General features: G+C 43.5%; 3 protein-coding genes across 17 annotated transcripts; all 3 read right to left on the reverse strand.

Annotated features, from left to right (window-relative positions):
• Window positions 1-1,499: 1,499 nt before the first annotated feature.
• On the reverse strand, window positions 1,500-78,792 carry PRRC2C (proline rich coiled-coil 2C). Of its 15 annotated transcripts, none has more exons than XM_034064164.1 (35): window positions 78,658-78,792; window positions 60,627-60,794; window positions 59,252-59,429; window positions 56,141-56,247; window positions 50,192-50,329; window positions 48,113-48,291; window positions 47,647-47,726; window positions 46,634-46,767; window positions 46,463-46,550; window positions 46,045-46,186; window positions 44,901-44,975; window positions 43,551-44,166; window positions 42,553-42,722; window positions 41,683-41,929; window positions 39,451-39,664; window positions 36,466-38,829; window positions 34,997-35,205; window positions 34,237-34,391; window positions 33,433-33,772; window positions 32,882-32,967; window positions 31,741-31,929; window positions 28,731-28,982; window positions 23,965-24,054; window positions 22,157-22,258; window positions 17,820-18,036; window positions 16,696-16,899; window positions 15,895-16,016; window positions 15,177-15,313; window positions 12,989-13,223; window positions 12,418-12,540; window positions 10,781-10,999; window positions 8,729-8,832; window positions 6,874-7,000; window positions 5,634-5,870; window positions 1,500-3,391 (listed from the first exon to the last, which is right to left on the reverse strand). In XM_034064164.1, exons 2-35 carry the CDS (start codon window positions 60,739-60,741, stop codon window positions 3,125-3,127), a joined length of 8,262 nt encoding a protein of 2,753 aa, XP_033920055.1. In that variant the 5' UTR covers window positions 60,742-60,794; window positions 78,658-78,792; the 3' UTR covers window positions 1,500-3,124. The 15 variants fall into 15 exon arrangements, with proteins under 15 accessions (XP_033920055.1, XP_033920064.1, XP_033920053.1 ...); XM_034064173.1 differs by having other exon boundaries at window positions 12,433-12,540; window positions 15,895-16,007; window positions 48,113-48,348; XM_034064162.1 differs by having other exon boundaries at window positions 48,113-48,348.
• A 989-nt stretch (window positions 78,793-79,781) lies between these two features.
• On the reverse strand, window positions 79,782-84,660 carry LOC101871231 (dimethylaniline monooxygenase [N-oxide-forming] 4). Its single transcript, XM_034063950.1, has 8 exons — window positions 84,523-84,660; window positions 84,035-84,223; window positions 83,504-83,666; window positions 82,956-83,101; window positions 82,424-82,623; window positions 81,890-82,242; window positions 81,501-81,570; window positions 79,782-80,169 (listed from the first exon to the last, which is right to left on the reverse strand). Exons 1-8 carry the CDS (start codon window positions 84,652-84,654, stop codon window positions 79,782-79,784), a joined length of 1,641 nt encoding a protein of 546 aa, XP_033919841.1. The 5' UTR covers window positions 84,655-84,660.
• Window positions 84,661-86,934: 2,274 nt separating this feature from the next.
• Window positions 86,935-94,216, reverse strand: LOC101871064 (dimethylaniline monooxygenase [N-oxide-forming] 1). The gene is given in 9 exon segments (XM_031047256.2): window positions 86,935-87,364; window positions 88,646-88,720; window positions 89,642-89,995; window positions 90,554-90,752; window positions 91,053-91,220; window positions 91,940-92,007; window positions 92,009-92,097; window positions 92,182-92,370; window positions 92,525-94,216. Coding segments are annotated over 9 exon segments (1,608 nt in total). The 5' UTR covers window positions 92,648-94,216; the 3' UTR covers window positions 86,935-87,021.
• Between the last annotated feature and the right edge of the window lie 34,962 nt (window positions 94,217-129,178).

Genomic DNA, 129,178 nt, shown 5'->3' on the forward strand with positions numbered 1-129,178 from the left:
TGGCATAAAAATATTCAATGAACCAGGATCAGTGACTAAAAGCTCAACCTGGCCTTACAGGCAGCTAGAGCTTGCGGCTGTTTGAGAGGCCCACATCAAAACCGCGTTATTCAGATGCAGAATATGCCCAATCATTTGCCTTTCATGGTGTTCCTGCAAAAATATTATCCTTGTTCTGCTCAGCACAAGAAACCGGTGAAAGCTTGGTATGTTCCCACAGCCGGCTGGAGAATTTATGATTAATCCTTTCAGTGGCGTTTCCTTAAATGTAGAATAGTCTGGGCGAGGATATCCCATTTTTAGGATGTCCTTCCAAGATGAACCAGGCAAACATCTCAGTTACTCTTCTACAGCACATTTGTAGACCAAACCATCTACGACTGCTCAGCTCTCTTCATCCTCCTCTCCCTGAGCACTTACTTTAGCTGTGCTTGTGCAGTTCCTGTAAAAACAAAATAGGTGCTTTACCTGTGGTGTCACCTACTCAGAGGCTGCATCTGCCCATCACTCCGTTTGTGGATTATGGCACCTTTATTTACTCCATAGTGCTGCAGTTCTACCCCTTGACAGAACCAGCCTCAGCAGGACACTTGCTCCTTTGGAGCCCCTGAACTTGGGTTCCCACCCAGCCAAGCACATGCAGCTCTGTCTGCTCATACCTGCTGCAAGGATGGCAGCAACACCCCTGAGGAAAGGTGACCTGCACCACGACCAGCAGTGCTTGCACAGCCACCCCTGGCTGCCTTCTTCCTTTGCCGACATGCAGCACCAGCTAGTACCTTCTCCCAAGGCAGGAATTGCTTCCCAGAGACCACAGTGTTTCTAGTGTTTGGTACCAGGTTCCCTCTGTGGTCCAGCTGACAGCATCCTACTGCTCCTAACCCCACAAACCCAGGGCAGAAACCTGGGATGCTTTCCCCCCTGCAACTGGAAGACTGAAGGATGGTCAGCCCTCATCCTGCCCCACACTTAAGGGCTTGAGTCTGTATGCTCTGGACATGTGGTAGTGAGTGTACATTGCTTGCGAGCTGGGAAGGGAGCAGTTTAGGAACAGCAGCAGAAGGAAGCTTCCTGCACCCATGTGAAGGATCTGATCAAGGCTCCCTCCTGCAGGAAATTTCTTGCCCCTTACTGTGAGGCTTCAGCTGATGCCTGTTGTCAGCCACCAGCTAAAATGAGTAACCAGCTGTGCTCATCCTCATCTCCTCTGACAAGCGGCTCTTCTCTAGGAAGCCAGCAGCTCACCAACACACTGCAGAGGTAACATCTTGCAAACACAAGCTGCAGGTCCCATCCAGAGCTAGATGGAAGCCACATCCCTTTGCTGCAGAATGAGATCAAAAGCACCAGGGGAAACAGAAATAAGCCGTTTCAAACTGGTTTTCCTCAGAAGTCTGCTCTCCCAAGCTGTCAACGCACACTCTTCGCTCGGCACACGGTGTTCAGGCGCTCTCCGTGCATCCTGCAGCACTGTGCTAATCACGAGATTACCCGGGTGCTTTATTTAGAGAATACTTTATTAGTTTCTGTAATCAAACCCATGTAAATAAGACCGTACATATTTCATACAGTGCGTTACCCCTGTACAAATGGAAAAAAAAAATTAAGTTTAACATTTCTAGACCAATATGGCTGTTAATTTCTGTACAATGCCAACTCACACTACAAGTGGGATACTTTTTTCCAAAGTTGACATCACAGCTAAAGTTTCCAAAAATTCAAATTATATATATATTTATATAAAAAGATAACCAATAGCGATTCACTAGGCATCGATAGCAGCAACAGCCTTTCCAGCTTCTGCAGTCATTTGAACAAAATTATACACATTAGACTCTCACCTCTTCCTTCCAAAACATGTAAAAAAAAAAAAACCAAACCAAAAAAACAAGGAAAACAAAAAATCCCAGAAAAAACAGCAAATTCTGCTACTGATGTGGTACCTGGTGCTTTTTATTAGCTTTTTCAATCATTGTCTGGAAAAAAACCTCTAGAATAACATTATTAAAAACAGCTCCAGTATAGCACAGTCACTACTACATATCATAAGCAGGTACAGGGTATCTTACATTCACAGAAGTATCATACAGTACTGTCCTACAGCTATAATACTAGAGGATACAATTAAAAAGGCATTTATTTGACTTGATTCTACTTTCCTGCACACTATGGGCAAGGAGGTGGTGCGACGTAGCTCTGATATAAAGAATGCACCTTGTAGATTAAACTCTCTTTAAGCCAGTAAGGTTTCTTTTATTCTCGTGGCACAGTTCGAAGTGCTCGCTGCTGTATACAGACATAAACTGGAAACCGTTTAGAAATCACTCGCATCATATAAAGATAGCTGGACAGAGGTGAACAGAACAAATCTGACTATTGATGCAATGAACCTTTTAATTCCAGAGGTGAACAACTGAGGGGGCAGTGGGTGTAGAGAAAAGGTGGCCAAGTAGCATTTTCATACGGTGATCTAAATGCAATATATTTTCATCCAAGAAGCAGCAGCCAGCAAAGCACTGCTTTCAGAGGGAAATTCATCATCAGCATTACTCTGTGTTATGTTAGGTCACACAACAAGGGCAATTTTGCCAGCTGTATGAATCCCTCTCTTTATTACAAGATAGAAGCTTCTTAAGTCACTAAAAACTTAACACATATTACTTGGCCCAGCACCATCTTCAAATCTGCATGTTCTCATATTCATGGGTTTATAAAAAGATAAATAGCAGCTGAAGATCAGAGCCTGAAGAAAATATGAGTATTCATCTTGTCAGCTCAGAACAAGCCTCCCTGACCACCTCCCCGCCATTACTACTGCTCAATTTTTTTCACTTTGAGAAACATACAGGTGTGTAAGCCAGTACATGCGCACACGTGTAGAACGTGCACACACCAAAAGCAGCCTCCATGCTGTTAGAGCAGACACAAGCCCAAGGAGCTTAGAAGCTCAGCTGGATATGCAGCAGTTCGCACCCGTAACTGCTGAAGGCTTCTATGTCACTTTACATTGTTCAGAGCCCTGCAGGGACAGAACATTATTGTCTCTTCCTTTGGGCTAGAAATTCATGCTGCTGTCATCTCACCCACCCTCCCCTCTCCCCCCACCTCCACGGAAACACAGCCTCTAAGATTTTGTTTCTTCAGTTTTGATTGCCTGAGGTTTGATTGGTCCAGTTCTAACAGGTTTTGTTGCTGTAGCAGGCGCAGGGGTGGGCTTTTCCTCGGTTTTGTCCTGGCAGACTCCTGAAGAGTCAGGAATTGCCTCGGTCGGTTTGCTCCCATTCTCATCCACTTTCTGCGCTTTGCCTCCTATGGGTTTGCTCTGTTGCTGCTGCTGCTGCTCAGAAAAGAATCTCTGGGTGGACTGAAGTACCTCTGCTCTCTGCTTTGCCTTAAGAAAGGGAGAAAATGTGTTTACTGAAGAGAGGGCATTGGAATAAGAGTGACTTCACAAAAGTATCTCCTAAATGAAAGAGGAAGGACTGACTGCAGTGGCAAGACTTTTCTAGAAAGGCAGCATCCATCCAGCTGCTTCCTAGATGTCACTACATCTGTGCTCTTGGCTCCTCAGTAGTAGCTTAACATCATGCTGAGGCTTCCCTTGCTCTTCCTAATCATCAACCCAGAAAAGAGGATCAAGGACAATAGTTTGAAGCATTACCTAACATCTTTTTATGACACTATTATTGCACAGTTCAAGAAGTGTAAGCACTACCTACAGCAGGCCCAAAACAAAGCTTCACTCCTCAGTGGAAGTCAGACATGACCAGAAGGCACACTGCTCGTGCCCCAACACTACCCTCAGTACTGAGGGCCATGACAGCTGTCATTTCTGCTGCTGTGTGGTCTGGACTTCTTGAGTGCAGGAGCTGTGTATCACATCAGCAACATCTACTCTCAGCACCCAAATTCCTCCCCCAACACACGTCTCTGGACACAGGACTTCAGAGTCTACAACAAAGGTTGTGTTCTGTGTAAACTGAGGCCTTATCTGCTTCCCACTCAAAGTGGGCATTCATCCCAGGCAGCACAAACTACTGCCTGGCTTATTTCAAATTCCTCCTCTGAATCCTACCATTAACCTTGACTTACATCTGTGAAATTCAGCCTTTGTGACTATGTGTTTTATTTGTAGGTTTTACACTGTGCTGACCAGAGGCTTCAGAGATCAAGCACTTTGCTTTTCTGTCCATGCTTAAGCAAAAGCAGGAGTTGCAGTAAGAGGTTAATCTTGTGGAAGCTGCACAATTAAGTCCAATGCAGTCAAATGCCTTTTTAAAATGAAAAAGGTGTATTTTAATACCAGGAGCCTCCACTACAATACAGTCACTAAGCTTCCACATACGTCTCTAAGTATTTTATGCCGTTTTACAGAAAAACAGGGCAGGGGGGATGACACGCAATAGGGGGACAAAAAAGCAAAAGCCTTGAACAAGAGGTCTTGGCTTTCATGCTGTGTAGTTGCTCCAAGTAACTCAACCAACAACAGAATAGAAAAACTGTGAACTCCGGTGTGCAGGACTGCAGCAACAGTCTGCTTTTACTGGAGCCAGACTCACACCTGCAATCTGCACACATTTCAGCCATGCCCTGAAGGCTACAAGTCTGGAGGAACTGATCACAAGTAACCAAGTGTGACAAAATAACTCAGATTCTTCTGAGCGGTGTCTTCAGGGAGATTTGGAAAACAGGACTGTATAGTCGTATTTGCTATGACTGTCTAAATTAAATTTGTAATATACTCATCAATATACTGAGCATCACCTGGTGAGTGTACAGCTAATAAACTGGTGGTAGAAAACTAAACGGACCAAGTATCTACAATTTAAGGAGTAATCAACTACCGGGGGTAACTGATTCTCCTACAAGCAGACATAACCAGGAAAAAAACCACATTCCTTTGCTTTTACACCTGAATGCATGGGTTGTGGCAAATGACAGTAGATGAAGGAGCTCCTTAGCACCATCTATCTGTACAAGCAACTTATTCTGCAGCAAACATGTGAAGTGTACAATGGTGTCCTTGCACAGACAACCCATATGGCAGTACCGCCTTGGTAAGAAGAGCTTGCCTCAACCTGAAGGGTCCCAAAGTGCTTTAACTCATCACCTGCTAGTGAAATGCAGCCACCTCTTCTGTGGAGCATGCCACATTTCTACATTCTACCACAGACAACTAATCACAGGCATTTCAAATCACTGAGAGTTGAATCCCCAGAATCACCAAGTAATGAGGCTGGCTGGAACAGGAGGTTCAATACTGGTGTTCAGAGCTGGGGAGGCAGATGTGAAAAGATAGCTGGCAGCAAGGTTTGCAGGCTTCATCACTTACTCAGAAAATCCAGGCTCCTGAAATCTAATTGTCAGATTGCCTTTGACAGCAGTGGCAGCTTCACAACTGCTGACCACAAGACCACTGGAGAGAGGAAGTTCCCTACACTATTTTTAGTCTAAAGTTCTTATTAAAAAAACCCCAGGGCTTAGAGGAGGTCTGTGTTCAGCTATTAGAGGCCCAGCTATACCGGCTTTGGGTCCAGAGGCATTTAATTATGACATGATTTGCAGACACATTCCTGCCCTACAAGCTGTCAAGACTGAACTGGTGTTAACAGCACCGCTGTCCAAATACTAACCTTCATGTCTCGTTCAGCCTTCATCGCAGCCTGGGCCTGATTGCCTCTGGCTCCAGATACTGATCCACAAAGACCTCTGGCCACACGCGGTAAACGAGGGTGGCTCATAAGGCCTGTGGTCATCTGAGACGGCATCTGACTATGCAGTACTACTGGCAGCCTCTGAACAGGCGCTGGGAAGGTGTTAGTATATGGGGCTCTTACCAATGGAGGGAGCAGGTTAGGCTGAGAGAGAATCTAAGTGGGGGAAAAAAAACAACAAAAAGAGACATTTCGCAATTAGAAAACTGCCAACTAGATTGCGCGTTGGCATTATTTTAAATGGGGAAAAAGGTGCTGCTCTCCTGTCACATTCATGTAAAGAAAATAGGCTTTTATGTTAAGAGAGGCCATGTTTGAACTCCAGAAAAAAACAGCCCTGTAGTGCCGCTGTACCTGAAAGTAGGACCAACTTCCACCCAGTGTGTAATAAGGGAGAAGACCCATGCCAGGCAGTGGAGGACTCACTGGTGAAAGGCAGCCCTGGAAAGGCGAGGTAGCTCCTGCTAGTGGCAATCCAAAAATCAAATCTCAAATCCTACAATCAAACACTCCAAATGCTGAAGACAGACAGAAATATCCTACAGTTTTAGAGAGGCTGGATTTCCCTAGCAGCCTGGCTACAGTCACTTGTAACAGGGATGCACCTTGTAAGCTGTGCTCCCTGGAAAGCCAGAAGCAAATTAAATCCTTTGTAATCAGCCCTGCTTTGTTTGGACTCCAGAGATCCTTTCCAACCTCAACTGCTCCACCAATACTTTAGAAATGCATCTCAAACAAACAACTACAAATCGGCTTTGTCTTCAAGCATTTAAAATATGCACTGGGACCCTTCTGAGACACAAAGTTGCTCCCCTTCCCCAGCCAGATGATCTGGTTTTGCAGGATGAGGAGCATTACAGCTGCATGGGGAAGCCAGCGGAACAACAGTCTGTTCTACATGATTCACAAATTGTATTAAATTCCTCAGTGTGCAAGAACTCTCAAAATTAAACACACAACAAAGCCTGCACTACTAGTTAGCAAGATCAGAGAGGGTTGTTTGCCATTTCTTTTTCTTTCATCTTGAAATCATGCCATTTCATTTTAAGGATTTAATTTTGTATTTCCCTATGATAAAACCGGAGAGAATACAGCCAAGTTAAGTCACCAGGTCATACAAAGAAATGGATTTGTTTGTAAGAAGCCAGCAGTCACCTACCTGTGGTGCAAACTGTGCAGGAAATGGCTGTGTCATTCTCACAGCAGCAGCTGCTGACTGAAACTGCTTCTGGTAGACAATGCTGTTCATTTTATTGGACTGATTGTTAGGACTAGTAGAACTGGCCCTGAAGAAAAAACACACCAGTTAGAATCACACTGCTCTCATTCAGATGTTTTTGCTTTTAGTTACACCTTAACTAGAAATTTAGTATTGGACAGAGAAAAATAATAGTCTCTTGGAGAAGCTGCTATTAGATATCCTTCTGTATCTAACCATTAACTTAAAATGCAAGCAAGATCAGAATTTAAGAATGCAAAGAGAAAAACCAGACATAGTAGGATATGGAAAGATCCCAGGGTACAAAAGAGACCTTTCCCAAAAGCATTCGAAACATACAGTAATGTCAAAAGTGTTGCCCTTCCTATCCTTGCTACCTTATGTTTAGTCCTACCCCTCTACAATGTTTGCTCTATTGTCAGGTTCAGAGCTTGTCACAACAGGCATTAAGCATGTGCAGCAGAAGTTGCCACGTACAGCTTTGACCTGCTGTCTAACACTTCAAAATGCACTTTAAACATTTCAAGAATTCACGGAAAACACCCTCCCCTTTTCATCTGGCTAAGAACATGGCCCTCCATTAAAACTTAAGAGGTGCTGAATCACTGTGAATTAAATGAAACCTGAAAGGTTATCTGAGGGAAAGGCACTGAACAGCCCTCAGAAAGAGAAGAGCAAGCCCCCTGCTTTAGGAAACGGAGCTTTTATTTGCAGAGTGTATGGGTGATACTTGCAATGTAAAATGAACAGCGGGGCTCCAGTGGCGAGGAAGCCAGCCATACTCAATACAAGCCAACATTTCATAAGCTTAAAGAAGTCTTCGTTTAGTTTTCACTTCGAACTCTTGAGATCTACAATGCTTTTGTAGATCTTCTCAGTAGTCTACACTTCAGAGCAATAGCTTATGATAAGCCTTGCTTTGACTGCTAGAAGAGACATCTCATGTAGAATCCCTAAGATATATACACTATCAAGACAATTGTCTTAAATGCTGACTAAACTTGTAAATCCAAGTTTCTTCTTCTCATCCCTTCACTTTTTACTCGGGTAAAGTATTGGAAGCATAACTTCAGCACTGAGTTCAAAAATCTCATTTGCACCTCACTAGAAAAGCATGAACACCATCAGTCTGCTACAGTGAAACCCACCAAATATGATTGCTATGCACATGAGCACAGTTTTCAAGAACAAAGCTATCTTGGAGAGAAGTTTTGTTTTCAAGTTCTTTCAGCCCACTAATTTCATCCATAAGCAGCCCAATAGGTCTACCATGAAGTGCCTCTATCTGTGTATGAGCAAGATTCTACCAATTCTGTCAATTAACCAAGCGAACCTGCAAACAGCTTACTAATTTCACTTGTGAGAGGCCTACAGATCTTGCAGTGATTCTCAGCTCTCTAACAGAAATGTTGCCACAACTGCAGTGTATGCCTTTAAGTGTTTTTACCTTGAGCAGCGCAATTAAGATAAACTGTCTTAGTTTTATACCAAACTACATCTTCCCTACCATGCCTATACTTTTCTGGTACAACCCCAGGTAACTTTACATGCCTTGTTTAGTGTCACTTAATGAAAAAAAAATATTTTAAGTGTTTTGTTTCAGAGCATTGTGTACTTTTGGCCAACTACAGCATATCTGATAACCTACTGGAATGCTGCTTTTAAGCTAAGATTAAGCACTGCATTTTTATATTAGCAGCCCCATACCTCATAACTTTCAGAACTGTCTGCTCATGTATGACTAGGTACATTTTTTAGCTCCAATTTCAAGGAATTTTGAGCTTAAGAGATTTACCGGAAGGGACTGGAAGTTGGAGTAGTACTTCTACCAGTAACTGGTGGTGTTCCAGGTTTAACATCGATGCCACCTCCAAAGGCCTTCAGGTCCATTTCTGATATCTGAAAAACAAAATAACCAACATGTTAATTCTAATTCAAAGAAATACTATGTTTCCTAAGAAACTGTTAGCGTACCTCACATTTTTCTCAGTGAAAATAGGTCATTTAAGTGGAGCTGAAAGCCAGATTACAAAATGGCTTATTATTACTAAGACAGCTCCAGCACCACAAGCACCTCTGTGTACAATTTTTCTGCACTATTTGGCAATTTGAGCAATGGCAATGACTTCCTAACTTGATCTTCCTGCATAATGAAAAGGAATTTGTGACTTATCTGGCCCTAAAAACATGCTTCAGGGTTGACATTTCCTTCCCTATCTCAGGTATCACATGAAAATTTTCAGATATAATCCTGAAAAATGCTGAAGACTGACATAAAATAATCCAGTTTCATAAAAAAAAGCACAGCAAAAATGGAGCTATCATTTATGTGAAAAAATCTCTAGACTAATTGGAGCAATAAATCTTGTATGTTATTTTTGCAGGTAGACTCAACAGAGTAAGTCTCTGGGACCCTTCCACATGCGGCCATGAAGCATAACAGCAACAGTAAATCAGTTAAATACAAGCGGCTGGTTTAAGCTGACTTTAACAGCAACATGATGGAACCCTTAACAGGCAGGGAAGTCACTTAAGGCCACCATACTGCAATTCTTTCTTATTTCTTGTTGAAGTGTTAGTTTTCCAACATCAAATTACTGTCTTCCAGCCCTAGCAAGAAACACTCTGCTGCTTAGATAGGCTCATAAAAATTATAGAGGTGAAAATATTTGGCCAGATCCTATGAAGCTAGAAAACTGCATGGTGCAAAAATCTCCATATACTCTGGTGGGCGACAGGATGAAAACTTCATTTAGGTGATGTGGAATGCTGAAGACATGGAATTAACAACTGAGAGAAATTTTTCTGATCACAGCTGTAAACCACTGGGACAACAGGGTCATTTTATACTAAAAAACATCCTAAAACATAGGCCATGAGATATGAGGATTTCAGGTGCAATTCCAGAGTTTATTCCCTGCACTGGTGAAAGACTTTGCTGTAGCTGACAAAAAACTTAGCTATGCTCATGTCCACTGTTGCCACCCACTGCTCACCTGAAAGTATGCTGCAACTGCGTTGCACTATCCAAAAATCCCAGGTGCCTGTAAATCTGTGATTCCATCTAAGACAAGAGACCCTGACTGGAAGCCAGCTCCATACATCCCCTCATTAACAATTACCACAGCAGCTCCAGATAAAGGCTAGGACAGGATTCCCTCCTAGATATTCAAGTTTCTTGCACTATTTCAGTGTTATCTCCTTACTGGAGCTGTCACTCAAACAGAGTTTTCTTCAGCTGCAAAACCATCCTTTTACATATCAAAGGTCCTGCCTTTCATACAGTGCTGTGTTCTCAATATACATCTTGCTGTGCTATTCGGAAAAGGAGGCCTCCAGCAACATTAGAGTTTAATTCTGGTTTAAGGTCACAGCTGATACAGAGTCCATTGAAGCCCCTAAAACTCCAATTCATTGCACTGGAAAGACAACTCACTCCTTTGTGAGACCAAACAATGCAATAAATACATGCACGACCAGAATCATAAACCAGCCCTAACAGTGTGATGTTGTTTGCCTGCTGCTCTAATAATGGCTCTGTACTATCTTCTACATGGTTTCTACATGAAATATCCTATACAGTCATTATCAAACTAGATAATCCTGCAATTCAAATGGACTAGTATCAGCTTAGCTACAAAAACTCACCTAAACCTTTACAAAATGCGCAGACCCAGTCACTACGGACCTAACCTTGACTGGCTTTTTTATCTTCCCCTCCCTACCTTTTAAAGTGAAAGCAGATTTTTAGATGCAAGGTCAACATGGGTTGCCACACCAGTTCTATAAAACAGGATACAGCTGTGATTTGTACTAATTTTTGTACTGTAGATACCAATATTGTTACCTTTCCAGTTGCAGCAATCATGCTGTGCTGAGTTCCTGCTGGGATCAACCCCCTGAAAGGCTGGGTTACTTGTGCAGGTCTGCTTAGATTCTGAGCCTGCGCTTGCGGTGGTGTGTGCTGTAGTGGTGGTTGTAGAGATTGGGGTAGGGCAATAAGTGGCTGTGCTGTGGATCCAAAGTTGGGCAAAGAAATCTGTGATCCTGGCAAAGGTACTGTCACCTGGAAGAAAGTACAAAACCAACAGTAACGCATACACAGGGGCCATTACTTAACTTTACTAGCTTTATAATTTCTTAATGAGTTTGTACATTTATCCAGAGAGCTGTGAAATGTTTAGCCTGTCTTTATAATCAGTTTTAATGGCATTAGTGTCTTTGCTTTTCAGAAACAAAGTTGCATGTTAGTTCCTAACTCATCATTCAACATGATTTCATTGTATCAAGCAGTAAATTTGTTTCAACTCAAAATTTATTTCAAATACTTTTAGTCATCGTAAGAACACTGTTTGAGATGAAAATTAGATTTTACTTTCCCAGACTCCAAACAACCAGCAGTCCCTGCTTAAAAAAAGCCACCACCAAACACCATACTGTCCCTTGCTTGCATTAACAGGGAGTGCTGTGGGCTGAAAACACCACAGAATGGTAGTGATTAATGTGAAAATACCACAGCAGTGACCTGACTGACAGGAGTTACTGCATTTCCTAGTTTGACCATCAATCCACAGCCTGCAAAATTATATTGCAAGTGCAACCAGAAGAATGATATTGTCCAGATGTGAAAGACTTCCTACGGTTCTGAAGGGTAACACATTAGAAGTATAGAGACACACAAGCTTGAACACGCTAGCAAGGCACTAACCCTTCTAAAATATCTTTAAAATATGCTAGATTTCCAACAGAAATTTGACCCTTCTAGATTTGTCTTGGCAACTTTTCATGTATATATATTATAATAAACCAGTTCATGACAGAGCTTTTTTGTTTAAGGCCACTTATATAAAAATTGCACCAGAAGAGGGAAACCACTCGACAGCATCCTGCGAATACAACAGACTCCTTGCACACATCAACTTAGCAGTTCTTTCACAAAAGAATGAAAAAAAAATTAAAATTCACTAGAGTTTATTTTACAAACCTCCTGATGTAGGTTACTGGTTACTGACTTGGCTCTCTTGTTTGCATATATGATCATCTGTCCGCTTTTTGTTTTTCTGCATATTTGGTATCACTGCCATATGCAGCAGCTCTAAAGTTTCATCTCAATCAGATCTTATGTTAACAATTAGGCTGCACTAAGCATATAGAGTTTGTCTCTCTCTCTCTAGATGCCATCACTGATACCTGTCCTCATAAAGGCAGTATATGCCTTAATCAATTAACAACATCACTATACCAACTAAATTTTTCCTGTCACTGGAAAATGAACTATTTAAAAGAAGGATGCCAGAGACAAATGATCAACGTGAACCTGTAGGCCATCCAACTTCTCAGCAATTCAGTTTTTTAGTGCTGCTGTAGTAGCTCTCCTTAGCTATCAATTTTGGAAGAATTAAAGATTGTCTCAGCCCCACATCCACCCCCATCCCACAAAAACCCACCATAAACAACAGGCTTTAAAAAATTTAGGAAATTTACCATGCCACAGTTTACCTGCTGGAGAGCACTGGGAGATTGTGCAGTGTTGTAAAAATTGCTCTGGCCAGGCTGTTGAACTTGCCCAGAGTACAGATTTGAAGCTTGAGTGAGTGTAGCTCTGGCCTAGGAAGAGTGAGACACCATGGATTAAGAACACTCAAGAGAGCAGTTCTGAGACAACATGGCACATCATTCTGTATTTCAGCCAGTACAGCAGAAACCACAGCATAGGAAGCTGACAACCTGAAGGTTTCAGCATGTGATAAAGCTCTCATTTGCAAATTTGCCTTTTAATCAGCTGCTATAACAGAAATTAAACCCAAATCTCCTGTTAGTAACTGAAATGAAAGGAGGCCAGTAGCTTGCAGAATAATCCTCCATTCAGAGATTATGCTAATATACGATTGTGAAATTAAATGAACATTCTCTTCCAACCATCTTAAGTTTCCTGTCACCTTGACTATCACGTAATTACCAGAGTTGCGCTTATCCCAAGCTGAGCAATAACTGATTTATTATTGCAGTATCTGTATAGAACTACTACAGGTTTTCATTTTGGAACATTTCCTACCTGGAGAATATGTGTATCAATCAGCTGAGAGCCTCCCAGTCCTGAAGCTTGACTAAGTTGATGTTCATATAAGATAGGAATAGGTTGTGTATTAGAAGTCTGTTGAAATGCCAGGCTTGACTGTGCCTTAGCAAGCTCCTGGTGTTGTACTGCTGGGAAGTTGTGTAAGGCTGTACCAGACAGAACTACTGGTGATGGCTGAGACAAACCACTTTGCATAAAAGCTTGCTGGGATCTGTAGGGAATTGAAGTATTACACATAAAAACACAGACAGAGCTCAACAATGAGCTACTAAAAATTAAAAGCATAGGTTTTATTCTTTAAATGGAATTAAACCACTTAGCTCTATTGAACTGATTTTCACCTGAGAAAAGTTTTTTTTTCTATTTACTTTGCACACAACAGAATAATGGATGCTACTAAAGCTGCAGGAAACAATGGCTAGGCTTTTATTTAAATCTTAAAGTACACTTGGCTACTTAGATGTGCATACTAAAATAATTTTTGCATAATTTAACGGTAACATACAGAAACTACCAGTTCTTAGTTCCTCTGCTGTAAAGTAGGACTGCAGGGAAGTACCACATACGAGTAGCTCCACTTACTCATAAACTACTTTGTTCACTTCACATATCTTGGTAGACCAGCTTTTAATATTTACAGATTAAATCACTGAATTATGACAATTGTAGCTTCCAAATGAAAAACTTAAAAAATAATAGCACAGAAAACACAGCCTTTAATTTTGACCAGATATTTGATTCCCTTATCACCACCATGGGGAAACTGCAGTTTGTTTAACCCCCCCCCCTCCACCCCCATACACAGTACAGCAAAGCACCATAAACAGGTTTGGTTTAGTCCACCAGAAGATCTATCCAAACATTTCTTTTAAGAGCCTATTGAGCAGCCACCTTCAGACTGAAGAATTAAGTTTTTTAATAAGTGATCCTTTCAAAACTCTTCAGCTCAGAGTGTTTTTGATGGAAAAAACACTTTTCACTTTATCAGTTACTCAATATGCACCAGCGTAACACTGGTCCTGTTAATCTGCTAGCATAGTGGCTATGTATTTGCTCAACAGAACACTCAGGTTAGCTTTGTTCCGTACCTTTCCTTAACTGCAGGATAGTTGTACTCTGAGCACTGGAGAAACCTTCCCAGAAGGTATACAAGGGCCTCTTGTCAATGTAGCCAAAGAGATTCTCAGAAGCCTGTTTTGCTGTTTTGTTTTTTTTTTTTTTTTAAATCCAGTAACCTATGTATCTCAAAACTTATTCTCCTCTGCACCTTTTATGATGGAGAGAAGTATTCATACTCATAAATAGCACCACCCAAAACTCCATTAAATACTGGGTTTGTGTGTGACCAGATCAGCCAGCAGCATTTATATAATCTGGACCACATGCCAGACTGATTGTATTTCTGTAACTAGTCAACTGTTTGCTTGAACAACTACTGTCAGCTGTGGCAGAACAAGCAATATTTGGTTCAAAGTCAGCCAAGCTCAAAGTCAGGATACATATGTAGTCAATTAAAACTTCTGTGGCTTCAGCCTTCTGCACTGCAACAATCAGGTTTTTCTACAGCACATGCAAAACCCTGTAATTACATTTTCAAAGAAATTTTCTCAAAGTAAAGCTAACAACATTTGTCAGAATTACACAACTGTGATTCAGAACTGACAGGAACTGCAAGGAAGCTTTTGGAAAGGCTGTTTCAGATACTCGTCTTCCTATTATCTTCTGTGGTAAACTGAAAACATTTATTCTAAAACATACCCTACACATCTGAAATTAAGTTTCTACCACCTATGGGGTTCAAACTAGGATTTCAAAGTGTTTCAAGGCTACAACGTGTTTGATTAGAAAATAACAGATTTTTTAATTAAAGAGACAGATCCCCCCTTTTTTTTATTCTCTTCATATGACTGATGCTTTCAACTTTTTAGCTTGGTTTCCTATAGATACAAAATATCACGAGTAATTCTTAAACCAATGATTTCGTAACTACACTTGCACATGCAAATTAGCCAGACAATCCACATACAGGGTTCTCAGCCAAACAGACAAAAGGTATTTTGGGGAAAGTGAGAAGGTGAGGCAGCTACTGAACACAGGTCTGCAGAGAAGCGAGTTCTATAAATTCTGCCACTGAAAATCCAAATAAATTCATATTGCTACCTACCTGTAAGGTTGTAAGGATGAGTTGAACAACTCTTGAGCTTGTGACACAGCTGGTGCTGCTCCCAAACTCAGCTGAGCTTGATGCTGTCCTTGTAGGGGTGCATAGATGGGGATGGGGATCTGCTGAACTGAAGCAGGCTGTGTAAAAAAGAAACCATTAAATATCCCCAGGACAAAAGTAATGCAGAAAAGCTACAGTTAAATGTGTGCTAGGATTTGTGTAACATTATACAAAATAAACAGAAAACTTCAAATCCCAAAGCTGCAAGTGGAGCTGGTGTTGCTCCCATTCAGAAAATTACGTTCTAGTTAGATTTTACACTTTTCCTTGCAAATAATCAGCAGAAACTGAATCAATCATTTAGATTTGTGCACAAAACAACTGCACAAGATTGCATGCAATTTTGTACTACACAAGTTGAATAAGCCTGCACTAACATGGCCAGATAAACACCTTCTTTGAATATGTACTTTTACATAAATGTATTTGTGAGTGAAAGCTTGTTCTCTCAACTTTCATGACAAATGCTTTCATTCTCAGGAACAGAAGAGATCAAACACTGTCTACATGCATCAAAATGAAAAGCAAAGGTAAGCATGACCTAATTTTTGAAGCCTTTTGTCCCAACTCTCCCCTGCCCCATTAGCTCATTAGTAGAGCTTTAAATGCAGTAGGGACAAGGAGGGGCGAAAAAAAGAAATACGAGATCTCCAAATACCTGAGAAAGGCCTGGTTGAAAGCCTTGCTGTTGAGCTAGAGAAGGTGGTGCCAAACGTGCATGTTGAGTATTGAACAGATGACTTGTATCCATATAAAAAGCTGGGATTTGAGCTGCAGCACCTCAGAAAAAGCAATAGAGTTAGTACCTGATTCCAAACATCTCCCTGCTACAAAGGTTTTCATCAAGAATTAGTGATGCTACTGTTGGTACTTCCCAGTGTGACGGGTATCAGACTTGGAAGAAACACAACTGAAGAGCTAGGCACCTAACCAGCTTTGGTATCTTTTCAGATTCACCCCCAGGATCTATTGGTCTTGCATATGGATCTCCAGCCCCATTCAGTTCTTGGTGGATGAGCACTAGCTCCTGGCCAAAATTGGCATTTGGGTGAAGGAATGGGAAGAACACGCTATACTGTCATGTAATTTAGATTAACTATATATAAGATTTTCTTTAAAGAGAAAAGCCATGATTCTAAATTATTGTAGCACTTTAAGAAGACAAGACTAAATCATTCTTGGTCTTTAATACAGTGATTTACAATTCTGGGATAGAAAAATGATACATTAAAAGATTCAAACTTACTTTCTGCAACAAACTATCAACACAGTATTATCTTTATATTTACCAACAGAACTTGCACACTTAGCATAAGACACAATTAGTGAGTATTTGCTTACAGAATGTTCTCTGTTATTTTGTTTTTACTGCAGATGAAACCAGAACTGAAGTCAACTTTCAAACTTCAAAACTCAAAAAAACCCAGTTTTGTGGCTTCTTAGACACAAACACTATTACCTGCTGCAGACTGAGACACATAGACCTGGGAACTTTGCTGTTGCTGCGCAATGAGGGATGGCATGCAGCTCAGCTGGGAAAAGTGACTGGCAGAAGCTAGGCTGCTTGTCTGCAACTGCTGTGGTTTCACTTTACATATATTAGGAGGGTCTGAGGTGCTTGCAGTCTTTGTACTCAGTGAAGAGGTTGTATATGTTCCAGCTCCTAGGAGAAGAGAAACGATAAATCAACAATCATAGAATCATAGAACAGTTAGGGTTGGAAAGGACCTTAAGATCATCTAGTTCCAACCCCCCCTGCCATGGGCAGGGACACCTCACACTAGAACCATGCCACCCAAGGCTTCGTCCAACCTGGCCTTGAACATTGCCAGGGATGGAGCATTCACAACCTCCCTGGGCAACCCATCCCAGTGCCTCATCACCCTAAGAGGAAAGAATTTCTTCCTTATATCCAATCTAGACTTCCCCTGTTTAAGTCTGAACCTGTTACCCCTTGTCCTGTCACAACAGTCCCTAATGAAGAGTCCCTCCCCTGCACCCCTATAGGGATAATTGTGTATAAAAATCACAAACTGGCTAAAAATATGTCAAAGCCTCATCTTTCAGCAGTCATCATCTTTTGTCTGCTGTGAAGAACCCAGGTGGAAACCAGAGCTGCTTGTGAACAGCAGCTGGACATTTGCTCTGCCTATTGCATAGGGGGTTTGATATGAGCTGTCAAAGCTTTGACTCCAAAGCAAAAGCACAAATGAAAGTAAGACTGCTATTAGCTAGATGCCAGAACTACCATCTGCTTGAAAAATCAACTTGCTTCCCTTCATTCAGCTGAACAAAATGAAACAAATAAGACAGCCAATAGCTTAAGTTTACCTCCTGTTTCAAGTGCAGGTAAGTAGCATGGGTGGAGAGATATCTTAATATTCTATACAGCTGACTGAAACATTTCAATTATTATCTTATTCAAAAGGTATCTGGGAAGATGCTGTTCAGATCCAACAATTCATACTAGCATAAAATTTCTGTTAGCTTTGCATAGAACATAATTCCAAAGGGAATCTAATCTCTTGAAAAACGTAACCAAGAAACAGTACAACAGGATAGTATAATCTTGACTTCTGGTACCTGAAAGCGAAGTTGTTGGTGTGACTGACGCCACAGGAATAGGAGGCATTGATGCACTAGAGAAAGAGCTGTAAGTACCACTGCTTGGCCCAGTGTTGCTGCTGCTGTTGCTGCTACTGCCGCTGCCACCAGCAATGGGAGATGCTGATGAGGTCACTGGTGAACTCTTATCCCCCATGTTTGGGGAATTCTCCCATGCTTTGCGAGCAGACTCCATCTGTTTAAAAGAAAATAAATTTCCTAATTTATTAGGAAGTTTCAACTAGTCAAACAGTTGCCATCTTTTTAACAGTCCTTCTTAGTTTAAAAGGCAATTCAGCCTTCATGCGAGCCTCTTTTTAAAAAATCATCACCATGATCGTGCAACTCTGTTCATGCAAAAAGCATACAGCCTTAAGCTGGAGCTTCTTATCTGCCCCAACTGCACACGTGCACAGTTCATCATCTTAACATTCAACGCTCAAAAGATAATTCACTCACACTATTTGGCTTGGTTTTGTTTGACATGAAGAGCAAAAGACACAGTCAGCAAAAGAAAGGTAAGAAACCTCTAAATATTTCCATTAAGTCCTTACTTACAAGTTATTTGGGCCATTTAAATGACACAGCCCCTTGCTTTCTTGGTAAATCATCCACTTTGAGTCACCACCAAAAATATCTAACACTTATGTCAGTAAACATGAGTAGTCAAGTTTAGATTTCCGAAGCATCTGCTTGTTCGAGAAGCAGTCACAAGCTGACACAACTTGTGCACAGTGCTTTACATGAATGCCAAGAATGCTTCCTGCTCCTTATTTCTGCAATAATTCTGAGTTTAAGTCTTCTGCGACAAGGAAAATGTAACTTCAATTTAAGTATTTTATACACAATTATCTTCCACCAAAAGTGGAATGAACTACTGGTTTACTGCAGTCAATAACCTAATTATTGCTACATTAGACAAGCAATGCCAAATCTTAACTGAGACAATGTTGAATGACTACTGAAAAGGAAATATTAATGTTCAGACTACACTCACTAATTTAAAGGCTCAAACACAGTCCACAGACTTCTCTACAACCTTCAGCTTCCCCCAGTTGAAGAAAAGGTTTTGCTAGCAGAGATGGATGCCATAAGCTAGAATTGCTCATCTGGTGACTATAAGCTTCTCAAGGCCAGGTTCTGTCTTTAACGGTATATGTAAAGGGACAAATACATACTCACCAACAAGTCTGACCTTGGATCAACAGAGCCCCATAACTGGGATTTTCAGTCTCTGAAAGTCATAGTTTTAACCGACCCTGTTTTACATGAGTTAGGCACACAGACAGACCAAACATGACTTAGGATATTTGTGCAGATGCTTCAGAAGTGAGGAAAAAAAGTAAAGCTATCTCAAAAGAAGTGGGTAACAGGTGATCAATACTTTTCCATGCAGAAAGTGGAGTTCTGTATTCCTCAAGAGAATAAAGAGTAAGGAGAAAGACTTTTTTACACATCAAAGTAATTCTCAGTTTCCCCTCCACAATATTTTCCTCCAAACTGGTTCAAATTCTTGCAGACAGGGCAAACTGCAGAACCAATTATTAATCTGCTGAATTTTGCTGAAGGTGGAGTACAGGCAACGCTAGCTCCCTTCTGAACATCACAGGCTCTGGCAAGACAAGGTGAAGTGTACTGCACTAGTATTAAGAGTAAGTGAAGAAACAGCTGTGAATGCACAGAGAAAAAGTGTAGAAACTTCTATTATGGTCAATGAGTTTTATGATGTTCTGGAGAAATTATTCATAGTAAAAGTTAACCTACGCATTGCTTTTTCCCTTCCATTTTCAAATTTTTATTAAAGAGCATATAAGATGGTCCTGAGTTTTCTAGCAGCTTTGCTTTCAGAGAACTCCTTAACAATCTCTAACTTCTTATGCCAGAAAAAAAGATGTAAAAGAGACTGATACTCTTAGAGTGCCTATGCAGCACCATCTACAGACCAGATACAGAGTAAGAGGCTTTAAATTAAGTGAGGCGTAAGAGGCTAAGACAGTGGTGTAGTTTCACTGTTTGCTTAGTTATGGGAAAATAAGAGCACTAGTTGGAGATCACAGTTGCTTGAGGCTTCTCTTCACCATTGACCCAATGGGGCCTTCATATTGCAATGATAGTCCAGTATGTATTACCCCAAAACTTAGCTGGAGACAAACACCAATGTGCACATCCTTAAGTATGACAAAGTTTAAGTGATCAGAAAAAGAAAGTCAAAACATGTCAGATTCTGGACCAGATTTGTATAAAGGAATTTAAATGGAACCTCAGAATGCCAAAGAGAGCCAAGCTGCTCAGTTTAAGATTACTTTGAATTTAATTTCGCTCAGTTCCTTACCTACCAATAGCCCCATCAGCTAAGTCCTTAAGAGTATGTCTGACTTGGTAAACGTGTGTTTGGTAAAGCTACTCCAAGGAAGCAAGAGATCTCAACAAGCCTTCCCATGAGACTGCCTCTTTCCTACATACTGTCAGAATGATGACAAGCAGTGGGAGCAACTGTGGCTCAGTTCCCCTGCTGAGTCTCCTTACAAAGAGCTTTCCATGATAGGGGACTGAGAAAAAAGGAGGGGCAAGAATTACTCCTTTATGAAGGCAGAGTCTGGAGATTTTGTTCTTTTAAAAGAATGACAGAAAACCTTTCCTCTCTGCTGCATCAGAAGTATTTTTTTAAAGAAGAAATAATTATGTTGAAGAGGAAAACACAAAGAGCAGCTCTCATCTGTGTGGACCAGAAGACAGTCTTGGTGCGTGCCTCAAAACAAGCTTTTTGCCTTCAGTGTCTGCAAAAAGGAGGTAGAGTTCCAATGGCTGGAATAGAGAAATCAGAGACAAAGCTGCTTCCAAATGCCTTTCCATTCACATTCTGGTCAGTGTTCTTCAAGGCAGCCTCGAAACATGGATTTTTTACATACTTTGTTAGCACACATCCAGGACCTGTCATTGACTGAGAGGGTGATCAAATCACTGACACCAGAACGGCAGAAAAAGAAACTGTAGGATGAATGACAGAAACACCACAGTTTGCTTTCTAACTGTGCAGTGTCACATTCTTTGCAGGATCATGCTATAGTAACATTCCTAGCTGTATTACTTGTGAACCAGATATCCAGCATCTAGTTAGAAAGCGCTATATTAAAAAAATGCTTTCAGGCGCCAGAAAGTCAGATTACGGTAATTTCTTTAAAAAGAATGCAACAGAAAACCAGATTTTTGTTAAATTACCTGTCCTTCTCCAGCCCTCTCCCATTTTTGCTGGTCTACTCTTTTAAAGTAACTTCTATTTTTTTTCAGTAAATAGTGTTAAAAAAAGAAAAGCAAAGATTCAACAAGAGATCATGAATAACTATCATCTGTAGAAAACACTAGCAAGCAGCTGCTAAATCACATCAATGAGACACAAGCCTCACTGGGACTGACAATCAAGTTTCTCCAAAGTGTTAGATCTGTATCCAAACTCTAGATTCATTTCCTCTTTTCAAAAATTAGAGAAACTAAGTTCAGACATCACTCTTCCTTAATACTAGAAGCAGCAACAGTATTTCTACCGGTTCAGTCACCTGCGGTCAATCACAAACAGATCTAGGACACCAAAACAAAAAAAAAAAAAACCAAAAGGGCCAAAACCTAGAGATACAGTAGCAAAGCTAGAGTCCAACTCTATGTTAGTGAGTTATATAATGCACACAGTCCAAAATCCAACAAAATAGGAAAATCATTAAAAATATTCTACATACCTGCTCTATGCTGGAGAGCAAAAAACAAAATACAGCACAACAAAACACATTCTGACTAGCTGATCAAACTGCCCTTCACAGACACCAACATACCACCTACATCTCATTGTTCAGAACTCTGGCCATTCAACTCAATACCACATTAACCCTGTACCAAAATCTTACAGCTAACAGAAATCAAGTTCAGCTTACCAAGCAACTCCTTACAGCCTTCAATACTAAACCAGGCAACTTACTTTCAGCTAAACTCTCAGAAACCCTCAGTCAGATTGTAATGGTTTGTCATGAACACTATGGTACAATGCTAAAATACTAGGATTTTTTTTTTCCAGGGCATTTGGAGCCAAGATTGGTTGAGATGCCAAGTGTTAATGCAAAACGGGGTTAGAGATTTATAATTTAAATGCATCCTTTGATAGTCTTGTGTTCCAGCCATCCATTTATATGCAAAAGCAGTTCAGCAGAGGAAATAAAAGGAAGGCTCTCGAGGAAAAAAAAAAAAAAAAAAAGGTTCACCAGCAAGTTCTCCATTAACTTTTTCCCCTGCATGCAAGAAAACGACCCTTAGAGGGATGTGGTACATACCTTGAGGGTGAGGTCGACGGTAGCGGGAGAAACTGGAGTTAGGCTGGAGCTCTGTTGTAGAGTCTCCCTCCTAGGGAGGGGAAGGGTGTGGGGCAGGGGCACCTGAAAGGCAGGCAACACATATCACATTCTAACTATGTCTACTACAAAAGCCCCAGAAAAGCAAAGCTCAAGCTTTATTAAGTGAGCTACAATTTCTTCAAGGCTTGAGCATTTTGCAGGGAGATTTTTATAAAATAAGGTAAAAATTTGGTAGGTGGGGAAAGGCCATTCAGCAGGTTCTGAGATGCTTGTCATCTCTCTTTAAAAGGCTGAATGAAGACTAAGGTTCTAAAATGCCCATGTCTTCTGCATAAACAAATACCAATTTTTTGCTTTGGGATTTAAGGTATAATTTCAGTTTACTGATATGAAAAATTCTTTAAGCCAGGTTTGTCCCCTTTGTACAGATGTAGTACATGGGGCACCATGACCTTGAGTTTCGAGATTCAGTTTCTGAAAAGAGGAAGCTATAAACCTCCAAAGTCACAGGACCATGAAACAAACCAAAATGGATTTGCCATCCAATAACTGAATTCAGTTATCTTCTCGTTTGAAAGATGAGAGATGTGAAACTTAAAGAAATAAACCTGACTTAATGCTATTGCTCTCTTCGCCTAAGAAAACACTTACTGATTTCCTAGAAGTTTTAAATGAAGTGGATATAAAATACTCCAGTGGCCAGTCTGGTACTTCTAACCATTTCATTCTCCATTCAGAGCACACCTAATGGACTTCCACTGGATGAGTTAAGGCTGATCCAAAAGACACAGAAATTGAAGCTTTGAAGCAGATAATAGCACAGATCCTACATGGCCAGAAGCCCTATATTCTGTGCTGGAAATCCAACTCCAACACCCCACAGGGGAGCACACACTAACATCATTAACACAAAAGAATTCAGTCTTCCACACTAACCACCAAAGGCACAAACCACAACACCACCAGAAAACCCAGCAGAAAAGTTCAACCAGTATTGCTTCCCAAATGGCTTTAAAGGATGCTGCAGTTAAGTTGAAAAGCATCTTCATAAAAACCTGAGATCCTACTGTATGATTCTTTCTTTCCTCAATCAACAAGTGAGTCACCTCTGAGCTGTAATTCTATTTCTGCTACACAAAACAACAAAAATCACAAGATCCAAGATCCCTGACATCCCAGCACACTCAAGACAAACTTGATTTCACTGCAAGTCACAACCCAGCTGGTCCTCACAATCCTTACCCTATGCTCACAGCCAGGATCATTGGTTTTATGAGGACTGTGAACATCTCATCTCCATAGCAACAGAACTGAAAGCCTACTGTCTGCTTTCAGAAATCATGAAGCTGCTCCCTTTACATGCAGCTGCTGTTGATTTCAGGCTACAGCTGAGAACTGCCCTGTTTGTAAAAGCCTTTCTTCAAACTCACCCATAGGTCTTTGCTACTGGTACTAGATTCAAGTCCAAAGTGCTGCTGAGAGCACACTTCTTCATTTAGGCCTACCTTTTAGCTTTTTTTTTTTCTGAATTGCCCCTACCATCTCCATTTTCTGTGCTCTTTAGCCCATTTTGGCTGATCAGAAGGCAAGAAAATACCTGAAGAATTCCAGAACAGATACTAATCAAAACCAAATCCACTCCACAGTAAAGATTACTGAGCAATGCAAATCTAGTTAACATGAAAGAAACCCTAGTGACTTGTTTACTGAAGGCACTATTTTGTGCTTTAAAGTGTGAAAATATTTTCTTGTCTTCAAAGTCAAGATGATCACTGCAATAGACTTACGTTCGTCACCAAAGTCTCCTCCATTTTTGTACTGCTAGTAGCCACTGTGTTAGGATGAGAAGAAGGTGTAGTGTAGTCTGTTACAGACTCCTGTGAAGAAAAATAATTCCATTAAAATATCTCCCTTACCTAAATTAGAGTTCAATTTCTTGGACAGATGTCAGCCTTTCTACAGGAGGAGTTCACCAGGCAACAGAAGATAAGAATTTCATACCATTTCTTTTTTCTTAGAAGGCATGTCCAGCAAATTTTATTGCTGAATTGCTACTGAGGTCAGAAGAATTCTTGGGATATACAGTTTGCCTCATGACCTCATAAATGTATGTCTGCAGACAAGCAAAAATACAATCTGTAAAGCAAGAATATACAGAGTGAAGTACTGCCTGGACACTATGCACTGAACTGCTGTAGTGTAACCAATTAGCCACCTGTAGGCACTCCTAGCCTATTCAAAAAGTAAAATGTATTAGCTGAAAGCTTTCTGCAACTTAAAATAGAGAAATTTCTTGGGTAAACCAATGACAAGTAAGGCCTTCCAGATTAAAAAGAACACATCGGAATGGCCGCAATTTGCAAAACAATTTTTCTTCCTTTAAGTCTTCTCTCTGAAAGTGACAAGTCACAGTTTCTCTGGATGGTCAAGTCTATCTTCTGATTTCTGCACTGGGCAGTGATTTCAAGAAGAAAAGGACTGAAGTTTACATTCTACCCAGAGTCTTTCCTTGAAGTTTATTTGTCACTGTTTAAGTAGACCTTGATGTGCTCAATGAACAAGCTACAGTTTCATGGACCTAACTGTAGCCAGTGGCTATTTCAGTTGCAAGTATAAACTGTCTGATCAAAGTGTCTCATTGATAACACTGCCAGCTATCTAAAGAATGACCTACAATGAACAAAAAGGCACTGGTACTTTTGCAAAGTCATCTCAAACACTGGTTTTTATTTCTTATCACTGGATATCTACTGAGCATATTCTGGACAGGCAAACAGGTGTTACCAGAACCTGACCCAGAAACTTTGTTAGACTAAAAGTGTGACCCTGAACTAGCCAAGATCCACTCTCTAGAAGCACTGCAAACTCCAAAGTTTTCCATGTCTGAAGTCCAGAAAAGGCTCCATCATTTTTACAGAATCAAACACCAAGAAGTAGCTGAAGAACAAATTAGCAGCAGAACTGTTGATGAGTGCCTGGACTTCCCAACACATGATTCTGAAGGCACAAACCACAAAATGCTTGTTTAATGCATCCAAGCAGTATGATGGAAAACCACTAAGAAAGAACACACTCAATGTATTGCTCAAGTCTAAGCTAATGCCTCCTAAAAGAGCAATTAAAGCACTAAGATTCTAACAAAGAATCTTCCTTTAAAGGAAGAGCTCACTTTGGTAAAGAAATAGGACAAGATAAACCATTATTAAAATTCCTTCAAGGTCTGGATGCAATTTTTACAGGGTCTCAGCACCAAGATTTCTTACAAAAGAAATCAGATCGAAGTACTGCTAACTTTCTCAATTTGGAAGTGTATAGCACAAAACTGCCTTTTCAGTAGAATTAAAATCTAACCACCATATCAACTCTGACACCTTTAGAAGTATATGTACAACACTGAACCGTCCTGTAAGGATTGCTCACGTGCTGAACATGCAGGTAAGACAGTGGTTTAGCCACCAGAACTGTAGTTTAACCACAATCTTTCATTTACTAGTACATTATGTCTAGGAATCTCTGTTTTATCACCATAAGCTTCTATAATTCAATTAAAATGATTCTCCTCTACAACTGTTTTACTGAAGAAACCCCCTTATTATTATAAACCAGTAACAGTAATAATAACTAGGAGAAAAAAAAAGCTGTACACAGTTTTTTTGGAGTTATCTGCAAGTTATTTATACCTGATGAAAAAGAACAAGCAAGCTTTTAGTAACTACCTACTCTGCCCCAGAAAGAGATCACAAAACCTGAAGTGACTTTATGAACAAAAGGACAAGGCAGACCTCAGAGCTGACCTTGCTATAAAGGATCAGTGTTTTATATGAGATTAATTAGGTATTGACTTGTTCCCAATTTACATAAATCACCCAAGACACTCAAAATTTATTCTCAAGTACAGCCTTTGTGCTTTTAAAAGCATCTCTGTAAGACTGTTACAAACTCCCTGTGAAACATTTCACTGCCATGTCTGTAACCAGGTATTCACTGTTCCTGTGATTTGAAGGATTCAGAACCTTAGGCATGGGGTAAGGTGTTTTACCCAATTCAAAGACTTGACACATCACATTGCCGTTACTGCAAAACATATTGCAAAACCCAAGAGCCAGCTGCAATTGCTTTGGAGCATCATGCTTATGTTCCAAACTTAAATATCTCCCGACTATGAGCTGATTTCTATTTATACAATTGCTAAGATAAAGCAGTTTTGTATGATTAATTGCACATGATTTTAAGATGCTTGTTCTGGAATGGATACAGTTCTGTTACAAAACTTCTGCTTCTGAAGGAGGACAGCTGGCTTGACTTCTATAGACATTTAAATCACCAAATACACTAAAGAAAGTGTGCCTTCCTGAAAGCTGAGCAGCGGTCTCCGAAAAGAGCATTGAAGAGTGTCAAAAGAGAAATCATTTAGGTTTGCTAAAACTTCAACACTTGACATTGGAACATCAGGTTAAAGATGTCATCGCTTCTTCTCTGATTAATGAATGCAACAGAGTACAAAGACAATAGAAAGCAGTTGTAATACAAATAATTATGGGAACACCAAGGCCAGGACAGTATCTGCACCCATTTTAGAAGTCACTTTAAAAAGTAGCGAGGCTGGTTTATTCCTCCAGTACGTAGATGAAGCTCATCTTATCCAATAAATCTGCAGGTTGTTGGTTCAACTTCCATAGAATATAAAATATGACTGACCACCCAACTCTTTTGTAGAAAAAAACTTGCTGATGCCCCAGGAACTACTCATGACAGACGAATTCAAAAGTAAATCTGAAATGAGGCAGAAATACGCCTATTATTAAGTGATTCTATTAGCAACCACTTAATAAAGAAATTACTGGGAATGTTCATGCCCAGCACAAACTGGAAGATTTCCTTTCATTCTGGTCTTCCCTCCCGAAGACAGGAGCTTGGCACTTTGAGCCTGTGGTAGTTCTAAGGCCAGAAAGGCACAAAATCCAGACTTCCCTTTTGAAGATCTTGTACTTCAAAAACACAGCTGCAGTGCGAAAATTATACTGATTTTAGCAGAGCTACTGTATATCAAGTTAGCCTGGAGTAATCAACAAAGATATGTTTCCTATTCTGTATGTGACTTAGAAGAAGCATCTCCTCTGATCTTGAGCTCTGGTAACAGGAGCTTGAAAGACAGTGAGAAAGAACATGACATCTACAAAGAGCCCTGTTACCAAATACTTGAGCAAGCTGGTGTTGACAGCTCTACATTTCTGATTCTGCATCTAAGAGGGGCACGTTATCTGCTTCCGGTACCCTTCACATTTACTTACAAGATGGAGACTACTATGAAAGATGGGAAATCCCAGCACTTATTTTTTTTACATATTTGCCATTCAACTGAAAAACCAAGTTTGCTTCTACCACGCTGGACACAAGTATCTGCCTTAACACCTGCTCTGTAAAACTTCACTGAGATAGCATCTTCTGCTTGCATGACACCTTAGCAAAAGAAAATCCAAAACTGTCTTTCCTCCCCCGACAATGACAAAGATAAATTGTAAGTGATCTACATTTCAGACTCCTTTAACAATAAATATAACTTCTGCAGATGATCAGTTCTCCTAAATGGCATCAGGAAATTTCTGCTTAAGACTAGGAAAAGGAAGATTGAGACAGCATGCAGCAAACTCAAGCCTAAACTCACAAAACTGCTTTAAAAGCACAAAAGTATTTTTCTTTTGCCAAAGCAGATGTAACTATTAACTAGTAGCTAGTCAAACTGCAGTTTCTTTACATTTGAGAGATGACAGCCATAGTTCTTCTCAACACAATGGTGCTGCAGTGAAGGCAGTCCCTGCACAGATCCTTAGGCAAAAAGGAGAGCACCCTCTGTGGATGTTTTTCAGGCAGTGCTATCACAGCTAAAAACTGAGCTGTAGAACAATGAATCCTGGCAGCAAGTCACCATCTCACTGTTAACCAGTTAGAGAAGGCAAGATAGTTCCATGCAGACAACTATGATGAGTCCTCAAATCCTGAAAGAGTTCTGCAAGTGGTATCTTAGCAATATCCAAGACACCAGGAGCTGACATACAGACCTTTTAGGTAACCAAGAAAGCCTTATCCAAGCCTTTAGCTTTAGAGATTTCTTTTTTTCACAGAACAGCACTTAATTCACAGCTTCAATTCATCCATGCACTCAGCCAATGACTGCACACACTATCCCAGTTCTGTACTAAAAATCAAGCACTCATTTTGCATATATCACACACGTGAGTTTACAGAATCTGCCTATACCAGGCTCCAGCAGTACTCTGCAGCATGGCTCAGGACAGAGTTTTCACATTCATAAGGCAGCAAAAAAAAAGTTTTAAAACCTTCCAAGCTGATCTTTATACAGGGGCATGAAAACAGCATGTCTCTGTACCACTTCTGGCAAACTGTTCAATTCAAGCAGTACCACTATGTTTCACATCTGCTATTCAGTGGGCTCTGCTGTCCAGGTACCATCAGGAGGCAACCACATGTAAATTACATCACTGCAGTAACACTTAATATATAGTGCTCAGTAGTTTGTCTGTATTTTTCTTACCTTTGTGTTTGTTCCAAACTCTGGAGCAGACACAGATATCATTGTTCCTATTTCCGTGCTTAGTTCACTTGCTGCTTTGGTTTCCTTTGTAGTGACAGGTTCTGGACTTCTGACAGAGGTGGGAGATGGCTTCTCCTGTCCCTCAGGCTCTCCCTGTTGGGCATCCTTCACCTTCCTGTTCTTTAAAGAACGCTCTTTCCCAATAGGACCAGGTTTATATTCTTTGTTTTCTACTGGACTCAAGTCTGGAAGCTAAGTTAGTGTTAACTTGTCAGTTATTTCTCCCCTTCTGTGTCCTATTCCACAAGAATATTTTAACATGCTTAAAATAATTCTGTTCAACAAAACTTTTCTGAAGAATAAGCATTTTCTAACAGATAAATAATTTAAGGCTAAGTTAGCAATATGCACATGAAATGCATTCATTTTGGACATTAAGAATCTAAACTCTCATTTACAAACAACACGTTTCATGTGAAGCGACAGTCTTCGCCTAAAGATCTAGTTAAAACCTATAGCAGAAAGCCAGCTTGACTCTCCTTAAAAGAGAAGCACAACAAAGTATAAAAGCCACAAGACTTCATATACATACAGGTTATTTAAATTTTATGGGAATCATGATTTTGCAGGGCCCCAGGAAACTAGAACAGAAGACTCTAACTTCATTTAAAGATATCTTGATGTATGGATGTTGGCAGCATTTTTTCGTAGGAACTGAGCTCTAAGAGGATAGCCAGGAAAAATAAAACACCTACACACAAGTGCTGCCTGATATTGCAGAGACACCATGGCTGGAATAACTGCTGCAATTCAGGAACTCCTTTTTGTGCAGCTGAATTAAAGCAGAATGAAGGGCCTCAGGAAACCTGAATGCTCTGCCACATCCTTCCTGGCTGAGATTAGTCAGTCCTATTCACTACAGAGCAGCTCAAAAATTCCTTAAAGACAGTCCTTAAAATCTTATTCCTTTGACAGTGGAAAGAGCGAAGCTACTGGTATTATATATTATACTGGTCTCTAGAAATATAACGAGCTGCTTCAGGAGTTAGATGAAGACCCTTTACAATACAGTTGTCTTTGGGGAGGTTGGAGTTTCCCTGGAGGTATTTGGTACCCTCAGGAGGTCAGCAGAGACTAGCTTTCTGAGGGAAAGAAACCAACAATAAAAACAGATGCCTGAGCTCTGCAGTGCAGCCATCAGGAACATTAGACCCCCCTCAACCCAAGTAGTTTTTGCTCTAACAGTTTACAGAGGCAGAAATCTCTCCAGACACTTTAAGATCATATTTGGAAAGGTAAATAGTTTTGTTTCATGTATGGTCCTCTTACATAGCCTGTATTAGTTCAACAGTAGTCCAGTCTCAAACATAAATTTGTATTTAGGCTTCATGGTGAACAATATCACAATGAGGGTAGTGGGTGTGTAGGAACTGTTTGTTTGTTGGGCTTTTTTTTCTCGTCAGCAAGACAGTTGAAGGATTACAGCCCTCTCGTTCAGAAGAGTGCACAGAAATGTTAAATCCCAATGAATTTACCATTTAGTCACACATTTGTCTTTCAACAAAATCTACATGATTCTTAATAGCTATAATAAAGGAGAAAGAGGAACTTAGTGTAAACTCTCTACATATTTAACTTCAGGGCTCAGCATCTTTAAGTGATTTCATAGGGGCAGTTTTAAGCATGCTGCTAGTATATCTGAGGTATGGAGTTTTAATGTGCTGGGTTACTACAATTCACCAGCAGTATTAACTACTGCCTATTTCCCTGCAGTATCAGTTTTATATTTTGCAATAAAAAACATGAACTGCAACATACCCACTGAATGCCTTATGCAGTAGAAGTCAAATTCATTCTGTGTGTGACTGCACTTTCAGATTACAGCATTTTTGGGGGGGAAAAAAACCCCAAACCAATCCAAACACAACCAACAAAAGAAACATCCGATCTTCTAGAAAAACTAAATAAAGGACTTTAATTATATCAGGACTGCTGCCAAATCTCAGACATCGACAAGGATTGAAATAGCTAGTTTTGTAAGTCACCAGCCAAGTTCATCTGCTATAACCATCTCTTTCTGGGAGTAAGAAGCTGGTGCTGTGTACTAGAAATGCATAGGTAAATATGCACTGGAGGTGGAAATAACAGGAAAATACATTTCATTAACCTGAAAGATCACCAAGTGTAATCTAAATGATAGGAGGAGAAAGTATTACTCCTTATGAGTGTAACGGAAACACAAGATGACGATAATGACCAAATGGAGTGCCTAAATCTCTGAAGGGCAAGTGACTTTTTTTTTTAGGTTGAGATAAATTTGATTAACTATTTAGTCTTCCTAGATTAGCTGCAAAAAAATAAATTAATTATCCAGACATCGGCATTAGAATTTGAGACTTCAAATTAGCGGCCCCCACATTCTTCCCTTTCCTCAAAACACTACTTTTCCTAAAACTTGATGTATTACTCCATCTTGGTAACCTGGCTACAAAACTAAGCAGGGCCCCATGCATCATTTGGAGGAGGATGAGGCAGGCATGGTGGCAGGAAGAAATAGAGAAAACTGTGTAGATGTAGCCAGGGCAGAAACAGGATACTTGCTTCAAAACTGCTTTCAAAACCTGAGTGTAGTAAACTCAAGAAAACACCAAAAATCCCAAACTACAAAACAAAACTGTAACACTCCACCACATCCACAGTCTCCCAACAAAGCTATGGCAAATCCGTACTTCCATCCCTGCTCTAGCCACATACTTTTCTCCAAACACAGAATCAACGGACAAACTCTGCTAGGCGAGGATATTGTTTACTTACACCTGCTTCTTGAACTGAATTCCCTGTCTTCTTTGCAAGGACCAACTTGTTGATTGTTTTAGGAAATATAAAAGGGAAATGTAATTTTTATCAGTTTAGTCCTAAGTGAAGGAGTACTCTATTCCATTATTTGCAACCTCTTTTCCCTTGAACTTCTTGAAGTTTAAAGGTCTGTACCAAAGATAGGACCTTTTACCTTTTGTGCTTTGATGGGTCCAGCCCGAGGCTGTTTCTGTCTTTGCTCTTTTGGCTCTGGTAGCTTATCAGTGGACTTCTCAGAAAGTACAGGGACAACTTCATTGTCACTGCCACTGGAAGCTGGGGCTCCAAACTGAATAGTTTCTATACCAAGATCAACTCCACCTTCTTGCCCAGGCTTTGTTCCCTAGTTAAAAAGTAAACATTAAACACATTTTAAAAGTTTTCTAGATCAGTACAATGCCAGTGACTCAGAAAAGAGCACAAAATATGCCCAGTCAAAAACCACTAAAAGGGTACTTTTATCTGCTGCCAGCAAAAGTATTATTTGTAACTGCAATACATTTGTATGAATAAACTATCTATGAATGTGTAATTCCTCCTCCTCAAGTTCCAACTGTTCATACAAGCTCAAAAGTAAGAAAAAAAAGCAGTGAAGAAATACGTAAAAAAGATCAAGCTAATGAATTGATAGAGAAGGGGGAGAGGGACAAACGCCATATTAAAATGTCCAGATTCAGGTTCACAACATTCTCCTGAAAATTCAAGAATTAATGTTCAAGAGGAACAATAAGAAATTAAAGGTTTCCAGATCTCCTTATGCAGTTAAAATGGTCTCCCCTAAGAGTTATGTCACATTCTTACTGTCTGAAATAAATTCATGACCTAAAAAGCCCAACAAAACCACAGGACTTCTAATGTAAATTTAGGGCTATGCAAATTCCATGGGATAAGTAGGGCTAACATAGAAGGCAAGCATCTACTGCTTTCTGTACCACTGACTTAAGAAGGGACACAAAATATTTAGTTCCTTGGAGACATCCTGTTTCCATCTACATTACTGAACTACACAAGTGTTCACATGCAAACTAAGCAATATTTTTACTTTAAAAATGCACTGAATAACAGTTATCATCAGAATATGTGAATGGCTAGGTTTTCATTACAGAGAAATGTTTTCCTATGTTGCAGTCATAAAAGCAACAACCTGTGTATCCTGTGTTTCTGTACTATCTTCCAACTTCACGGAATTCTACATGTATTAGTTTAATTAAGTGCACGTCTGAATAAAGGGCCAATCCTAATGAGATATAACTGGGGTAAACTTCATATACAGCTACTCTTCCCTTCATTCTTACCTCTGGAGATGTAGCTGAACCAAAAGATGTCAAAGGCTTGTTCCAAGCACTGACGGAAGGTGGCTGAGGTGGGCTAATGGGTCCCACTGACAATTAAGAAGAGAGAGGATTAACCCTGCCCTCAATGTTGCTAAATACTTTTGACTAAAGTTATCAATTGACTGAGAATTAAACTATAGATGTTTATTAATAAGCTTTGGTGAAGAAACTGTTAACCTATTTAGCAGTTAACAATATGCTACCTATGTAGCTGTTTCCAAGTGGCGCAATCGTCGTGTTTAGAAATATGATCAAGCCCAACAAAATTTCTGAAAGGAGTGACAGCTGCTCATTCATAGTGAACAAAGAAAATATGTAAACCACTGAGTAATATTGTACTGCAAAAATCTCTTTGCAGAGGTATTCATAGGTTACAACACTGCACTTGGGAATGCTGCCCTCTATTCCCTGCGCACAATACAGGTAGAAATGAGAAATCAACAGAGAGCTGTCAATCAGCACTCTCTAACTACAGTGCTTACCCTATCCCAAATCTGAAAGACACAACTTACATTTTTTGGAGAGGTCATTTAGAACTGCTGAAGGAGGCACCTTGTTTTCCCATAATTCAGCTCCCAGACCATTGTGAGCCTGAGTGTTTTGCAGAACTTTGCCTGACACTGTGTACTCTGGGCTGGCTGTTCCTCCTGCAGCCTGGTTTGGTGGCTGAACAGAAGCTGGTGGCTGACCTGGAGTCTGCGTTGTACACGGAGGCTGTGCCTGAGCTTGTGCCTGAGCTTGTGCCTGCTGTGCAGCTGCAGCTGCTGCCTGTTGCTGCTTTTTGGCAAATCTGGGTGGGAGCTTGGAATTCTGACCTCGGCCTTTTTCACTTGATCCTTTCTTGGTCCACACCTGTAAGCAGAAGCCAATTTTATTCTAACAGCTGATAACTCTGTACAGACAACCAACTGTACATTGTGTTGTAGCAAAAACCAAACTAATTAACCCTGGCTTAAAGAACTTAATTTTTTAGGGGTATTTAATTACAGGAGCAATGATTTCTCATCCATTTTTCTCTTGGGACCAACCAATATACAAGCAATAGTATAAATCTGTATCACAGTATGAAAAATAGTGTTTTCAGTTTGCTAGTTTCACCTTCCCGGCAGTGCCCAATCAGGAAGCACAGAACACGAAGATGACTAAATAAAAATTAGTATTATTTACTAACTGTGAACAACTTCATATTAATACAAGTATCTAATTATATTTTATAAGTTGAAAATACAATTTCTTTGGAAGGAAGATACTGCACACTTCACAACATTCCCAGTACTGCAAGGACCTCTTCCCCACTATAAATGCTGGTCTTGTACCTGCACTGTTTGTTCTTCCTTCTTTCTACGCTCTTCATCTTGCAGGCGTTTTTGTTGCTTCTTAGACACCACTTCTGTGAAACCATCATCATTCAAGTTAGATTGGGAGTCTTCAACTACTGTCACTTCAGGGTGATCATCAATGATCACAACACCTACAGAAATATAAGTAAAGGTATAGATGCTGTTGTTTTAACGGCTTCAGATGCAGCGCACCAAGCCAAAATCTGCTTTAGAGTGGAAGCTATTTCCCCACAGATATTGGTCCTGATCAGAGGTAAGCTTCTGCTTGCCAGAATACTTTGATGTTGAGCTTGAAGACAAGGAGTTAATCCTTAAGAACTGAAAAATTAGAGGTTCCTGTCCAAGACTCTTGATGAAGTAAGAACACTTCATGAACAGCCTTCCTCGCATATTAGCTATAAAGGATATCAGTGATATCCACTGCCCTTGTTTATGAAGGTTAAGCAAATTAAGAATGTGGTGGAAAACGGTACGAATGATAAGAGTTAAGATCAGGTGATAGAACAAAATTGCTCTTATCTTTATTGTTCATAAAAATACACAATGAGATTTGCCACTTCAGAGGCACACACATTAATTAGATATGACAAAGGTACCAGTACTCAAGTACATAATTATTTTGGTATTTAAAAAAAAAAAAAAAGATCACTTTCCTGTAAGCTTTCAAACATCTAGCTCTATATGTGGCAGATCTAGCAGGATTACAAATTCTTGTCAGGATATTACCAATACATACTTGCGTAATTATTAAGATCAAATTGAGACAAGGCATCGACTTTTTCCTTAGGTTTCTTTGGACCAGCCTTAGGTTCTTCTCTCTTTTTGCTAGTTGCATCCTTGGTGCTCTTTTGGCCTGCAGGAGTAACACCTCCATCCTCCTGATGCAAAGAGTTGCTGTTGGTGGGATCAACGCTAGGCACAGTGGCTGTCTGCTCTTCAAATGGTCTACATTAGAAAAAAATTGAGTAATTATCAGCCACAAAGAACACTCAGGAAGGAGCTAACAATCTAACACAGACCCTACTTAGGGCCGTGCCTACTTTGCAATTTCTTAGTAGGCACCAAGCTTTCTACTTTCAGCTTTTCAATGGGAAGCAGCTTAACAGCAAAAGCTGTCCTGGGGATGTATCAAATGCCCTGCTGCCAAGAGGAACCGCAGGAAAAAAACCCAAAACATGATTTTAAGGTCACCTCTGGCTTGGTCTATGTAATTAGAGGTACCAAAGCTCAACAAGGATGCAGTTCAGTATACTTCAACTGCAGTAAATCCTGACATGAAAAAAAAAAAACCAAAAAAACCCTGACCCAAACCAAACAAAAAACCCAACAAAACTAAATCAAACCCCAAATAAACTAAAAGCATACAGTATGCAATGTGAGCAAATATAAACAAGGTACAATATACTTACTCCACAGGCTCACTTCCCAAAAGCTATGTGAATCCACAAGTCAGATTTGCAGCATTCTGTCTTTGCTGTGGAACCCAGAATACCCACTTTTTGCTTTAATATCTCCATTAGGTGACTAGCCAATGGAACTCTTAATAGATTTAATTTGGAGGTAAAAGCACTGATCACAAGTTTTTAAGCTCAGGCAAAACCTGAATTTAAGACTACAGCAACCTACAAGCACAGGAGTCTTAGAGTACAGGGTAGACATTCAATGGAAGAAGTTCTTGTCCTGCTTCCCACTTACCAGACTACAATGCAGTGTGGCACAAAAACAGTGGGCAAATAGTAGCATTAGGTAATTACCAAGTGTCAGTCAAATTTAGCACATAGGAAAACAAAGTTTAGTCTCAATGGCAAGCATTTCTCAACATGTCTGTTTATGTAAGTGAGTGATCTTAAATGCAATGCAGCAGTTTATGTATCAGCTGCCAAACCACACACATTACCATTCTAGTTTGCATCCAAATCTTGAAAAACATAGCTCAACTCATGCAGCACTGTAATGTCGATTTTTAATTAGGCATTTCTAAACACTGCGCATACAAGAATACTCTCCTCTTAGCTCCATGTTCCAAGTGTCTGCATACAAAAAAAACCCCAAACCCCAAAAACACTCCAAAAGTACACAGCCACAGATGCATGCGTTTCTTACTCCTTTCTGCCATTCTACGAATCTAAGATTACTTATGATTTTGGACCACAAGAGGACAACAGAAGACCCTGACCATGTATGCTAACAGAAATTTGTGCTCACCCTCTTTTTCCACTTCTGGGTGGAGGACCACTCCTCCTTTCACTCCTAGGTCCTGAGAAGTTCCTCCCTGGTTTAGCTGGCCCATTGTTGCCACGTCGGTTTTGACGGTCTATTCCAGGCCGCTGACTAGAGAAACTTCTCTTGGCTATTTCCCTTTTTGGAGCTCCAGCATTTTCTCCTGCCTTTGCAGCCACCTGTGCTGCTGCATCTGCTGATTTCTTCTCATCCCTCTCCCGCCTCTCATTGAAGTCACTGCTTTCTGAGGCTGTTTCCCACTCTTCATTTGCCTGGTCTGAAGAATTCTGGTTTGACAAGTCTGGTGTCTTACTTTCCGACACATCCAGAGCAGTGGTGGTGGGTTCATTAACTGTATTACTAACTGTGGCACTTGCTGATGTGCTGGTTACTGCCTCATTTATCTTTGATGCAGCCTCTCTTTCTTTTAGGCGCCTAAAGCGTGGTGGCTTATCTTGCCTTGGAGGCCGAGCGGGCCTTTGTCTTCGTGGTCTTTCTCTATTTGGATCAAACTTTCTCTCAAATTTTGGAGGTCTTTTATCAACTGGTATAGGACCATAATGTTCATTTCTTCTTGGAGGCTCTCCATCTTCTGGTTTAATGATCTCTGTCTGCCTAGGGTTCCACTGATTGTCTCTGTAGGCTGGTCTCCTTATTGTGGATGGACGCGGAGGACGTCCACCAGGATCCCTACCACCACGTCTATACATTCCTCCTCTGCCTCGTCTCGAAGGCTCTCCCTTAGGAAGAAATCCTGGTTTGGGTTTGTTCTCATCATCTCTAATGTATGCTTTTTCTAGTGATCTGTTGTCTACTCTGATACTGTGTTCAGGTTTGAATGACAGAGGCTTTGGAGGCTTCTTGCCATCAGTTCTGTCTTCTCTTTTTGGGTGCTTGCCTTTGATTAGACTGTCTTTGTCTGAAAGCAGTGTGTCACTTGCACTTTCATGAACTTCGCTGTCAGAATCAGTCTCTGAACCATGCTGTCGCCGCCGTTTTGGGATTACTTCAAAGTCAGAACTCTCACTGCGAGTTTCACTCTCTTCTCTTTGCCTAACAGGCCCTGAAGGCACATGGTCTGATCTAGGCTTAGGATCTCTGTAGTGTGGGTACTCTCTATTATGGCCTCTACTGCCCCGACCACGTCCTCCGTAAGAACCCCTGTAGCTACGACCTCTAGAATAATACTCCCCACGACCTCTGCCTCTGTATCCCTGATCTGGAAACCAGTCTCTATCCCTAGCCTCTTTCCAGTATGTCCGAGGTGGTAAGCCAGGCTCTCTTTTCACTGGTCTGGTTTCTAATCGTGGTTTTTCTACACCCTCTTTGCTAACCACCTTCTCAGTCTGCTTTTCTTCCTTCATTGCAGCAGCTGGCTGCTGAATATGTGGTTGCTGCTGTGCTGCTGGCTGAGCTGGTGGTTGCTGCTGTACTGCAGGGGGAAGCTGTGGAGCAACAGGCTGGGCAGCTGGTAGCTGCTGCGAGACTGGAGGTGTGGGTGTCTGAACCAGTGCTTTAGCTGCAGTCTCAGCTTGACCCCTCTCTTGGCTTGCCAGGGTCACAGCAGTATCCTGGGTTGTCTTCTTAGCCAGAGGAGCGCCACTGGAGGCAGATGTCTCTGGCTCAGTCTGAGGCAATGGCACTTGAGGTGCTTCCTTTCTTTCACTTTTTTCAGGCTTGCTAGATTTCTCATTAGCTGTCTTTTCTCCCTCTTTCTCCTTTCTCTGCTCACGCTCTTCTCTCTGTTCACGCTCTTCCTTCATATCCCTAAGTACAGGTTTTTTAATAGGACCTGATCTTCTTACTGGTCTATCACCACCTTCATCTCTCCTGCCATAACCTGGCCTAGGGCCCCATCTTGTTTCAGACTTAGGTTTGAAAGTTTTTTCAGGTTTTAGTCCTTCTAGTGTCCTACTATTGATCAGAATTTCTTTTTTTGGCTTAATCTCAAGTCTCTCAATTGTCTCCTTTGTCTCAAGAGGCCTGTTATTTAATTTAGGTATATTTGTTGCTGTCTCATTCCTCTGGTCTTCTGATTTTAGAGAGTGACTTGAACCATGGGAAATGCTTCTCTTTAGTGAAGAATGACTTTCCCCTACAGGCACCAATTCTTCTGGAGAGCTACGTGTAACTTTCTCCTTCACTCCTTCAAAATTAACTGCCGTGTTAGGTGTGTCAGTTTGGAGAGGTTGTACATCTTCCAAAGGCCTGCTTGGGAACTTTTGTACCTCCATCTCTCCTGGTTCTCTGAAGAAATCTGTCTTTGGATGCGAGTCCAACTGGTTGTGTTCTACAGGATAAGCAGTGGCAGGGACAGCAACTCGTTCTTGCTCCAAGTGTGCCTCAGACCTAAGCAGCAAACAATTAAGAACATTAGGGTGAAGGAAAAAATTTTACTCACATTTACTAAAATAAATCTTCTGCTTCAATGAAAGATTAATGTACATGCAATTTTAAATGGAGCCCCAACGTTAGCAGGCAAGTATCACAAGTATTACTCAAGACAGCTGCACAAAAAAGAAAATTAAGGGTACTTTAAAGATGTAGAGGAAGCCTTCCTGATCACTCTTCATGCAAGAAATGTCAAAAGTAACTGTCTTGCTTTATTTCATTTGTATTTAACACACCACTTTTGAAACTAATACACATCAGACAGAAGTTCTCTGGTATGGGGAGGATGCAGGGCAGATGGAGAACAGGACAACACTGTAGAATTGTTCTACAAAACTGAAAATTCAAAATATCATGGGGTAAATTGTCTTTCTATACCCTACTACAGAGCAGGCACATCTTCTGTTTTATACAACAGCCCCAAGAACACTGCATCGCCAGTCACAACTCCTTTTGGGCCAAAAGCAGCTATAACCCAGTAAGTTTGAACTGTGTTTTGCAACCTAAGTTACACAGCCAAGTGTGTAAATATGCATGGCTTGGAGAAGTGACATGCAGGAATACATAACGTAGACTTACCTCAAATTGTCAGGCTCTTCTAACACTTTGGGAGGAGAGCTAGACTGCTGAGGTTCTGCATGGGGATATGGGTCTGACCCCCACATCATGCGGGGCTCTGACAAAGGAACGGTGTGCTCTCTTGCTGAACGAGCTATATGTTCAAATGAATCTGAACTAGTTGCTGATCCCTCTATCTGGTCTCTTCTCATCAGTGGTTTTGGAGGCATAATTCCTGTGACAGATTTAAGTTCAAAAATCAAAACACATTTAACATTAGCAAAGAAATCTACCTGAAGACAAAGTGTATCAGAAGGTACTGAAAAACATTATTCTCTCTCTTCCATCTCCTTTCCTTCCATTGTTGAAACAAAGTATTTATTCACTGCCAGGTGACCTCTGAATTACTAAATCATATTCAACACTAGTATCCTATGTGCCAACAAAAGGAAAAGCTGTCTGCTTCTAAAATAAGGGAAAGAATCAGGTCTGTAGACTCATATACTTGCAGATTACCTTTCTGCTGTAAAATCTGAATGGCAAAAGGCAACATGAGCAAACACACACATGCTTTTTTGTACTGTAGGCCCTTTTTTTTTTGGCAGGGGGGTGGAGAGGAAGGAAGGGGATTTAGCATTTTAAAGAAATTCAACAATTTTCACCGTCTTTACTTAACCTGCCACTTCCTCTGTTCATTCCTTGGACTCATTCAGGATATCCCATGCTCATTAGCTTGATAAGTATCTCCATTACATTACATGCCAGACTTGTATTATTTGTGCACAATAGCTTTCCTAACTGCATGTCAGACACCCATTCCACAAATTCAAGAGGACTTTTTAAGAGCCAAGAATCTGAAAACACAAATCTAGTAAGGCTCTAGAGGTGCTCATATGGAATCAAGTAACAAAATTTCATGGGGTTTTGGTATGATTAAAATTTATTTTCTCCCAAGCAATAAAATAATGTAGTTTTAAGAAACGCACCCATTCTCTGTCACTATACATAGTGTATAATATGTACACAGCCATTTTGTAGGAGGCTTGCCAGACTGGTCAAGAAAGCCTTAAACTAGATGTGTTGGGGGAGGAGGGTATCATTCCATCCCAACATACCCAGTCAGTTGCCAGCACCTACAATAAATGCTTGAAGCAATGTAGAGATATTCCAGCCGCTCCAGCCAACAAGCCGGCTTTATTTGGAGCTCGGCTCAGATGCCTCTGTACAAACGCCCGTAGTATGGGGTACAAACAAGAAGAATTAGAGATGTGTGCACATCTATGGGGTTATGCTATAACAAGCATCACAGAAACATGGTGGGATGGCTCCTATGGCTGGAGTGTTGGAATGGAAAGTTACAGGTCCTTTAGAAAAGACAGGCCCAAAAGAAGGGGAGAGGGAATTGCTATTTATATTAGGGATAGGCTGGAGAGCATGGAACTCTGTCTGGGGACAGGTGAGCAGTCAACAGAGAGTTTGTCGGTCAGAGTTAAAGGGAGAACAGTGATGGGAGACATTACTGCGAGTATCTGTTACAGACCACCTAATCACGAGGAATCTGTGGATGAAGATTCCTCACGAAGGAACAGCCTCACACTTGCAGGCCCTTGTCCTCATGGGGGACTTCAACCACCCTGATATCTACTGGAGGGACAGTACAGCCGGGCACAAGCAATGGAGGAGGTTCCTCGATTGTGTGGAAGAACATGGAACTGTTGGAACAAGTCCAGAGGAGGGCCATGAGGATGATCAGGGGACTGGAGCACCTCCTGTATGAAGACAGGCTGAGAAAGTTGGGGCTGTTCAGCCTGGAGAAGAGAAGGCTGCATGGAGACCTCACAGCAGCCTTCTAGTATTTGAAGGGGGCTTATAAGGATGCTGGTGAGGGACTCTTCATAAGGGACTGTAGTGACAGAACAAGCGGTTAATGGGTTGAAACTTAAACAGGGTAAGTTTAGATTGGATATAAGGAGGAAGTTCTTTACTGTGAGGGTGGTGAGGCACTGGAATGGGTTGCCCAAGGAAGTTGTGAACACTCCATCGCTGGCACGTGTTCAAGGCCAGGCTGGACAGAGCTTTGGGTGACATGGCTTAGTATGAGGTGTCCCTGCCCATGGCAGGGGGGTTGGAACTAGATGATCTTAAGGTCCCTTCCAACCCTAACTATTCTGTGATTCTATGTTTCTATGTGTATACATACTTCTATTTCAAAAGCAGGAAAGCGCAACAGTTAAAAATGTTGTCAGATTTTACCTGGATGAATAGGAGGTATATCCATTGCAGGTCTTCCTGACATCATTCGTGGGTCCATGTAAGACTGCATCATAAGCCACCGTGGATCAAAGCCCATTGAAGCTAAATGCTGAGGATGTGGCTGCATCGGCTGGTAAAGGGGTCTATGCTGGGGTGGTGGGACAGGGCCACTAGAAGGCTGTGAGGGAGCAGACTGGGGAAGGACACCTTGCTGTTGTTGCTGCCATTGTTGCTGTTTCATTTGCTCCTGTGTAACAGAAAGCAGTATTACAAGACTTTTAAAACAAAGACTTGAGCAGAATTCAAATAAACCCTGGAAACCACAAGTACGGTTATCTCCAGGACACTAAGTATTCCAAAAGTTAACTGCGAACACTCATCAGCATGAACTAGGAGAAAGGGGAGTAAACCAGACTGGACAATTTAGAATAGCTACAGTTCTACTGATGTTCAGCTGAGACACTGAACAACCTATTCTTCATGCATGTCATTAATGCAAAGTGTTCTTCAGACCATAGGATCCAAGTCAAAATTACATTTGTGAGTTTCACAGCTTTTAAGGAAAAGCTGCAGAAACAATGATCATCGGACTGCAGGTTCCACAGACAACCACACAGCAATGCTCTGCTTCCAACTGATGCTAAAACTGGCCAGTTTCAAAAGCCTACTTCATTTCAGCTCGCTTGCATATTTTGCAAGTGACAAAACATGTTTCATGCAAAACAAGTGCTGCCAATGCCATAGATGTTACAGAAGCTGGAAACCAACAGCTTAGGCTTTCTGAAACTCCTATGGTCATGTTCTTGGTAAGCATAAGGCTGAAGACACCATTCTTGTAATGAGCTTCCTTCTTTTAATGAACTCAGTTACCTGCTGCCTCTGAAATCTTGGTGGTAATGATTTCTGGAACTGTTTAGAATAGCCGGAGGAAACAGCAGGACGAGGCTGAGATCCTGAATCTGGCTCACTCTCATGAGTCACCTGTGAAACCTCTTTCTCATTCCGACCACTATCTTGTCGGGTAAAGACTGGCTGATCTTCTGAAAAACAAAAACCCAACAAACCCACATGAGACAAATGTGAATCTTTAAGCTACGACAGTTTCACCAGAATGTCAGATAAAGGATGTTGTCCTAAAATAAAAACAGTCTGCCTTCTTTATCATCACAGTCTTAGTTTCCAAATCTAAAATAAAGGCAAAAAAAAGTTGAGAACAACCCCTCAAACAGGACAAATGCTGTTAGTACATCTCTCAGTGCCCCTTTTAAACTCAAACACACTGGGTAATCAAACACTAGCATTTAGGTTGTAACTATCAAGTGATAAAAAAGAAAAAAAGGCTGTATCACTGCTACCATATTATATTTGAATTAAACTTTTTTTTTAAATGAACCAAGGTCTGATTTTACAATCGCTTTTACTCATTTAGAGGATAACACAACCTTATTAAGCACAGTCTAGCAGTTCTCCTGTGACATTTAAGTTCCACTACAAAATTGCATCAAGTTTACCTGCTCTTTATGTCTACTTCTCTAGGCTTCCTGAAAGAACAGAACAGCTGAAATAATTTACATTGCTTTCTAGCACCATGAGCTGCTGAACCTCCTTTATCAAGACAAGAAACCCTGTTTCTCTTTTCACATTCCTCAAAGTCCAGCCTAAAACAATAAACCAAATTTTTCCTTTAACATTTTGATGAGCTTGGTAAATGGGTCTAAGCTCAAAGTACAGTTAGCATCTCTAATATGCCTGGGAAATAAGTGATCTAGATGTACTGGGTTAATTAGATATGCGAATTAGACTCCCAGATTACCACTATGCTCTGTGGTTCAGCTCTAAGGCAGACAACTACTTGTGTGCAAACATACCTTTTTCTTCCTTGTTATTCCTGTTTTCACTTTCTTGTTTTTCTACTACATGTGTTGCCACAGGTTCTACAGCCTCAGGAACCTCATGTACTGGTTTCTCCTCTTCTTTTTCCTTCTCATTCTCCTTCTCTTCTTTCTCCATCTCCTTTTCTTTCTCTTTTTCTCCTTCTTGCTCTTTTGCCTTCTCCAGTTTTTCTTTTTCTTCTTTTTCCTTTTCCTTCTCCCTTTCCCTCTCTTTTTCCTTCTCCCTCTCTTTTTCTCTCTCTCGTTCCCTCTCCCGTTCCCTCTCCTTTTCCCGCTCCCTTTCCCTCTCTCTTTCCCTTTCCCGTTCCCTTTCTCTCTCCCGCTCCTTCAGAGGGTCTTCCCGGGAGGGTTTTGTCACACAGCCAAATTTCTCATTTAACCGTTTTAGCTTTTCAGCACAAGCTGCTTTGCGCTGTTCTTCCATTCTTCTTTCTTCCTCTTCTCGCCGCTTACGGGCTCGTTCAACTGCAGCGGATATCTCTGACTGCTGTCTTCTCCTCTGTTTCCAGATTTCATCTTCGTCTGGTACAGGTTTAGGGGGAAAGGGTCCCTGCCTTCCAGGTCCTACCTGGCGATCAGGGGGAGGAGGGTGCTGCAATATTAAAATCAGTTGAGTCAAGTTGAACATGTGTTACATAAACAGCCAGCTGAAATACTACAACTTAACTATTTACCAGCACATGTATTTGCATGACACCTTAAAGAAAAGCAAGATTTGGAAGAAAAGCAAGCCCTCACCTGCCTGCTCCAGTTCACACTCATGCAGTGAGCTCAGAAAGGAGAGGTAAATATTCTCTGAGCTCATGTCACTCCTCCCCATCACCATCAGAGAGCAAAGATAAACACCTTTTAGATTTGATTATAGGCTGCTCAAAAATCACAGAAACTCAAGACAGGTCTCAGACTAAAGTTCCCCAAGAAGCCAAATTCCATGTAGCTCAGGATAAGAGATCTTAATTAGGACTGTCAAGAATTCTAAGAAGCTACTATGTACACATTTTATCTGGGACTTCACATCTCCCTATCTGCATCACTACTTCAGTAGTGCTCCTAAGCCCCTGTCCTCTCTAGTTCTCAAAAGGGGTTGGATAACTGAAAGCATTTGAAGCTCTCATGCATTTCATGTAACTGCTGCTTTACACAATTAGCAGCACAGTTCTGTTGGGGTCCCATTCTTACTGGCCAAGTACTACAATCATTTTTTTTGCAAAAGAAAAGGCTTATCCCTATGTGAAGCATATTTTTACTTTTGTTAGTCTAAACCCATCCAACACAGCATTAAAGAATTTAACTAAAGTAAATAAAGACAATTCTAATCATTCTTACCAGTGGTAGAATAGACTTTGGATGAAGAGCAGGACCACCTCTTTCATGCAGAGAAGGCTGTGCTGGACCCCGATCCTATTGGATCAAACACAGCACCAGGGTTAAGCAAGCTCATAACAGTCAAGCTAACAAGTTTCAGATTTACTGTTTTCCATGGCATTAAGATACCCCACCTAGGGAACTATCTGCACATGATACAAATTACCATGTAAAACAATGGCAAGAAAATTTCCATGTTATGTACTGATCACTAAACAATTAAAAATTCACACATCTATATTCCAGACTTCATGTTACTACATTATTTTTCCTCAGATTCAGTGTAGCATCCAACCCTGAAAGACACGTTCTTTATATATATATATATATATATATATATAGAGAGAGAGAGAGAGAGAGAAAGCACAAGCAAAAACAATTCAAGATCCCCCATCTTCGTTATTACTGGTGTCAAGACAATACATTTCTGGGAAATTTTCATGTAAGGCCAATGGCAGCTTTTCCTGGGGGAGAGGAAGGGGAAATAGATTTAAAAGAGGACTGAAGTAGGCATAAGCTGAGGTGGTTGTCAATCTTCCTCTACCAGAGGGTAAATTGAAAACCAAAACATTTGAGCTGATGCATTCTACATGGTCTCTATAAAAATCTGCCTGAGACACCCGAAGTGAACTGACACATTCCTGCTAAGTTGCACTGAGAAAAGTGGGTCATGGTACAAGAAAACAACTCCCCAAAAAATAACCAAAACCCCACATCCTGAAAAAATGTGTGGGTCAACTGGGTGCTATTTACCCTGTGCCACTATAAAGCATGATGACACCAGAATGGCTTCATTCACAGTTACAGGGATGGACAGACAAGGGTATTGAGTTAAAGCTTATGAGTACAGTCGCACTGGCACAAGTGTTCTCACCCCCTCACAGCTGTGAATTAGAACACACTACCTGAAGACATACTATTTTTATTTTGTGACCAGAACCAGCTAAATTGACTGAGCAGCACTTGATCAGTTACCAGAACTCAGATAATGTTTTCAGTAGCTAATGCTTTCACTCATGTTCATAACTTTAATTGACCTGCCTGTAAAGACACCTGAGCCAGACCTTTCCTGATGAGGCTATTACCAGAAGAGAAGAACACAAACCTGATCAAGCTGAGAACTTTTGCCATATGACCCTTTGGCTGCTGCTGTGGAAACCTGGGTGGCAGACTTAGCACTTGTCTGTTCATCTGCTTCCTTCTGGCCATCAGGACTCTGGGAATCTTTTGATGGTGTTTGTTCATCACTATGTGCAGAGAAATAAGAAAAATTGAATGGGTATTCCACGTAGGTATTTAGTGATCTATCTTTTATTCTCAATGTTTTTTAGCAAGTGCAAAAGCTCCTCACAGCAAGGAACAGTAGTACACACCCACCAGCTGACTGGAGTCTGCAGGCAATTGTGCGATTTAATACAGTATTCAATTACAGGAATGTTTTTGGAATGAGTACTTGCATTCATTTCATTCAACTTTTCCAGACACTAAGTGGCATTCACACCTAATTGGCAACACTGACTCACCCACTTTCCTTCTCTTTTTGACTACTTCCTTGCTCATCATCATCACTGAAGTTCAACTGTTCAGTGTAATCCACTTCACTCTGAGCACCTGATCCATAACCAAATATTCAATTAATCTTTCAGAAAGATTCACTGCACAAATAACAAAAATCATTAATTTGATGTTCTTACCTGCCCAGCCTTCATCAGCCTCAGCATCCAGATTATCAAATTTATCAAGTTCTTTAAGTTCACTGGCACTAAGAATGGATGGGCGCTCAATAGGTTCTGAACACCATGAAGGGGGTCCTCTTCCCCTTGGCCCTCTAAGAAAAGAGAGGAAAACAATGGCCATTGTCATTATTTATCCACGACTAGATGAATGGTCACCTTGTATGATGATTATTTGAAGTATACAGTACTGTTCTCTCAATACAGTATAACTGTCATCCACATGTGTGACTGCTGTAGTTTCAATAATTACTCCTACACCAGATGGAAGATTAGATGCTATAGCAAATAAGCCAAACACCAGTTGACAGTAGAAAATCAAATGCCTTGCAGCTTTCAAACAACACCACATAGATCTGGCATCCTTCTTGACACTAACTAATCCACCTCATATATATTTCTACTTTTCAAGCTTTCCCATCGTCAAAGATTCTGCACTTTCTCCCTACTCTTACACTCAAGTTCTCCCAGCCAACCTTCTCAGCCTTTCTGTCCTCTTCCTGATCCCACCCAGTTTATACCCTACTGCATATAGCATTCCCTATTTCCTCATGCACGTGCACAAACATCATCAACTATGGAGAAATGAAGAAAATAAATTGTATAATGCATTAGAGTTCTTTAACTGGAAAGCAGCAGAGTTGAGAACCAGGAACTAACTACTTTCATGGTAACAATGGAAGTGTCCTTTTACAGGTGAAAATACTGGCTGAAGTTACAAAGGTGTTCCCAAGTGACTCCTGCTCTTCCTGTAATGTGCAGAACTCCCTCAAGTGTCACAGTTGAGTTGTCAAACACAAATCACTCCACAGCACTGCTCCACACAAGCCAAACTTGAGACTAACCAGTAGCAGTTTTTATGCGGTGCATGATCATAATCAAAATACTCAGTGCAATTTTTTGTCTTTTTTTTTTTGTTATTGAGTCACTAACAGAGTTCATACCCACACAACAACACTTGTAAGGTTTCTTACCTGCTAAGCTCAGAACTGGGAAACCTTGTTGGACCTTGCATGGAGGGAGGATATGCCATTCTAGGATACTGATTAAACATCTAAGAAAGGTCGAAAAACAGGAATCATTCATTAAAAATTGTAACTACATTAAGCACACTGAGATCATCAAAAGAATCACAATGGAAGTACAGCAAGTTAAGTTTGCTTAGTATCTGAAGTGTGTGACATTAAGTCACCAAGATCGTGTGATTATGAGTGTTAACCAACTCCTGACAAATTGAAACTTGGTGCAGTAAGTGGCAACAGGCAGCCACATCCTTTGAGCAGTTGGTTGCAATCCCAACCTTCTAGCAGAACTGCTGAAGTGTTCCATGGAGGGAGATGAAAGGATGAAAGGAGGGAGATGAAAAGGGGCATGAAGAAATTACACGAGCCAATAATCAATCCCGGCTGCTTTAAAACCTTCCATGTAATCATCACTTACATAAGGTGGCATCATTGCTCTGTACTGAGAAGAGACAGGTGGCTGCTGCTGGCCATTCAGCTTGGGCTGAGGGACCTGTGGTAACCGCACATCTCTCTTCTCTGCTGCCTTCTGGCCATCATTTTGTTCTGTTGGTGTAGCATTACCATCTTCTTGTCCAAGGGCCTTAGCTTCTTGATCTGTTGGAGAATTGGGTGAGTTGCTCTTATTACCACCTTCTCTCCAATTAGTAGCATCTGCATGGGCAGAATCAGTACGAGAAAAAACAAGAACAGACTTTATACTACGGATTTACAAAAAGAGATAATAGAAAACACGTTCTTCCTTACCCACTTTTCAGTAACAGCAATAAGTGCAGATGCACATTCATATCTGGTACCGAAAGCAGTGACTGCTTGATAAAACAGAGGCTGTTTTCTAATCCTCTTTAGCCCTACATTCAGCTGTGCTCCTGAAGTGTACGAGTTAAATTTATAGACCACTCTAGTCATCATACTCTACCTTCCAAAACACAACACAACTTAGGAAGGATACTGGTAAGAGCACAGGAGAGAAAACAGATTTAGCTGTGGTAAGTAGGCCACTGTTGACTCAGTGTGAAGATGCTGTTGACAGCATTCTGCTGCTTTCTCTTGAGAGAAAGATCAAGCTTCTTAAGCAGCAAAGGCCTACCATGAAACACCAAAGCAGCTCAAAATGACATACACCTGTGCATTATCTTTCTAAGTGAAGACAGATATCCAGAGTCTGGCTTGTATATCTGTCTGATAAGGATGAAATAGAAGTGACGAAGGCTGTGCTTCTGGGTGTGAATGTGTAGCAAAAAGTCCAGGAAAAGGAAGGTATTTTAATGACTTGTGCCAGGTAGTCCATTTTAATTTTTTTTTACAGTTTCTGCCTACAGAGCATAGGTTAGGACAATAAAAATGGTAAACAGCAGTGCTTAGATCTATGGGGACCAAGAAAAATTCAGACATGCTGTGTAAAGACTGTTCTATTAGGGGCACAATCCCTTTAAGTGGGGTTAAACTATGCTCCTAAGTATCCATTACAGTTCTTTCACTTACCTTCGCTGGGGAGCATGGCTGCTAAAGGGGCAGTACTCACCAAGTTCATCAAGCTTTCTGCTGTCAAGACTTGTAAGAAGGGCTTAATACAGCATGTACAGTGCTGACCAATACTGTAACTGCCTGTAGGAGGCTGGAAGAAACACACGTAGCTATTTCCCTAATTTGGTGTTGGACATCTGAATTTCTTGGCAACTTATTCTCTACATCAAAATCAAGTAAGAACCTTAACAAGCACAGTGCCCATCTTGCCTATCACTGCCACAAGAAAGTGCTGCCTACAGTACAGGAAGAGATCCCTGGTCCACCAAACCTCATTGGAAATACTTTTAAGGAAGAAGGAAATCCTGGTTTTCACTGGAAACAAGCACAATCCTATATACTTTCCCATTAAAAGGATCTGGGGAAACATTATGCATTTCTTCACTGAGACATGTAAAACCAACACTGTTATGGTTGTTTTCACTAGATCTACTCCCCCACAGCTGAAACAGATTCAGCTAGTCAAGAGCACCTCACTCATGCACTAAAGATGTGAATGCCTTTCAAATTACAGTCCACTCTTTTGGTATCCCGTAGATTTAACTTCCTATTTGGGATTTTTCAGGCTACTGAGTACTAACCACTTGGAGACAACTCTAATGATGACTTCTATAATATTAAGAGAGTTCTTTAAATACATATTTTAACTGTTGTGACATCTAGCAGCTGGATTTAAGAAAATGACAGTATTGTGCAACTAACAAATGCTCCTCAGAACACAACTGAAGTACTGACTAGGTTAGGAAAATGGAAAGTGAACTGCAGAATAGAAACATATACCTTATTTTCCACATACCAGGAACACAGTAAAGCAGAAGAAAGTTCAAAAACCTGTTTCTTCAGTGTAGGAGTGTGTTGATTAAAACAACTAATGAGTCAATTTCTTTTGTATGGTACATGAGTATCCTTGTAATGAACAAGTTCCACACAAACCCATGCAATTTCACAAAAATTTATAGTATATACTTACTTTGTGGCCGCAAGCTGGGTCCTGATCCATGAAGTTCTTCAGGTGTATCTTTCTCTTTGCCTGACTTTTCCTGATCCCCAGCTGCCGGCAGACTGGGAAACTCTTGCTGGAAATAACTATTTACTTGAATAGGTGGACCTGCAGAATAATATAATCACAAAGTCTCAGCTTTTCATAGTCAAAAGAGTTCAGAAAGTGGTAAAAGCCTCATCATCCTTAAAAAGGAAACGTTAAAGCAACATTAATTTACTGGTAGCATTATTCACATAAGCAAAGAGCAATCCTTGTAAAGCATTCCCATTTGCTACCAAAGTTGTTAAATCTAACAGGCCAACTATCTCACCTGTTGGGGCTGAAAAAAAAAAACCAGAAGCACTGGAGAGCAATGATAGACAATGGAACAAGATTTAACATGCAGAGTACCTAAAGTTTCTCAGCTCTATTAATAACCACCCCCCACAACAAAGATTTCCCTTGTTTTTACTCACCAACTACAATCACCTCAAGAATAGGCAGTAATGTTATTGCAAAAACCCTTAAGATTAATTACTCATTCTAATAACTAATAATTCTTCAGGACTTTCAAAGACCAAAGCATTTATATTGTGAGTAAAGTATCAGAACTTTAGCACTTAGATTTCTATAACCCTTGATGTTGTAAATCAAGATTGGAATTAATTTTCAGACTTCCAATGAAGTTATGTGGGAGGAAAGCCAAATATAAAGACTGCATTCTTATTTAATTTTGTTAGCATGTATTTTGAATCAATTTCTCACCACCACCACAACTTCACCTAATGCATACTGACCTATATTCTATGATTCTATTACGTCAATGGTATTCTAGTACCAGATCACTGATAAGCTTACAGAGGGAAGATTTCTATTTCAACAACCTGAATAACACCCTGTTCTTATACCTGTCTTAACTACTGGCTATTATAAGAGACATTGTGTTAGGCTACACGACAACAGGGCAAACTCACAATAAAGGTTGTTCTCTTTGAACTATGAAAGAATCCTCCAGCAATAAAACACAGGATCCTGGTGGGCTTTTTCATGTCTTTTTTTTTAAAGATTAAGAGTCAAGCACAGGATAAACTATCTTCTCTTTGTACCTTCTCTTGTAAAGGCATGACAGCAAACATCATTATTTATGTATACTAAATACATAAATATTGTGCGCCTACAAATTGCCTTGAAATATTACACACTTAATTGTGACTTCATGTACTACAGATCACATTGTCTTCTGTTAATGGACACTGGATTCTGGGTGTTCCCAAGCAGCTACATCCAATGACTCGCCTAAATGGACTGAAAGCTGCTGTCACTCTAACCAGATGGCCTGTTAGGCAAGAAAGCTCTTCAGAGGTCCTGTGGCATGCAATATTCACGAATTTTATGAATCTTGAAAAATGTTTTCTGCTCAGGTCTCAGACTTGAGCAGCAACTGCAAAGCAATGGCATCCTCACTGGTCAGTTTGACTGTGCTTTAGCTATCAACCTGAAATAGCCAGTTTGTCAGACAGCAGTTCAGAAAGCAGTTAAAGAATTCAAACATGTTTTGGTAGCAATTAACTTTTAGCCAGGGCATAACCTTAGAAATAGATGCTACCATTACATTTTAGAAGTCTTTGCTTTCTATGTGGCCACCAACATCAGAGATGGATTCATTCTTGCCTTATCCAACTGAAGTCTTATAAAAGCATGAGGCGGCCAAGGCATCTGGAGAAACTAAAGTTCTACCAGCACCAGCCAAGTGCAGATCAGGAAAGGATGAGCACAACAGGTACATCCCGAGTTTCAAACTGAGGAGGACAGCAAGCAGCTGATGCCAATTCACATTCCATATTTCTTTTTCAACCAGCCAATCCACTACTGCATTAATTGAATGAAACGAGAGCACCATCTGGGCTTGGCACACAAGCTGCCATGGTAACTACAAAATAATTAGCTAAATGCATTCTGAAGCCACTGAGCTGAATCACTATTTCCTGTATCACAGAGAATGTCTTATCAGCTTAAGTAGAAAGAGTGGTACACAGATCACTTCGCATCAGTATTAACTCCTTTTTCTTATGCTAAAAAAAATCCTGGAAAAGCTTAAAGGAGGAGAGTTATCATAGAATAGTTAGGTTTGGAAGGGACCTTAAGATCACCAAATTCCAACCCCCCTGCCATGGGCAGGGACACCTCACACCGAACCATGTCACCTCTGTCCAACCTGGCCTTGAACACTGCCAGGGATGGAGCATTCACAACTTCCTTAGGGAACACATTCCAGTGCCTCACCACCCTCACAGTAAAGAACTTCCTCCTTATATCCAGTCTAAACTTACCCTGTTTAAGTTTCAACCCATTAACCGCTTGTTCTGTCACTACAGTTCCTTATGAAGAGTCCCTCCCCAGCATCCTTATAGGCCCCCTTCAAATACTAGAAGGCTGCTATGAGGTCTCCACGCAGCCTTCTCTTCTCCAGGCTGAACAGCCCCAACTTTCTCAGCCTGTACTGTACACAGTACTTCAAATGAGGTCTCACAAGAGCAGAGTAGAGGGGCAGGATCACTTCCTTTGACCTGCTGGTCATAGTCCCTTTGATGCAGCACAGGACGCAGTCAGCTTTCTGGGCAGCAAGTGCACACTGCTGCATCCTGCTCAGTTTCTCATCTACCAAAACCCCCAAGTCCTTCTCCGCAGGGCTGCACTGAATCTCTTCTCTGCCCAACCTGTAGCTGTGCCTGGGATTGCTCCGACCCAGGTGCGGGACCTTGCACTTGCCAACCTCATGAAGTTTAACCATGCCATCAGCCCACCTCACAAGCATGTCAGGGTCCCTCTGCATGGAGTTGCTTCCCTCCAGCATATCAACCAAACCATACAGCTCGATGTCATTGGCAGACTTGCAGAGGGCGCACTCAATCCCACTGCCTGTGTGACTGACAAAGATGTTGAACAAGACCGGTCCCAACACCAATCCCTGAGGGACACCACTCGTTACTGGTCTCCAGCTGGATGTTGAACAGTTGACCACAACTCTTTGCATGTGGCCATCCAGCCAGTTCTTTATCCACAGAGTGGTCCACCTATCAAATTGATGTCTCTCCAATTTAGAAACAAGGATGTCGTGTGAGACAGTACTGAACGATTTGCACAGGTCCAGGTAGATGACAACAACTGCTCCACCCCTGTCCATCAGTTCCGTAGCCCCATCATAGAAGGCCACCAAACTGGTCAGGCAGGATTTCCCCTTAGTGAAGCCATGCTGGCTGTCACCAAGCACCTTGTTTTTCATGTGCCCTAGCGTGCCTTCTGGGAGAATCTGCTCCCAGATTTTGCCAGACACAGAGGTGAGACTGACTGGTCTGTAATTCCCTGGATCATCCATTTTCCCCTTCTTGAAAACTGGGGTTGTATTACCCTTTTTCCAGTCATTGGGAGCTTCACCTGTCTGCCATTACTTTTCAAATATGATGGACCATGGCTTAGCAACTTCATTCACCAGTTCTTTCAGGACCCATGGATGGATTTTATCAGGGCCCATGAACTTGTGTACATTCAGGTTCTTAAGATGGTCTTGAACCAGATCCTCTCCTACAGTGAGCCTAAGGTCTTCATTATCACAGTCCCTGCATCCGCCTTCCAAGACTTGGGTGATGTGGTCATAGCATTTGCCAGTGAAGACTGAGGCAAAGAAGTCATTCAGAACCTCAGCCTTCTCCAAATCCAGGGTAGCCAGTTCTCCTGATAGCTTCTGGAGAGGGCCCACATTGTCCCTAGTCTCTCTTTTACTGGCAGTGTACCTACAGAATCCTTTCCTGTTATCTTTCACATTCCTAGCCAAGTTTAATTCTAACTGGGCCTTAGTTTTCCTAACCTGGTTCCTAGCTTCCCAAACAACATCCCTGTATTCTTCCCAGGCCACCTGTCCTTGCTTCCACCTTTTATAAGCCTCTTTTTTCCCCCCTATAAGTTTCCTCAGTAGCTTCTTATCCATCCAAGGAGGCCTCCTGGCTCTCCTGCTGCACTTCCTTCTAGTCAGGACACAACACTCCTGAGCTTGTAGCAGGTGATCCTTGAATATCAACCAACACTCTTGGCCCCCCCTGCCATCTAGGGCTGTTTCCCATGGAACCTTGCTAAGCAGGTTCCTGAAGAGGCCGAAATCTGCTCTCTTGAAGTCCAGGGCAGTGAGATTGCTGCATGCTCTTCTCACTGACCTGAGGATCTCAAACTCGACCATCTCATGATTGTCAACTTCCTACATTTGATAACAAATGAAATACCGAACATAAGAGAGGATTCAAAAAGTAAGGAATTCAGAATTTTCACTTCTAATATTTATTGAGGGGGGGGGAAAAAAGGCAAAATCATTAGATATGTGATGTTAACAAACTCCTTATAATGACCTAGAAGTTACTTCCATGCAATTCAGATTTACTATCCTAATATCTCTATCCAGAAGAGAGCTCACTTCTTCAACCTGAAAGCCAAAACTCTATTTTAGAGCCATAGAAAGCTTGCAAGTCTCAAATTTAAGGAATAAAACAAACTGTGGTTTATTTTTTATAATGGAGACATAGGAAAGGAATTCTATGTAACCTGTCACTCAATAAACAATTTTTAAAAATCTGAAGATTTAGCTCTGATTTTACATCTGTAATGAACAGACCCAGGGGTACAACTGAAGGCCAGCTGAACATTAGCCAGCTCATGCCCAGGAAGCCAAGAGGGCCAACAGCATCCTGGCCTGTATGAGCAAAAGCACAGCCAGCAGGGCCAGGGCAGTGATCATCCGCCCTGTACTTGGCACTGGTAAGGTCACACCTCAAATCCTGTGTTCAGTTCTGGGCTCTTCACTCCAATAGATATTGAGTTGCCAGAGCAGGTCCAGAGAAGGGCAACAAAGCTGATGAAGGGTATGGAGCACAAGTCTTATGAGGAACAGCTGAGGGAACTGGGGGTGTTGAGTCTCCCTTAGTCTGAAAGGAGGTTGTAGTGAGGTGGGTGTTGGTCTCCTCTCCCAAGTAAAAAGTAATAAGACACGAGGTAATGGCTTCAAGCTGCACCAGGGGAGGCTTAGACTGGATATTAAGAAAAATTTCTTCACTAAAAGGGTGATTAGGCTTTGGAACAGGCTGCTCAGGAAGTGGTGGAATCACCATCCCTGGAAGTGTTCAAAACAATGTAGATGAGGCCCTTAGTGACAAGGTTTAGTGGTGGATTTGGCAGTCCTGGGGTAAAAGTTGGACTTGATGATATTAAAGGTCTTTTCCAACCTATCTGATTCTATGAAAATACTCAACCTAAGGTTCACACTGATGGAAACTGTACTCCAACAGTTATTAAGAAAAAAAAAAGCAAACTCCAAAGTCCATAAAAACCACCACCCAGCAAAAAGCCCACAACCACCACACCTTTAAGCTTTTCCCAGAGAAACCCTACTTGAACACTATTACTAAAAAACCAATATAAGCAAGGAATCTATAAAATAAAAGGGAGAAGTGCTGCTGTAGCAGACTTTTAAATAGAAGCAAGACTACACATATTTTGCACAAAATGATTCAAAATTATGATTAGAATGACCACTAACTGCTTATGATTTTATCCTTTCCACATCAAAATTGTATGCATTATAACTGTTGACTGCAATTTTCCCTCCTTATCATGTTCAAGGTCTTACACTGTTACCACCACTTCACTGTCAAAACAAAGGAAGTTATGATACCAGCCATACAAAGACAGTAAGACCTTCTGCTAAACGAGGCTGGAGCTCACTTTAGTGACAGGGGACCATCCCACCTTCCGGCCAAGAATGTTGCTTCCACAGAATTTGTAGTCTCAGTTGGCCCAGTCAAGATTCAAATCATTGCCGAGTCTCAAGGTCTCACAGCAGCATTCACAGCCTGCTAGGCCAGTCAAGAACCCTCCAACCTGAACATCACTTACCATCTTGTCCACCTGGTTTGGTGTTGGCCCATGATTTGGCAACAGGAGCTGCTTCTGGAGGAGCAGGAACAGCAGGTTTTGGCTGTGTCTGCGGCACGTCTGGCTGTCTGGAATTAGAGAGAAAGCACTTGTGAAAATAAGAAGGTAGGCACAGACTAAGATCCTCAGGACTACTACTGCAAACAAGTGAATGAAATGAGGTAGCTATGCAGCTGAAGAACCAATAGCTACTTTTCTGCAGAAAAAGCACGTTCTTATATAAAATGAGTTGTTATAGTTACAGCTAGAATTGGAATAAATTAGCCAAGTCCTTCACATATAGTTTACTCAAAATGGAGAGGAATGAAAGAAAATGACTGGGCAGAAAATACAGTCAGACATGAAAAGAATTTTAACTTTTTAACTAGTGTATGAACAATTAAAACCCGAACAATTGACAACCATGGAAGGGAATAATTTATAACAATGTTCTCTTGCCTCGGGAGTTAGAGGAAAGCACTTAAAAACCACCATGAACTGAGGGAAAGAAGGCAAATCCTTGTTAGAACTTAGGAAATAAAAGGAGCCAATAAGGAAAGCTAAAGACACCATGAAAAAAAATTGATGGGTGCTATGAACTGGAGTTCAGAAGCTTAAGCTTAGTAAGAACACTCTCTCAATTTCACTATTTTAACAATGAAGAGGCAGACAGAAGAACCAAGTCCTATTCTTGAAGATGATCTCAGTAGTCTGCAGATTCAGTGATACTGTTTTTCAAGTACAGCTATTTCCAAAATCTGCATATTCAGATAACTTAAGACTCCAAAGTGTTATTGTCTACAAGTCAAGACCTCCAGCTCATTAATAGTAATTTTTGATTAAACAGGAATTATAGGACAAATCCAGTAGACAGAATGACTTTATTATGCCAGTAAAGACAAACATAACTAGCGCAGTATCATGGCAGTTAACTTATAGTAAACAATTGCAAATGCTTTAAATAGATCCTGAAGTAATTCTAAACTCTGAGGACTGCCACTGAGAAGTCAGTTCCACTTGGGTTCTGTGGTGATCAACCCAAACCACTGCACAGTAGTCTCAAAATTGCCACAGAAGTACACATCACCAAAAAAACCTAAACCCAAAAGCAACCCCCCCCCACCTCTCGAAAAAAAAAATCATTGCTGGGGAGAAACAAACTGGCTTCTCACAAGGGTAACTGAATACAATTTTCATTTGTTTCCACAGATTACCAGAATGAAAATAATAAATAAATAAATTTCTCATCTTTTCAGTTTCCACTTAGTTGTATCTTCTTACAGCTGCATATTTTCTAAGCAGACATTGGCGAAATTGTAATATACATGGCTATACTTTGTCACACACAAAGTGAAACAAGGAACAAGACTGTTAAAAGAGTTTATTCCTTGTACTTCCACTGTTTCAAATTCTAAATGCGCTTGGCTTTGCGTTACCCAAACACTGTCTTATAGATGTGAGTACTGATGTGGGAAAGAACTCAGCTAGTGCTATATCAATTCATCAAACCAATATACAACAGGCCACACTATACAGGAAAAAGGGATACCCACAGCCCATAGAGAGAGTAACAACTTGGGAAAACAGCAGAAAAAATATTCTGGAATTACAGAAAACAACTCACTCATGTGAGCTTCAGTGCAGTGACACACATACACACACACACACACACACACAAAAGAATAAAACTGATATCAAACAAGCTGATATCAAAATGTTACCTTTATCCACAACACTTGTGAGAGGAATACCAGTACACTTTACATGTAAACAGTAGCATTTATAAGCATGTTGGAGAAATACAGCAATAGTTACAATAATAGTCGGAATACTTGAGCAAATGGATGAGATGGTCTGAACTTAGAATTTACTTGTCACATGGGCATACATACCTGTTCCTGGGAACAAATCTCCCCTCCCCCCCAGTTCTACCTGTATGTGGACTTTGAAGCCTTTGTCAGAATAATGCATATGAAAATACAAAGGCAAACACCTTCCACCTGCAGGCAAGGGACAGCTATTTATTCGATTTTTAAACATAACATCAACTACTGGAATACGCTTTTAACACAAGCAGCAGACCACGGAAAGGCAGATGAAAGGGTATTTTAGTTAAATGAACTAAAGGCTTAACTCAGAATTAACCAGACAAAGGACAAGTGGCCTTGAAATACAGGAAGATTTAAAAAAAAAAAAACAACAAAACCATACAGAACACTGGGCAGAAAATTGTAAATCTGTAAGTTCATGAGCTTAAAATAAAAAGCTAAACACAATCCTATACTCCTAAAGTCCAACAGCTTTTCAGAGACATGTCAAAAATTGACATTTAAATGTAGCAAAGTATACAAGGCGAAATAGACAGCAAGAAGGGAGGAACCCCACCCTTTAGCCATCTTTTGCTTTCACAAGTGCTAGTGACATGCAATTAGCTCCTCTATCTGCAAGTGGTTTTCAGAAAAACTGGTATGTCAAAAAAATAAATACTTAAAACCCACTTGTACTTTTATAGTGAGTCATATCCCATTATAAGCTTATATGACAAAAAACTGCTTTAAAATACTTTCTAAATACTGAAAAGTTTTAGTCTTTCTCTTCTTTACCTGACCTGCTGTACAAGTGTGAAAAACTCAGCAGACGAAACTGCACTGAGCATAGGAAATCATACTATCCACAGTATACAGCACTGCATCAACATCACCATAATTTCTGTTTTTTCTATATCACATATTGGGGGAGTCTTAAACTACAGTAAAGTTTAAGATCTTACAAAAATGTGCTATAGTATTTCATTTAAGAGCCATCAGAAGATACAAAATCAGGTGGCTAAAGGCACCTGATACCCCTCATATGAAACTGATAAGCACACTGCTTTCAACTTGTGTGTTTTGTTACCCATTTTGTTAACTATTGACCTGACAGCAACAATCTTCATTATGAAAATTAACAGCTGTACTTTTTCCTCCTTTCTTTTTTTTTTTTTGAAGACAGTCAAGTTCAGCCAATTTCTTCCCAGGCCCTGCCCACCCCCAGCTTTAGAAAGACATGGAAGATATGGCATAGAAAAATCCCCACATCTCATTGGTCGCTTACTTTTCTTCTTCATGCTGTTCTTGTTTTGAAGCCCATCCTGTGCCATCTTTAGGCACAATGTTCACATTAGGGTCATTGCCTTTGTTCTCTGCTTTAAGACTGGGGAGGTTAGCTGGTGGAGGCATCCTCCTTGAAATAGCAACTTTCCCAAGACTCTGCAATCCATGACGTGCAGCAACTGCATGCCAAAACAGAAAGTGAAAGTTAACAATGCTGGTAGCAGGCAGCATTCACAAAAAGGTACCTAAATCAACAAAAATGTTTCTTCAAGAAAAATTTAATAGCATAAAAATTAGAAATTCAAAGTTCTTTATAATTTACTTTTAAAAAACAGCATTAGAAATACTTGGTCTGAGACAACTTGTGTACTCTTTGAATAGTTAATCACTACAGCTGGCCTATACCAGAAATGAAAAAGGATATATTGCCCCAACTTTATACACACTGCTCAGTGACAGGAAGCTAAAGAACTCATTTAAAATGGGATGCTAATATCCTAATATCCTTTAACATGCTGTCAAACATCATTCTCTCGCTCCTTTTGGACTTTAATATACTCTGATGAGTCCAGGAATACCCACATGGGTGCAGCCCATTTCTTTTTTGCTGCCAGTTTCAGTTGGCAGATTGCTCTTGCAAAAACATTCCTACAAATTGCATTTACTCTAGACCACAAGCATGAAAAAGCAATATGAAGCCAATGCACTATGCAAGACATTCAACCTATGAACCAATCAACTCAGGTGAACATGTACATGATACTGCCTTAGACATTGTATCATTACAGACATCTCAGTTTTAGCCTTTAAAACGTATCTCCTCTTTCACCCCCTAATTTAGGCAATATGTCAAATCAAATTCTAAGCCTTCAGAGTGTCATTCCCTACTGATTCTCAATCCAACTAATTGTGAAAAAGGCCCACAGTAAACTTACTTGAAAGTCAGTGTCAGTTTCACCCAGTGTTTGTCTGCAAAACAGACAAAGCACCTGATAGAAGGTGGGCACTGCCTTCTTGTTAATCAAAAGCTTCCAGTAGCACAAATGTTAATGTGGTAAAACACACAGCTGGGGAATGCCATGTCATATGCTGGTAACAAATAGCGACTGCAGCTATAGAACAGTTTTTACTTACCTATATTCTACTTCCTACTAGACTGCAAGTACTGTCTGCCTGAACTGATACTCTTGTTTACAGCTAACCAGACACTGTAATCAACACTGCTTTCCAGAATTCTTCCACTTAACTGTTGTATTAAGCAGTTAAAAAGAAAATAAATCTTGCTGTGGTTAAGTGCTCATATACTTTGCATTCTTAATTAATACTACAGTAATGATGAAACCGAAAGAATGCAAAACTGAAGTCAGATTACTCACCTGTGGTTTTCTGAGTTTCCAGTGACTTTCCCTTGTAAGTGTTAAACAGACTGAGAGTTGCATACTTCGTTTTTCCATCCTTTGCTTTTGTACTCTGGCCTGACTTTTCCGACATTTCGATGGAAACTCATCGAGTCTGGTACCTACTGCTCACCCCTCAAGTTTTGCCTGAAAACAGAAAAGTAAAGCAATTTGAATATAAGCCAATATTTAAGAGACAGTTTATAGGACAAAAGTGGACAGCATATTTAACACCATTACCACTGCTTCATTTAAGCATATTAGAGGTGCCATAGAACACATTAGCTCCAGAAATCCCCAGCTTATGTAACACTTGTGATTTTTAAAGTATTTCCATCTCTACAAATTGAATGTCACAAGATCAGGAGTGTCAGCATTTAGTTAATAGCAAACCCTGTGGAAGTGATAAATCATTCATGATTTCACTAAAAAAACAAACCAAACCCCCAACACCTGAACAATAACAACATAACAAAACACACACCCAAAAAACAAACATGCAAAGTGTCCAGGAGCAGCTAGCTCCCCACTGGGGAAGCTCAATGACTTCACCCACTCCTGAAGCCAAGTGCTGAGATACCATTACCTGTAGTAGTATTTCTGGAATCTGGGTTTGTGTCCCCTTTCTCCCCTCCCCACCCCCTGAAGTTTTCTTTCCCAAAACTAGGAACACATGGTATGTTCAGACAGAGAAGGGAAGAATCTCTTAAACCAAGAGTTACACTGTTCTTGCAGCAGTGAATTACAGGGCTGTTAGAGAAGGTCATCTCTCTCCTTCTCCCAGAATAGCAGGCCTTCAGAAAAAAAACCAACTAGTAATTATCACTGACACTTTGTTAGTAGTACTTAATAGGAACTTGCCAGATTTGCTGCTCATCATCATGAACACAATATATTTTAATATATTTCCATATGAATCTCACAGTAGTTATGTATGTTCAAATACTCTTGCGTTTCATTCTAAAAGCAGATACCAAGAAGCAAGACAACCTGTTTAAATTCTCTTGTGATCAACAAACTCTCTGGTCAAACTCTGAGCTTCAGATTATCTTCTAAAGGAACTTGATTCACATGCAAGGCACTCACGTTAAGAAGAGGCTGCATGGACAAGCTGTATAAAGAATAAAGCATTTATTTGGTCCTGACAGACATCAACAGATCAGAGCTGTTTCATTTATTATAACATTCCCACCTTCTTCTGTTGCCTATCTTAATTTATAAGCCACAAATGGAAAAAAAAAAGAAATAATGATGGCAAATAACCTTGGCATGGTTCAGCTTCAGCAACATTTAGGCTAGATGCCATTCTATTAAAATCCATGCAGACTGCTGCAACAGGAAAAATATTCAACTTCATACAGGGCCACATACATGCCTAAGAAATACATCCTGCCCTCTCACAAACAGAAAGCAACTCCCAGAGTTTTTGCCAGACTGGTCAGCACTTGGCTATTTCAACAGCATGTGTTACACCAGAAGTCATTCCTCAAATTGTCCAAATCCACAAAATATAGGATGGAAGCAGGGTGAATCCAGCCTACCAAGTGGACCATGTAACCAGAACAGAGATTTCAGATATGGCTGATAGGCCATTCATTACTTAGCTATCAAAAAAACCCCCTACATATTGAGGCTGCAAGCTTTCACTGGAAACCACAGCTCACTACTCAAACATCATTGCAGGCACAGGAAAGAAAAAAAAAATCAGCCAGAAAGATGAATTTAGACAAGCTTATCTTTGGAACTACCAGTCACGATTTCAAGCAACCCTTCACTATTCCAGGTAGCCCTAATACTTATTTGCAATTCAGCATGTCAAGCTTTGCCCATTAGTATTATTCATGACCCACTTTCAGCCAGTCTGGAGATCTGAATCCAGGCAGACTAGTTTATCAAGCTGGAGTCTAAGTCAGACATTAGCTTCCTCTTCTATGAGGAAACTCAGTTTATCATAAGATCTTCAGTAAAACATCTGTGAAACAACCTGGCAGATTCTTTGCCTTCAATTCTCCAGTTACCCTCTGCTCCCAGACTTGTATTTATGATAAACAGTCCACCACAGTCATCCTGGAGCATTAAACAGAAAAGGTATTGGTCAGATAATTAGCAGCAGCACATGGGTGGCAAACAAGCTCTCTGGTGTGTATATAACCACATCTAGTAATATACTATAATTACTTGATACTCAGCTATGCTCAGACACTCTTTCAAATGAGAACTTATACAGTTTTAATTTTCAGCCCAAGACCCATCCCAGGCCCAGATTTCCTAAACAAGAAGTAGCTTCACAATGGTGAATAATGCAAAAATTGGCAAACAAAAAAGGGGGTAGGGGGAGAAGGTTGTGGGAGGAGAAAATTACTCAGGTAATTTCTTAGCTACTGTTTAATTTGTGCATACAACAGGTTGGCAAGTACTAGATTCAGCAAGGGATTCCCAATTTGACCTACACTGAATCTTTCTTCTTACCAGTTAAGGTACTGTGTTAGTTTGAACTCTATTAGTCAAATCCTTCAAAGCGAAGTGCTGCTGTCCCGCTGGTTTAGACTCATTGTCATATAAGCAAGAACACAAGATAGCTGTAGACATTTGAAGAGCAGCAACACATAAAAGATCTCAGAACTACTTACCAAAGTTAGTAACTACTATGATAGTGAGCAGGACAGGCAACAGTACAAGCAGTAACAGCAGCTGGCAGGGTTCACTGCACTATTAAGAAACTTAAGCAAGTCAGCAGTTCATTTTGTATGACTACAGTTACTATTATGCATAATTACAAAAGGTGCAATGCTCCCAAAATTCTGGAGCAACAATTACCTTACAGCTGCTCTGGAGCATTATCAAGTAAGTTAATTGACCTTCACTATGGCCTTAAGATTTTAAGGTTAAAATTATTATATTAATTTCTGTACAAGACTATTTTTTCAGAGTGCAACTGGCTGGGTTATTTAAATGCTGCAATGAACTCGGAAGCATGTGTACAGAAATTAGCACAAGAGTAGCTGCCACAAATTCTAGATACCCTGGTCCTCTGTTAAGGAATATTTACTTGCACCTTCTTGAATACTATAATTGGTAGAATTGCAAACAGAATGCAGAATTATATATTTAAAATAATAAAACCCCAACAAACAAAAAAAACCCCAAATCCCACACCTACCACACAGACCTTTCCCATTAAGTTCCTAGCTCTGATCATTTCAGAATTTCCCAAAATGACTTATCATTTATTGACACTAGTTCACATCTGTAAACTTTGCAGTGTTCCATTAGGACCAGCTGCAGACTAGAAACAATCTTACCTCCACTTCGTAAAAAAGTTGTTGCGTGATTAAACGAGAAAGAAATGATTACATATTTGGGGTCACTTTTGAGGACTGTAGTCTGAGGAAGTTTAAAATATCTAACAACTTAACTCAGAGCAATTCCTGTCTGGTTTCCTTCCTTCTCTCACACCATGTTCTTTTCAATATTTTGTACATTTACTATACATATGAAAAAAAAGTTTTACATACATGAGCGAACAGAACAGCATTATATGTAAGCTACTACATTTTGTCTTGGTGAAGAAGCAGAGACAGGCATGGAAAAGGGGAAGAGAGCTATGTAAAGTTCAGGCAGGTAGTTTTTTTATCCACAGTTTTTGGCAGGGGCAGATCAATTCTTGCTATTGCCATGCAAAATAACTATTCTTTCTGTTATGGTCTTCCAATTAATATGTTTCCATGTATCTCTGAAGCACAGCATAAACCATCCCTCCACTATGGGAGGAAAATTACAGAGAATTACTATTTTCTGTATTTTTCAGACATCCCATGCTAGCTAATGTAAGCACAGGTGACTCCACAGCAAACTCTAGATCTGTATTTTATAAGCTGCATTTTCAAACCATCAGGAAAAAAGTATTTTTTTACACAAGTGCAGTCATGTCAAGAGACAGCAATATTTCGGTTACCTTTTATGCAATCCTATCATCTTAAATCCCACATCCCATGCCTATTTAGCCTGCAAGCATGCGATCACATAGGACAGGTAACCTGTTCTTTTGCTTCCTGGGACTCTGAAGTCTTAACAACAGTAAGTATAAATACTAGAATAATTCCCACATTCCATATTCAACACAGCTATCTAGTCCCCTGCTACCTCCACTCTAAAGGCTACATTTTGGCTGAATCTGGAGAAGGATGACCTGCAATGATTTAAGACAAAGCACATCATTCAAGAATCAAACCTGCTGGATTTGCTAGAGTCTTCAAATCTCAGTGCCTCAAAAACCCATCCATGAAGTGGGAAATGTCATAAAAACCACTACATTAAAGTTTAGTCATAACTGGGACATATCAGCAGTTCTCTCAAAAGAGAAAACAAGAAATATATCCAAGAAAGACGTACTATTTTAAGTAGTCTGAGGAAAGTAGTTAAGGGACAAAAAGCATCATATACAAATTTATCATTTGTATGAAGCCATAACTCTACTTTTCTTAAAATAGCTTTGTTCCCAGCACATTGAAGAACATGGTTCTACTAAGTTCTGAAACTCAGCAATACAACTGGTAAAAAAAACCACAATCAAAAAACCCAACAAAACCAACCAACCAAACAAAACACACCACAAAAAACCCACCTTTTTTTTTGCCACAAGCCTCGTTAATGTTAGAAGTAGTTATTTCCAAATTCTGTGTTACTAATTTCAAAACACCATTGTGGTCAATAACCCACATAAGTAACATGGTATTAAAGTTTCACCTAGAAAGGAAAGGTTTCATTTCACCAGTAAGTCTGTCATATTTAGATTCGAGAACATCACTGAAGAAGTTCCCTCCTAACTGTAAGACCTGAGCATAAGCTACAGCTGGATATTAAATCCTGAAAAACTGTGTGATCTTCAGAAAGAAAAAAAAAGACTAATTTAGATTATATACAGAAATAAAAAGCAAATTAAAAACAAAGAAACATAGGATCCTGTATTCAATGTACCTGGAAGCCAAAAAAGCCTTCTTCATGGCTTCATTAGTAAACAAGGAACTCTGTTATTTTGAATGAACACTCAAAAGTATTATCTAATTACTGAATCTATGACTTTGCACAGAGAAGGTTGCACATAAAAAATTAATTACAATTAAACATACTGACTTCACTTCTCTGATGTGGGTATTTATAAACAATACAATATTTTTATTGATGAACTTCTATTTAGAGCTTTCTAGTACCAAAGCATCATTCTGGACTGAGGTTTTCTGGATCAATTATTTAAAACCACATTTTGGCCATTTATCCCACTACTAAAAAATTTTAACAGCTTCAGCACTAGTCAGCTTAATAGCAACATGAAACAAGCTTCAAAAACTTCCACACTTAAGTAGCAAAAGTTTCTATCAAATAAAAGTAATTAAAAAAAAGAATCTAAGGTCAGCATTTCCCTCCCCTGCCAAGAGCAGTTTTGGAACAGGATTCATTGTTAAGTAGGTTCTTGCAAGGAAGTCTGAAAATTGCAGTAAGATCTTGTGAATTTTTGAGCACCTCAGACATGGCTTTATTATGTGCAAGAACAGAAGCTCTCCAGATCTTCAGAGCTCTGGGTAGATTTCACTACAACTCATTTTTTAATAAGATCTATACTAAGTTTTATCTATACTTAGAAAGCCAAACTACTACACATTTCCATCTCCTTTTTTCTTCCCCATTGCTAGATTTTGGGCTCACAAGTTTTCAGTAGAGATTGAAAGAGAGTACACAATGCAAAGATTACATTGATTCTATAAATTCTGTGAAGGCAGATGGCTGGGTAGGAAAATAAAACCCTTCTAATCACTATCTCTTCTGCATCCATCACCTCAGTGGAAAAAAACTGTAGCACAGGCTGAGACACTACATAATCTCTAGAGCATTCTTAACAGACACCAAAAGGAAAATCAAATTCAGTTTTGCTCCTCAGAACCAAAGCACTGTCATAAGACAAAGCTGCAGCAAAGAAAGCTTTGCTGGTTCCATCATTCTTCAAATTACTTCCCTTTAAAGCCTAAGAAAGTCTTTACAAAACACTACCAAAACTAAATATGATGAGTTGAAAACACATCATGACAGAAGAAAGCCGTTTCAAGTCATTATCCCACAGATGCATCTTCTAAAAATGCATTCCATGGATGCCAGAAACGAGCACCCACAAATATATCTGCATCAGCTCCGAGACACCTAATTCTAAATAGAGCTACTAAGCCAAGCAATGACAAACAACCTTAATTAGCCAACCGCAAAAAGTCTACACAGAAACTAACTGTACCACAAGGCATATGTTAAACTAGCAATGTATAGAACAAGCATATTTTTTGCTGCCTCAAAGAATGCAAGGCACCTTGTTGAATTGTCTTCTGTGAGAAATACCAGTCACCTAGAATATTCCCTTCCAACAGGACAACCAGCAACACATCGTATCTCAGGGAACTTGTTAGGAATGTCTCAAGTCTAACACAGCACTAATAGCAGTGACTAACACTTTTAAAATAAACTTTTAAGATATATCCTGCAGTGGAAAAATATTAGCACAGATTAAAATAATCCGTCAGTTCTATTCATATTTTTCCAATGCGTTCTTGACAGCAAGAGGAAAAATTACTTAAGAGCATCTGGCTGAAGTGAAAAAACACAGATAAAAGGACAGCAACCATGCAAACATCAAATTTGTCTCTATCCACAGATTTCAATATAAATGTAACTATACATGCATGAATATTTTACTTAACATGCACAGAAATCACATTTCTGTGGAACAGCCCTGCCAAAAGAAGCTTGATGCATAGGCTCAATCATTATCAGCATGTCTTTTTAAATGTCCCCATATAACAAGGGATCAAAGAGCCACAGACAGGACAAATGCATACAGGCAATAAAACTGTCAAAAATGCTTAAATATTTTCATGTGTCACACAGATTCGTTCTTTTAGCTAATATTATTTCTGATACCTGTGCTGTTTATGAAATCTGCTTCTGAAGTAACCTCAGGTAACAGAGATTATGGTCCCCTCCCCACAAGAGGCAGAGGGGTGACAATGCTGTTAGTTAAGACTCTGGGAAAAGAAAGGACAGTTTTCATTTCATTTAGCTTGTGGATAATTTTTTTGCATGTTTTTATTCAGAGTATAAAATAATGCTGTTCAGTATTTTGACAAATGCTATCTAAATATTATCTATGGCAGTACTCTTACCCAGGGATTCAATGCTATCAACATTTGTGTAAGTCATTTTCTTCCATATTTTATACCAGTGGCTCAGTTTTGGTCTCCCATTTTCTAATGGATAAGAGAAACTACTCATCATCTTAAACTTATTTTTGCCTTTTACAAGGAAAGAAAGAGATACTGCAAAAAAGCCAAACACAACTATTTTTATGAACAAAATGATGAAATTATTAAGCATGTCCCTAAAAATTTTATTCAGTTCTCAACTATTGTACATGCAATACCTCTGCCTACTTCAGCTTTATAATTACACTTTTACATACTCTTCTGGCTATAGATTCTTCCACATTTGAAACTTAAATCCAGTTTTATCACTAGAGAAGATATAAAATCTAAAGTGTACAAAACACTATCAATGAAACATTTAAAATAAATAGTGTAAGACTGGCTACAGAAGACATGCTACAAATTCATAAAATGACAGGCTGGTTGGTGTAGGAGGGAACCTTACAGATCATACAGTTCCAACCCCCCTGCCATGGGCAGGGAGACCTTCCACTAGACCAGGTTTCCCAAGGCCCTGTCCAACCTGGCCTTGAACACTGCCAGGGAAGGGGCAGCCACAACTTCTCTGAGCAACCTGTGTCAGTGCCTCACCACCCTCACAGTAAAGAATTTCTTCCAGAATATCTGATCTAAATCTACCATCTGTCATCTTAAAGCAATTCCCCCTTGTAAAAAGCACTGGTATCACCTATCTCACTGGAAGAGGTCAATTAAGTGAAATTCAGTATCAGTTTAAAATTTAGACTAAAGCCACAATGCTTCCAATCTATTTAGGCATCTATCTCCTGCTACAGCCGAGAAGAGTTCAGCTCCTACATGGTGTGATTTGAGCTGAACTCAAAATAGCAGAGTGGCTGGTACCTTTTTATGGGTAGTTTCAGTGTTAACATTCATAAGCTCACCAACAGCCAGCAACGTATTTTACTTTGTACTACTAAGGTACAAATAGACTCACTGGGGCTTCCCAAACAACAAACAAGATTTGTAAGGGAGGCAGCACATCAGCACAGAAAAGGAGACCCAAGAAAGCAACAGATGCTCCCAAGCAACTGGCAGGTCTGAAGTGCAATAACAACTAACTAACAGCAAATGAACAGGTGACCTACAAAGTTTTCCTAGGTTTAGCAGTAGCAGTTAATTTTTCTACTTCTTAGTAGCTGGTGCAGCACTTTCTTTTGACTTTAACTTGGGAACAGAGCTGACAACACTAATGTTTTTAGTTGTTGCTAAGTAGTGTTTACTCTGACCAAGGACTTTGTGAGTCTCATGTTCTGCTAGGAAGGAGGGGAGGCCGGGAGGAAACAGAGACAGGACACATGACCCAAGCTAGCCAAAGAAGTATTCCATACCACAGCACATCATGCCCAGGTAGGTAACTGGGGTTACCCAGAATGGCTTGCTCTCTTCTGGGTCAGGCTTGTTTCGGTGGGTGGTATTGTATTCTCTTCCCTTGCTATTTCTCTTATTATTATTATTTGTGGTAGCAGAAGTGACTTGTGTTATACCTTAGTTACTCGACTCTAAGGGGTGAGAGAGAGACAGTATGGTTGGGTTTAAACCACAACAAAAGTTCAGGACCAACCACCATTCAACCCCTGCCCTTCTTCCCAACAGGGAAAACACTTCCTCAAACTACTGCTGCTATGGCTCTACATTATAGTTTTTCACTCTTTCTAGTCAGTTTTCTAGAAAATTTACATCTTCTGTAAAGGAAGGACAAAAAATTTGTATTTTAAAATTTACAACTAAAATAGACTTTTTTATTATTTTTTTCAAAATTTCAGAATGAAGCAGTAGTAGAATAGAATTCTTTCATCTACCAGAAGTCAGATAATGAAAATGGGCATAACTATCATACCAGAGTTTAAAAAAGGAAAAGGAAGAAAAAGCTTCTATTATTTTCTGCAACTTCCTAGTCTGGAATTTCACTAGACTTATCACTACACCTCCATTTCCATCACTCACACAAAGCTACACATACTCCCCCCCACCCCAAACACCCAAAGTACAGTTAAGTAAATTAAAGCATACCTACACAGCTTATGCTAAAATGAATACATAATATTCCTTAAAACTCATTCTGCTTAAAATATCAGCATCACAATTCTTCACTTAAAATCCAACATCTGCTATCTCCAACAGCAGGACCTTTAGACACAGAAGACTGCTACAGAAATCCCCTCCCATATTTACTCTAGCATTCAAATACCTTCAAGAAGTGAAACATGCAGTGTCCAGACTCAGCTGTCATTTTCTAATCTTCTGTGTAGCCTCAAAAAATGGATGATTGGCTTGAAAGATGTTGACATAAGTGCTTGTAATTTGGCTTCTGAGTTTAGAAAATTTACTTGGGATATTTTTTGCAAGCTGCTTTGCAAAAATGAGGCATAGCTCTTTACGCCAAGATACTGATGGAATTTCCACAAAACCAAATAATAAAGAGAACAGACTTAAAGGCTGATGTTGTACACCACAGTTGCATGTGGCACAGGCACCATGAAGTGATGAGAATCAGAAACCCTGTATGTGTCACTAGACCAAATGCACACTGGGTTCAGCATTCAACTACACTGGAATGGACCAAATTGATCTTGGTATAAAAGCACACCAATCTCAACACTGACCCAGAATATCTTACTTCTGTCCTTACAGTCATGATTTTGGAAGGTTGCCTTCGTCCCACATAGCTTCCCACTGATGACTGAAGTAAACATGGACTCATGCTTAAAGACACAATTCTCTGTATGTCTACTGGCAAACTCAAATAGTAATGACTGACAGGCTAGCAGAACAAACTTACTTTTAGTTTAAAATTCCAATTCAAAATTCCCAGTTTAGACTGAGGCACAACAAAGTTGCAACACAAAACAAATCTTGTTTCTCACCAATACATGAATTAAAAGCTTCCAGAGTCTGAAGAGACTACAACCTGTATTATATGAGAACTCCACAGTTACTACTTTCACAGTGAGGTATTACAGTGACCACAGAAAATATACTACAGCCTTCACTGGTATTATAAGCATCTAATTCATATACTCATTTGTTCTACATAAGCCAGACTATTGGGAAGAAATTAATAGCACCACCACAGCTCAAGTAAAAATGATAGACTGATAACTACTAACTGTACTGTATTAGAAGCATTACTTCAAAACCCAGCCCTTCTTCAAGTTGAAGTACATTCAAACAGCTTCTTTGCTAGGATTTTTTGATATTCCAGTAGAGATTGACAGTTCATGCCACACATAAGTCAGTACTAGCACACCATAAACCTAATGCACTAACATAACACAGCTATTCTTGCCATGTTCTGATAATTCTCAAACATAAATTACAATAATTTAGATGTTTTGCAAGATTACTGAATGCATTTCAACTAAAAATGTAATATCCAAAATTTCTTTAGAGCTCATGTTATAGGCAGGCTATTTTATTCCTTCTTGGCCTGACAATTTCTTTACAAGTCTTTCTTTTTCACTAATCATTAGAGTGAATTTTTGTAAGACAGATCTTTTGATTTTCCAGTTTCATGCATATGGTTAAGAAATTTCTTTAAATGGCAATATTTTAATTGTAACAGAAGTTTTGAAGTGCTGGAAGAAAGCCAGGACAGGGATGGGGGAGCAGGGGGAAAGAATAGTTTCTATACGATTAAAGAAATTTTAAAAAGTGCATCAGAATGATACGCATTCTTGTTACTTCTGGGAACAGAACAATGCAAGGGCTTTCACCCAATTAGCTTTTCAACTTGCAGATGCCAAATGAGACTTAGTCTCTAGATTTGCAAAAGCATTTATTAAAGAAATTTCCATTATTTAAAAGAATGATAAAACGTCAAAGCTCTCAAAACTGTATCACTGTCTATTTGAGAAAAAGATAAGGGAATAAAGGCAAATTATTGCAGAAACAAGCTACGTACCTGTGATTAAAGTACTGTATTCAGTAGGTTGGTAGGCAGCACTTTCCCCTGAATACAGAAAACTAATGTGATCTGTCTTACCTATCAGAATACTTCTTAGCTGAAAAAGCTACAACTATTCACTTGGCTTCTTATAAACTAATTTAGGTCAGTTTATCTCAATCACAGACACTCTCTGTAAAGGCATTTAAGATTACAAGCAGTCCCTTTAAAAAACTACAAAACATTTAGCATCCTATCACAAGTACCACTTTGTTTCTTGCTTGCACACCATCAGTCAGAAGCCTGGAAAGGCAAAAATAATAGCACATCCACTCTTGACACACAGAAAGCGAGGTGGGGAGTCTCCTTAGTAGCATCCCAAGTAGTGGTTGTTCTGTTAGGCTGAGAACAGGGGAGCAAAAGGGAAGTCCACAATAGAGCTGCAGAAGAAGTTACACAACCGATGATACACAGATGTCTCCATGTCTGTTCCAATGAGAAAATATTCCAATGGTCAGCACATCTCTATACTTGTTAATTTTAGATATAACTGCACAGAAAGAATAGTCAGACCCAGTGATCATGGTGGGTTTGATGATCTATTTGCAAGAATAAAGCAAGCAGAACTTCTTGCACGCTATAGCAAAAAAGGTATGAGCAAAGACCTCCATATATTACTGGATTTTCTAAGGAAAAAAAAAAAAAAAGAAAAGGCAGAATAACAGCAAACTACTGCAGTTCCCTTCCCTTCTGGCTGTACTTCAGCAGATCTGATTCCAGTTGCAGGCTGAACAGTGCCTGGGATCTGTTCCTCTGCAGGTGGTTGTCTGGGATAAGTTACCAGAAACAACAGCTGAGCCAAACAAGTGTTGAGTCCTTAAGTCAGTCACAGTGCTTGGTGCAAAACACTTCCTTTTAGGAAGCTGATGAAAGATAATCAATAAGTACATAAAAATAGACCAGATCCCAAGAGATGAGCAGCAGAAGTTGCAGCCATCTGAAATTACCCATCTCTCCACTGTTTTGTTTTTCCCTTTCATTTTAATACTCTTATTGCAAAAGCCCTCACACTTTTATAGAACAATGCCATTTAAACTGATGGCATATTTCCAACTCTCCCCACTTGCCCCATGTTGAACTGACAGTGCAAGAGGGCAGGATAGACTGAGCAACAAATGTAAAGCTACTGCTTGTTGTGAATAACTTGAAGCACCTTTTTCAAGACTTCCATTTCCTGTTCTTTTACCACAATTTCCAAGCATCACTGTAATAATTAACATCTCTTAACAGAGAAAGCAACTTTCAGTTTCTTCCCAGGGAACCACAAGTCACTGAGCATTTCGCTCTACATTGTACCCTTCTGCACCTTCGAAGTATCCCTGACCTCAGCTGCACATTAGTAAAACTTTTGATACAAAACCTTGTTTTTCCAAAGCCCCTATTAATAGATCAGTCCTTAAGCAACATAAATAGTTACATCTAATTTTTTTTTACTTTGGGAAACAGATGTTCAAGCAAACTGTTCTGTTCATGAGCTCTTTCAGAATATTTTGGAAGTTCGTAAGAAGCACTCTAGGACTACAGCCTTGAGGACTTTCACTCCTCTCCAGAAGAGATGTGCCAAAATGAATTCCCTCTTCTCTAGCTATTTTTTCCATTTTTTTTCTGTTCACCTTCTTATGATACTTTTGTTACTGAAGGGTTCAATCTGAAGATGGAAGTACACTCATCAATGGCAGAAATGTACAGAATAAACAATTTTATACAGTTTTGTAGAGCCTTAACACAATAAAAAAACAGTCCAGTTACTCTAATGAGTTATGTAATGACTTAAGCTACTTGTCACCATCACCCTCAAAACTTCTCACCTTGCTCAAGAGCCAGATTTTGTGTTGCCTGTAATTCCTACCATATTCTAACCCAATTCATGTACATCAAAAAATGATCATAAATTCTCCTCTGTATTAAGCAATATTACAGCATATTTGTTTTCAAGGCTTTTAAGGTACTCCCACTGTGCTAGTGAGAGCCAGGATTGCCAAATATGCCAGCTTATGACACACCATTGACAGCATCAGTAAAAAATCCCCTTAACTTCTGTGCATACAAAAGTGGTAGAATTGTTCCTTGGTTTGATCCAGCTTGGGGAGAATTCATAGCTGCTCATACTCCCTTCTACTTGCTGCCTGCCATCCTCCAGATATCTGGTTACATGTTTTTCCCTGTGATTTGCTAGTTTCTTGGAACAGAGACTGTCTCCTCCTTCACTGAAAGGATGCCCAATGTAAAAGATGCAGGTACACTGAACAACAGTTCTGACAAGGGTCAACTTCAGCCCTCTGCTTTAGACTGAAAACATAAGATGAGCTAAATTAGAAAAGCCTTATCAGCATACCTGGATTTATGTATCTGCCTTTCAGCATTATAGAGCCCATTTTCTATGGAAGTTAATCTGTCAAATGATTAGTGATGAAGTTTAACATCTTCTGTTGCTTTTGTTCTCTGTTTATGCTTCAGGATAAAAAAAAACTCAAAAGAACAACAACAAAACAAAACCCCACATGTCCCTTGATACTTGGCTTTCTAGATGCAGTAGGTAAATAATTAAGGCTCAATATACTATCAAAATAGTTATCAAGAAACCTTGCCTTATCTAAAGCTAAGCGCATACTACAAAGATCTGTGCATGCCGATAGCTTGATCCTGTGGCACGAGAAACACCTCTCAAGCAAGGCAACTCCAACAAATTAACCAAGTAGCTATGGCACAAGCCAAAGGCAAGTTTTTCTTACTTGCATCTTTCCTACAGATTATTTACACATATTGGCAAGAGAAAGTGTTATTGTTCCTCCTTACTAGAGCACTTCTGCTGTGCACCTATACATACACCTAGATAAACTCGTACAGGAAGCACAGGCTAACCTAAACATGTTACAAAACAAGTCCTGTAAATACAATAACTGATTTTTTTGCAAAATGAACCAATTAATGGACTGATCTTAAGACAGTGAGGTGCTTCAGTCAAATATATGGTTACTTTGAAATAGAAGAAATACATTAAGTCCTAACCTGTATCAAGGCTTAAATTGTGAGAAAATCATTGGCTTCTCAAACAAAATGAAGCTGTTCCTGCACTTCCACCTTAGCTGAAGATTCAAAATGATTAAGTAATTTTTCTTTCACCAACAATAACTTAAATAATTCACCCTAGAAATACATTTTACCTCTACAGTCATAATTTTTATGTCTATGTTAAAATTTACAAACACCAAAATCTAGGAATATTAAAATCACATGCTCACAAAATATTATTTTTAAAACAATCTGTAGCTGTTTATGTGAATCAAAAGGACAATCTAAAAAGCTTTGATTTTGTAAGTAGAGAAAGTCTGATGTGCTAGCCTAAGCAAGCACTACAGTAAAAAAAAACCCTAAACCCTGGTAACCTAGCCACTGCTGGTTTTACTATGAAAAGCCATTTGATACATCTGAGCACAATGAGCTATGTCTTATATCCCAACTAAAAATTGAGTAAAGCTGCCATTTCACCTGGGAATCAACTGTACATTGATTAGAGAGATATTTAATAGAACCCTCTTCTCCCAGTCACCCAATACTGGGTGATGCCACATTCTTCAGGCACTACTTGTGCTTTTGATGTACCTGAATATAAAGTGCAGTAACTCCCATCTCTGATGCTATAAGCTACTCTGATGCTATAAGCTACACATTATTTTCAAATACGCATCAGTTAAAATTATCACAATCGTACTTAGGAGATAGATATAATGTTGATTCTGCACTATAATTTTACTGTTAATCAAGACAGTGTCAGATATATAGAACCACAAACAATGTGAACCATACAGAGCTTCTCCTTTTGATGTGTTTGTAATCTGTAACAAACTAACTCATTAGCATTTAGTTAGAATGTTATGTAATGGTTGAGGTATTTGTAATAAAAACAGCATTTATGTTAGCCTGTTCTTCACAGACATAAAAGCTGTCTTCATCTGATTTTTATTCGGACTTCATCTTCCTCTGCTCTTTATGCATTTTTTAAGACTTCTGTGCACTCGGTTTTCATGTCACCAACACACACAGTATTATTTCCGTCCACCTCCTCACAAAAATCTCAGCTTTAATTTTTACACCTGCTTTCACCCATGAGAAGTTTCTACAGGGTTCTGTGAAATCCAGACCCCAAAAATCCAAGGGCATGAAGCAGAGCAACGAAAAAAAATCCTACAGAAGATGAACAACTGGTTCTACCAGTAGAACACCACTGGCAGTCCCGTCATTACAAGCCCAGTATCCATCCCCAACTAGTGGAAAGGTGGTGCATTTTCAGGGTGGAGATGTTTTGTGGTTGTTTTTTTTTTGGGGGGTGGTGGTTTTTTTTGTTGGTTTTTCTTAAACTCAAACCCTCCATTACTGTATACAGCCTCTGAAGATACCCCACTCTTCCTTCAACAGAAGGAAGAGGAATGTTTCTTTCTTCATTCACATCTCCAATATGCTAAACAAGGGTTTACTCTTTGCAAGAGCTCACTATAAAGAGCTTAGTCCTTATGTAAGTGCTACCTTTTTCTTTTTATCTTCACAGCTAAGCCTCTTACGTGCAACACCTTTATATGGTATTTAGACCACATTTTCCACCCTCTCTCCGCTTTCAGATCATTCCCGTTAGCCTGGAAAATATTCTGGAACAAAAGGCTTGCACTTTCAGTGACCTAGGACACCTGGCTGAAGTCAACCCCATACAACATACCCACTGCTTTGACCTTTGATTCTCTTATTGACATATAGCACTAATTCAGACAGAAAAAAACCTACATGACAGCTCACTTCAGAACTGCATCATCTTTTCCTTGATTGTTGTGGCCCATTTCACTTTCCCTAGTAGACCTCAGGATGTGGGGAAACAGGACCTACAGAAGATGCATACCATAAAACTGTAACATTGAATAAAGACTCCAGCAACTAAGTTAGAACTCTAGAGTGATGCAACTATTCTGCACTACAAAAAGCTAGGGCTCCTGTTATGAAGTCTAAATGACAGTAAAGATATAAAAAATTGCTACTAAACTGCAAAGAGACAAAATATTTATATTACTAAGATTCACAAAAGACACTTTGCATTTATTTATACATATTTTATACGCTATTATTTACCAAAGCAATAAAATTTATGCAGGAAACACATACACTAAGGCAGAGCCCTAGGTAACAGACACACATACACAGAGGCCATAATCCTAGTCCCCACACACAAGCAGTGGCCTGAGAGTAGTAAGTTCTCTCTTCTGTTTAAACAGACACCTCTTAAGCACACATCTCCACCAAAGCAGCTGTACTCTTCACAAGCTGAGCACAATGTTCTGAGGGGCAAATTGCCTTTTCACTGAACATTCATGAAGTTCAGAGAAGTCCCAGAACTTCGAGATTCCTTAGTCCCAAAAAGACTGTAGCACCATTGCACTAAACCACCCCAAAATTACTGTTGAAGAAAAAGGCTCTAGACTATGTAATTCAGAAAAAAATGAGTTATTCAGCTCCTGGCAGTCTGTATTAAGTGGTAATCCTTTTGTTTCTCACTGGTGGACAAATGAGATCATGTCCTGTTTCCTCCCCCCTTCAAAAGCAGCTTCTTGTCTGAGCAGAGCTCTTAAGACCAGACAATGGGTAGGCCTGATGCCTCACTGCAGAAGAAACGAAGCTACTAAAAATTTGAATCCTGTTCCTTCTGTTGGAAATTATGCTAATTTCTAATAACGTACCCATCTGACCCCTGTAAACAAAAAACAACTAGGAAAAATGATCCTTCCTTAATGACACAGTCCAAAAGCTTTCACAAAGGAACAAGCTTACAAAACGTGTGAGAAGCAAAAAAAGAAATAGAAAAAACCCAGTTTTTGTTTGATGCCCCTTTCCCCATAAAGAAGGCCTGAACTGGAAAGGATCTGGGCCATCTTTAGCCTCAAGATTTTAAATCTCTGCATTTCTCTGTGACGGCTACCGTTATGCCCACTGCAGACTAGCTGCCTGAATTTTAGCCGTGTCATCTAACCATGTTCTCACCATACTTCAAGCACCAACAATAAGCACTCCTGACTCTGCTCACTCTACTCCTACAAAAATCTTCCCTAAGAACAGAAACAGGACCTTCCTGAATGGCGCTTTACTCAGTCCTACATTAAAACACCCAGGAATAGTACATCTCAAGAACTGAATACTTCAGAGTTAGAAAACCAAAGCGCTGCACGCGGCATGTGCCTGCAGCACCCCGAAGACAAGACTCCCCTCGCCCTACGTTTCTGGAGGAAGAATCACAGCCAAACATCGTGAAGGCAAATGCACGAAAGGGATGGCACATGTTTCATGTAATCGCCCCAGAGACCTGGGCCGTTAAAGAAAAAAGGGGGGAGGGGAAGCATCAAGAAACGGACGAAAGGAGGGAGAGAAGAATAAAAAAAAAAAAAAAAGCACATTCGTAGGAGCTGCCCCCAGCTGCCCCGGACACGACAGCCCTTTCGCCGTCCGTGGGGGAGGCCCGGCGCGGGCGCGGCCGGCCCCAGGCGCCGGTGCGGCGCGGCCCAGGGAAGCGAAGCAGCCCGGCCTGCGCGGCCGCCGCGGGCCCAGCGCTGCACCGCCCCTCTCCGCCCTACCGCTGCGGGCAGTGGGATGCCGACCCCATGGTGCATCCTCTTCCCCGCCGGCCGAGGCCCAGCGCCGCCACCAGGCCGGGCGGAAGCCGCCCCCGCCCGGGGCCATGCGGCGCAGGCCGCTCTCCTGCTCCTCCCAACGCCGGTCCGCGCCGCGGTCCCACAGGGCGCTGCGGATGGCGGAGGCGACGCCGCTTTACCTGGCGCGCAGCGCGGCGGGCCGGCGCTCCGGCCTCCCCGGAGGCTCCCGGATTCGGCGAGGCCGCTACCGTTCCCGGCGCCGCAAACGCCGCGCCTTGGCCGCTTCCACACAGGGACCAAGATGGCGGGCGGCCAAGCCGGCGCCAACGACGTCTGACCTCACCGCGCCGCGCGAGCGCGCGCACCAATTCTCAGGCTCCGCCCCCGCGCTACCGCTCACGTAGTCCCGCCGTGCCGCAGTCCGGCGGGCTCAGCGTCCGGCGCGCCCCCTGGCGGCGTGCTGTGGTATGGCGGGCGGGGCCGCTCCCTGGCTTCCGTCGCCCGTGTCACAGGACGCGTGGGGACCGGCTGCCCCCTCGGGGCGCACGGCCGGGGACAGCCTCTCCGGGAGGGAAGCCCGGGTGCAAGTACACAGCACCTGTCCTTGGGTTTGCAGCAACATCCCCCTGTAAAGGCAGCCGGGGGTGCAGCGACAGGCTCTGCCTTCTCCTGTGGGCTTCGGGGTTCCCAGGCAATGCCGCTTGACCATCTGGATTTGTCACTGTATATACAATTTTTAGGATGGGGCTGTGCCCTCTGCAATAACTATGGGCACTGGGTCCACCTGATCCCTCCACTGATTATAAGCCATTAATAAAACCACTAGAGAAGACCAAATCCATGAGGTTTATTTGTGACTACCAACTTTACCTCCTGAAGACGTACATCGGACACATAAAAAGACACATACAAGGATCTCTACATCTAATGCTTCAGAAAAATCTCAAGGTGTTGTGGGTTTTGGTGAAATTTCATAGAGGAAGCTCTGGATGAGCAAGGAGGAGGGAATGCTGGCCCCACGAACACCAGCCTGTCCCAAAATGCCTCTTCCCAAAAGCCCTCTGGAGATCCAGCCTGGTGCTGATGCAATGTGGGCCCAGATTGCGGCATGTCTGGGGTAAATGCTCTGTACGGTCCTTGGTGGGTGTGAGACAGTGTTAGCAGGAGGCCAGACAACAGACAGCACTGGTGTCTGAGCTCCTGCCGACACTGGGTTGGCTCCAGCCACACTGACAGCACCCAGCAGCCGCACAGCTCAGCACCATCCACAGCTCACCCAGGACCAGGTCACACCACGTTTCTTCTACAACTGGGGACCTATCTGGGGGCTCCAGCCCAGCCGAGGGTACTTAGAAAAGAGGAAACCTGCCATGAAAGCCGCTGGCAGGACTAGGAGGCACATCCAGTGCCAGCTGGAGGAGCTGTTGGAGGAGTCATCCACCACCCGAGTTCTCAAGGGCTTCAGTGTCCTCTGCCATTGAGTCAGGATGGCTTCTCTGGCCCCTCTCCACTTTCCCTGTCCCACCAGTCGGTACTGGTAGGGTGAGCAGGGACCAAAGAAGACGGCCAGGGCCAGCCGGGGGTCCGTCAGGAGCAGCTTCAGAATGCTGGGCTTTGTGCCAGCACATGAAGCAATTTCATCCATGTAGCTGATAAAACTCATCTTCAAGTTCTTCCTTTCAGATGGATTACTTCAATTGGACATAAAAGAGACAAAATCAAATATTATCATCCCATCTCAGTTCCCAGTTCCATGGAAAGCAAAAGCTCTGGGCTCAGACACTGGCTGAGCCCTGGTGTCCAGGGCTGAGCTCCCTTAGCCCCAAACAAACCTAAAGGCACTGAAAGAGCCTCTTTGGGGTTGGTCCTCAGTAGTTACCTGGAGCAGGGAATAAACAGAAGCTTGCTCTTTCTCTGCAACCTATTTGTGGTCTCAAAAAACTGTTCTCACATGATACTGCCATCATTGTAATGCCACAAATGCCCATGCTATGTCCTTCACCAAGGCCCACAGGTGTGGATTTGGCCAGTTTTGAAAGGCAGAGGAGTAAATGTTCACAGGTAAGACTGACAAGGGGACTGGGAGAATCTGCAAAACGCAGAAAGCTTCCCATGCTGGGAGAGACATCCAGGATTTTTCTGCTTGAGGCCTCATCTCCCTTGCAGGGGGGAAGACATGTGCTGGATCTACTTCAGCAAATCTGGAACAGCCTTGACATTGCCTCTGTTGCACCTCAGACTCTTGTACTTCTGTGTAACAGCATTGCATCTGCAGTAGCCAGGGCTCCTGGTGACAATCCCCATGCCTCTGTTTTCTCCCAGATTTTCATCAGTGTCCTATGAGCCAGCTCTGCCTTGGTGGCAAACCTAACCCAGCCTGCACCCTACCTGGCCTGAGGGCCCTTCATCGCTCCTGAAAGCTGCTGCAAGGCAGCATGTCTACCATCACCTTTCCCACAACCTCACGCACATCTCCAACTCCTGTAAAATCCAAGTGCCAACAGGGCAGGATGGTAGCCTACATGTACACGATGGATTAACAAGTTCCAGCCTTGTCTAACACTCTTCTCGACCTGCCAAAAACTGCCACCAAAGTGTCCTCCACCCGCATAGCCTGACTCTAGTGGGGTTTCTAGATTGGGCTTGGCGCTGACCCCCGTGCTCCCTGCTGGCTGGATTTGGGAGGGAGAAGCCACGAGATGGCACCCTTGGTCTGGAGGAAACCAAATCTCCATCTTGACATGATAAGAATAAGGACTTGGCTTGGAGACCTAGCAGAGGGGATCTGTAGGTCCTGGGTCTTGCCATAAGCTGCTCCAGAACACTGTGCCCTTGACCATCCATAAAGGAACCACAAAAGTATTTCCCTATCTTGCTATGAGTGGTGAGGGAATAAATGTATCCAAGAAGCACTGGGTGACCCACGGGTGTCCTTCACATGACTGCATTGGGTTCCCCCTTTCCTTGGATTAACCCTGGCACATGGTGCCCATTGCACCCCAAGTGCAGGAGTATCACACACCTTTCTACCGGAGGCTTCTTCTTTGAAACATCAGCCACCATCTTGCTTGTGGAAGGGAGCTTGTTCCAGCCTGAGAAGAATAGAGAAACCAGAGACCTACAGCAGCAGCATTTAAAGCTGAAAAGTTTACCCCCTTTATATGTTCCCAGCCTCTTTACTGAGTGTTCAGTCTCAGTAACTAGCTTGATGGTTACAGCAGTGTGTGTGGAGTAGCAGGAATGTGAGGGTGCACTCTGGGGGGGCAGACACTACAGTGTTACTAATGCCCATGGCTACCTTTGGCACTGTGACAGGAGACAAAATACGCTCTAGGCTCAGAGAGAGAAAATCAGGCTGCCCCAAACCTCCCACCCTAGAAGATTACCCCATCCTTGGACCCTGTCTCCTACCTGCAAAGATCCCTGTCACCCAGCGAGCCTGCATTTCTGCTCCCACCATCACAGAGCCGGTCAGCTGGACTAAGCCAATGATGGCCAGTGTTGGCTTTTCCAGCTGGGGAGGAAAGATGCGCTTGTAGAGGGAACGGTTATCATCGAAGAGGCTGCGAACTGACTCTTCAAGGAAAGAAAATGGGAAGATGTAGCCTGTGGCAAACAGCACCACGTCAATGTTTTCTTCAGTTGTCCCATCTTCAAAAACAGCAGAGCTTTCAGTGAACTCCTTCACATTTGACTTCAACACAATGGTCCCAGAGAGGAGGCAAAATGGCAGCTCTTCATTGATAATTACCTTAAAGTTGGAGCTTGCAGGTGGAAAAGAGGACAGCAGTGTTAGCATCTGGGAGGGGCGTAAAACATCTTTTGTGGCCACAGTTCCTCTCCAATGGTTTGCTATCCCACAAATATCCCCTGAACTTCAAAATTGAGCATTTCACACCATTACCCCCCCCCAGACTAACCAACAAAATAGTTAGAAAAAAACACCTTTTGGTGGAAGCCAAGCCATATTTTGCGTGGTTAAACCATGAATTGAACTTCCGAAACCTGATCCTCCTCATGAGTGCTGATGGGAGAAGCCAGTCAAGAAAGTGGTTGAAGCGGGTGGTGCTGATCATGTCTAAGGGGAAGCCTTGGTCTGAGAGCCGGCTGACCACCCATGTGCTGCTCCTGACGCTGAGGAACACCTGGAGGAGAAGGCAGATCTCAGCCTCCTGCCCAGACATCTCGTTGCCACTTTTGCCTTGAATGGCAAATCCATCTCCTGCACTTGGGAGCCAAGAGGGCTATCCCAAGGGAAAAGGATAGCATGTGGATGAAGCAAACAGCTTGTGGTGGCTTCTGCAAAGTTCCAGCATCTGCTGAATGACCACTCCTCAGGTGGCCCAGACTCTCCAGGATTTGCAGAGCTTTTTCAATTGCCCTCAATTTGAAGTGCTGTTTTTTGCTGGTGGGAAAAGCTTCCTGCTTGTACCCTGAGCCACAAGCTCTTGTGATGAGCACCATTGCAGGGCTATACCTTTGCAGCGACATGGCTCAGTTCCACAGAGAGGTCACCACCAGTGTTGCCAATGCCGACCACAAGGACCCTCTTTCCCCGGAAAGCCTCTGCATCTTTGTATTCCTGGCTGTGGAGGTATTGCCCTTTGAAGCGAGTGTCGATACCTAGGCAGAAAGCAGGGAGCATCTCCTACTGCCAGATACATTGGCTTGCCCCACTCAGCTTCATTCCTGGACCCTCTGCAACCCCTGACCCACCACCACCCACCTCTGCTTGCAGCTGAGAAGCTGTAGAGATCTCAGCTCCCAGAGTAATGCCACCCTCCTGCATAGTCCTGCTTTGCAAATTCTCATGTAGGAGCCTAGCTGCACCTTTGTGATGTGTTTTTCCCAATCTTGGGAATGCTCCCCACCATTTCTATGGAGTGAGGGTCCCACCTCCCCCAGAGTGGAGGCTTCATGGGGCAGGCAGGCTTGCAGAGGAAAATGCAGACAAGGGACCCATGGGTGCTGCATGAAACCCTGGGGGAGAAGGCCCAGACCCCCTTCCTGCTGAGCAGGACTTACCTGGGAAAGAAGCCAGTGGTAAGTAGGGCTCCTGGAAATGGCCAGTGCAAACCATGACAGCATCAAAGATGTGCGACTCCTGGACACCGTTGGTCTCAGTGACCACCGCCCACTGCCCAGAGGTGGCGAAATCCGGACGCTTCCTCACACTGAGAACTGTTGTCTTGCACCAAAGCCCAACAAACAGCAGTCAGGGACTGCACTGCATTTCACAAAGGACCATCCTGCAAAGGGTGGGGCTGGCAGGCACAGGCTGGGTCCCTGGGGAGCTGCATGTCACCTCTGAAGCTGTTAAATCCCACGCTGCACCTTTCCCCTGGTGATGGCATTGAGGGGGGGGAGGAACCAGGCAGCCCATATTGGAGTGGCTTAATTTAAAACATGGAGCCAAAAAGGCTGTGTTCAGGATGCAAAAGGGACATGGTCCTCAAGGGATCACATTTGGCATTGTATTATCCCACCTGGGTGATGCCCTGGTAACTGCTGCCACTGGTGGCTCTACTGCCCCTGACGTTTGGGGTCCCCGCTCACCTTGAAGTGTATGTACCGCAGGAGGTCAAAATGCTGGGCATACATCCGAAAGTACTCCATGAGGAGACTGTGGGGTAGGTAACTGGGAAAATATTCTGGGCAGGGAAAGTCGCTGAAGCAGGACATCTCCTTGGAGGTGTTGGTAATGACCGAGCGGTACACGCTGACTCTTCCACTGTCCATGGAGTTCTGTGTGAAGCCAGCAGTGCCATTTGCAGGTGTATGGGGGAGGAGTTTCTCCCCCCCAAGTACCTGAGTGTTTTTCCTGCTTGTATTTGGGTACAAGGAATAAACCAGGATTAGCACCTGGTGATCATGCCTTCCACTCCCTCCATCTCCTGCTCCACCTTGGAGTCAAGTGGAGCCCTGTGCCTGGGACATTCTGAAAGGGCATGGCCACCTTTTCCTCTTTGCAGCAAGGCAAAGGGCATCCAAGGGAGGGGATAAACCCAGGGACAATACTCCCCATGCTGGCAGAGCCCACTGACCGTGTAGCGCCAGAGCCCCCCGATGTCCTCACTCCTCTCGAAGCAGGTGGGCTCCAGCCCCTCATCCAGGCAGCATTTGACAGAGGCCAACCCGCTGACCCCAGCCCCGATAATGGCCACACTCCGCACCATGCTGTCCTGCAGCAGGCAATAGGCCATTGTGCAAGCAAATGGAAATAACTCAGAGATTAGCAGAAACACCAGTCCCTTCTTCCTATCCCAGCAAAACATCCCTGGTCCTCTCTGGCTGCAGATGTCCACAGAGGACAACTGTCTATGTAGAAAGCCATCGCTATTTCTTGGCTTAAGCATTACAGATGGACACTGCTCATTGCCCTTCCTTCTGTGCTCAGTTTGCACTGAAGGCCCAGCGATTCCCCTCCTGCAGGTGGGGAAAAAGGACTTTTAAACCTCACTATGCTGCTGCTTCTATTTATTCTATTTCCTGGACCAAACCAGGGCACACAAGGATGGGGAAGGGGCTTGCAGCTATCTGCTTCTGTCTGCACAAAATTACCCTCCTGAAACTTTTTCAGGAAACAATCCAGCTAAGCTGGCTCATTTTTATGCTTTCCTTTTTTAACTTCCCATTAAAAGACATTTTCTTGAAAACAAAAAGTTTGTGGTTTTTTGGTTTTGTTTTTTTTTTAAGTGATGCCTGCCTGAGCAGCAGCACAGCTCAGTGATTCAGAAGTTAGACAGCACTGTGAAAATGTGTCTGGGATTACAGAATATACAAAAGGTAAGAAACCCAGGAAACACAGGGTATAAATGGAAGGAACTCAAAGCTTGGGTAACTGTAAACTGAGCTGTACCGAGCTTCACTGGAAAGCAAGAAAACTGGGAAGAAAATGACCCCACATTAACTTTGATTAGATAACAAACACTCGTGCTGCAGATTCTGAAGAAAGAGTTATTTATAACTTTTTCCGTATCCGTTTTGTGTCAACAAGTACGTTAGTGTAAACAGGAACTGGAAGAAACTGCAGAAAGCCAGGGAAAAATGAGGGGGGAGCAAAAAAACCCCTCTGCATCTAAAAGCCCAGCCTGAGCAGCCCCTTGATCTGCAGAAACAGGGCAGGACATGCCACCCCCATTTCTGGGGCCTCCCTTGGCTTTGGCAAAAGGCAGTGACATGGCCAGGATACTAAAGTCACCCCTCTTTTCCAGCGCTGCCTACAGACAGCTTTACGCTGATAGGTCCCCACAACACCACTATCTCCCCCCACCAGCAGCAAGGTGAAGCCAGCAGTGAATACCAAAACCCCACAGAGCTGGATGCCCACTTTTAAGAGAGAAGTGAGGAGCAAACCTTACAGGGCAGTGCTGTGCCTTCATTGCTCGAACTTTGCTTCAAGTTTCTTGCCGCAGATCTGAAGGAAAGGCTGAAGCTCGAGCACCTCGCTGCACCTCTTGCACCACTGACCTTTACACTCACATTCCCCTGCTCTGCTGTGCTTAAATGCACTGACAGAAAGTTCACAACGTCCCTGTGACAGTGCCTGGTAGAAATATGGACTGTAATTACAAAGGAGCCGTGCTTGCAAGGACTCCCACACTGCAGCTCCTGCTGCCCCAACAGCAGTCTGGGATTGTTCTGATCCATCCCCCGTGTGCTGCTTGTGCTGGACAGGGGCTAACTTGGCGTCCCTGGGAAATCAGCAAAACACATTCTCTTTGACCCCAGGTAAGCAGATGGCATGATGACATAGTGCACAGTACAGCCTAATTTTGGTTGGTCAATGAAAGCTCCTGCAGACCCAAGCCCCAGCCCAGGCACAGGGACCCCCAGCTCTTCTAGTGCACACTGAATGATGAGGTGGCAGCCCAACATGCTCCTGCTACAGTCAATGAAGTTTTATTGATTGAAATACTCTCCACATACAAAACGAAGTCCCAGAATTGTCTTGAAGGTGTTGGGGAGCACAGGGAAGCAGAGCTGGAAGCGCTCAGCCCTACAGAATACCAGCCTTGGTCTCAGGGGTGACAAATTACCACAGCCAGGGCTCTTTTGCTGAGAAGTTGTGCTGATTCAACCCAAGCTGGGACTTTTCAGTAACAGGATTTAAGGTTGGAGGAAGGGACAGCCTGACCTGTAGACCCAGCCCAGAAAACCCCTTGCTGGACTAAAGACCCCAGCTCCCAAGTGATTTAGTGCAGGGCTCGGCATCTGTGCTCCTTTCCATCTGTAACACCCAAAGCTGTTTTCAGTAGCCTTATCCTAACTGCATCCAGGCCAGCATGGCCCAGGCACATCCATACTCTGCTCACCACAGCAGGTGGGAGAGCAGCAGAGGGGCAGAGGCTGCTAGCCCCAGGGAATCAGGTCTGCAAAGCTGTGGCTGGGAGAGAGCTGGAGCAGAGAGAGGTTTTGTGCTGCTGACTAAAATTTTTGATTTGCTGTGATCTGCTGAAATTCCTTTCCCCTTGTCCCATGACACACTGTGGGGCTGTCTGACCTGGAATAACATCCCCAGGGACAAGACAAGACCCTAAAATCTACTGGAAACAAAGCAACAGGACATCCATGAGCAGGAGGAACCCCACCACTGTCAGGAGAGAAGGGAAGGGGCTGGAGATACCAGTAGGGACTTGTGTTTTTGTGGGCTTCAGGGTCTGGTCTCACTGGGTGAGGATAGCCTGGCACGCCCCCTCCCAGCGCCCGGGACCCCTCAGCCGGTACTGGTATGGGGTGCAGGGGCCAAAGAAAACAGTGAGGGCCAGCCAGGTGTCTCTGCAGAGCAACTCCAGCATGCTGGGCTTGGCACCAGTGGAGGAGGCAGGCTTGTCTGTATAGACCAGGCAACTGGTTTTGAGGACTTCGGCAAAGGACAGACCAAGCCTTAATGAATGGGAGAAGAGAAAAAGGTGGGGAAGGATTGGTGTCAACAGGGCTGAAGGGAACTGAAAGTCAAATCCTCTGCACAACCACTGATATTGCATCCGAGCACAAGCGGACTCTTCTTAGAAAAGGAATGGCTGCACATGCAGTGCAAACCTGGGTCTGTCTGGGCCTAAATCATGCCTGGGATATAGCATGTGTACATGATGCTGGGTCAGGTACACACCTTTCTCAAGTGCATTCATTAGCCGATCATTCATTTAATCACATACAAGTTGTATCTGGCCTCCGCTTCATTTTTGTGGACCTCTTGTAAAAGACTTTGTCAGACCAGTTGGTTTTGGGTTGTTATTTTGGGTTTTGGTGGTTTTGCTTTGTTTTTTTTTTTGGGGGGTGGGGGGGTTGTGGGTTTGGGGTTTTTGTTAGTTTTTTGTTGGTTTTTTTTTCTAAAAAACCCGTCTTTCCCTTTGCTCTCTGCAGAGGAGTCACGTGCAGCATTAGAAAGGCAGCACCCTTGCACCCTTTAGTTTCTCTCACATTCTTTTCCATCAAGTATTGCAAAAAAATGCAGGCTAAATAGGAGAATTGCTTCCAGTTTTCCTTCTCTGCAGAATTCACAGCTTCATGTCCCACCTTCTGTGAGAAAAGAGCCATGTGTGTTTAGCTTTGTACTATACAGCAATCATTCTGTGCAATTCTGTATTTTACTCTTCTATACCTTTTCTGTTGCAGCTGTCTAGGTGAACTATGGATTGACATATCACCCATTTTCCTAGTTTTATCTCATTCATTTCCTTCTGTTTCTTAGCCTTTTATTTGACCCTTTGCCTGCCCATGAACTACATGCCAGTGTGCGTAGTTCACAGTGAGTCATCTCTTCACGCTGAGAAGTGAAGCAATTTGTATGTACACCTCAGGTTGGAGGTTTTCTTTTTTTCCCAGCTGAATTACTATGCATTTATTACCATTAATTTCTCCAGCATTTTATCTTGCAGTCCCTGGGGAACCTGGCACACTTCCCCAACTCCCAAGCAAGTTTTAGTTTTGACTACCCTGAATTAATTTTTTCCTGACATCAACAAGCAGAATATCTGTCAGATCAAAGCTTACACTGGGTGAGTGCAAGTAAAACGGGTGGCTGGATCTGGGCATCTCTGCCTTGTCTCCACTATACATGTGGGGAGCAGTCACAGAGCGTGAACCTGCATGTTGCTGCCCCCCAGACTCCAAGGGCTTGCCAATCCACCGAAAAAACCTTTGTGGCTCTGCTGAATGGCTTACCATTGTAATAGGTTTTTGCTCTTCTCATGTACTTCCTTCTCCATGACAGACTGAGGAGGCAACTGACACAAGCCTGGAGGAGAGAGGAGAGCTTCCTGCAGAGTTTAACTCCTGGGGCAACTTGTGCACTCATTCACAGATAAAAAACATGGGAACCCCTTCCAAGGGAGGCACAAAAGCCTGGTTGCTCGGATTTTGCTCAGCAGTGGCAATTCTGCCAGAGGCCAGCCGTCCACAGTGGTACAAGTTCACCTGCACCGTTTCCTGCTCTTACAGATTTGTGCTGTCATAGCACAGGCAGATGATGTAGGGTGAGATGGGCTATGCAAACCCCAGAGGCTATCATCCCAAAGGGAAACCTCAGAGATCCCTCTGGCTCTGTGGAGGAGCCTTAATGCCTCCCTACACACCAGCCTAGTAGGAAGTTATTTTTCTAAAACAACAGAACCCCCAGTGGTATTTGCCTCCTTACACCAATAATTACAAATAATTCCTTGTGTGGAGCAAAGGGACTCTTCCTCTCTGGTAGCCATGGTGGACAAACAACCCTGTCCCTTACAGAGCAAAAAATTCTGCCAGAGTGGACCCACCACAGTTATCTTAAAGACAACTCTTTATTTATGCATCCAGGTTTACAGATCCATCTCTGTACTCTGACTTCTGAGATATTTTAGGGAAAAAGTACTGTCTTCAACAACATAGTTTAGACTGTGGTTTGAGACTCAGGTGCAAGATTGCATGTCAGCTGGGTCACAGTGAGGAACGGAGTGCACACTCTTTGCTGGCAGCAGGCAGGTACAAAGCATTAGCTTAGAAACATCAACTTAACTGGCAAAAAAAAATGATTTAAGTGATGTGTCATGAACTTGCATGTAGTTTGGACCAAGCATACACTCATGTTGCTATAGCTTAGCTGAAGTGAAATAACTTGGGAAGTCTGAGCCCTAGAAATGCTCCCTCGTCCACACTGAAGAGCTCAGATTAGTTCTCCTAGCTTTGAAGACACTGGTCACCCAGCGTGCTTGCATCTCTGTCACAAGCACGATGGCTCCAAATGGCTTGATCAGCCCAAGGATGACCAGAGTGGGCCTCTGCAGGTGGGTTGGGAACACATATTTGTAGAGGGATGCGTGTTTGTTTTCCACCTTGACGACTGCTTCTTCTAGAAATGGGAAGGAGACATTGTAGCCTGTGCAGAAGATGACGATATCAATGGGCTCCTCCTCAGGACAATTGTAGAAAACAACTGTGTTGTCCTTGAACTCCTTCATGCTTGGCTTGATGGTGATCCTCCCTGTCAGGATGTAGCTTGGAAGGTCATCCTTGATCACAGGCTCATGCACCAGGCAGCTGTGGAGAGCAGAGGGGCTCAGAGCATTGGAGACCATGAACAAGCCCTGCTGGTGCCCCTGCTCCTCATCCCCTCAGCCCTCCAGCCCCACAACCTCTCAGTATAATTTGCTCAGAGCAGACAGCCCTGCCCCTCCCTTCTCCAAACATTGACATATTTCACACTTGTAGGAGTGTCACCCTGTCCCACAGCCTGAGTGACTCATGGACATCTTCTGCCTTCTTCCTCCATTCACTCAACTACACTTTAAACCATCTCTTTACAGAGCTGATCAATGCTTTAAGCCTCCTACTCTTCTCCCACAGATCCACACCAGGAAAACTCCTCTGGTCCTTCCTGGACTTTTCCAGTGTGCTCACCTAAGGGGCACACCTAAGGGGGGGCACACCTAAGGGGCTACAGCTTGTCTTCTCCTGCTAGGCCATGAACTCCCCACTGGAGACCACCCTAGTCTGGGTGTTGATTGCTGCATTGGTTGATGTCAGTTGCTGGAGATCTCCCCAGCCCACACCACAAGCCCTGTGACATCACATGGGATGGGAGACACCAAGAAGTACCTCTTCTCTGGTTGAAGGCCATAGTTTTCATGCTTGAACTGCTGGTTCACCTTGTAGTTAATCAACCCCCATGAAAGGGGTGCGGGGAGGCTGTTTCTCATCAGGCTCATAAGGTGAGTGTTAAAAAACATGTCCCATGGGTAGCCAGGGTCAAACACACGACTGAGCACCCAGGCACCTTGGCTGGTGCAAAGGTCACCTGGGAGAGAGTGGAGAATCAACAAGATGGGTGATGAATTTGCCTTTTTAAAGCAATAAGAGGGGCAAAGCACAAACAACTTTGCAATGAAAAAGCAGCAACAGCATCTTTAAGAACACTCAGAAGCTGGTGATGGAGGTTAAACAGGCGAGAAGAAAACAACCAGCTTGCTTTAAGGATTTTGACCAAGAAATACAGACCCAGAAATACTGTTTGGACGCTACACAGGGTAAATCCAGCTTGCTCTCCCTGCAGTGACGGCAAACTCAGCTATTGCCTCCAACATCACCCTCCCTGAACTCCTGAGGTGGCTGGGTGGTTGTACGTTTGTGGCTACACGACTGGCCTCCACTGCAATATCCACTCCTGAATTGCCCATGCCAACCACAAGGACTCGCTTTCCCTGAAACACATCAGGATGCTTGTACTGCCAGCTGGGAAAGGACTGGCCTTGAAACCACTCGATGCCTTGAGGAAAAACAAACAAAGCTTTTAACTACTCAAGCATGTGTAGGTTTTGTTATATGAGACCTGGCATAGAAATAATCCAGATGGCAAGAACAAGGAAGTGCAATCCCTGGCTAATGGGGACTTGGGAAGGTACAGCGCCCCCATCTCACATACATAGAACTGGTACTTCCTCTCCAAAATGAGGTCTCATGCATCCATGCACTCCAGTGAGCAGTGACACACATGCTGGATGGGTCTTGAAAGACAGTTTATGTGAAAGAGCTGTGCTGGTGCAGCCTCAGGATTCAGCCTTTGCAAGATGGAGATAGGAAGATTCAGAAAAGCCAGTAACTCTCTTCCATTCTGTGAGCAACTTCAGAAGCACTTGACAATGCTGACAAAGCAACCCTTTCTATCCTGACAGCTGGGTATATTCATCACTGCAGTGCTGAGTACATCTCTGTCAAAAAATGATGGAGCTTCCCTGAGAGGACCTTGTCCCGTCTTGCATACTGTGCAAACAGTTTCTTCACTCCAAATCATCCTATTTTAAAGGTTTATTCTGAAGTGCCAGTGCCTGCAGAAACAAAGCTGCTGAAGCACAGGATGTATTGCTGTTCATGTCAGGAGGTTTGAAAAGCAGAAGCAAGTAAAGGAAGCATTTTACCCAAAGAACATCTAACCCTTTTACCCCCAGCCCATAGAAGCAGGTAACAACAGGCAACCAAGTACTGCACCAGGAAAACAGTGCAGGGGGGAATTGCTCATAGAATTGCCCCTGCAAACCATAACAGCATCAAAGACGTGATGTCTTCTTTCCTTCCATCTTTGTGACCACATCTCACTGTTCCGTGGTAGCAAAGTCTGGGCATTTCTGGATGCTGACAACAGTTGTCTGAAATACAGAAGAGAAGCAGAGTCCTCACCAGCAGTCAGCATGTGTGGGAAGCAGGGCAGTGCCAGGGCACCCACCACTCACCTCAAATTTGATGCGCTTCCAGAGGCCAAAGTGCTCGGCATAGCACAGGAGGTAGTCCAGTAGCCGGACATTGGGTAGGAACACTGGAAAGTCCTCTGGGTAGGGGAAGTTGGAAAATGCTCACATCTCCTTTGAGATGTTGCTGATGACTGATGGGTAGAGGCTTGGCTGGCCAACCTCAATGTGCTCCTGGCATGGCACCCTGGAGTGCAGCAGGGGGAGTTCAGCCCTCAGCAAGCTCTTGCACCTCTTCCCCACTTGCTGAAGCCTAGCTCAACCAGCTCCCCAGCCTGCAAAGCTGCAGCTCCTGCCAGAAGCAGAACAGGCACTGCTGACTCATCACATAGCACCAGAGCCCCCCGTTGTCCTGGCTCCATTCGAAGCAAGTGGGATCCAGCCCCTCATCCAGGCAACACTTAGTGGCAGTCAGCCCACTGACACCCTCGTCTGCCACCGCCACTCTCATCCCTGCTGTCTTTGCTGGGGTCCCAGGGACTTAAGCTGGGAGAAACCCCACAGACAGTCACCACTCTCTCAGGTAGCAGCTGCTGACATACCCTCTATAGGGGAATTTCTCTACATGCCACCCCCAAACCTTCATTCCCTCTACCAGCATTCTGGGGTCTTCATTTACAAGTTTAAATCTTAGTTTTCTTATTTTCCTCCTGTTTTTTTATTTTATTTTATTTTAATAAATCCATCCACTTTTACAGTGCACTCACCAAGCTGCTTTCAAAACCCCACAGCTGTGCTGGAAACTCTCTTTGAAAGTATGTAGTCAAGCCACAGGTCACTGCCAATATTTATTTACAAGCTGTGTTTAAACTATGCCTGCTTAGCAGTCTTGCAAATATTTGTATTTTATCTTTGGAAACCTGCCCCTGCCTTTCTCAGTCAAGAAAACAAAATGCACACCAGGACTACTGAGTCTCTGCACCCCTGAGTCCTGTCCTCTATCCCCAGGGAAGATGTTACTGACTTTGACATGGCTAAGGAGTCTGATGAAGGTCTGTGGGTATAGCACAGCTTGGATTTAAGGCTGCTTTTTTGTCTGTCTCCCAAAGTCAGCCCACTGGGGATGTCAGGGCTGCAAATAGTTTAAAAGACAGCAGCCCATGACTTGATACCTAGCCCCATGAGGGTCACAGGGTAGAGATGATGGTGGACCCAAAGCCCTCTTGCTACTGCTGGGCAGTGAAACAAGGGATGATGGCCAGGCAGCTCAGGCTGGATATTGCTGGAGCAAGGACCACCACACAGTGCCCTCATCAGTCTTTGCTGGAGCAGTCCCTGGTTTAACCCCAGCATCATCAGGTAACACTGTGCTTGACTGAGTTAGTTATTAACCTGGTGCACTTTGACAGCACTACAGCTTGCTGGCACCAGCTCTTCTGCCTCAGGAAGCAGTTTCAGCTTCCACCAGACACAGAGGATGGTGTATCCATCAGAAAAAAAACAAAAAGTCCTCAATAGAAAAATGGGGTAGGACACTATTTTCAAAACCCCACCAAATTCCCATGAAGAATTTCAATTTTCAGTAGGAAGGCAGCACCTAATGAATACTCTGCTTTCCAAGGTTGGAATGAAAACCGGACATTCTCCTTTTTCAGTGAAGAAAATGATAGGATAAGCTGCTCATTGCTAACTATTTTGTGGGAGGGGTTTTGCATAGTGTGATTTATCACTTTTATCAGACACCTCCCAGTTATGTATGCTATTTAATTCCCTACCCCTCTGCAGAGGAGCTAGAAATAACAATTAGGAAACACCATCTCAGCTACCCCATGCCTGTTTCTGCCACACTGTCTCTGCAATTATGTGTAGCAGAGAACCTCAGAGACTCAAGGTGTGGGGCAAGGAGGGATGGAAAGGCTTTGCAGCCACCCGGGAACACTTACCTCCTAGCCTTGGCTGCCTGTGCTCTCTGTCTTGCCACTGCTGCAGGGAGAACCCCCTCTCGTTCCCAGTTTATAGATGAGACACAGCACCTTGGCAGAGGCAGGGCAGGGCAAGCAGCTCCCATCGCACAGCACGGTCACCCTACTCACACAGCAGTTGCACAAACAGGGTTTGCGATGGGAGGAGTGGCTGTGCAATTCTGTGGTTGTGCAGAATGAGCAGGATGGTCCGGCTGATGATCCCTGAAAGGGATATCATGTGGATAGGAGAGACCAGAGTGGTCCCAATGTGTTCCACAGTCATGCAAGAAGCATGTGTGCGCAGGGGTGACTCCAGCTGTGGGATGTTTTCACTTGCCTCATGGCTGTCTTTCAAAAAGGAGACAAAGCAGTTAATGGACAGCAGGTTTTTGGCAGGAATTTACCCCTAGAGCATTCTTCAAAAGAAAGCAAAAGAGTGGTCATTGGTCCATTGCACCATCAGCCACAGGTATTGCTGCTGGGTGTGGGCAGGAGGCTCCCTCCCCATGCAAGTTGGAAGAGCATGAAATGGACACAAACACTAGTGTACCAAGGTCCTAAGCACAAAGAAAGTGGAAATGTCAATTGAAATATCAGTGGAGCACATAGTACCCACCCAGGTATCTCCCAGGGGTAAATGATCATGGAAATGACGGAGACAAGGGTGGCTGTGAACAGGGTTTTGTTCCCAGCTACTCAATATATTTAGGAGTGACTTGTGAGAAACTATGAAATCTCTTCAAATGAATACAGCTGGACACAGATGCCATGGATAAACAGTTGATAGAGGACTGGGTCTTTAGGAAAAACAGCATTTAGAAAAAGACATAGTGATATTTATGCCATGAGGGTGACAGCAGATTGCTTACCGGGGCTCTGCAGTGTGAGTGCAGGGAACATAGTGAAAGCTGATGGCCCCATCAAGGCATCATCTTGACAGTGACAAAGGCACTCCCAGAGCAGTGGGCTAAGATTTTATATCAGCTCTTTAAGCAGTATGAATAACCAAGGAGGCTGCAAGGAGGGGCAGAAAAACCCATCTGAGGTCTGCAGAACAGAGGGTGGTAAATAAGGCAGCTCCATCCAACAAAGACATCTGTTCAGAGCCTGCTTTCAGATCTGCAGAGGCACAAGATGAGCCTATAGCTGAGAGCTGAAGCTAGAGGTGGAAATAAGATGCATATTGGTAACAAGGAAGGTAATCAGCCATAGGAAAAGTCTGCTGAGCTCTGTGATGAACCCAGGCACTTGAAAAAAACACCTTTGTTTTGTGGAGGACAGGACTCACTCCTGCTGTGCTGGGGCACTGCTGGGAGTACAGCAGCTTGGGCTGCCACCCACCTGCAACACCCTTCTCTGGCTTCCATACCCCAGTGTCTCCTGCTGTTTCTGCCCAGTGCCTGGCTCCTGGGATTCTCCCGGAAGCATATTAGGTTTAGAGCACATGCCCAGTCTGGGGCTGGCTGTACCAGGCACCCTCCATCACAGCTCAGTGAACAGTGGCTGACAGCGGTGCATCTGCAGGGCTGAAGCCTGAGAAATCAAACTCATTAATTTGAATTCAGGTTTCAGACCACTGTCAGCAGCATGAATAAACATTCAGATTTTGCTGTCCAAGGCCAATGGGACACAGTTATGGAGGCAAATGGGCAAACAAGCCTTGCACATCTTTGATGCTGCTGGAATTCACATGGGCTGTCTCCCAGCTCTCCCTCCTGCTGGACTCTTCTGGAGATGCACTAAACCTTGCATCTGCAAAGATGCTTGCCAGCACTCAGCAAAAAAAATATAGTAGGCAAATATAAATAGGCAAATATTTTGTTCTTCACATGCTCCTGCTTTTCTGAGTTTCCCAGCAGGCATTCAAGTGACTCACAGTTAGGACAGTGTGACAGCTTCCCAGGAGTGGTGTTTGTGCTTTTGGGAAGGCAGTTCAGGGAAGTTTTCTAAAAGAACAGGTTGTATTTTGATGTAGATGAGCTACTGGCATAGAACTGGGGCCAGACGCCTTTGCTGCAGTTGCTTATAGTAGTGGCAGGTTTGGCCATGCCTGATGGAGAATGTGGTCTGGAGGTGCAGGGCAAGATGCAGTGAATGGTACCTCTTAAGTCTAGGGTAGAAATACCTCCATAGCCTGAACACCCTGGGATTAAAACCCACCTTCCTGACACCTCCCTCAGGTCAGTGGTGTTCCCTTCCACAAATAGCCCTGTAATGGCCTGGACAAGGTATGCAGAATAGAGTATTAGTGGAGATGAGCAGTGCGATAGCAGGGAGGCAATTACTGTAATAATTACATGCATGCCCAGGGCACTGAAAAGTCCTTGGAAACACAGGGGAATTCTGGTTGCTTTACTCAACTCTGCTGCTGGCATGGCAGTGGATGGCATCCTGAGAGACATCTCACCAGCTTATCTCCAGGAGCAGTCTGTGCAGAGCAGAGCAGAGACAACATGTCAGTGGGTTTCTATACATTCTCAGGGCTTGAAAATATCTTCATGGCACTCAACCAAAGCATCTCTTGGTACCCTCAGGCCAGTCCACCTGAATTTTTCTCGTTGTGAAGACAGAAGAGGACACAGAGGTCCCTGTCCCCTTTTCTGAGCAAGTGGGATCTGCTGTCACCCCATTAGGGAAGGAAGGGGGGCCCTGCCATTACTACTGCACATATAAAAAATGGTGGGGAAAATGGGCTTTCACCAAGGCATGGTGTGAGGCCAAGTGAGGGCATGTAATTTGCGGAACTGTTTTACCACCTTTCCTCTACCCAGCCTTGGACACCAAAAAGCTGGGTCTATCTATGTTCTCACACACTGAGGGAAAAGCCCTGTTAGATGCCAGGGGTGTATCAGTCATGAGGGACCATGGGGAGAGCCAGGATCAGTAAATACCTGGTGGTGGCTGAGGACAAGAACTGGGAATAGGATGCTCATGCACCTGCCTGCAGTTGAGCCCCTTCTCCCCTAGAGAAGTAAAGCTCTCTAGCACTGCGGTGCAAGCCTGGGCTCTGCAACAGGCTTTTTTATCCCTAAAGCAGAGGGAAAAAAAAAAACCTTAATATGCCCATTTAATCTTAATCAGATGGGAAAGGAACCTTCTTTGCAAAACTCTGGCACCAGTTTTATCATCTCTGTTTAAAATAGCAATTTAAGACACAGAGGGGCAGATCTATGTGTAAACAACTCTCAGCACAGCCTGCTTTGCTGTTTAATAGACTTGTGCCAGCAGCTTTTAGCATGTGTCATGGTGAAGAGAGACAAGGAAAAGAAAGAAATAAGGTGGAGTTTCTTGTTAAGCCAGTTTCTAAGCAAAGCAGGGAACTCACTGTCAAGCAGCCACTGCTAAATGTGCTCAGGAGCTGATGGGATGTGCAGTCTGGATTCATCACTGAAACACTTAATTTTCTCCTCTCCAATATTATCACTGCCTTCCCTTGCTAAACAGGTGGCTTTAAGCACTATTTCTTTACTGCACATGGAGGTGAGGCTGTCCCATAGATTGCTACAACTTTGTTGTGAGGCAGTGTGATACAGTGATCCATGAAGTGAACAAAGGCTTCAAGCAGCTGCTGGTGGAAAAAAATCCCCCATCCCCCCCCCTTGCATTTCTTTGAGCCTGGATTCTGGCCCTGAAAAATTTGCTTATTCTTTGGCCCAAAGGCCAAAAGGCAGTTTCCTCCTTAAAAAATAGACTAAACTCTTCATCAGGGACTGTAGCAATAAGACAAGGGGTTTAAACTTAAAACAGGGGAGGTTCATGCTACGTATAAGGAAGTTTTTACTGTGAGAGTGGTGAGGCACTGAAACTGGTTGCCCAGAGAAGTGGCAAATGCTCCATCCTTGGCGGTGTTCAAGGCCAGTATAGACAGAGCCTTGGGTGACATGGTTTAGTGTGAGGTGTTTCTGCCCATGGCAGGGAGTTGGAGCAAGGTGATCTTAAGGTCCTTTCCAACCCTAAACATTCTGTGATTCTACGGTAAAACCTCTACCCCAGGCAGCAGGGACTGTTTTCCTATTCACTAATCCCAGCACATAGAGGACACTGCCAGTGACATTTTAGTCAGAACTAGGTACATTCAATATCCTGAATTCTTCCTGAATCCTCTCAAGAGGTATTAAGGAGAGTCAGAGGATGTGCTGGAGCAGACATGAGCTGTAGCAGCTACTATGGTAGAGGGATTCACTTGCTAGGCGAGGAGTTCTCTGTGTGGAAGGCACAAATGTTTTACTCCAACGTACTTGGCAAACTTTAACCTGATTTAATAATAAACTACCATGTTTTGCAGGAATGCAACCTGTGAAATTTGTTTAACAAGGGCTACTGCCCTTGTCAAACCTGTTGTGTTAAGAAAGCCTGGAGAACTGCAGTTTTTAACTTGGTTTTGGAGATCTTAAAATGTACATTTAAGACCTTCCCCAGATAACTGCTTAAAAATCTTCATAAGAACAAGCTTGATGGAAAAATACACCCTACATTGCTCACCATGTCTTTGTAGCAGGACTCAAAGTGGGTAAAAACATATGCTCCTCAAATGCTAGGGGCGATGCACCCAAGTAACTTGCAGCACTAGGAAGGGCTTTAGACCCTCCTCAGCTCTTCTGACCCAAACCTCAATTGTAAAAGATCTCTCTCTGTTGTTTCAGCAGTAATAAAATGTAATTACTGACGAGACTATCAGAGCAAATTGTGATTACAGTTAAGGTAGATTGTAAGTAAATAATCCTAAGAAAGGGCTGTCTGGAGAGCACGTGGTTAGGACGTGCACAGGCCAGCCTGAAGGTTCCTTCCTACCACCACCCCATGAAGTCATCCATCAGCCATCAAATGTTTTCAAACATTCATTCAGCACAGCTGACCCATTTCTGTAAATATTGACCACACTGCCAGGCTACCAGCCAGTTTGAATGGTTTCAGTTCCTGCTGCTTCTCTGAGAGCATCTTGAGGGCCTCCCCTGGCTGACATTCCTGTCCTTCAGCACAGGCAGCATTCCTAACTTGGACAGAGGTATGTTCCAGCACCATCCTAGCCTCCCACCTAGGAACACTTTGGTGCATTTATTCCCAGAAATTAGGGGTTTTTAAGAGGACAAGGTAGGTGCTACTCTCAGACCACTCAGCAGTACCTTGCTGAGGAGCCATCACAGGCATTGTGAACCTGTGTTAGCTCACATTTACTAGCAAATCTTCTTTCTCTTCTGATAGCTTCACCAGACCCTGAGAGACAGGGTGAGAAGGGACCTCAGAAGCATTCAACCCATCATCTTCTCCAAAAGCAACTCAAACTGACCTTGTTTATGTCACCTCTGCTAAAGACCTCTGGTGATGAAGACTCCTGCATCTCCTACACAACTTCATGCTTGCTTTTAGAATGGCCATCAAGTTTTCTCTTATCTCCACAGCAAAAACAAGCTGCTAGCTGACATTTGGAAATAACTGAGAAGATTTTGCAGCATCACCTCTCCATCAGTTTAAATGGGAACTTTTAGGATTAAACTGATAGAGGAGCTCTGATTGGCTTATGCCTTGGCTTGGTAATTGTTCTGAGAAGCTACTGTGCAGTCACAGGTAGTCCTGGGGCCTTAGGGCTGTTCAGCACCACTGATGATTAGTGCTACAGGATAGTGTTTCCTATTTATACCATCAAATGTATTTTTTATGAGGAAATTGTTCCACAGGGGATTATTTCTGTAGGAGCTTCACTCAGCTGATGAGACTGGGGTTGGAAGGTGTTAGACTGCTGTGGCCAAGGCAGCCAGACTGCAAATAAGCAAATGGACTGATGGCATGAGAGTATAGGCAGCAGGAGGAGAAACAATGGCACAAAGGGGTGAAGAAAGGAGAGGTGAGGCTGATAGGAGAGTTTGTAAACTAAGCTCTGCCCCTTGTATCCCTCTGGCTGATAGGAGGGATGGCAAGAAAAGAGCCTGGGACCTCTAGTTTAATCCATATAACATAGATCTGGGAACAAGAGCAGTGACAGATGAAATAACCTGACTATAGCTGCTCTTGCTGAATATTTTCATCTGAATCAGATTTGTGACAGCAAATCCTAAGACCAGCCACCGCATATCTACCTTTTCCAAAACAACACCAGCTCTCCAGTGCTTCCTCCCAACAACCCAGTCCTTCCCCTTCCCAGAAGGCTTCCATGCTTTTGTTGAGGTTGCAAAATATGTAATCAATTCCACAATACAACAACAAAACACCTTTTTCTGTCTGGAAGGATTAGTGTCTGGGAAGTAAATAAGGGGTTGGTCAGGACTGGAGACAAGACTTCTCTCTTGTCTTCCCAGGGATCAATGCCTCCATACCTGGCACTCAGGAATATCTGTAGTGTAGAACTGGAGCACAGTCCTTATGGTGAAATCACCTGCTTGTAAGATGTCAATCACAAAGCACAACAGAATTCATGACAGAAAATAAATAATAAATACCTTTTCCTTTTCATTTAAAGTGTGGCCCAAAGAGGTTTTGGTCTGAAGGATGCAAATGCCAGCATCTTCATGCTCCATGAGTCACAATAATTCTGTGATTACCAGCACTGTATATTTTCCCTGAAGAAAGATTGCAGCATAGCAAAACAGAGCGCCAGCTCCAGGAGGTGATCTTAGTCTGTACAGACCACCCAGCAGGGACTGCTCCCTCTGCTCTGGAGGGGTCTACTTCCTCCTTGGCCTCTGGGGAGAAGCTCCATTGTGATGTCCAATCCCAAATTCCCCAGACCAAATGACAAAACGGTCTTCTTCTCACCACCCTCGTGGGTCTTGTGGAAATACCGGGCCTTGAGCTTCTCAATATCTGCAAGAAGAGATGGAAAGAGTGTCCAAGGCTCCAGAAGCCTTGAACAGCACAGCTCCGGGTACACCCTAATATCCCAGGGTGCTGGGACCCAGACTTTGGTGGTCATGACATTGCAGATTGTATATACTCCATCAGGAGATATAGGAAAGGTAAGTGAAGCCAGGGCTGAGCTGAGTCTGTTTCATTGCTTGCTTCAGTATCACTGCCTGAAGCAGTGAATACAGCAGCCTTTGCCCAAGCTCATGCTTCAAGAAAAACACATTCATCCTTGAAAGGAAAAAAAAAAAAAAAAAAAGAGCTATTATATTGCTTTGGTAAAGAAGCAAATTACTATAAGTTTCCTGGAAATGTAAGTTTCCAGGAAAGCATGTAAAAAGCCTGTAAAAGCTATTGAAACATTGTCTTGCTGCTAATGAGACAGCAGAAAATGGGAGCTGCTGTGCCAGAGTACCACATTATTCTTTGACAGATGCTTAAAGACAGCTAGAGGAGGCGAGCTGGGAACACATGCTCCTCTCTGACAACTCCCCTGCAGAACATAGCATCACACAATGATGGGACCAGCTTAGAAATGCAACACTCCCCACTGCCCACCTCTCCCTCAGAAAAAGACCCCAAGCTCAGAAACTGTCTCCCAGTGCCATGCTTCCCTACGCTACACACAGGACTTGTGCAGCACTGCTACTGCAAAATGGCAGGGACATGCATGGAAAAAAGCTGGGTTTATGAACAGTCTTTTTGCAGTAAACCTGGATAATACCCCCTGTCTTTCCCAGTAGGTGTGATTTTGCTTGCATCTCCAGCAACAGGCTGTGACAGGGATTTAGCTAATAAGAAAGCTGGGAAGCAGGTACATGGTCTCTTCTTGCAGCTAGCCCTTCAAGACAGGCTGACTTTTCTGGAAAAGCATGTGAGCAGCATAGTAACCCATCTGCGGACCATGAGTCTGCATTGCCTGCCTCCTGTGCTGGCTCCCAGTGAAAGCTACACAGTCCCCAGGAACATTGCCAGTTCTGGACTTTACTAATGAAATCAGAAACAAGCACAAACAGCTGTGATATTATTTTCAAAGTTCCAAGTCTCATTTTGTGAGGTGTAAGGGAGGAGTAATCCAAAAATGGTGAATCATCCATCTCATGCCACGTGGCATTTTTGTCAACAGCCAAGAACAGCCACCATAGCCCAGCTGCAGCACTGCAGCATTGGATGCAGCACTAAGGTGTTGGAAGAGGATTTTGCTGGCTAAGCATTTGGGCTGCTCCTCTGCTTTTCCCAAAACCATGCAGGACTATGTCTATCCAGCTCTGTAGCAAATTTCCATTTGCTTCCAGACAAAGACAGTCTAAATGATTTGGCTTCAGCCCCTCCAGCAGGGCATAGACTGCATCCCAGGCACCAGGAGTCCTGGCTGGCTGCAGACAGGCCAGCTGCCTCCCTGGCTTCCCACCTTACAACTGTGCAGCTGGTATTATTCTGCATATAACTTCCCCATGTGGTACATATGCAGCTTGTTAACCCTGCTCCTAGTTATGTGCCTGTAGCAGCACTCTGTAAACAGCTTTTACCTCAGATGGATGCCAGCAGGACACATGGATGTATATGGTAACCAACACCAGCCATCAGAGAATCAAAACTGGCCAGGTCATCCTTCCCATTAGTTTCAGTGACAACTTGCTGGCAGGAGGTTGAGAAGTCCTGGCATTTATTTTTTCAACCCATATGACCAGTCTGAAAGAAAACCATAGCAAAAGTATCAGTAAGTGGGTTCCCACATGCTGTGTGATGCCAATGCAAAAAAGGCAGAGCTGGGTGCTCAGTTGCACTTAGCATCCTCCCTTGTCCTAAAATAGCCAAGCCAGTAAGTAACAGGTCAGCTCAGGTCGTACTGGTTTGTCCTCTTTGAATTGGTGGGGGATTTCTGGAAAAAAAAGTATTTACCAACTTTCAATTAACAAAAAACCCCAAACACATAAGAATCTTGAGTGGTTTTGAATTTTCCTCTTGATGGTGATATTCTGGTTTGAAATTCTCTATTATAAATACCAAAAAATAATGCCAAACTTTCCAGAGGAATTTATTGAAGCCTTCCTCAGAAAAGAAAACATGTGATCCATGTTTTAACATGAATTAAACATTTCAGATCACCTAGAACAACCTTTCTGCCCTTCCCCTCTGCCCCAGGGTTTAACTTACATGGGCAAAATTCCTTTCCCTAACAACACCCTGTGCTGCTCCTGCAGCTGTGATCATAGTGCAAACCATCCCCTTGGCCCCAGTCTGCCAGCAGGCATGAAGCACAAGATGCCTCTGGATCCAACCCTTTAATTTTCCTTAGGGCTCCATTTTGGCTCTGTGGTGGATAACCACTATGTAAAAGGATGCCAAGAGGTACCCTGAGCAGTAGTGAGTGCTCCCCAAGTTGGGGTGATTGCGGGCAGCCCTGAAGGGTGACTTTTGCATGGCCTGAAAACCTGCATTTCAGAGTTGTCCCTGTCTCCATGGGTTTTGAGGGGTACAGAGACATGTCCTCAGTGCACCCCCGAGGGGTTTGCAGCCCTGTAGTTGGTGGGAGGCAGACAGTTCCTTCATCCCCAAAGCAAAGGGATTGGCAGTTTTGAGGGGGCTCGGCTCAGCAGGCCACAGGACAGCCAAGCTGTCCTCAGGTTACAAGAAAGTACCTGTATTGAACCCTCCCCACAGGCAGCCATCTGAGCAGAGCAAGTGCATGCAGGCGTGCAGGGTGCAGCCTCCCAGCCCTGAGGATAGATTTTCCCAACCAGCCCTGAAACCAGGCAGCCAAAGCTACTCACCGTGTAGCACCAGAGCCCCATGATGCCCCAGCTCTGCCCAAAGCAGGTGTGCTCCAGCCCCTCTTTCAGGCATTTGGTGGCTTTCAGCTTGCTGATACCTTCACTCACCACCACCACACTGTCCTGCCTGTGGGGGGAGAGCAGAGACTGCCCGGGCACATTCATCCAGGAGGGTCTGCAGTCCCCAGCAATGCCCCATGGGAGCAGTCCTAACCTCTTTTCCAGCACAATTCCCTCAGCTCTTTAAATAACCCAGAGGGTTTCTTGCTGATCCTCACTCACCTGGTTCTCACACAGCACCCAAGCAGGTGTGTAGGAGTTTCAGGGAGAAAAGAAGAACTGAGACTTTCCCTGGTATCCAGGGGCTCTCAATGAAAAGGGCAGTGGCACAAGAGGAGCTCCCCTGAAAGAGTAAAGCTTTTTTATGCAGCATTGCACAGTAGGGCCAGCAGAAAAGGGATGCTTTGATGACAGTCTTGTGTTGTTTATACTTTAGCAACCTCTGTGCCCACGAGGAGGAGCTGTGGGCACATTGCTCCTAGGCTGGGAAATAAATTGTTGGACTGAAATCATTGCAAGATAGACTCCAAGGCCACTGAGGAGCAGCAGCCACCTCTGACCGCTGGGAAAAGCAGCATCTCTCATATGTGTGTTCACTCACCCGACCCCTCTCCAAAATGGTGTGTGAATGCCTGTGTCGTCAACGGCAGGTAGGATGAAGCTGCACAACCTTGACCATCCTTCCACCCCAACACTGCAGGTACCCCCCTACAAAGAAGGCAGCTAGCAGTGCCACCCCAGGGACAAGCCATCCCAGCACTGGACAGGTTTCTGTACAAAGTGCCTGACTACTTTACCCCCACTTCTAATAAATGGGGCAAGTGTATTTCAGAGGACATCCACAGGCAAGTACAGAGGAGTTTGCCTGCAAATCCCAAATCATGCCTGTATTTTTCATCTAAGCCTCATTGTGTGAGTTCATCCATGAAATCCCTGCCTCCAGACAGGTCCTAGGGAGAACTATTAGGCTGGGAGCACACCTGTTTGAGAGCCTACAGTGTGCCACTGCTGGAGCCTCTAAAGCTGTCTAAACTGGGCTGTTAATTCATGCTAAATTGACTTGAAATAAAATAGAGCAGAGAACACCAAAAAAATGATCAAACAACCAAACTGAAAAAGAATGAAATGGCATTTTTTTCCACTATCTGGCAAATCGGTTGGGCTTTCCAAGGGAAGAGTCATGGTTAAACTGACAATACAAATAAACTGCCAAGCTGGCTTTATGGATTCCCAGCCTAGAGGAGGTGTGGATCGTCTCCTGCAGGATACGATCTGGAGGATGACTTCTACGAATTGAAACTTCTGTCAGAAAGCAGTGTGCAGTGAGAGAGCTGCCTGCTCTTCCCTCTGGCATGGGAAAACCAAGGCAGGAGGGGAAACAAAGGTGCAGGAATTTATCATTTATCTGGAGTGACACAGCTGTCAAGCAGCTGACAGAGGAAAAGGTCATGGGCCTCTTGAGCCATTGTTTCCCAGCTGCCATTTTCCTCAAAGGAAAAAAATACAAAAATTGGACTTCCCCCCCCCCCCCAAAAAAAAAAAGGGAAAAACAAACGGAAGGAGAACTGCATGTGTGGGAAGGCAGAGGGAAGGAGAACAGTTAACGGTGTTCAAAAATCTCCTGGGGCAGGGGGAATAAAATAAATCAAAAGTTTCAACATTTCTTAAGGGCACTGCACACTAGAGGTGGCTCTGCCCAACACCTGCTAACTCCTGTTTGGCTTTCTATCATATGCTACAGGAAAGTAGGAGCAGAAGAGGGCTCCTAACCTCCAACAGAAGAAGAACAGTTGAGAAAAAGCAGTCTCTCCTATAAAAACCTGCCTTCAAGCCCAAAGCTGCTTATCACCAGCGGAACAGCTGAGGCTGGATGTGGTGGCATTGCTCAGAGGGTGCCTCAAAGGACAACCAGAATCCTGTGACAGTATTCTATCAGTGACAAGAGCTAAGAGAGGCTGATGGCACAGTTTGCCTTGGTGCATGCTATGACTCTGGCCCCATGCGCAGCTCTTGTGATTGCAGCTCTATCCTGACTGCCATCAGGGCTACTGTCTGCTGTGCCAAGAGACGCTGTATTCATTAATCAAGGGCTGGTGCAGATGGTGGGTAGAGCACTCTGTCCAATAGAGCTGGTTCCCATGCAGTTGCTCTTAACCCTCCCATTGGTAGCAGGGGCAAAGCAGAAAGTGATAAATCCTCCAGTTTTGATCCCTTTGCTGCTTGCAAAGGCTCCCTGAGGCAGCAGCCAGAGGGATGCTTGGCACACAGTGGGCAGCAAGCTGGGCAGTTGCTTGCCTGTGTGTCACACTGCTCATGGCACAGCACACAGAGCAAGAGATGTTTCTCCAAGGAGAATTTCAGTTGAAACAGCTGGGAATATAAGATCCCTCATTGTACCAAAGGGGAATAAACCCCAGTACAGCACCTTGACCCAAGGCCAGCAGGCACCACGCCAGCCAGGAGCAGCCTCAGGCCTCAAGGAGGGAACACGCATTGTCCTGGACTCCTCTGATCTCACTGGAGCACATCACTGCGTGCTACCATGGAGCTGCAGCTGGGCTCCTGACTGCCTTGACAGACAGGGATGAGCCAAAACTGCCAGAGGCGCTGCTGGCCTGGCTGCAGAGCAGTGGGGCCTCAAGCCCCACAGGCGCCCATGACTCCCATGGGGCCTGAGATGGTCTTCCTCTCCCGCATCCTTCAGCCCTTTGATGTGCAGCTACATTGTTCAGCCATCTTTGAAGTGTGAAATGAGAAACACCCGGTGTGGGAGGCTGGGCTGCGCCCTCCGAGGCGGCAAATAGCGCCCCGGCAGCCACGGGGACAATAAATCCGCAGTTGGAGCTACACAAAGCGAGGCACTAAACAGAAACATTCACCTCACATTTGCTCTGCACTAATTGCCTTGGAGCGCTTCCCCAGCCAGCTCTTGTCTTCCTTAAACACAGCTAAAGATTCATTTGTCATTTGCTTTTCCACACCCTTCTCCATTTTTGTTTGCAAACAAAATCTGTCAAGGAAAGGGCTGCAGAACTGTTCCCATTAGGTTTGGGGATGATGGATGTGGCACCCCAGGGGAGGCTAATGCCTTGAAACAGCATCTCTTTGCTTGCCTTAACCCTCTGTCAACCCTGAAAGCTGGCTTTGCCATACCTTAGGGAGCTGTTCTGATCCTCAGCCTTTCAGTAGGGGTGGGAGCTCCCAATGGAGCTCAACATCGAATTCACAGCTGACTAGTCACCTTTCCAGGCAAGGACAAACTAGCCAGAAAAACCACCATGAGTCCTGTGAAATCTTTTTTAGATACAGCAGTTGCAACAGAATAACACATCTCACTGCATTTATCTCCTCTAAACTCTTTTCCCCTACACTACCATACAGCCCTGGATCTTAAAATAGAAAAACCACCATGAGTCCTGTGAAATCTTCTTTAGATACAGCAGTTGCAACAGAATAACACATCTCACTGCATTTATCTCCTCTAAACTCTTTTCCCCTACACTACCATACAGCCCTGGATCTTAGTGTCCCTGCACACCTCCAGTCCATCTCTGTGTCTTCTCTGGGACAAAAAGGACATCTCTGTCTCCCTCTCCCCTCCTACATTTTTTTCTCCTGCCCATGTGCTATTTTCTAGACGTGCTGTCCAGATGCAGGCAGGATGCTTAGAGCACCCAGAAACAGATGAGAGCATGATGTGACACCTCATGAGAAGCCACAACCACCCTGTTTGCAGCATAAGCTGCTTGAAGGTACCTGGCTTTCAGAATATCACACCAGATCATCCATTCCCTGGGCAATCACCTGGCTCAAAGTCAACAGTGTTTACCTGGCTTTTACACTGCTCCAAGCCTTACACAGCCTGGCAGGGGACAGCAGACATGCACAAGGACACTTGTGTCAAATGCCTTCAATGCAACCCAAGCAAAGTACCCTTCCAGCCAGTGATACCCAACTCTTGCCATGCAGAGGGCTGCTGCCATGCTCACAGTGGTTGCTGCTGCTCGCCTGGGGCTAGAGGTGCTACACGCACAGCTAACCCATGGGATCTGCTCCCAAATGTGGGAGTATTCTCAAGTGCTGTTATTCCCTCAAGTAAACCACTTTCTCCTGGTTGCTTCTCCTGTGCCTGACCTCCCTAGGGAAAGGGCTGTCCATTGCAAACATGCAAGACTTGCTTGGAGTCCCAAGACTTAGTGATGTCCCAGGCTGGGATTGCAAGGCTTGAGCTGTTTTTTTGCACACCTCTGCCAGAGAAGGAACAAACATAGCCTTTGTTCAGCAAATGGGACTCCAACAGCTGAAGTCTTACAGAAAACTGCTCGGGGGTGCTTTGTGACCAAACCTGTCTGGAACAGGTTTTGCGGATGTAACAATCACATCATTCTTGCTAGTTAACCGTGCTTTCCCTTTTGTCCTTGGGAAAGGGGTACCTAGCAGAAGGCACCTGGTTTAACCACCTTGAAGCAGGAAGGCAGACTACCCCTGGAGCAAACCTGCACAGGCACAGCTCATCCTCATCTCATGCTTTCTAGCTTTGGTATGAAGAATGGGGTTGGTTGAAGAATAGGGTTAATTGAAGAATGGAGCAGACTGAAGAATGGGATTGTAAATAAGTAACTTCAAGGACATTAGGCTTTGTTAGCAGCTATAGAGATAAGGAAATGGCTCATATAAGCAAGAACTGGCCAGAACTGGCCTGGTGGTTACTGACGGGACAAGGATCCTAAAACAAAGTGGTGAAGAGGAAGATGATGAAGAAATAACCACCATGGGTCTCAAAGCCCACTATCACATTTTAGTGCACATGTGGGAGGAATTCTTTAGAGGTATGATGTAATATATAAGTAACTCAATTAATATGTATGTAATCTAATTAATATGTATGTTTAAGGACAATATAATCATAGTCTGGTTGATGCTCGGAGGAAAAAGGCTAGAAGGAGCTATCCCCCATGACTCCCGGCACCACAGTAAAGAATACCTGATTGTCAACTTAAACTTTGTTGACAAGTTCCTGAAGATTTCTCTGAAACAGGTAGCATGGGCGAATTGCAAGTTGCCATCCATGTGATGAACCACTGCATTTTGTGCAGCTGCCTCATGTGAAGGCAAGGATCTTCTTTTGGTGGAGAAATCTGCCAGTGGTTTAGGATGTTCAATGGGATGCAGGCTGCAAAAGGAAGGCTAATCAAGCTAATCAATCAATCGAAAGAAGGCTAATCAAGCCCAGCACCTCCAGTGCTACCTTTCTACACTGGTGGCTCTTGTCTCATGTCCTCCAGTGAAGATCACAAGACCCAGTGTGCAGGTTAGTGCAAACCCAGAGTTTGCAAGCCCTCCCCAGGATGCTGCTATCACCAAGGGCTGGCATGATAAGGTGCTGCTCAGGAACCAAGCCAAACATTTTCAGTGCTGGCCTGGCTGCTTCCTCTAAGGCAGAGCAGGAGCAAAACACCCACCTAGGTCCTCATGCTTGGCTCTCCCAGAACACAACACAGGCTCTCTTTTCCTCTTTGTAGGCATCACTGCTCCCCAGCAGCAGGGAATCAAATTGCCTTATTGTGGTTTTAGAGGTGCTAATTGCCAGTTACAAGAAACCCACTAGAAGAAGACAATATCCTTTCTTCTTGCTGAAAGGCTGCTCCAGCCCTGAGGACATGCCCAGGAGATAGCCTCTGGATGCCTGAATCCACAGCACCACTCTGAGCTGTGAGTGGGGAATTTTCTTCACCAATTTCACCTCTCTGTGCACAAATCAGTTGTGGACATGGTCATTTGTGAGGGATGCTAAGGAAGAAGTCATGCAAACCCTCCTAGAAGCATCCAGTTTACAGCAGCTCACAGGGTGGAAGGAGAGCAGAAGGGTGCAGGTGGGATCACATCCCAGTTATCCCCAGGCTGGGAACAGACCAAGTGCCAAGGCCTCAGCCTGCCATCGGGAATGCTAGAGGGCTGTTTCCAACACGGAAAGCTTCTGACCCAGCTGGTGAAAAGACTTTTTAACCTCGAGAGCTGCTTGGAGCAGAAGCCAGGGAAAGCGAGCTCCTTGAAAAGCCAAGCCACGAGTCTTAATCTAAACAGGCAGGTACTCAACACTTTGTTTGCAGGTGATATTGAGCTAGACAGCGAGGAAAGAGCCTCTAGCAGGGCTGCTTAAGCCCAGTCTTCGGGGCACAAGTTGTTAAAGCGGAATATCAGCTTTAACAATGGAGATTTCAGCTTTTATTCCTATTGTGAAGAAAAAAAATGTTGACCCTCTTAACACCTTGAAGAAAAGCCTAAAGTTCATCTCTAGCTCCCTCTTGTGACTCCTCTATGCAAGCTGCTTTAAACCAGTCTTGAATAAAGCAGTAATCCTGCTGTCACTATGGGAATGACTTAAGCAAAACGTGTCTAAAAGCTTAAATGGTCACTGGCATCGCACACATGATCCAGTTTGTCCGGTTTCTATGCCAGGCAACCTTGGAGAAACTCTGAATCAATAGGTGAAATTATCCTGCCTTTTACATGCAAAGTCTGGATCACACAAAACACAACCTGCATTCTGGTTTTCTTATGCACACTTGCATTCCCCCTGGCTCTGTCTTTTCAGGATGTCGAATCACTGCTACCCCAGGGAAGGCATCCTAAAGGAACCTTAATGTGTAGCCTACATTTTATTTGCCCTGTAGATTGCTTTCTCCAAGTTCTATGTGGTCATGTACCCTGTGACTCTGAGCTAGTTTATGTATTTATCTATTTTATAATGTCCCTGTATCATATATTCAAAAGCAATATCCCAGCCACTAAGATGTCTCTATGCTTGTATTATTTATTCTTCTCACCTTTGCACCCAAACTTGCTTATACTTGCATTCTCTTCCCCAGACAGTCCTAGTAACCAGATTAGTTTTCAAATGAAAGCACCAAATTCCTCACAGTACAAAGCAAAACACTTGACCAGACATAGATACAGCATGTCCCCCCCTGCTCTTCAGGACATGTACTTCAACACAGCTACATACATACTTCTTCCCTCCTTTTCTCCCCTGCATATCTAATAAGAAGTTGATGGTGGCTTTTGGGTGGAGAGGACACATGGCTGTCACTTCTCTTTATGTGCTTTCCTGCAAGCAGATCTCTGCTCCATGTACTCATAAGCTACTTGCAGCCTAGGAAGCTGGAGAAAAACATCTCTGCATGGCAAATCATAGCTCAGGCTGTTTCTCTGTATCTTGCTGCCCCAAAAGCTCCCCTGTACCCAGATGGATAAGCAATTCTTTTGGCTAAGCTCATCACAAGCCCTGGATCTTTAGGACTGATTTCCTTCCATGCCAATACCCATTGTCTTCTTGCCATTACTCTGCTAGTTGCATGACGCTTGCAGAAATAATCTCAGAACAGTTTCTAGCTTCCCCTCTCTTCCCCTGTAGGGGTATTGCTAAATCATATTATTCTTGCTGTCATGGTGGGAAAAAAATATCCACTTCAGTACAACCATTAACCATAATTAGTGCTCAGTTACACAGACAATCAGGAATAGGGGGATCTGATCTTCTGCTACCAGTCAATAAATCTCTCCAAGTACACAGGGAGCAGACAGCAAAGTGAGCAATCACTCATTTCTACTCCTGTAACTACTTTTAAATGCCCCAGCAAATAAGCTCACAAAGAATATTTTTCACATTTTTCTGTACCATTAGTCTCTGTTTACAGCCAATATCTCTTGCCCTTAGATTTTCCTGAAACACCAGCCTGAGAGATTGAAAGCCAGGCACTTGGGAAGCCCTAACAGAGGCAGCCTTAAGATGTTTGGGTATCTGGGGCAGAAAAGCCCCCAGTCTCTTAGCAGGCTGCTCCTGGCCCAGGCCTGGACTGCTGAGTGTATGTAACAACATAACTGTGACTCGGTTTGTATTGTAACTCACTGGGCTGCTGCAGCATCTTTCCAAGGCTACTTCCTTCCTAGCAGACCCTTTGTAAGGCTGCAGACCCTCTAAAATCTCTGGCTCCTCTGTAGCTGGCCAAATAAATAAATAAATAAATAAATAAATAAAATCACCAAAACCAAACCAAAGCAAAACAAACAAACAAAAAAAACTAACCACCCCCCTCTCCCCCCCCCCCCCCCAAAAAAAAACCCCAAACAAAACAAACATAAAACGAACAACCAAAATAATAATAAAAAAACCTTCTATAGCCTCTCATGACATTACAGGACATTGCTCATACTGCTAATACTGCCACAAGGACTGTTGCTCCCAGCTCTTTATGCAACACCATGCAGGTTGGCTGCATGAGAGCATTACCTGCTGCTGCAAGTGAAGGGCCTGTATTCCGCAGGGGCTTTAAGGATCTGACGGAAAATGCTCCCTCTAGGGTTAAGTTCGTCTGTATTAGCATATCAATTAACTTACCTGTTGAGTTTTCAAACCTGCTTCTGGACCCTGGTGCCTTCCATAAGTGGTGCAGAAGTTGTTCCTCATAGTTTGCTCTTCCCACATTGCCTGGACTGTGTACTGGAGCAGGAGGGTCTGCTGGTTGCTTTCCAGGTTAGCACAGGCCTTTGCTAGGTCTGCAGGCATTCAGGTTTAGCCAGTACAGCGCTGGAGCGCATGTCCAGTCCTAGCAGGGGAGGTCACAGTGCCATCCAGCCTGAACTTACCCAAAATTCCAGCTCACTTCCCCTGGCTTGGGGAGGCATCCTATTCCCCAACAAATGAAAAACCCAGACTCAGTACGAAGGGTATCAAAACACAGCCTTCCCTACTTAAAATCTAGTAGAGACAAATGTTAGGAAAATAGTCAGGAAAGGGGTGTTTGCACCTGAACTTTCAAATGGAGCTTCTGGACCCCTGGCAGTGGATATGTATGTGTGTGTGTGTATGTGTGCATGCAGTGAGTTCCAGGTGAGGCTGCCTGGGACAGTTAAAGCCCATTAGTGCCCTCAGGACCAGGATACTCAGACTAATGAGGTCAGGTCTTCCCTTAGGTTTAATCATAGTGTCAGGTAAAGAGCAGGTGAGAAGTATTTCAGTGAACTAAATCCAGCTCCTGTCCAAAATAGCCCAGATGCAGCAAGAGAGGTTTTTGGCAGAAAGGGTTAAGAGCCCCAGACTCTTTCAAGTGTGGATGTAGCCACCTTTCTACCCCAGCTCCAGTGATCTAGAGCATGTCCAGGGTTCCGGGTGCCTTCAGAGCTCTGGGCCCCAGCCTAGGGGTAACAGGGTAGTTCTGCCCCCAAACCCCACCCTTCTCCCAGCCCGGTCACCAAACACGGGTAGGTGGAAAGCACAGGGAGCATACACCCGTTTTTCCCTCCCTCCTTCCTCCACCCGCAGGCACCAAGCACCCCTCTACCCCGGGTACAGCTCCTCCAGCAGCCCCTGTAACCAGACTCCCACCGGTACATCAGCACCAGCCGCAACCCACTGGGGAGGGTTGGATGGTACCTAACTCGACCTGGATTGCTCTTCAGTTCGCCCCGTGCCGCGGTGCTGAGCTCCTCGGGAACTGAGCGGGCACTGGAGGCTTAGCGGCAGCGGCGGACGTTCAGCTCCCTCTGCAGGCTCCGCCATCGCCACCGCCGCGGTCTCGAAAGAAGCTGCCCACGGCTCAGCACGGAGCTGCAGCACCCGGGCTTGTACCGAGGCGAGAGGCCCGGGATGAGCCACCGTCCCGCTGCTACGCTAGTTGAGCACCTGAACCCATCACCATATAAACATGGGGATAACCCCACGTCCTTCGGCGTGACAGCATCACCCAATCCTCACAGAAACAGAGGAGTGGAAGCACTAAGATTTAAACCCCTGTTTAAGCATAACAGTGCTCTTTATAAAATTACCTGCTGGTGCTGCAGTGACAGAGTTCTGCTTTGCCTTTGCTGTTGTAAGCAGTCTGTGCAAAACCTCACAGTCCTGGCTTGGAGTCCAGCTTGCGTGCCAGCCCCAGGGCTGGGAAATGCCCTATCAGCCACCTGCTCTCACCTGCTCCCCTCTTGCCATCTGGACCTTTAAACAGCAACCCTCTTATGCTGGCATTGCTCAGGCTTGTGCACTGGGGATGCAGCATGGCAGCTGCTCTGCTGCACATCACCTGCTCTCCACCCAGAAAAATCCCTCTCCTAAAGGTCAGGTCCTCACCTGTGAAAGATGATGGTGGCTCTGGTCAGTGGCTCATCGCTCCCTCTTTGTAATATGACCATGCAGGTTTGTAAAAACATCCTAAATGCAGGTCCTTGTACGGCAGCTCCATCCTACCCCAGAAAAAACCGCCATGTCATCAGCACAAAGTGCCTGTAAAGTCCTGAGTTTTTGCTCCGGAGCAGGTTTCTCTTTCCTTTGCATCAGGTTATGGTTTTGCAGCCCTGGTCAGCTACTGACTGCATTGCCACCCTCAGCCTTTCACAGAAGACACTCCTGTGCATCAGCAAGGACTTCCACAGTCCCTGTCACCTGGGGGTGAAAAGGGGACGGCACTTCTCCACCAGCCCTCATCCTCTGGGCTGCTTGGATGTGCCCCAGCTCCAAGGTGGGGGAAGAAATCTCAGAGATGTTTCTGGGGTAATTAAAGTTAATTAGCCCAAATTATGACTCTGAAGGGAAATGTTTCTTATTTCAGGCTCCCGCCAACTTGGGCCCAAGCCTGGTTTTCATAAGACCAGTAACTGCAAACAGATAGAGCTCTTTCATTGGAAACAGGCAGCACAGGATATAATTAAAGAAGTATGCACTGGCATCTGAAAGAACCGTTTTCAATTACTGCTATTTCAAGAGGATTAAGGGGAAATATTTTAAACAAGACCACTGCAAAAATAGATTTCATTTGTCATTAGCTTTGGAATAATATTTGACTTACAGGCTGAAATTTCCATATGCTAGGTCTGCCTCTGGTGGCACTTTCCCTAAGGGCTGGGAAAAGGGTGGGTGATTCATAACGGCATGGGAGCTGGGCACAGAGCTCCCAATGTATGGCTCTACTTCCATATGGGAAATACCCTCCTTTTTCCCTGACCAGTTTCCTCTGACTGTTGTGATTTGTTGCTGTATCTCTGCACAGCATGAATTCGTAGGTGTGAATTTAGGCTGGTTTGTTCTGCTAGTGGCCCCACAGGTAGCCTGGAAGATGATGTTTTGTCATAGTTACCGCAGTAGCCAAAAGATGTTACCTTCAGCCTCCCTGTGTCTCTGCCTCGCCTGGCTCAAGCTGTACCTTCAGAAAGAGAATGAAACTGGAGCTAATCACAGGAGGGGAGCAGCATCTGTGACCCTTTACTGGGCTGCATGTGTAAAGCTTCTGCACAAGACTAGAAATGGAGCCAGAAAGGATAAGATAGGTTTGCTCTACTTTCCCTCCCCAGCTTTCCCATCAGGTAGAGAGGACACATGCCTGGGGTGTGTGAAACCCGTGGTCACATGGGGCAGAAGTGGGCAGCAGTCACACTGTAAGCACTGTCATGTTCCCAGGTATGATGTGGACCATCACCCAACCACAGACATCTCTGTGCCAGCATTTTTTTAACACCCTCTAAGATATGTATCATAGGACAGACAATCAGAAGTTGGTTGCTATCCTTATGAAAGGATCCCAGACCCATACCTGCAGGTTCATCAGGCAACCCAAGTTCAGTGAAGGTCTCCAAGCTTTATCTGGCATGTGCACTTTCATCCTCCCTCTGCAGGGCTTGACTTCCCAGAGGAAAGGGCTGATTCTCACAGCACCTGGGACAGTCGGGCTCCTGGCTCCTCAGGGACTCCTGAAGGCATGTTTGAAGCCAACAGCATGGAAAGGGCCTGGCCACAGAGCAGTGAGAAGGGCTCTCCACTGACATTTGCCCAGGGAGTTTATGAGGCTCAAGCAACAGAAACACTGGTCCTAGCAGGATCATGAGAATTAATTTCTCTGAGCTATTTACAGCAACCAAGGACATATTTTTCTTTTCAGAAACACCACAAGGAGGATGTTTCTCATGGCTATTGAGAAAGAGGGGTCCACCTTGGGGAATAGCATGGGTTGGGGTACGTAAGCTTGGGGCAGCAAGGCAACACATCAAAGAAAGCCAAGGACACCAAAAATGGAGTTTGGCCACTTCCATGTCAGAGTGCAGGGCTGTTGGCACCAGCTCAGGCTCTTGTACATGGGAGGAGTGTCAACAGGCTGCAGAGACATCTAACGAGCAGAGGCACCAGAAGATGGCTCCTCTCCATGTGCATGAGCAAGAGGCATTTCCAAATACACAGCTGTTGGGTCCAGGGTACACGTGACAGCTGTAAGCTGTGGGCTTCCTGCCATGCCAATGGTGCTCAATAACAAGGTACCCAAACTGATTCACATCTCCCGAGCTGCAGGCTTCAGGTGGTGCGAGAGGCTCAGAGGGCTTCATCTCAGCCACAAAGCTTCCAAACACGCCACAAGAGCTGATGGAAGAGAGAATATAGCATACTGAACCAGACTGGGTCAAACAGGTCTAGATCCATGGAGATTTCACATTGTTAGCAGCTTCCAGCCCAGGAAGCAGGTACCAGGAAATGCACTTTCTGCTGTGAGCTTAGAGTGGAATTAGAGCTACAGAGACCTGCAAAAATAATGTCACCCAGAAGACAGAAAGCAGGGAGAGGAGGGCATATGTAGGAGGTATTATGTCTGCAAAGATGGGGAAAGAAAATGGATAGTTCAAGGAAAAAGCAGCAAGAGCAGAAGGCTGAAGAAATGCTTCCTTTCCATATGCAGTATATTCCAGTCCCTGTAAAATCCAAATGTATTTCATCGTTAGAGCAATCAATTCTCCTGTGGGTAATCCAGCATATTCTAATGTAGACACTTCCAGTGATTTCAGGTCAGCCCAGTGCCCATGTTGACTGGCAGTACAGCTGAAAGACACAGCAGGATGGCAGCTGGCACCCCTCTGCACAAACCTCACCCCTGCAACTCATATGCTTCTGGGTACCATATCACCCCATCAGTCCATCCTGACCACTTGTTTCCAGCAAGGCAATAAGTTTCAGATGGTAGCTTTGTGGCTTCCACTTCTGCTGCCCCCTCCCAAGCATGCAGGGGCATGGCCTCATCCCTGTCCCCATTTCCCCATCTCTATCCCTGTCCCATCTCTACCCTCCACACATTCCCCATGTCTTCTCCAAAGAGCTGTTTGACCTCTCTCCTCCTGGCTCTCCCATGCATCTCTAGCCATTCCCACTGCCCCTGTCTGGTCTTTCACCATCCCTCTTGGGGTGACGCAGAGCTGAAGCAGCAGCACCAGCCTTGAGAGCCACAAGTCCATGCACAGGCATTGGCCCATGATCCTGCTTCAAATCCCAAGGGGTCACACAGTAGCAGGGGAGGGAAGGACACAGCTGGGCAGATGTGTTGTTCTTCCTCACTCCTGCCCACCTTCCTTCCCTCTTGTACCACGGCTCCTCCAGTCCCCCTGAATCACATCAAGGCATTGATCGGCTGATGGATATGCTCTGTACTATAGCTGGCATGGGCTGAGTCAGTCCTGGTGCTTGCCAACCATTAATAAGACAAAAAAACATCACCATGATCCCCGCTGGCACTGATTCCTCCTGCTGTGGGGATGGGTGTCCTCTCTCAAGACTCCTATGAGCCCTCCAGGAAATATCCTGTGGAGAGCAAAATTAGATGTCAAAGGGCAGAAGCATTTCAGCTCCAGCTGAGCTCTGGCAGGTCCCCAAAGCTGGGAAGGAGAAAAGTGTTATGAAAACACTCATCAGAAGGCAGTGAGAAATTAGATGTAGGTCACTTGAGCTCCAGCCCTGAGGAAAGGGGTCAAGCCCACAGAGTAAAGCCCAGTTGGATGGGAGGAAGCCAGAAGAATTTTTTTTAGAAGGAACTGCTTGGTTTGTTAATTTGATGACATTCCATAGGCTGGGTTTTCCTCCACTTGGGATTACAGGTCTGGACCCAAGTAATCACTTCTGCTTGGTGGGGACAGCAGTGCCTTTCCTGCCAACACCATGAAGCAGCTCATGCCTGTGTGTAGTGCTTAGATTTTGGTCACAGGCCACCCAGCTGCAGCACAGTCAGGTGATTTTACTAGACAAAGCACAAGAGCTGCTTGCCTATAGGATACAACAGGTTGAGCATTAACAACATGGTCCAGCCCAAAAGACAGTAGGTCTGGTCATACTGCAAGTGGCAGTATGAAGTGAATTGTCATTTAACACAGATTTTTGGGATCGAGGAGTGGTTTTCTGACTGCTATTTGACACCTTTTGCAGATGCCAAACTTCCACTTTCAAAAGCAATTGATTTTCAATTGGGACTTTTTTTCCCAAGAGAAACTTTCTTTTGAAAACAGTCTCCTGGGACACTTGCAACATACTTTGCTTTTACATTACAATCTTTAAAGAGCCTTTAAAGAAGGATTTGGTACAATGGATGGGACCCCATGAACAAATTAAGTTATCATCAGTCTTTGGGCTATTTTATGTGGAAAAATTCCTTTTTCACTTTCAAGCATTTAGAGTGGCTGCATGCACCAACAGAGCTCACAAAATGTTTCAATTACCTGGTCCTGCATATTTTGAACATGCTACTGAGCAGACTAACTGATGGGTTCACCTTCTGAGCTCCTCCAATAACACTGTAAATGTTCTTGGAGAGAAGCAGAGCATCTCTGGAGATGAAAGAGAAGTATTTATTGGTTTTGATGACTTGCATGTGTGAGTACTCACTTTGAAATTGTTGCCTATTGGGGATGGGATAGGTTGACTCCTAATGTTTGGACCAGTCCTGAATCTCTCCCTGGGGATTCCCCAAAGACAGCATCCCCCATGATGCTCTATTCAGGTCCATGCAGAGCTGATCAACAGGTGAGTTTATTCTCCCCCTGCTTCCAGCTCCAGCTTACACTAGAAAAATGAGCAAGCTTGCAAGAGCTACTTCTTGGGAAATTTATAGCTTGGCTCAGCAGCCGTACACAGTTCAGAGTTTACATAAATGCTGGGCACAGTCCCAGCACTGGGTGCCGATTCAGGCGCCCACCCATGCGATGCTCCAACATCACTGGTTCTAGCAGGCCTTTCGGAGCAACTGTGCTGACATTTCACACTGTTACGGACTGTAACAGTCAGTGGAGTGGCCAAATCACAGGGCTTCATGTCCTGGAGAGAAAGAGCATTAAATTTCCCCTCCTCATCCCCTGACATCAAGCAAACAACAAAAAAAATAGGTTGCTCCATTTGGCAACAGGTTTGATTCCTATTCCTGCATGGAGATCTCTCTGGATAGTTGGACAAAGAAGCTCCATGGTCCCAGCTCAGTTTCCAGTGCCTGCAGATAGATTTGCTCCTGGGAACCCATGCCACAGCCTGCAAGAGCCCTAACCAGGCACCACCAGCCCTTAGGAGACCATCATAGGTCTTTGATGGTGGCTCAAGAAGCTGATGCATTATAACAGTCTCACCTGTGCTTCTGGGGGAAAATAACCTCCACTGCAAGAAAAATCAAATTGTGAGAAGCAAGAGACACTCCCAGGTCAAGGGAGAAGGGCACTCTTGCTGCAGCTTCTGGAGAAGAGGGTAACAGAACACGATGCTGCAAGCCCTCCTCGTTACAGGGATGCCCCCTGTGGCTCTATGGGCAGATTAATAACTTCCAGCCTGTGCGCTGCTGTTGCAGACTGCTCCAGCTCAAGACAGGAATTAGTTTGCAGCCCAGGATGCTAAAATATGGCATAAAAAGGCTTTTTTACTTCCCCCTCCCCCTTTCTTTTTCTTACCCAAGCTGTCAAAAATTTCCATTATTTGTTACTTTTCCATAGCAGTACATGATATTTCATTCTGTATCTCACTAGTTTTCAGAGTTACCCGCTTCTGAAGAGTGCCCCTCCTCACCCCTCCTTCCCCTCCTGGGAAGCCCCCCTCTCTTTCCAGAGAAGTGGAAGCTGCAAATGCCACAGCACCATGTGGCTGCAGCAGAAATATTGTCCTTTCTGCAGCAATTAGGCTCGTGATCCGGCTCCTCAACCTGAATCTGGGCAGACCCTCCACCATATCTGCTCTTCCTGGCTATATCTCCATTCCTGGAAGTTACAGGCACAGCCAAAAGCCATAGACCTGTTTATGCCTTGTACAAATGTGATAAATGGCTCTCAGAAAATATTTCATCTGTGCTGCTCCTCACGTGCTTCTTGGTACATTTTAATAAGCTTACGTTTGGCAATAGTTAAGTAGCTGTCTTGACTAGTTTAACTCAATAGCCACAGACATTTTACTAAGTTGATGCAGGATTTATGTCTCAATAGTGCAATAATGTAGCAGGCAGTGCGGTTTTGGGTAAATTTATGTCCCATCAGCAGTCCAAGAGGGATTTATAAGGCCTGTCAGAGGTAGAGTTACAGAGGGTGCCATCTGAGAGACACCAAGAGTGCTGTGTCTTACTGCTTGAGGGCAATTCCTTAGAGAGAAAAGTCCTGGAGCTTTGTGGCCTGCTGACACATTGTCTCCCTAATGTTTTCCATTAATAAAACTAAACAGCTAAGGGAGCTGCCTGGTGTTGGAAGGCATTTTTGTAATGTGCTTCCCTTGTTCCAGCTCTGTAACAGGTAAGGAAGGATGGTGAGGAATCTGCTGTGACACAGCCACAGGAGAGAGGCCATCTCCCTCACCTAGTATGTGCTCTCTGAGAAGATGGCAGTGGTGACTGTGCTGCCACCCTTCAAAGGGTCACAACCACCCATCATTGAGAGCCTTGGGGCAGCAGCAGGATTCCTGGAGCAGGGCCAAAGTCCAGGAGGCGGCAGAAGGGGCTATAAGACACTCAATTCCAAAAAATGCAGAAGGACCATGCCTCCCAGTCACACTCCAAACCAAACATTTCACAACACTGCCATTTAAGTGCAAATCATAAGAGTTGGGAACAAGCTGCATTATAAGCAATTATAAATTTGCTGTTGGAGGTGGCTTTTCAGAGCAGTCATGGCACAAAAAATCCCCCATGTCTGGGCTTTCCTAGAAAATTCTGGCTAGGAAAAAAATCCTCATCTGCAGCAAGTTCAGGAGATCTTTGTCTCTGCTGGGACTGGCTACTTAGGGATTTTATTTTTTGCCTGCAAGAGGCTTTAATGGTATCTTTGCAATTTCCCTGCCAGAAATCAAGCCAAAGAGATTCTTGAAAGTATAAAGGTGGGGGGAGGGGGTGGGGGTGGTAGTGGGGGGTGTTGGAAATTCCTTTGTTTAGAAGAGCTGGCAAAGTCTGCCTAAACTTCTCAAACTGTGTCAGACCTACAAGAGGCTCAATTGCAGGACATGAGCTCTGGAGAATGGCTTTTCTTTAAGTCCCAACAGCCAATGTACTTCCCAAGACAAATTTCTTTGGGTTGAAGTTGTTCCCTCCTGGGTCTCAGCCTAGACATATGTCATCAGCAAGATTGACATAATTAAAATAACTATAATAGAGTGATTGATTTTGAAAGCAGCAGATGCCAGAGGGAGAAACAAGGCTTCAGAGCAGAGTGTTGGAGCTGCTGAGCTGAAGGATCACAAGGCTGGGAGCTGCATGAGCTTTGCTTTCCAGCTGTCATGGTCACAGAATAAAATACATCGGGTTTGATGAGAATTAAACTAGCTTTAGATGTTGTTTTATTCTTGGCATTTACTAGGAGTTTGTGTTATATTAGGAGTATTATATTGTCAGTTTTTACTTCTACAAAAAACGGCATTGATTTTCCTGTAACAGAGCAGCACCATGACTTGTTCAGCCTCATCAAGAGAAGATCAGGACATGCTTTGGCTACTCTGTTCAGCAGCCATGAGCCTGAGGCTTGAGCACAGGATTTACTAATTGCAGAATTGTGTAGGTACCTAGACACCCTTCAACCGGAGCTCAGCTGGGAGGACAGAAACCTGTGGTGTGGTTGGGTACATCCATACAACCTCAGGTTGAATACATCTCATCCTGAGAGGCTGAGAGATGGAACAGAGCAATTTACACCTCCTAGGAATGACTAAAAGTGAAAGGGTATAAAAAAAAGTTAAAAATCTCCTTCCTTGCTGGCCAGTTTTTGATCAATTGCTCCAAACAGGCTCTGGCACCAGAAGGAGCTGGCAGTCCACAGATTAGCAAGCCAGCATGCCATGCCTTGAAACCTATCTCCTTCCAGCTCATCATAACATGGGAATTGCCATCATACACCAAGAGTACGTTTCCGTGTTACTCATTCATAACAAGACATAGACAACCATGCTGTCATCCTGGCCAGCACACTGACATCTTCAAGCTTTGTTTTCTTAATGACCCATACCTTGAAGATATCCCAGGAAAAACATGCATAGGCAGAGTCACAGAGTGTCAAATAAACCATGAGTGCTAGAACTCACTGAAATAGTGACATTTGAGTACATAGGAGTTTTGAAGGGCGGTTTTACATTTTCACTCCTCTCTTGAAAGATTTTGGATTTGGTTGTTCAATGTAATTTTTGGCCAGGAAAAACATTTTCTTTTTTTTTTTTTCCTTTTCTAAACAATTCCCTCCAAGTCTGCTTGGTTTTTTTTGTGGGTTTTTTTTTATTTTATTTTATTTTTATTTTTTTTTTTACTAGGAAAGATGAACAAAGTGATATATAGAGAGATAAGCTTTTTGGCCACATTAACACAAACACACACTTCCTCCCTTCCAGAAAATGAACATTTGGGATGAAAGACCCCATTGCACAAGCTGGAGGCAGGGATAGAAGGGCTTATCCCAACTCTCTCCAATAGAGTCCTCCAGCCCTTGCATGGTCCCAGTCTCAACACACAACAGACCTCCAGGCTCTGCTCACATTCATCCCATCCCTCTGTAGACCTACCTCCTTTCCATCCCTTTCTCTTCTACCTTTTCTTGCCCCAGTGGCGCTGTACTACCTGTTAGTGTTTCATGAAGAAAAGGCCATGTAGAGTGACCAGGTGGCAGAGCAGAGCCCAGACCATCAGAAGGCAGGCACGGGCATATCAGTGCTGTGAGGTCTCAGGTGGAGGCAACATCATAGCTCTGTTTGCAGGTCGACATACAAACCAGCCCCCATGTAGCATGGCGTGCCTGCACTCCACTATAAATGCACTGCTGAGGGATGCTCACACTGCTTCATGTCCTTGGTCTAGGTCCTGCTACAGGACAAGAGTCTGCAGGAGAGAAGATACGTAAACGAAACAAATCAAATCTCACCACTGCTGTCCTGACTCTTAACACCTACAGATGCAACACTGCGTGTGGTGTGAGCAAACATTAGTTGCATGTGTGCAGCACATGCAATGCACATTTTCCAAGCACATTTTTGGGCACAGGCACCTTCCCACTGCCATTTGGCATGTGCTTTTCCCTGTTGGTTTCAATAAAGCAAATGCATGCAAGAAAATTAGCTTGAGGTTATACACATGCAGCAATGCCATCTCCTCAAAGCTATTGAATGGGACCCACCTTTGCCTGCACAGCTTCCTCAGGCTGTGTGCAGAGGGCATGCACATGTGTGGCCACATTTGTGCTTATACCCTCTCTGTGCTACCTCAGTCTCCTATGTTGGGACATTAAGGGCCGAAGTCTGACCACAGTGTAAAGGCACTGCCTGAGCTTCCATCCAGCGGAAGGAGAGCAAATGTCCTGGCACCATTAGTGGCCTATGATGTGGTTTTCTAATTAGGAAAATAACACTTTGACTTTTCTATTCTAATCCTGTCCCATTCTCGGTAAAGACTCTTATTGTACTAAACAACATCCTAGCCCAGCCTCGAAGGCTAATGACTGTTGATGGGAAATATTTTGTTTCATAACCAGCCAGCAGGGCACATGAGAACATTTTTTCAGAAACATGGAAGAAACTATTTTTAACTGTTCTCCCCCATATTTATGGTGTTTGAAGGGAAGATGCGCCAATTTAAACATGTTGCAGCAGTATCCACCACTTAACTCTATCTGTGCCATGGTAAGGGGGTGTGCAGAAGTCTCAGTCTGGTAGCTAGGCAGTGGGATCATCATGCTTATCATAGGCTGGTTTCCTCACTGTCAATCCATCTACACCATGACTATCAAGCACTATCAGGACATGACACAGTGCTCTGTTCACTGATACCCAGCACCAAAATGCACCTTTTGGTGCTGGCTCGGTGCCAACAGCAGGATGAGAGCAAGGCCAGGTTGTGCTGAGCACTGCAGAAATCCAGAGCAGGATATGAGAGCCTAGGCAGAGCAAGAAATGGCCAGCAAGGACAATCATCAGGTAGGTGCAAGTTCCCCAGGTGTCACCCAATGCATTCCCTCCTCTGCTGGCATCCTTCTGCCCCTCCTCAAGCAGGGAGCTGACCCTGTGTCTACTGTCTTTCCCACCTAGCCTCCTTTGGGATTACAAAGCCCCATTCAGCATCATGGCCTTTATTCCTTACTACATCACAGACGCACCAAAAAAATAGAGTTGCTGAGGCTGGAGAAGCTCCAGTGTAAGGTTCCAGGTAGGTCTAAGAGCTCCCAAATGGGACACGAGCGACGTTGCAAACCCAACAGCATTAATGCAGACAGAAGTGGCATTTAAGAGCCTAGTCAGATGAAATCATGTTCCTTGTGTCCAACAAAAATACATTCTTAATAGTCAATGGAGCTAAATGGAGTCAACCCAGAGTTACAATTTCCTTTCAGCAGATACTTCATCTTTGGGCTGTCACTTTCACTCAGGCCATGATTAAAACAACAAACCCCAGAGAAGCCACCCTGCCCCCCGTCAACAGCTGCTTCTGCTCCACACGCTGGAATGGGAGCCATTCATCACCAAAAAAGAGGGAGGGGAAATTTAAAGACAGATTATCATTATTTATTATTCAAAGCTGCCATGTTTGGCCAGCAAGCTCTCCTTGGTAAAGGGAGGGTGGCCATGGCTACCCCACCTGCAGATGTTCATCAGGGAGGAGAAGTTGGCCTGTGGTGTTAGTGCTCCACAGGCTCAACGCCTGCTCTCATTCAATAGGCAAGTCTTTGTATGGAAGGATTCCCTGTTTACCTCTGAAAACTTTATTGGACATTTACATTCTATCAGTGGAAACCCACCTTGACCAACAGCTTGCAAAGGGAAAAATGTCAAGTATTACACATTGTCAAAATAACCAAGAAGTGCATCACTGTAGCTCCTGGCCTCAGTGCCCATGATTTTGGGCAGCCTGTTCTTCTGGGTCCTATACTTCCCACCCTATGCCTCAACTTGGATGGCACCATGGGGTCCTCATGGCCTTCAAAAGAGCTGATGGGGGGTAACCCACATTGTCCTCTGAACCTGCAACAGGGTTTTGTCTGTGCATGCAATTACCATAGAGATGACAGGCAACAGCCAGCCAGCTCTGCTGAGCACAGGGTTCATTGTACAATCAGAGGAGACACTAGACCATGGCAGAGTTGCTAGAAAAAACACACCCAGCCAAGCTCAGCAGTTGAAGTGCCCCACTCAGGCACTTTACCTAGGCCACAAAGACAGGCATTGCAGAAATGCAACTGTTTTCTTTGAGTTTCTTTTCAAAGGCTTGACATGCTTCATTTTCAGTAGTGCTGGAAAATCTATCCTGTCAATGCTCCTGCCATGCCTGCGCATATTTGTGTTTCCCTTGCAGCATTTTCAGAGATTTCCACTCCTCAGCCTGATTTGGGATGAAGTCAAATATGTGAAGTCTTGGAAGCTGCCACGGGAAAATAAACTCAATTTTTCAACCAGCTTTAGATACAGTCTTCAGTCATGACAACAAATCTGCCAGCCTGGAGAGCTGCACTCGCCTCCCAGATAAGGGCCTAAATGTGGTCCGGAAGGATTTTGTCCCCCAGCCAGAATAGGGAGGTGCTGCCATCCCATCCGTGGGAGGATAAGCAGAAGCTTCTCACAAGAAGCTGCTTCTCTGATGGGAGGCAACAGCAAGAGAGGCACATGGCAAAGCTCTCTGGCTCCTTGTCCTATCAGCCCTCCCAAGCCAGATGAGCTGAGAGCTCAACTATCTCACTGTGCTTCATCAGCCCTCCTCCATGATATCCCCATTCCGTGAGAGTCCTGTCTGTACAAGACTCCGATCTTGCTGCTGAGGCAGTGGAGGAAATGATGGTGCTGGCTTGGAGGAAGCTCAGTTCCCAGCTCTGCAGAAGGACCAGCCTCAGCCATGTCGACCCACATGTCCACTGAAGACTTCCCAGCACAGCTCCTTTAGAAACCATTTCTGAAGGAAAAACAGCCAGGCAGCTAAACTGCTAAACTACTAAATAGGTTCTAGTCCTATAGTCAAAGCACCTGCTGCAGGAGTAACCACCTTCCACTGTGAGATGGACCTGGTTCATCTCACTGGTCGAACACATGACTTTCTGTTAGCCCCAAGCTGCATGGCTCTCATCCAAGCTCTCTCTCCTGTGAAGACCACCCTGAGCTATGTTCACAGTCCTCATGGCTGGGATGAAGCACATTTTAGCTGCATTAATCCTGCCTTCACTTCCAGTTTGACCACAGCCCATGTGTTACCAGGCCAGTCCCAAACCTGCACATCTGCTGGAGAGAAAGCTACTGCATTAACTCAGCAGTGTTATGAGTTCCCACCTCAGAACCATGGTGTGACCTTTCACGCCCAGCAACAGGCTTTGCTGAGAGCACCCACCCTGTCAGCCCCATGGTGGGGATGGGAGGAGTTAGCAGTGGGAAACCCATACATCCCACAGTCACCTCGAGGAAAGCTCACTACCTCCTGCACTCATGTGGGTTGGCCATGGAGGAGGGCTCATCTTTGCATGCAGCTGCTTGTCAGGCAATCAGGGCTGGCCTCACTGCCCAGCCACCAAAATGGAGTGTTTTGTGGTGTTGCAAGATGCGTTTATAACGTGGCTAATTTTAGCACCTCCCATTTGCAAGGAGGGCTCCACCCAGCCCCGTACTGAAACCACCTCTGGGCTGGAAAACAGCAGTGTTGAGACAACATCTGGCACTACTCAGACAGGCAGAGGCAGGAAGGGAAGGAAAACAGCATCTATCCAAGGCTGCCAAAGTACTCCAACTAGAGAGAGAGCAGAATTTGACCAAGACACTGGAAAGGATAACTCTAAAAGTTACTAAAAAGTATAAAGGATGAGACATTTTAGGATGCTGGTTGCTGTTTGTCATCCTTCATCCTGCTGTTAACTCCCACCACACCTCTCACTGCCATGACAGAGATGTCAATCCTCCTGCCCATCAAAATCATTTGATGCTTCATCTTCATAGCTGGAGACCTTGGTGGCCCATCCCAGCATTGCTCTTGGGACCCCAGCACATGGGCAGGCAGGTTGCAGGGGAAGAACAGGGCAAGGTCCAGCCATTTCCTAACCCCATCTTGAAAGGGGACAATCCCTTACATTTCAGCTTCATTTCAAAATCAATACCTAGCTCTTGGATGATGGACAACTTTGTCAGGGCTGTGGAAGAAGGGCTGGGTACAGTATATGGTCCCCTCCAGCCCCCAAAGAGTGATTGCTGGCCTGCTTTCCCTCACAGAGACCTTTTTTCTTTCTGTAAAATCTAACTTCTGAACAGCCTTGTTAACCTATGTTAACTGCCTGTTGGTAGGAAACGCAGGTGCTCCAGGCTTGTGAAAGGAGCTGGAGTTTCCCCACTCTCTCTATTCTGCTCAATTTCTTCACTTTCATCACATTTGCTGAACAGGCAGAAACACACAGAATAGCCCACTTGAGCCACACTAGGCTGAAAGGCTTAAAAAGGTGACAATATAAGAGGTGTGTTTTAAGAGCAATAGGGATATTTCCAAGGGTGACTTTTAGACTACAGGAGTCCAAGTCACTCAAGCCCCTTTGAAAAGCTTTGCCCCAAAGCCTGAGGTATATGGATTTTCAAAATTAAAGTGCAAATAGGGATTATTTAGGGGTAATATGTCCATTTTGTTAAGTAATTGCCTGCAAGAGAAAACAGAGGCACAACCCACCTCCCAAAGCATTGCTGAGACTGCCCTGGTGCCAGAGTGCCCAGCCCTGTTCACAGGCTCCAGATCTCTTCATCTCCAGAGTCACACTTGCACAACTGCAGCCTCCTGAAGACAGCACTACAATCACAGAGCTCTATAGCTGCACATCTTTTCTTCATTTCACTGACATTTTAAGCATCTTCCCCTTTCTCACCAGCACAGAGCAGAGCAGGGCAGGTTACAGGCCAGCTTCTGCCCTTGGATAAAGCAGCAACCACTCCAAAACCTCAGGGCCAGCTCTAACCCTCTGCTAAGCTGGAAAGGTTGCACCCCTACTCTTCACAGCTCTGCAGCCCCTCTGCACTTCCAGGATAGCCAGATGTCCAGGAGATTCCTGTAGAAGCAGTGTGTGGCAACCTCCATCCATGCATGCAGCTGCTGCTGTGTGCAGGGAGGCCTCCATGCACTAATTCTACCATAGCTTTTTTTGTTCTGGTAGGAAATCCAGGCCAAATTAGGAACTGGAGCTCTATGGGGCAGTAACTTCTGGGGCATTGGTGACTGGCAACTGTCAGGTCAGCAGCTACAGCACAGCAGAGCCAGGTGGGGAGAAGAACACCTGCCCAAAGAGTAGCTCAGATGAGCCAGCTGCAGGTCTGGATATCTGAGGCTTGTTTCAACTCAGTTCAAACCACTCCAGGCTCAAAATCAACTTGGAAGTTATTCTATTTGCACATGTACTTCTTTTGGCAACCAATAAATAATAAGGAAAAGGCTAATATTATTATTATTTCAGCTTCAGAGGGGTGAATAATCAACTTTGCAAGGAATGCAAGCTTGGCTGACTGCTGAGGGCTTTGCAGAGATACCCATCTCCCTTTAATGAGGTCTCTCTGTGGACTGGGCTGCTGAAATTTAACTGCCCCTTGCATCCAGCCTGGTTAGCAACCCTAGCACACAGTGCCCATGGAGGGTCAAGAGCCAGATCAACAGGGAAACAGGCAGCTAACCCAGACACACTCCAAATTCCCAACATTTGGCTTAAATCTGAATGAATCACTTAGAAACCAAGAAGAGAAGTCACAGAAACTCATCAGACTTAGACTCCCAGTATCTCCCTCCCACCCCCACAGACACCTGCTCTCTGAAGCACAACTCACCAACTTGATGTCTTTCCCCTTCCTTTCCCTACCCCTACCTTAATAGCCTGCATCAATTAGCCCTCGTTAGCCCCTGAGCTCCTTCTGACCATCACCCTTGCTTTGCAGTTGGGTGTTTTCCCTACTGAGCCCAACACTTTCTTTGCCTCCCACAAAAGTGGTAGTATTCAACCCTTTCCCTCCTGCTGACTCCTCTCTGCTGGTTACCCACATAGGGATGCCCAGCCCTCCCTTCTCTTCTTCCTGAGTGAATACCCTCCCTGGTCCCTTCCTGCCCCACTTTCAGCCCGGTGCTGGAGTCTGGCCGGCCTGGTGGGGTGTAGGAACCTAGGGCAAAGCCACAGGTGTGTCTGGCCTCTTCCTGA

The sequence above is a fragment of the Melopsittacus undulatus genome, chromosome 6 (assembly GCF_012275295.1).
Source record: "Melopsittacus undulatus isolate bMelUnd1 chromosome 6, bMelUnd1.mat.Z, whole genome shotgun sequence".
Lineage (NCBI taxonomy): Eukaryota > Metazoa > Chordata > Aves > Psittaciformes > Psittaculidae > Melopsittacus > Melopsittacus undulatus.

What these genes read in the sequence shown, in the direction of transcription:
- LOC101871231 (XM_034063950.1), bottom strand. Translation starts at nt 84,654, where the DNA reads ATGGTGCGGAGTGTGGCCATTATCGGGGCTGGGGTCAGCGGGTTGGCC. An exon ending in TGCGGTACATACACTTCAAG is followed by an intron (nt 83,667 to 84,034) that starts GTGAGCGGGGAC and finishes CTTTGGTGCAAG; the next exon opens with ACAACAGTTCTCAGTGTGAG. An exon ending in ACCACTGGCTTCTTTCCCAG is followed by an intron (nt 83,102 to 83,503) that starts GTAAGTCCTGCT and finishes CTTTCTGCCTAG; the next exon opens with GTATCGACACTCGCTTCAAA.
- PRRC2C (XM_034064159.1), bottom strand. Translation starts at nt 60,741, where the DNA reads ATGTCGGAAAAGTCAGGCCAGAGTACAAAAGCAAAGGATGGAAAAACG. An exon ending in GAAGAGCCTGACAATTTGAG is followed by an intron (nt 38,830 to 39,450) that starts GTAAGTCTACGT and finishes TTTGCTGCTTAG; the next exon opens with GTCTGAGGCACACTTGGAGC. An exon ending in TTCAACCAGGCCTTTCTCAG is followed by an intron (nt 15,314 to 15,894) that starts GTATTTGGAGAT and finishes TTTTTTACACAG; the next exon opens with CCTGCTTCAGTTCAGCAGAT.